This window comes from Lepus europaeus, chromosome 8 (genome assembly GCF_033115175.1).
Source record: "Lepus europaeus isolate LE1 chromosome 8, mLepTim1.pri, whole genome shotgun sequence".
Lineage (NCBI taxonomy): Eukaryota > Metazoa > Chordata > Mammalia > Lagomorpha > Leporidae > Lepus > Lepus europaeus.
The window spans coordinates 129,262,652-129,402,690 of record NC_084834.1 but is presented as its reverse complement, the minus strand read 5'-3'; the positions used below and the strand labels follow the sequence as shown (position 1 = coordinate 129,402,690).

At 59.4% G+C, this 140,039-nt stretch overlaps 1 protein-coding gene and 1 long non-coding RNA gene across 2 annotated transcripts in view; both read left to right on the top strand.

Moving 5' to 3' along the window:
- LOC133765194 (uncharacterized) overlaps nt 1-4,672 on the top strand; it is an 8,015-nt gene extending 3,343 nt beyond the window's left edge. The window contains exons 2-3 of the long non-coding RNA XR_009866585.1: nt 3,905-4,037; nt 4,502-4,672. This is a non-coding gene — a long non-coding RNA (uncharacterized LOC133765194). The remainder of the gene's footprint in view (nt 1-3,904; nt 4,038-4,501) is intronic.
- A 22,631-nt stretch (nt 4,673-27,303) lies between these two features.
- ARHGEF10 (Rho guanine nucleotide exchange factor 10) lies at nt 27,304-129,823 on the top strand. The gene is made up of 22 exons (XM_062198853.1): nt 27,304-27,480; nt 30,613-30,773; nt 35,890-36,004; nt 59,880-59,986; nt 66,925-67,002; nt 67,738-67,917; nt 69,490-69,606; nt 71,127-71,219; nt 73,415-73,585; nt 75,134-75,279; nt 77,519-77,694; nt 96,601-96,716; nt 97,077-97,204; nt 97,354-97,454; nt 100,289-100,410; nt 101,868-101,954; nt 103,545-103,768; nt 104,627-104,784; nt 111,856-111,998; nt 120,039-120,213; nt 124,824-124,946; nt 128,325-129,823. Exons 1-22 carry the CDS (start codon nt 27,426-27,428, stop codon nt 128,804-128,806), a joined length of 3,258 nt encoding a protein of 1,085 aa, XP_062054837.1. The 5' UTR covers nt 27,304-27,425; the 3' UTR covers nt 128,807-129,823.
- The last annotated feature ends 10,216 nt before the right edge of the window (nt 129,824-140,039 follow it).

The following is a 140,039-nucleotide window of genomic DNA, read 5'->3' as shown; positions in this document are numbered from 1 at the left end:
AGTGTTGTGTACACAGTGTTGTATACACAGGTGTGGTGTGCACTGGGACAGTGTGGTGTGCACAGGTGTGTACATGAGGACAGTGTTGTGTACACAGTGTTGTATACACAGGTGTGGTGTGCACTGGGACAGTGTTGTGTGCACAGGTGTGTACATAAGGACAGTGTTGTGTACACAGTGTTGTATACACAGGTGTGGTGTGCACTGGGACAGTGTGGTGTGCACAGGTGTGTACATGAGGACAGTGTTGTGTACACAGTGTTGTATACACAGGTGTGGTGTGCACTGGGACAGTGTGGTGTGCCCAGGTGTGTACATGAGGACAGTGTTGTGTACACAGTGTTGTATACACAGGTGTGGTGTGCACTGGGACAGTGTGGTGTGCACAGGTGTGTACATGAGGACAGTGTTGTGTACACAGTGTTGTATACACAGGTGTGGTGTGCACTGGGACAGTGTTGTGTGCCCAGGTGTGTACATAAGGACAGTGTTGTGTACACAGTGTTGTATACACAGGTGTGGTGTGCACTGGGACAGTGTTGTGTGCCCAGGTGTGTACATAAGGACAGTGTTGTGTACACAGTGTTGTATACACAGGTGTGGTGTGCACTGGGACAGTGTTGTGTGCACAGGTGTGTACATGAGGACAGTGTTGTGTACACAGTGTTGTATACACAGGTGTGGTGTGCACTGGGACAGTGTTGTGTACACAGTGTTGTATACACAGGTGTGGTGTGCACTGGGACAGTGTTGTGTGCACAGGTGTGTACATGAGGACAGTGTTGTGTACACAGTGTTGTATACACAGGTGTGGTGTGCACTGGGACAGTGTGGTGTGCCCAGGTGTGTACATGAGGACAGTGTTGTGTACACAGTGTTGTATACACAGGTGTGGTGTGCCCTGGGACAGTGTGGTGTGCCCAGGTGTGGTGTGCACTGCTGGTTCTGTGTTATCTGACATGGACAGGAGGGTTGGTGCTGGGCAGGCAGGAATTCCTTGGATGTTTCTCTTCCACTTGTGGGTTTCAAGTTCTGTCAGTGGAAATGAGTGCAGTTTAGAGGCATAGGAGGCCCCTCACCTGCTCATCACTCACTCGCGTGGCAGGGTGTGTCCCGTGGGAGCTGTCGGTGCCGGCTGCGTGCTCGTGTTTGCTGGAGAACACACAGATCCTTGTCCCCGGAGCCTGTGGGCTGCCCCCCTCGCCGTGTCAGCCACGGGCTCCCAGCCCAGCGAGCCCAGAAGCGGTGTCTTTCTGACTTTCTGAATGCCCTGTGCACGCTTTCCTTCCTGAAGCCCCAGAGACGGCCGTGGGCTTCCCTGCCGAGGGGCACGTGGGTTCCCACAGCCTGCATGGAGCCGTCACTGACACCCAAGAGCCCGTTTTGTGCCAGATGTGGCCAAACTGGAAGAAAAATCAGTTTGCAAAAATGCATTGCTAAATGCAATTTAGGTCAGCAGCCATGAAATATGATTTATGACACAAGTGGGCAGAGAAATCGTAGCAAGTACACTTGCGTCACAGTGTGTGCTGAGTGTGCCCAGCGCTGTGTGCACCTGTGTCATCGTGTGTCCTGGGTGTGCCTAGTGCTGTGTGCACCTGTGTCATAGTCTGTCCTGGGTGTGCCTAGTGCTGTGTGCACCTGTGTCATAGTCTGTCCTGAGTGTGCCAGTGCAGTGTGGACCTGTGTCATAGTAGTGTGTCCTGAGTGTGCCCAGTGCACCTGTGTCATAGTAGTGTGTGCTGAGTGTGCCCAGTGCACCTGTGTCACAGTGGTGTGACCTGAGTGTGCCCAGTGCAGTGTGCACCTGCCTCAGTTGTGTGTCCTGAGTGTGCCCAGTGCACCTGTGTCACAGTTGTGTGTCCTGAGTGTGCCCAGTGCACCTGTGTCACAGTCGTGTGTCCTGAGTGTGCCCAGTGCACCTGTGTCACAGCCGTGTGTCCTGAGTGTGTCTAGTGCAGTGTGCACTGTGCTCAGTGTGTCCTGAGTGTGCCCAGTGCTCCTGTGTCATAGTAGTGTGTCCTGAGTGTGCCCAGTGCACCTGTGTCACAGTCGTGTGTCCTGAGTGTGCCCAGTGCTCCTGTGTCACAGTGGTGTGTCCTGGGTGTGCCCAGTGCACCTGTGTCACAGTCTTGTGTCCTGAGTGTGCCCAGTGCACCTGTGTCATAGTCTTGTGTCCTGAGTGTGCCCAGTGCACCTGTGTCATAGTCTTGTGTCCTGAGTGTGCCAGTGCAGTGTGCTCCTGTGTCATCGTGTGTCCTGGGTGTGCCCAGTGCAGTGTGCACCTGTGTCACAGTGGTGTGACCTGAGTGTGCCCAGTGCAATGTGCACCTGTGTCACAGTGGTGTGACCTGAGTGTGCCCAGTGCACCTGTGTCACAGTCGTGTGTCCTGAGTGTGCCCAGTGCACCTGTGTCATAGTCTTGTGTCCTGAGTGTGCCCAGTGCTCCTGTGTCACAGTGGTGTGTCCTGGTGTGCCCAGTGCACCTGTGTCATCGTCTTGTGTCCTGAGTGTGCCAGTGCAGTGTGCTCCTGTGTCATCGTGTGTCCTGGGTGTGCCCAGTGCAGTGTGCACCTGTGTCACAGTGGTGTGACCTGAGTGTGCCCAGTGCACCTGTGTCACAGTCGTGTGTCCTGAGTGTGCCCAGTGCACCTGTGTCATAGTCATGTGTCCTGAGTGTGCCCAGTGCAGTGTGCACCTGCCTCAGTTGTGTGTCCTCAGTGTGCCCAGTGCACCTGTGTCACAGTGGTGTGACCTGAGTGTGCCCAGTGCAGTGTGCTCCTGTGTCACAGTCGTGTGTCCCTGAGTGTGCCCAGTGCACCTGTGTCACAGTCGTGTGTCCCTGAGTGTGCCCAGTGCACCTGTGTCACAGTCGTGTGTCCTGAGCGTGCCTGGTGCTGTTTGTTGTTGGAGACCGGAGACCCAGTTCCCTGCAGAGGTCTCTGGAGTGTGTTGCTGTTTGCAGTGGCCTGTGGGTAGGTCTGTATGTGCAGGCTTCTCTCTGAGACCATCCAGGTTCCTGGGGCAGATGGGGCGGGGGCCGCTCTGTGGAATGCTCTCCCTGGGTCCCTCCCCACCTGACAGTGGCCACTCTGTCGCCTGCACTTGCAGCCTCGCTGCTCTGCCCGACGCGGGCCTCACTCCATCCCCTCTCTCTTGCATCCTGGTGCTAGGGTCTTGTGCTGGCCCTGACCTCCGGCAGGGGGGAGCTTTCGTGGTCCCCGTTTGTGGTCAGAGGCAGCAAAGTCTTTCTCTGGACGATGCTTCTCCGTCTAGGGGCTGGAGAGCTGAGCCCTGACCACTTCCTGGAATTCAGCCAGTTCGGTGGGAGCCAGGGAGGGCACAGAAGGGGCCTGGATGCCCCCAGCAGGGGGTGGTGCAGGGAGGAACTGGCCCCACCTTCCGGAGGCCCCCATGTCCCCGGCCGCGAGCACCCACCCCCGGGGCAGGCCTGCCTGTGTCCACCTCCGCACGTGCTCAGTTTGGAGGACGGAGAGTCCTGCAGAGTCCTGAGGGGCCACACTCACTCGTGGGTTCCAGAGCTGCTGCAGCGGTCGTCCACGGCGGTGCGTCTCCTGATAGAGACCTGTAGAAGGAATGGCAGCGCCTGGGCCTTAGGAAGAGACCAGCCGACTGCTCCGCTCCCAGAAGTCGGCACCCAGTCTTGGGTTCTGCGTAGGGGAATGTGCTGTGTCAGCGGGCGACCGTGCCGTGGGCTGGGTTGCAGGTCCTGTTCAAAGGAAGGTCGGACGTGCTGCGTGCTTGTCCTGGGGCAGGGCGGCCGGCAGGTGCCACGGGAGGCTTGGCCACGTCCCAGTGGGTGCGCGTGCTGTCCATAGCTGCCTCGTGGACACAGAACGTGCCTAGATTGCCGGTGCTGTAACCGATGCGGCTGTACTTTCAGAAAACGAAGTGAAATACGACACCAACAACAATGAGGAGGAGGAGGAGGAGGGAGAGCAGTTCGATTTTGACAGCGGAAGATGAAATCCCAGAAGCAGACCGGGGCGGCGCCCCATCAGCCGCCGGCCCCTTGGGTGAGTCCGCCCCCGGCCGGGCTCGGGAATCCTGGTTCCTCCTCTCCTGCCGGATCGAGCGCTGCAGGGGAGGCCGGAACGGCACCCAAGGTCGAGTGGGCTCCAGCCTTGTCGCTCTGGCTTTGTATCCTGGAGGGGGAACGTCCTGCCGCCTCCCACAGGGCTTTGCCAAGGTTCTGAGTGCAGAGGCGGTGTAGGGGTTCAGAGCAGTCCACTGGGCCCCCGGGAGCCTGTGGGCTCCTGTGCCTCTGGCTGCACTGGCTCACCCGTCTCCCTGCCGAGGCCGTCCTGGCTCAGCCCGTTCCCCCGGGAGCTGTGGATGTGCCTGGGAGCCACCTCGTGGGTCTGGCACCTCCTTCCCTTCCGGCCACGCCCTGGACACTTGGCCAGGTGGGACTGGGTGGGGGCGGTCCACTGCGCCCTGCACCCTGCACCTGCGGACAGGTCTCCTTTGCGTCCTCCAGGGGCTGAAAATGGAGCTGAACAGAAGCCTGCCTAGGTGGCAGAACCAGCCAAGCCCGTGGCCCCGACCAGAGTGAACCCCTACTCGGTCATCGACATCACACCCCTGCAGGAGGACCCGCCCCTGGCCCCGGACCCGCTCGCCGAGGAGGAAAGTGTGGGCCCACACGTGCCCAGTGGGTACTCGGTGCCCGTGCCCTGTGGCTACGCCGTGCCCTCGAGCCTGCCCCTCCTGCTGCCGGCCTACTCCAGCCCGGTCATCATCCCGTACCACGTCGGTGGAGGAAGAAGGTACGGCGGCCCTCTGCCCTCTGCCCTCTGCCGGCCTCAGGGATCTGGCTGGCTGGGTGGTGTGTGCTCAGTCTAGCTGTCAACTGGGGAGGACTTGTGTGACCTTCTCCCCAGGTCCCCCGCCCCACAAGGACCCCCAGCCCTGTGCTGTCTTCTGGGTTTATCACTTGCTGTTCTGCCCGAGGGTTACGCCCATGTGGGAGCAGCTGTGCACCTGGGCTCCTGGGGTCAGGGCCTGTGCCACTGCTGGACAGAAGGGGTGGGGGGACGGGGCGAGGACGACTGGTAGTCCTGGTTCCCCCGCTGTGGTGCTGGGGTGAAGGGTCTCCCGGGGCAGAGGTCTGGGGCTGCAGCCACGCAGGGCGCGGTGTGGGGGGGAGGGTGGGGGGGAGCAGCAGCTGCATGGAGCTGTCAGACCTGCGTGTCCCGGGCTCTGAGACAGGTGTTGGTGTGGCCTCCTCGTCCCCTCTAGGGGAGGGTGGAGGGCCCCCTGCCTCCCAGTGGCTGGGCTGACCCGGCCAGGTCTCTGCTGCTTCAGGCCTGCCCGGGGCCCTGTGAGCCAGCTGAGGCCAGGGGTGGGCTGCGAGCTGCCTGCTGCAGCTCAGGTGCCAGGGGTGACCGGGGGGACAGGGCGGTCCCCTCCTGGTGGGTTCAGAGTCGACCCAGCCGAGGCGCTGAGGCAGAATCCGTGTTCCCTGCTGAATTCCACCCGTGTGCCGTCTTTCCCCGGAGGGGTCAGCTCCCCGGGCCTCGGCACCCATTCTGTGCGTTTTCCGCGGGGATCAGCAGTTTCTGCGGGAATGTGCCGGGATTCATGGCGCTGCCGGAGCTGCTGTCACGGTGGGGGTGAGGCCCATGAGGGCACAGGGACCGTGGAGAGTGTGTGGTAAGGAAATCGTACCCGTGGTCAGTGCGGTTTGCTTGCGCTTTGAAATTATGTGACCATTCTATGTAATGGAGCACTGCTTACAGAAATTGGCTTGGCGTGATTTTCAACCAATTTGCTGACTCCCACACTGCCCACCTAGAGCCGGCGCCGGAGCTGCCAGCTGAGCCCTGCGTCCGTGCCAGCATCGGGGAGAGTGACCCTCAGTCACTTTCCCCGTCTGCAGGCCAGGCACTTGGGGAGCAGAGGCCCCTGCACTCACGGTGCTGAGGTTAAAGGGCAGGGTGCCCACTGCAGCCCTGCTCCCACGGGGGACTCGGGGCAGCGGTGCAGGTGTGACGGGCCACAGGGCAGGCAGGTGCCAGGCTCGCCCTGTGACCACGGCCCCGCCGAGAGCCAGCTCAGGGTCCCAGGGCACCTGACGTGGCTTTCCCCAGGGTGGCGCCAGGCCAGGCAGTAGCAGGCAGGAATCGCACCCAGAGCCTGAGCCTCAGCCCTCGGCCCTGCACACCCCCAGATCTGAGAGCTGCCAAGCGTCGACGCGGGCCCCGCACTGGCACTCTGTGCCTGACACAGGCGCACGAGAGATACAGGGTGGCCTTGGGAATCCGTGCGTGTGGGGCACAGTTTCCTGCTTGGACCCCGGTCCCACGCAAGAGGCCGCCCAACATATTTGCCGATGTCCCAGCAAGCGAAGAACTCCGGACCCCAGTCCTGCTTACCCCGAGCACTGAAGATGAGGGACGCTCAGCCTGCACGCTTCCCTGGCCCCAAGCCTGCCGGGGTGGGTGGTGGGAGCAGGTGGGGTCCACAGAGCCAGCCGTGTAGTGCCGGCCGCTGCTCTCCGTCTCCCCCCTTGGCCGCGCTGTCTGTCTCCCCTGCCTCGGCCGTGCTCTCCGTCTCCCCCTCCTCAGCCACTGCTCTCCATCTCCCTCCACTTGGCCGCTGCTCTCTGCTCTCCGTCTCCCCCCCCTCGGCCGCGCTCTCCGTCTCCCCTCCTTGGCACCCAGGCCCCACTTCCTGGGAAGAGGAGCTCAAGGAAGGAAAACCTTCCCTGGGTGGGGCTGTGAGAGCAGACAGGGCAGTGTGGGATCCATGCCAGAGCCATGGGGGCGGACAGCTGGGCCTGGCCCCTCCACCTGCGTGGCACGTGAGCATCTCAGGGCTGTTTGTACCGTGGTGGGAAGAGCGAGTGTTGGAGCCGGTGGACCCAATGTCTCCCTGGAGCTGCCCGTGACCTGCTGCGGGCCCTGGCGCAGGAATGGGCGGTGGTGGTCCTCGGGGTGGGGGTGGTGGGTGCCTGCCTTCCTGGTGGCCTGGCAGATCCCGCCACTCAGCCTGTGCCTCCTCTACGATTTGGCGTCCCCTAGTGGCCAGGAGAGCGTCCTTGGGGCTGAGGTGGCCAAGCTGCCGTGGCTTGAGCTCTGTGCTACTGGGCTTTGGTCAGGAGCTATTGCTTAGCCGTCCAGTGGAGCCCGTTGGGGAAGGCTGTTGATGGGCGGCTTTGCCGGTGCAGCTCACAGAAACGCAGGCTGGGCCGAGGGCCTCTCCACGTGGACTTTGCGCTGCACTGACGGCAGGGACAGGGCCCTCGGGGGGCAGGCGGCCATGCGCAGTGTGCAGCTGTGGTTGCTGCGTCTCCTGTCCGCCAGCCGCCCGCGTCTGCACGCGGGGGGTCCTCACTCCTGCACACACCACGCGTCCCACCCGCGCAGGTGAGATAGAGCTTGCACCTGGGCCTCTGCCGAGCCCCGGTGGTGCTGGAGAGCCTCTGGGACAGACCCCAGGCGGACGTGCGCACTGAGTGTGTGCGTGTGCGTGCGTGCTTGCTTGTCATATGCAACCAGCTTACCTGCTTCTCCCTGGAAAATCTTTTAGTTTGCCGGTTAGGGACGCCTTCAGATAAGTCAAAGTCCCCGTGAAAACTGAAGACGTGGGAGGGAGCGCTGCGTTTCCTTTAACTCCGGCTGGTTTATTCCGGTGCCTGTGTTTTGCTGCCGCTGTTTGAAAAGACCAAGGGCTATCACATCGTATTGTCCGGTCTTGGGTACGTTTATCTAGAAGCTGAGAGTGTCCCACCTGTCTGCTGGCCGTCTTTCTGCTCTGTAAGCCTGGCCGTGACTGATAGAAAGGGAAACAGGAAGTCGATGTCGCAGCACTGGTCAGGTGTAAGACAGCGCTGTTTTCTGTCCCCACAGAAACACCGGGATTCCCTGAAGACCGCCCCTGTAACTCCCTGAGCTCCGAGGACCCTCCGAACAGGTACCTCACGGACTTTACGTCTGCACTGCTCCCGCCTGGGGAGTCCGCCTGCCCAGTGCCCATCCCCAGATCTCCCAGGGGGGCCTCCCCACTGGTCACCAGGTAGCCCCTTGGTGCAACATCAGAGAAAGCAGAGAGGGGGAGGGAGCTGCAGAGAGAGGGGGAGGGAGAGTGGGAGAGAAAGAGGGAGAGGGAGGAGGGGGAGAGAGAGAGGGAGGGAGAGGGAGGGGGGAGCTGCAGAGAGAGAGGGAGGAAGAGTGGGAGAGAAAGAGGGAGAGAGAGGAGGGGGGAGCTGCAGAGAGAGAAGGAGAGGGAGAGGGAGGAGGGGGGAGCTGCAGAGAGAGAAGGAGAGGGAGAGGGAGGGGGGAGCTGCAGAGAGAGAGGGAGGAAGAGTGGGAGAGAAAGAGGGAGAGAGAGGAGGGGGGAGCTGCAGAGAGAGATGAGAGGGAGAGGGAGGAGGGGGAGCTGCAGAGAGAGAAGGAGAGGGAGAGGGAGGAGGGGGAGCTGCAGAGAGAGAGGGAGGGAGAATGGAGAGAAAGAGGGAGAGGGAGGAGGGGGAGAGAGAGAGGAGGGAGAGGGAGGGGGGGAGCTGCAGAGAGAGAGGAGAGAAGAGTGGGAGAGAAAGAGGGAGAGAGAGGGAGGGGGGAGCTGCAGAGAGAGAAGGAGAGGGAGAGGGAGGAGGGGGAGCTGCAGAGAGAGAGGGAGGGAGAGTGGGAGAGAAAGAGGGAGAGAGAGGGAGGGGGGGCTGCAGAGAGAGGGGGAGGGAGAGTGGGAGAGAAAGAGGGAGAGGGAGGAGGGGGGAGAGAGAGAGGGAGGGAGAGGGAGGGGGGAGCTGCAGAGAGAGAGGGAGGAAGAGTGGGAGAGAAAGAGGGAGAGAGAGGAGGGGGGAGCTGCAGAGAGGGGGACCCAGTCTTCCCTAAGGCATCGGGGTGGATCAGTCAGACCCTGGCGCTGCGCCCTTGCCCCTGTGCTGGTTTTTACACTTACTTTGTTCCTTTGTTTATCTGGCCAGGCAGGGCTTGGAGAGACAAAGTATCTCTCCAGGAAGTAAGGGCAGAGAGAGAAAGATGGGTCGATCCATCTTGCATCCGCTGTTCACTTCCTAAGTGGCCACGACGGCCAGTGCTGGAGCCTGGAACTCCATCGGGGCCTCCCACGTGGGTGCAGGGGCTCCAGCGCTTGGACCGTCAGCGGCTGCTTTCCCAGGCCACAGCAGGGAGCTGGGTCTGAAGCAGAGCAACAGGAACTTGAACCAGGGCCTCGGACGGGGATTCTGGCGTCACAGATGGAGGCTTAACCCGTGCGCCACAGCGCCAGCCCTCTGAGTCTGCATGTGAGATTACTCCACGAGTGCAGCCAGCCTGGCCCCTCGTCGGAAAACAGTTCTGCACTCACTTACAGATCAGGAGGTGCTTTGTCACCGGTGATCTCAAGCTGACTGAGAGGAATATGCCCATCACGGGTGGACCCTGGGCCAGCGCTGTGGCACAGCAGGTAAAGCTGCCGCCTGGGACACCAGCATCCCATCTGGGTGCCGGTTCCTGTCCCGGCTGCTCCTCTTCTGATCCAGCTCCCTGCTCATGGCCTGGGAAAGGCAGTGAGGATGGCTCAAGTGTCTCTATGTGGGAGACCTGGTGAAGCTCTTGGCTCCTGGCTCCGGCCTGGCCCAGCCTGGCTGCGGTGGCCACCTGGGGAGTGAGCCAGCGGATGGAAGACCTCTCTCTCCCTCTCTCGTCTCCCTCTGTCCCACCTCCCCCGTCTCTCTGTGTAATTCTGCCTTTCAGATAAGTAATAAAAATCTGTTTTAAAGAATGAGTATTTTAAGGAAAAGACTGTGGAATGCAGGGTGACGACAGCCTCGGGGGGTTTCTGACTTTGGGAAGAGTTTACACCTGCAGGGTAGTTAGATACCAGGCCCAGTTCCTCCTGGCCGCCGTTCTTTTGTGTCCAGACGTGATCCCACCGCGGAGGCTGGCACATGCAGCCTATTAGGCGACCTTGCTGAGGGTGGCCCTGGCTTCCATCCACGCAGCCCACAAGCCATGTGCAGCCTGCCCTGGGCTCTACGTCCACCACGTCCACTGTTTCTCTGTCCTTGGTTTCTATACGGTCAGTGCAGTCTGAACATGTTCCTGGAAAATCCCAGGAGGTAAGCGGTTTATAAGCTGTGTGATGAAATCTCACGCCAGCCAGCCCACGGCATGAATGACCCGCTTGTCCCGTGTATCCGTGCCTCCCGAGGTACTGCACAAGAGTGGACATGTGGAATTTAAGGTTTAGGAAGTTCACTTTGGTGTGAGACTTGAAGTCCATGCATAGTTTTTCCCCTAGTATGCGATTCTGTGAATCTGTGAATGTGCACACATACAATACACACATGTGCACACATGTTCACACATGCACACATACCTAAGAAGACACACACAAAGCTACACACATGTAATCATGCATGCATGTACTCACATACACATACAGTCACACATGCAGACATGTACACATACAAGTACACACAGTACTCACAATACATACACACATGTGCACACATTCACACATGTACACATACCTATGAAGACACACACAAAGCTACACACATGTAATCATGCATGCATGCACGCACATACACAGTCACACATGCAGACATGCACACATACAAGTACACACAGTACTCACAATACATACACACATGTGCACACATTCACACATGTACACATACCTATGAACACACACACAAAGCTACACACATGTAATCATGCATGCATGCACTCACATACACAGTCACACATGCAGACATGTACATATACAAGTGCACACACGTACTCAATACATACACACACGTGTGCACATGTATCACAAACTCATGTGCACACATACAACACACATGCACACACATATTACACACACAAATACACACATGCACACACAAGTACACACATGTACTTGCACACATGTACACACACATCCACATACCACACACTCTGGGTGCAGTCAGCAGCCTAGTGACCCAGCAGAGTGTTGTGCAGTCCTCTGATGCCACGTCTCTTTTCTCCAAGCGATGACCAGGTTAATAAGGAAGACAGTGCCCTGGCCCGCTGGGTGGCTGACCCGGCCAACACGGCGTGGATGGAGAGTGAGTACCGCCCCACACGGTCTTGTCCTCGCTAGCGCAGGCTGACCTGGGCAGCACAGGGACATCGTGCATGCCGGGCTGCCCGGGCTCAGGTTGGGGCTGGGGATACGTTCACAGCCGCGAGCTGCCTGTGTGGAGACTTCCGGGGCTGCCAGGCCGTGCTCTTGGTGTGGGCGCCCTTGCCACATGCCGGCTCCTGTCCAGGACACACTCGGCCTTGGGGGCACAGCCACAAACAGTGGGACCCCAGCGGGGAGTGGGGGTGCAGCCGGGGGTGCACCCAGGCTCCCTCCCTTGCTTCCACGCATGATTTTACAGATTGCACTGCTTTCCCTAGAGCTGTGTGTCTGTGTTTTAATCTGTAAGGGTAAAGCCAAGGTGATTTCCTAATCGGGCCTCCTGCTGTCTCTGGCGTCTGTGCCATTAGGTCGTACGATTGGCCGGCGGGGCACAGCCCTCTTAGCGTTCTGCTCACTGGGTTATCTCCTGGAAGGTCGTGCTCATGATTGACGGCTCTGCTGAACGGGCTCCCGGGGTACCTGTCCCAGGCTGCCATCACGGTGTAGCCACTCAGCTTCCAGGGTAACGTCCGGCTGTGTGCTCCCTTACCTGGTGCTGGACCCCGTGACGGCCGCTGACAGGAGCTCTGCCTGGACACGAGCCCTGGGAGCCAGCCCTGGGCAGTGCCCGGCTGGAGGGCGTCGCCATGGCTGCGGCTCCACGAGTGTCCATGCTGCGGGACCTGGATCGCAGTCACGAGGAGGGCTTTCTGGGGGTGCCCCCCGTCCATGCATGTCCATCTTGACCCTTTATCCCACTGCATCGTCAGAAGCAGCTTCGCGGCTCCGGGCGGTGCCCTGCAGTTTGGACTTCTCATGTGCATTGGAGGCTCGCACGCGTTCTTTCAGACACGGATTTCCACGTGATACCTGAACAGATTCCAAGCTCATGGCTATGTGGCCATCTTGCTGCGCATTCTGAATATTTTCCTGTAGACCACAACCCACACCCCAGCCCCCGGCTTCTGAGAAAGTGGTCGCAGTTCTGCAGTCCAGGGGAGGCCGGGCGCTGCGCGTGCTTGCCCGTGTCTGGCCGTCTGCCCCCGCAGGCAGAGCGCTGTGGCGTCATCGCCTGTCAGGGTCTCCGTCGCCTGCAGCACCCGGCTCGCCCTGTGTTTCGGGATCTTTGTGTCCCAGCTTTGCGCTTCAGCTCATAGGTGCTCAGAGCCGCTGGAGCTGTCACTGAGCGCGGAGTCGTGGAAGCCGTGGGCTCCAGGCAGGTGCTGGTGCACTGCCCTTACCCACGCCACGCAGACGCTCTGCCAGGAAGTGGGGCTCATGCTCAGGGAGGCCTGGGGGAGGGCTGCAGCGTCAGAGCACACGACGGCCCTGTCGGATTGGAACTGCTCTCGGTTGGCTTCGGTCAGCTTTTAAAATTTCCCTTCCTTTTCTCCCAGATCCGGAAGAAGCAATTTACGACGATGTTCCAAGGGAAAACTCGGACTCTGAGCCAGGTTTGATCTCTGGGTTGGGTTCTGGGAGACTGAGCTCGGTGGCACGGCCTCACCTTTCACCTGTGGCCTTGCGGCTCAGTGGTGGTGTGTGATAGGATGTGTGTGTGTGCGTGTGCGCGTGTGTGTGCCACAACACTGAGAACGAGACAGTTAATTACCCTGAGCAAGCACAAAGAGTTAACTACTGACTAATTTTGAATACAAATAAAAACTGTGGCAGATCAGAACAAGACAGTAGCACGGCTGACTTAGAGACGTGGATCCTTGAACCCAGTGTGGAAGAAGTGGATTCCAGAACCTGGAGAATATTTCCAAGAATGAACTGTGCAGTGTGACTCAAAGAAAATTTAAACAGATGGAGAGCGACTGGTTCAGTCTCGTTCCCAGATAACAGCCTGGCAACAGCAATAAAAAAAATGGAGCATAAACGTTTGGAAGTCAAAAATCACACTGCTCTCTAGCTCAGGGTCTGGATGAAAACAGAATGGAGCAGTAAATAGTTTGGCCTCAATAATAAAGTGTTATCCAAACACCTGCTGGGTGAGTTCCCAGATATCAGGGCTGACAGGCACAAAGCTGTGTGTGAGGAAGAGGAGACGGACACACAGCGCCCAGCAGTGACGACACCTGTGCCCCAGTGTACTACAGAGGAGGACACACAGCGCCCAGCCGTGACGACACCTGTGCCCCTGTGTACTACAGAGGACACACAGCGCCCAGCCGTGACGACACCTGTGCCCCTGTGTACTACAGAGGACACACAGCGCCCAGCAGTGACGACACCTGTGCCCCTGTGTACTACAGAGGACACACAGCGCCCAGCAGTGACGACACATGTGCCCCTGTGTACTACAGAGGACACACAGCGCCCAGCAGTGACGACACCTGTGCCCCTGTGTACTACAGAGGGGGGGACACACAGCGCCCAGCCGTGACGACACCTGTGCCCCTGTGTACTACAGAGGAGGACACACAGCGCCCAGCAGTGACGACACCTGTGCCCCTGTGTACTACAGAGGGGGACACACAGCGCCCAGCAGTGACGACACCTGTGCCCCTGTGTACTACAGAGGACACACAGCGCCCAGCAGTGACGACACCTGTGCCCCCTGTGTACTACAGAGGGGGACACACAGCGCCCAGCAGTGACGACACCTGTGCCCTGTGTACTACAGAGGAGGACACACAGCGCCCAGCAGTGATGACACCTGTGCCCCTGTGTACTACAGAGACGGACACACAGCGCCCAGCCGTGACGACACCTGTGCCCCTGTGTACTACAGAGGAGGACACACAGCGCCCAGCAGTGACGACACCTGTGCCCCTGTGTACTACAGAGGGGGACACACAGCGCCCAGCAGTGACGACACCTGTGCCCCTGTGTACTACAGAGGACACACAGCGCCCAGCAGTGACGACACCTGTGCCCTGTGTACTACAGAGGGGGACACACAGCGCCCAGCAGTGACGACACCTGTGCCCCTGTGTACTACAGAGGGGGACACACAGCGCCCAGCAGTGACGACACCTGTGCCCCTGTGTACTACAGAGGACACACAGCGCCCAGCAGTGACGACACCTGTGCCCCTGTGTACTACAGAGGGGGACACACAGCGCCCAGCAGTGACGACACCTGTGCCCCTGTGTACTACAGAGGAGGACACACAGCGCCCAGCAGTGACGACACCTGTGCCCCTGTGTACTACAGAGGGGGACACACAGCGCCCAGCAGTGACGACACCTGTGCCCCTGTGTACTACAGAGGGGGACACACAGCGCCCAGCAGTGACGACACCTGTGCCCCTGTGTACTACAGAGGGGGACACACAGCGCCCAGCAGTGACGACACCTGTGTCCCTGTGTACTACAGAGGGGGACACACAGCGCCCAGCAGTGACGACACCTGTGCCCCTGTGTACTACAGAGGAGGACACACAGCGCCCAGCAGTGACGACACCTGTGCCCTGTGTACTACAGAGGAGGACACACAGCGCCCAGCAGTGACGACACCTGTGCCCCTGTGTACTACAGAGGAGGACACACAGCGCCCAGCAGTGACGACACCTGTGCCCCTGTGTACTACAGAGGACACACAGCGCCCAGCCGTGACGACACCTGTGCCCCTGTGTACTACAGAGGAAGACACACAGCGCCCAGCAGTGACGACACCTGTGCCCCTGTGTACTACAGAGGGGGACACACAGCGCCCAGCAGTGACGACACCTGTGCCCTGTGTACTACAGAGGAGGACACACAGCGCCCAGCAGTGACGACACCTGTGCCCCTGTGTACTACAGAGGACACACAGCGCCCAGCAGTGACGACACCTGTGCACCTGTGTACTACAGAGGGGGACACACAGCGCCCAGCAGTGATGACACCTGTGCCCTGTGTACTACAGAGGGGGACACACAGCGCCCAGCAGTGATGACACCTGTGCCCTGTGTACTACAGAGGAGGACACACAGCGCCCAGCAGTGACGACACCTGTGCCCCTGTGTACTACAGAGGGGGACACACAGCGCCCAGCAGTGACGACACCTGTGCCCCTGTGTACTACAGAGGGGGACACACAGCGCCCAGCAGTGACGACACCTGTGCCCCTGTGTACTACAGAGGAGGACACACAGCGCCCAGCAGTGACGACACCTGTGCCCCTGTGTACTACAGAGGACACACAGCGCCCAGCAGTGACGACACCTGTGCCCCTGTGTACTACAGAGGACACACAGCGCCCAGCAGTGACGACACCTGTGCCCTGTGTACTACAGAGGGGGACACACAGCGCCCAGCAGTGACAACACCTGTGCCCCTGTGTACTACAGAGGGGGACACACAGCGCCCAGCAGTGACGACACCTGTGCCCCTGTGTACTACAGAGGACACACAGCGCCCAGCAGTGACGACACCTGTGCCCCTGTGTACTACAGAGGAGGACACACAGCGCCCAGCAGTGACGACACCTGTGCCCCTGTGTACTACAGAGGGGGACACACAGCGCCCAGCAGTGACGACACCTGTGCCCCTGTGTACTACAGAGGAGGACACACAGCGCCCAGCAGTGACGACACCTGTGCCCCTGTGTACTACAGAGGGGGACACACAGCGCCCAGCAGTGACGACACCTGTGCCCCTGTGTACTACAGAGGGGGACACACAGCGCCCAGCAGTGACGACACCTGTGCCCCTGTGTACTACAGAGGGGGACACACAGCGCCCAGCAGTGACGACACCTGTGTCCCTGTGTACTACAGAGGGGGACACACAGCGCCCAGCAGTGACGACACCTGTGCCCCTGTGTACTACAGAGGGGGACACACAGCGCCCAGCAGTGACGACACCTGTGCCCCTGTGTACTACAGAGGAGGACACACAGCGCCCAGCAGTGACGACACCTGTGCCCCTGTGTACTACAGAGGACACACAGCGCCCAGCAGTGACGACACCTGTGCCCCTGTGTACTACAGAGGACACACAGCGCCCAGCAGTGACGACACCTGTGCCCTGTGTACTACAGAGGGGGACACACAGCGCCCAGCAGTGACAACACCTGTGCCCCTGTGTACTACAGAGGGGGACACACAGCGCCCAGCAGTGACGACACCTGTGCCCCTGTGTACTACAGAGGACACACAGCGCCCAGCAGTGACGACACCTGTGCCCCTGTGTACTACAGAGGAGGACACACAGCGCCCAGCAGTGACGACACCTGTGCCCCTGTGTACTACAGAGGGGGACACACAGCGCCCAGCAGTGACGACACCTGTGCCCCTGTGTACTACAGAGGAGGACACACAGCGCCCAGCAGTGACGACACCTGTGCCCCTGTGTACTACAGAGGGGGACACACAGCGCCCAGCAGTGACGACACCTGTGCCCCTGTGTACTACAGAGGGGGACACACAGCGCCCAGCAGTGACGACACCTGTGCCCCTGTGTACTACAGAGGGGGACACACAGCGCCCAGCAGTGACGACACCTGTGTCCCTGTGTACTACAGAGGGGGACACACAGCGCCCAGCAGTGACGACACCTGTGCCCCTGTGTACTACAGAGGAGGACACACAGCGCCCAGCAGTGACGACACCTGTGCCCTGTGTACTACAGAGGAGGACACAGAGCGCCCAGCAGTGACGACACCTGTGCCCCTGTGTACTACAGAGGAGGACACACAGCGCCCAGCAGTGACGACACCTGTGCCCTTGTGTACTACAGAGGACACACAGCGCCCAGCCGTGACGACACCTGTGCCCCTGTGTACTACAGAGGAAGACACACAGCGCCCAGCAGTGACGACACCTGTGCCCTGTGTACTACAGAGGGGGACACACAGCGCCCAGCAGTGACGACACCTGTGCCCTGTGTACTACAGAGGAGGACACACAGCGCCCAGCAGTGACGACACCTGTGCCCCTGTGTACTACAGAGGACACACAGCGCCCAGCAGTGACGACACCTGTGCACCTGTGTACTACAGAGGGGGACACACAGCGCCCAGCAGTGATGACACCTGTGCCCTGTGTACTACAGAGGGGGACACACAGCGCCCAGCAGTGACGGCACCTGTGCCCCTGTGTACAACAGAGGACACACAGCGCCCAGCAGTGACGACACCTGTGCCCCTGTGTACTACAGAGGGGGACACACAGCGCCCAGCAGTGACGACACCTGTGCCCCTGTGTACTACAGAGGGGGACACACAGCGCCCAGCAGTGATGACACCTGTGCCCCTGTGTACTACAGAGGACACACAGCGCCCAGCAGTGACGACACCTGTGCCCCTGTGTACTACAGAGGGGGACACACAGCGCCCAGCAGTGACGACACCTGTGCACCTGTGTACTACAGAGGGGGACACACAGCGCCCAGGAGTGATGACACCTGTGCCCCTGTGTACTACAGAGGACACACAGCGCCCAGCAGTGACGACACCTGTGCCCCTGTGTACTACAGAGGACACACAGCACCCAGCAGTGACGACACCTGTGCCCCTGTGTACTACAGAGGGGGACACACAGCGCCCAGCAGTGACGACACCTGTGCCCCTGTGTACTACAGAGGACACACAGCGCCCAGCAGTGACGACACCTGTGCCCCTGTGTACTACAGAGGACACACAGCGCCCAGCAGTGACGACACCTGTGCCCTGTGTACTACAGAGGGGGACACACAGCGCCCAGCAGTGACGACACCTGTGCCCCTGTGTACTACAGAGGGGAACACACAGCGCCCAGCAGTGACGACACCTGTGCCCTGTGTACTACAGAGGAGGACACACAGCGCCCAGCAGTGACGACACCTGTGCCCCTGTGTACAACAGAGGACACACAGCGCCCAGCAGTGACGACACCTGTGCCCTGTGTACTACAGAGGGGGACACACAGCGCCCAGCAGTGATGACACCTGTGCCCCTGTGTACAACAGAGGACACACAGCGCCCAGCAGTGACGACACCTGTGCCCTGTGTACTACAGAGGACACACAGCGCCCAGCAGTGACGACACCTGTGCCCCTGTGTACTACAGAGGACACACAGCGCCCAGCAGTGACGACACCTGTGCCCCTGTGTACTACAGAGGACACACAGCGCCCAGCAGTGACGACACCTGTGCCCCTGTGTACTACAGAGGACACACAGCGCCCAGCAGTGACGACACCTGTGCCCCTGTGTACTACAGAGGGGAACACACAGCGCCCAGCAGTGACGACACCTGTGCCGCTGTGTACTACAGAGGACACACAGCGCCAAGCAGTGACGACACCTGTGCCCCTGTGTACTACAGAGGGGAACACACAGCGCCCAGCAGTGACGACACCTGTGCCGCTGTGTACTACAGAGGACACACAGCGCCAAGTAGTGACGACACCTGTGCCCTGTGTACAACAGAGGACACACAGCGCCCAGCAGTGACGACACCTGTGCCCCTGTGTACTACAGAGGACACACAGCGCCCAGCAGTGACAACTCCTGTGCACCTGTGTACTACAGAGGACACACAGCGCCCAGCAGTGACGACACCTGTGCCCCTGTGTACAACAGAGGACACACAGCACCCAGCAGTGACGACACCTGTGCCCCTGTGTACTACAGAGGGGGACACACAGCGCCCAGCAGTGACGACACCTGTGCCCCTGTGTACTACAGAGGACACACAGCGCCCAGCAGTGACGACACCTGTGCCCCTGTGTACTACAGAGGGGGACACACAGCGCCCAGCAGTGACGACACCTGTGCCCTGTGTACTACAGAGGAGGACACACAGCGCCCAGCAGTGATGACACCTGTGCCCCTGTGTACTACAGAGACGGACACACAGCGCCCAGCCGTGACGACACCTGTGCCCCTGTGTACTACAGAGGAGGACACACAGCGCCCAGCAGTGACGACACCTGTGCCCCTGTGTACTACAGAGGGGGACACACAGCGCCCAGCAGTGACGACACCTGTGCCCCTGTGTACTACAGAGGACACACAGCGCCCAGCAGTGACGACACCTGTGCCCTGTGTACTACAGAGGGGGACACACAGCGCCCAGCAGTGACGACACCTGTGCCCCTGTGTACTACAGAGGGGGACACACAGCGCCCAGCAGTGACGACACCTGTGCCCCTGTGTACTACAGAGGACACACAGCGCCCAGCAGTGACGACACCTGTGCCCCTGTGTACTACAGAGGGGGACACACAGCGCCCAGCAGTGACGACACCTGTGCCCCTGTGTACTACAGAGGAGGACACACAGCGCCCAGCAGTGACGACACCTGTGCCCCTGTGTACTACAGAGGGGGACACACAGCGCCCAGCAGTGACGACACCTGTGCCCCTGTGTACTACAGAGGGGGACACACAGCGCCCAGCAGTGACGACACCTGTGCCCCTGTGTACTACAGAGGGGGACACACAGCGCCCAGCAGTGACGACACCTGTGTCCCTGTGTACTACAGAGGGGGACACACAGCGCCCAGCAGTGACGACACCTGTGCCCCTGTGTACTACAGAGGAGGACACACAGCGCCCAGCAGTGACGACACCTGTGCCCTGTGTACTACAGAGGAGGACACACAGCGCCCAGCAGTGACGACACCTGTGCCCCTGTGTACTACAGAGGAGGACACACAGCGCCCAGCAGTGACGACACCTGTGCCCCTGTGTACTACAGAGGACACACAGCGCCCAGCCGTGACGACACCTGTGCCCCTGTGTACTACAGAGGAAGACACACAGCGCCCAGCAGTGACGACACCTGTGCCCCTGTGTACTACAGAGGGGGACACACAGCGCCCAGCAGTGACGACACCTGTGCCCTGTGTACTACAGAGGAGGACACACAGCGCCCAGCAGTGACGACACCTGTGCCCCTGTGTACTACAGAGGACACACAGCGCCCAGCAGTGACGACACCTGTGCACCTGTGTACTACAGAGGGGGACACACAGCGCCCAGCAGTGATGACACCTGTGCCCTGTGTACTACAGAGGGGGACACACAGCGCCCAGCAGTGATGACACCTGTGCCCTGTGTACTACAGAGGAGGACACACAGCGCCCAGCAGTGACGACACCTGTGCCCCTGTGTACTACAGAGGGGGACACACAGCGCCCAGCAGTGACGACACCTGTGCCCCTGTGTACTACAGAGGGGGACACACAGCGCCCAGCAGTGACGACACCTGTGCCCCTGTGTACTACAGAGGAGGACACACAGCGCCCAGCAGTGACGACACCTGTGCCCCTGTGTACTACAGAGGACACACAGCGCCCAGCAGTGACGACACCTGTGCCCCTGTGTACTACAGAGGACACACAGCGCCCAGCAGTGACGACACCTGTGCCCTGTGTACTACAGAGGGGGACACACAGCGCCCAGCAGTGACAACACCTGTGCCCCTGTGTACTACAGAGGGGGACACACAGCGCCCAGCAGTGACGACACCTGTGCCCTGTGTACTACAGAGGAGGACACAGAGCGCCCAGCAGTGACGACACCTGTGCCCCTGTGTACTACAGAGGACACACAGCGCCCAGCCGTGACGACACCTGTGCACCTGTGTACTACAGAGGACACACAGCGCCCAGCAGTGACGACACCTGTGCCCCTGTGTACTACAGAGGAGGACACACAGCACCTAGCAGTGACGACACCTGTGCCCCTGTGTACTACAGAGGAGGACACACAGCACCTAGCAGTGACGACACCTGTGCCCCTGTGTACTACAGAGGAGGACACACAGCGCCCAGCAGTGACGACACCTGTGCCCTGTGTACTACAGAGGAGGACACACAGCGCCCAGCAGTGACGACACCTGTGCCCCTGTGTACTACAGAGGAGGACACACAGCGCCCAGCAGTGACGACACCTGTGCCCCTGTGTACTACAAAGGACACACAGCGCCCAGCCGTGACGACACCTGTGCCCCTGTGTACTACAGAGGAAGACACACAGCGCCCAGCAGTGACGACACCTGTGCCCTGTGTACTACAGAGGGGGACACACAGCGCCCAGCAGTGACGACACCTGTGCCCTGTGTACTACAGAGGAGGACACACAGCGCCCAGCAGTGACGACACCTGTGCCCCTGTGTACTACAGAGGACACACAGCGCCCAGCAGTGACGACACCTGTGCACCTGTGTACTACAGAGGGGGACACACAGCGCCCAGCAGTGATGACACCTGTGCCCTGTGTACTACAGAGGGGGACACACAGCGCCCAGCAGTGACGGCACCTGTGCCCCTGTGTACAACAGAGGACACACAGCGCCCAGCAGTGACGACACCTGTGCCCCTGTGTACTACAGAGGGGGACACACAGCGCCCAGCAGTGACGACACCTGTGCCCCTGTGTACTACAGAGGGGGACACACAGCGCCCAGCAGTGATGACACCTGTGCCCCTGTGTACTACAGAGGACACACAGCGCCCAGCAGTGACGACACCTGTGCCCCTGTGTACTACAGAGGGGGACACACAGCGCCCAGCAGTGACGACACCTGTGCACCTGTGTACTACAGAGGGGGACACACAGCGCCCAGGAGTGATGACACCTGTGCCCCTGTGTACTACAGAGGACACACAGCGCCCAGCAGTGACGACACCTGTGCCCCTGTGTACTACAGAGGACACACAGCACCCAGCAGTGACGACACCTGTGCCCCTGTGTACTACAGAGGGGGACACACAGCGCCCAGCAGTGACGACACCTGTGCCCCTGTGTACTACAGAGGACACACAGCGCCCAGCAGTGACGACACCTGTGCCCCTGTGTACTACAGAGGACACACAGCGCCCAGCAGTGACGACACCTGTGCCCTGTGTACTACAAAGGGGGACACACAGCGCCCAGCAGTGACGACACCTGTGCCCCTGTGTACTACAGAGGGGAACACACAGCGCCCAGCAGTGACGACACCTGTGCCCTGTGTACTACAGAGGAGGACACACAGCGCCCAGCAGTGACGACACCTGTGCCCCTGTGTACAACAGAGGACACACAGCGCCCAGCAGTGACGACACCTGTGCCCTGTGTACTACAGAGGGGGACACACAGCGCCCAGCAGTGATGACACCTGTGCCCCTGTGTACAACAGAGGACACACAGCGCCCAGCAGTGACGACACCTGTGCCCTGTGTACTACAGAGGACACACAGCGCCCAGCAGTGACGACACCTGTGCCCCTGTGTACTACAGAGGACACACAGCGCCCAGCAGTGACGACACCTGTGCCCCTGTGTACTACAGAGGACACACAGCGCCCAGCAGTGACGACACCTGTGCCCCTGTGTACTACAGAGGACACACAGCGCCCAGCAGTGACGACACCTGTGCCCCTGTGTACTACAGAGGGGAACACACAGCGCCCAGCAGTGACGACACCTGTGCCGCTGTGTACTACAGAGGACACACAGCGCCAAGCAGTGACGACACCTGTGCCCCTGTGTACTACAGAGGGGAACACACAGCGCCCAGCAGTGACGACACCTGTGCCGCTGTGTACCACAGAGGACACACAGCGCCAAGCAGTGACGACACCTGTGCCCTGTGTACAACAGAGGACACACAGCGCCCAGCAGTGACGACACCTGTGCCCCTGTGTACTACAGAGGACACACAGCGCCCAGCAGTGACAACTCCTGTGCACCTGTGTACTACAGAGGACACACAGCGCCCAGCAGTGACGACACCTGTGCCCCTGTGTACAACAGAGGACACACAGCACCCAGCAGTGACGACACCTGTGCCCCTGTGTACTACAGAGGACACACAGCGCCCAGCAGTGACGACACCTGTGCCCCTGTGTACTACAGAGGGGGACACACAGCGCCCAGCAGTGACGACACCTGTGCCCCTGTGTACTACAGAGGACACACAGCGCCCAGCAGTGACGACACCTGTGCCCTGTGTACTACAGAGGACACACAGCGCCCAGCAGTGACGACACCTGTGCCCCTGTGTACTACAGAGGACACACAGCGCCCAGCAGTGACGACACCTGTGCCCTGTGTACTACAGAGGACACACAGCGCCCAGCAGTGACGACACCTGTGCCCCTGTGTACTACAGAGGGGGACACACAGCGCCCAGCAGTGACGACACCTGTGCCCCTGTGTACTACAGAGGACACACAGCGCCCAGCAGTGACGACACCTGTGCCCCTGTGTACTACAGAGGACACACAGCGCCCAGCAGTGACGACACCTGTGCCGCTGTGTACCACAGAGGACACACAGCGCCCAGCAGTGACGACACCTGTGCCCCTGTGTACTACAGAGGACACACAGCGCCCAGCAGTGACGACACCTGTGCCCCTGTGTACTACAGAGGACACACAGCGCCCAGCAGTGACGACACCTGTGCCCCTGTGTACTACAGAGGGGGACACACAGCGCCCAGCAGTGACGACACCTGTGCCCCTGTGTACAACAGAGGACACACAGCGCCCAGCAGTGACGACACCTGTGCCCCTGTGTACTACAGAGGGGAACACACAGCGCCCAGCAGTGACGACACCTGTGCCGCTGTGTACTACAGAGGACACACAGCGCCCAGCAGTGACGACACCTGTGCCCTGTGTACAACAGAGGACACACAGCGCCCAGCAGTGACGACATCTGTGCCCCTGTGTACTACAGAGGGGGACACACAGCGCCCAGCAGTGACGACACCTGTGCACCTGTGTACTACAGAGGGGGACACAGCGCCCAGCAGTGACGACACCTGTGCCCCTGTGTACTACAGAGGGGGACACACAGCGCCCAGCAGTGACGACACCTGTGCCCCTGTGTACTACAGAGGGGGACACACAGCGCCCAGCAGTGACGACACCTGTGCCCCTGTGTACTACAGAGGACACACAGCGCCCAGCAGTGACGACACCTGTGCCCTGTGTACCTAGAGGACACACAGCGCCCAGCAGTGATGACACCTGTGCCCCTGTGTACTACAGAGGACACACAGCGCCCAGCAGTGACGACACCTGTGCCCCTGTGTACTACAGAGGACACACAGCGCCCAGCAGTGACGACACCTGTGCCCCTGTGTACTACAGAGGAGGACACACAGCGCCCAGCAGTGATGACACCTGTGCCCCTGTGTACTACAGAGGGGGACACACAGCGCCCAGCAGTGACGACACCTGTGCCCCTGTGTACTACAGAGGACACACAGCGCCCAGCAGTGACGACACCTGTGCCCCTGTGTACTACAGAGGGGGACACACAGCGCCCAGCAGTGACGACACCTGTGCCCCTGTGTACTACAGAGGGGGACACACAGCGCCCAGCAGTGACGACACCTGTGCCCCTGTGTACTACAGAGGACACACAGCGCCCAGCAGTGACGACACATGTGCCCCTGTGTACTACAGAGGACACACAGCGCCCAGCAGTGACGACACCTGTGCCCCTGTGTACTACAGAGGAGGACACACAGCGCCCAGCAGTGACGACACCTGTGCCCCTGTGTACTACAGAGGGGGACACACAGCGCCCAGCAGTGACGACACCTGTGCCCCTGTGTACTACAGAGGACACACAGCGCCCAGCAGTGACGACACCTGTGCCCCTGTGTACTACAGAGGACACATAGTGCCCAGCAGTGACGACACCTGTGCCCCTGTGTACTACAGAGGGGGACACACAGCGCCCAGCAGTGACGACACCTGTGCCCCTGTGTACTACAGAGGACACACAGCGCCCAGCAGTGACGACACATGTGCCCCTGTGTACTACAGAGGACACACAGCGCCCAGCAGTGACGACACCTGTGCCCCTGTGTACTACAGAGGAGGACACACAGCGCCCAGCAGTGACGACACCTGTGCCCCTGTGTACTACAGAGGGGGACACACAGCGCCCAGCAGTGACGACACCTGTGCCCCTGTGTACTACAGAGGACACACAGCGCCCAGCAGTGACGACACCTGTGCCCCTGTGTACTACAGAGGACACATAGTGCCCAGCAGTGACGACACCTGTGCCCCTGTGTACTACAGAGGGGGACACACAGCGCCCAGCAGTGACGACACCTGTGCACCTGTGTACAATTGAGAAGCGACTGCATAGTCTTCAGCACTGACAGCCGAGGGACCAGGTCAAGCAGACGGGTCTGATTTGGTCACAGAGACAGTCCTCCACCATGGTGCTGCTGTTGGCTCACGCCCCGTGTTACCTTCTCCTGTAGCCCCCCCCCCCCCCCCCATTCAGGGAGAGAAGAGCGCGGTGCTGATGTGTAGCTCTGGATGGAGAGGAAGAGGAGGGACGCTGGTGGCCGTCCAGCTGGAGTTGTCTTTGTGGTGAATTTACAGGGTGGACTGTTAGACTGTGGTTAACAGTCAGCAATCTGCGTCAATGCATGTGTGTGTGTGTCTCTGTGTGTGTGTGTCTGTGTGTGTCTGTATTTGGTCAGACAGTGACGACCACAAAGCAAGATGAGAAGGAATCGAGGCACCTGTGTGTATCACCTTAGCGCCAGCTTCGGCCAGGGGTGCATGGCTCACTGCAGCACAGACCTGTGCCAGGCTCGGCGAGGGGCAGGGCCTACGCTGTGTCCCCACAGCACGTTGTTGCTGCCTTTAGTTCAGAGAGCACTGAAACAAGTAGCACAATACGCTATAGCTCAGAAGTGATGTTCAAACATGCCTGCCTTGTGCTTTGTGGTATGTTGTGAATGTTACACACACACACACACACACGTGTTTCCTTTTTGCTTATTTTGCAGAGGTAGAGTGAGAGAGGGCCAGAGTGAGACCCCATGTGCTCTTTGACTCCCCCAGTGCCTGCAGCAGCCGGGGATGGGCCAGACAGAAGCTGAGAGCTGATAACTCAGTCCAGGTCTCCCATGTGGGTGACGGGGACCCCGCTGCTTGGGCCTGCACCTGCCGCCTCCCAGGAAAGCAGGGATTGGGAGCTGCAGCTGGCCATGGAGCCTAGGCACCGATACTGGGTGCAGGAGCCTTAACTGGTGTCTTTGCCACTCAATCCCACGGCTGCCCCAGTAAACATAGCTTTAAAGGAATTGGATGCACTGTACCTCTGAGACTCCATCTAAGGAATTCTGAAATTTGCTCCTCCTCATACCAGTTGAGATGCCTGATGGACGGAGGGCTGCAGGTGTTTCTGGGATGCCCAGGTCTGCGTTGCTTCGTGCTCCGTGGTCACGCAGGGTTAGGTTCTCAGAGACGGGGAGAGCATTGAGGAACGTCACAGAGACACAGAATGTTGCTGCCCTGTGTTTTTATTGTGGTAAAGTTCACGTGGCATAAACCTGGCCCGTGGCGCTGAGCCCTCCCCTCCCATGCCGACAGTGGGGTCCCCTCGGTTGCACCGTGGCTGAGTGTGGACAGCAGGGCTGGTCAGGAGAGAAACAGCTGCTGAGTTTCTGAGTAAAAGCTCTGGGGAGCGTTGAAAGTGAGCTGGTGGGATTTGTGTGCCCAAAGAGCTACTCTGAATTCGGTGGAGACATGTTACAAGGCTCGGGCAACTTGAAATGTGTAGGGATTTTTAAAGTGAGTTCTTTCTGACTTCTTCTGGCCAGTGAAAGCTTTTTTTTTTTTTTTTTAAAGGTTTATCCATTCATTTGAAAGTCAGAATTAAACACAGAGAGAGGAGAGGTAGAGAAAGAGTCTTCCATCTGCTAGTTCACTCCCCAATTGGCCACAACGGCTGGAGCTGCGCAGATTGAAGCCAGGAGCCAGGAGCCTCTCTGGGTCTCCCATGTGGGTGCAGGGGACCAAGGACCCGGGCAGTCCTCCTCTGCCATCCCAGGCCATAGCAGAGAGCTGGACCAGAAGAGGAGCAGCTGGGACTAGAACTGGCACCCATATGGGATGCCTGCACTTCAGGCCAGGGCGTTAACCCGCTGTGCCACAGGGCTGGCCCCAGTGAAAGCCTTTGAGTGTCATTGTTGGGCCAAGCTTGCTCTTGGTCTTAAAGAAGAGCTTCCCCGGGGCTTTCTTACATAGGATTTTAAGGCTGAATTCCATTACAGTGGGCAGCTGGACATGCATATGGAATCAGTTTCATATTTTTACATCTTGGGAATTCCAGTTTCTGTATAATGCAAAATGTATGGCCAGTACCAAGTATATGGAAAGTAGAATTGTAGAAATTATTCTTTTTTAAAAAAATAGATGTATTTATTCAAAAGACAGAGAGAAAGGGAACTTCCCTCTGTTGATTCACTCCCCAAATGGTTGTGACTGGGCCAGGCTGACCCAGGAGCCAGGAACTCTTCCAGGTCTCGCAGGTGGGTGCAGGGGCCCAAGCACTTGGGCCATTTTCTGCTGTTTTCCCCGGCCACAGCAGGGAGCTGCATGGGCAGTGGAGCAGCTGGGGCTCAAATGGTGCTCACATGGGATCTGGCATTGCAGGCAGCAACATAACCCGCTGTGCCACAACGCCAGTCCGTAAGTCATTCTTAAGCCATTTATACCGTGGAGCACCGTGAAGCGTGTGTGCCTGTGGTTCCTGAGCAGTGGTGGTGCTCTGGGGGTGATAATTGCCGTCTTCACTTTCCGCAGTCCGGGTGCTGTGCAGTCGGCACTGGGTGTGGGGAGCTGGGTGGACGTGTCCCACCGCTAATTTCCCTGTTAGTGTGTGTCTCGCGGTGCTCTCCTGGCATCTGCACTGGGGTCCTAGTCCTCACCCGCGACAGGGGAGCGGGGGGCTCTGAGGCAGCACCACGTGGTTGAATGAATGTTTGCAGAATACGGGTTATGAAATAGAAGATGTGCAGCCCGCCCTGGGGGTTTGAAATCAGGGTCTTTTGTCACCATGTTTGGTGGCCTGAGTATGACGTGGTCTTCACTAATTCTGAAGTGACTCATGGGAGGATGCCATTTAAATACCTTAGCGGGATATTTGTAAGTTTTATTATAGCATTTTTAGCACAAAAGCAAAAAAAAAAAGTTAAGTATTTGAAGTAAGTTTCAGTTATGTTAGTATTTGAATATCTCTTCCATCATCTATCCATCACCTGTCCATCTATCCATTCACCTGTCTGTCCGTCCATTGCACCCATCTGTTCATTCATCAACCCATCCATCATCCATCCACCCCCATCCATCCATCACTTATCCGTAATCCATCCATGCATTACCCATCCGTCAATCATCCTTCCGTCTATCCACCCATCCATTCATAATCTATAATCTATACATCCATCTGTTCATTGAGCTGTCTGTCCATCCACCATTCATCATTCATCCGTCCATCATCTATACTCCATCCATTATCTGTCCACCCACAGGTCATCCATCTGTCCATCGTCATCTGTCTGTACATTCATGTGTAGTCTGTCTCTATCTATCCAACTGTCCGTCATCATCTGTCTGTACATTTATCTGTTGTCTGTCTCTATCCAACTGTCCATCGCCATCTGTCTGTACATTCATCTGTCGTCTGTCTCTGTCTATCCAACTGTCCATCGCCATCTGTCTGTACATTGATGTGTAGTCTGTCTGTATCTATCCAACTGTCCGTCATCATCTGTCTGTACATTTATCTGTTGTCTGTCTCTATCCAACTGTCCATCGTCATCTGTCTGTACATTCATGTGTAGTCTGTCTCTATCCAACTGTTCATCGTCATCTGTCTGTACATTCATGTGTCGTCTGTCTCTATCCAACTGTCCATCGTCATCTGTCTGTACATTCATGTGTAGTCTGTCTCTATCCAACTGTTCATCGTCATCTGTCTGTACATTCATGTGTAGTCTGTCTCTATCCAACTGTCCATCGTCATGTCTGTACATTGATGTGTAGTCTGTCTCTATCTAACTGTCCATCGTCATGTCTGTACATTCATCTGTCGTCTGTCTCTGTCTATCCAACTGTCCATCGTCATCTGTCTGTACATTGATGTGTAGTCTGTCTCTATCTAACTGTCCATCGTCATGTCTGTACATTCATCTGTCGTCTGTCTCTGTCTATCCAACTGTCCATCGTCATCTGTCTGTACATTCATGTGTAGTCTGTCTATCCAACTGTCCATCGTCATCTGTCTGTACATTCATCTGTCTCTATCCAACTGTCCATCGTCATCTGTCTGTACATTCATGTGTAGTCTGTCTCTGTCTATCCAACTGTCCATCGTCATCTGTCTGTACATTCATGTGTAGTCTGTCTCTATCTAACTGTCCATCGTCATGTCTGTACATTCATCTGTCGTCTGTCTCTATCCAACTGTCCATCGTCATCTGTCTGTACATTCATGTGTAGTCTGTCTATCCAACTGTCCATCGTCATCTGTCTGTACATTGATGTGTAGTCTGTCTCTATCCAACTGTCCATCGTCATCTGTCTGTACATTCATGTGTAGTCTGTCTATCCAACTGTCCATCGTCATCTGTCTGTACATTGATGTGTAGTCTGTCTCTATCTATCTAACTGTCCATCGTCATCTGTATCTAACCAACTATCCATCCATCCATCCATCTTCCATCCATCATCTATCCCTTTTTTTAAAATTTATTTGACAGGTGGAGTTATAGACAGTGAGAGAGAGAGAGAGAGAGAGAGAGAGACAGAGAGAAAGGTCTTCCTTCCATTGGTTCACTCCCCAATGGCCGCTACAGCTGGCACTGCATCGATCTGAAGCCAGGATCCAGGTGCTTCTTCCTGGTCTCCCATGCGGGTGCAGGGCCCAAGCACTTGGGCCATCTTCCACTGCCCTCCTGGGCCACAGCAGAGAGCTGAACTGGAAGAGGAGCAACCGGGACTAGAAAGTGGCGCCCATATGGGATGCCGGTGCCGCAGGCAGAGGATTAACCAAGTGAGCCACGGTGCCGGTCCCCCATCATCTATCCCTTCATCCTTCCCTCCATCCATCCATCCATCTACCATCATCTGTCCATCCGTCCATCATCTGTCCATCCATCTATCTGTCCATCATCTGTCCATCCGTCCATCATCTGTCCATCCATCCATCCATCCATCATCCGTCCATCCATTTACCATCATCTGTCCATCTTCCCTGCATCCGTCCATCCATCATCTGTTCATCCACCCATTACTTAGCTTTCGATTGATCGATCATATCTCTGTGCATCTATCCATCTGCCATTATTTGGCCATGATCTACCTGTCTGTGTATCCACCTATTCTCCCCTCATGTCTGTCCATCGATCCATCTGTCATCTCAGTTATCTCTCAGTTTCTCAAATATTTCGTATTCTGTGCATTCATGTATAGAGTGATTTCCTTCAAGCAAAGTCCACATCAGCACAAATTATTTGGTGTCGCTGTGATTGGTTCTTCTCCCTGGTGGTCAGAACGTTCATGGGCTGGGGCACTTGTGTGTCGGTGTGATTGGTTCTTGTGTGTCGGTGTGATTGGTTCTTCTCCCTGGTGGTCAGAACGTTCATGGGCTGGGGTACTTGTCAGAAACCCGAGACCTTTCTCAGACCTCAGCCTCACTGCCTGCACCACAGGGGTTCCAGGCGACCTTCCCGGGGCTGTGCCCAGGAGTCTGCATCGCACGTGCCCAGCTCTGTGACAGGGTCGAGTGACTTCTGCACTTGAATGTGATTTTGTTTCCAGATGAGATGATTTACGATGACGTGAACGGAGATGAAGGTGGGAACAGCTCTCTGGAGTACGGGTGGAGCTCAAGTGAATTTGAAAGTTACGAAGAGCAGAGCGACTCGGAGTGCAAGCATGGGCTCCCGCGGCCCTTCCTGCGCAGCAACCACAAAAAGCAGGTGTGTGCAGTCCGTGTGCAGGGACGGGGCGTTCACACATGTGCAGTTGGAGAGCAGACATGGTGTTCTCACATGTGTCTAGTGTGTGTGCAGGGACGGGGTGTTCGCACGTGTGCAGTTGGAGAGCAGACATGGTGTTCTCACATGTGTGTAGTGTGTGTGCAGGGACGGGGTGTTCGCACGTGTGCAGTTGGAGAGCAGACATGGTGTTCTCACATGTGTGCAGTGTGTGTGCAGGGGATGGGGTGTTCTCACACATGTGCTATCCATGTGCAGGGACTGGGCGTTCTCATATGTGCAGTGTGTATGCAGGGACGGGGTGTTCTCACGTGTGCAGTCCGTGTGCAGGGATGGGGTGTTCTCACATGTGCAGTTGGAGAGCAGACACGGTGTTCTCACATGTGTGCAGTGTGTGTGCAGGGGATGGGGTGTTCTCACACATGTGCTATCCATGTGCAGTGGACAGAGTGTTCTCACGTGTGCAGTCTGTGCAGGGACGGGGTGTTCTCACGTGTGCAGTCCGTGTGCAGGGACGGGGTGTTCTCATGTGTGCAGTCCGTGTGCAGGGATGGGGCATTCTCACGTGTGCAGTCCATGTGCAGGGACGGGGCATTCTCACATGTGCAGTGTGTGCAGGGGACGGGGTGTTCTCACATGTGCAGTCAGAGAGCAGACATGGTGTTCTCACATGTGTGCAGTGTGTGTGCAGGGGATGGGGTGTTCTCACACGTGTGCTATCCATGTGCAGGGGACAGGGCGTTCTCACGTGTGCAGTCTGTGTGCAGGGACGGGGTGTTCTCATGTGTGCAGTCCGTGTGCAGGGATGGGGTGTTCTCATGTGTGCAGTCCGTGTGCAGGGACAGGGTGTTCTCACGTGTGCGGTTGGAGAGCAGGGACAGTGTTCACACACGTGAGATCCTGAAGCTTCCTGTGCAGTCTGAGACTCCCTGTGGCCGAGACACCCAGTGAGGGCCGTGGCACAGTGAGGGCCAAGGCTGACAGTGAGGGCCGTGGCACCCAGTGAGGGCCGTGGCACAGTGAGGGCTGTGGCACCCAGTGAGGTCCGTGGCACCCAGTGAGGGCCGTGGCACCCAGTGAGGGCTGTGGCACCCAGTGAGGGCCGTGGCACCCAGTGAGGGCCGTGGCGCAGTGAGGGCCGTGGCACAGTGAGGGCCAAGGCTCACAGCGAGGGCTGTGGCACAGTGAGGGCCAAGGCTCACAGTGAGGGCCGTGGCACAGTGAGGGCCAAGGCTCACAGTGAGGGCTGTGGCACAGTGAGGGCCGTGGCACAGTGAGGGCCGTGGCACAGTGAGGGCCGTGGCACCCAGTGAGGGCCGTGGCACAGTGAGGGCCGTGGCACCCAGTGAGGGCCGTGGCACCCAGTGAGGTCCGTGGCACAGTGAGGTCCGTGGCACCCAGTGAGGTCCGTGGCACCCAGTGAGGGCCGTGGCACCCAGTGAGGTCCGTGGCACCCAGTGAGGGCCGTGGCGCAGTGAGGGCCGTGGCACAGTGAGGGCCAAGGCTCACAGTGAGGGCTGTGGCACAGTGAGGGCCGTGGCACAGTGAGGGCTGTGGCACCTGAGGAGGTGCTAGAGTGGATGCAGCCATGTGAGGCCCAGTGCACACAGACTTAGGACGGTGCAGGCTCCGACTTCAGCAGTGAGCGGGCAGGGCTGCCTTCCATGCCGGCTGAGTTACGTTGCCTTTCACAGTTGTGGGAAGACGGACTGGGCCAGGCCCGGCTGGTGGCCGATCTGCCCTCCTGACGCTGAGTGGACCTGAGTCCCCGCTGCAAGCCGGGCGCCCGGTGGGGGCTCTGAGCCGCGTGCTGCTGGGAGAAGTGCGGGAGGTAGCAGTAGGGGAAAAGCAGGAGGGAGCACCTGCCCTTCTGCGTCCACACTGCCAGACAGCCCGGCAGGGGTGTGGCCACGTGGGGCCTCGGGGTCAGGCCCCGCTCAGGGTGGAGTTCTCAGGTTCCAGAAGCCGTGTTTCCGCAGCACCTGTGAGCTGCTGGAAGCCACTCAGAGCAGCTTTTTATGAAGACCGCTCAAGCGTCCTCACCATGCTCGACACGGGAGACCCCAGGGGCGCACCGGGGACGTGGGAGACGCCGAGGGATGGTGGACAGGTGCTGCCGCCCCCGTCAGGGAGCCCAGCGCCATCGTGGAGACAGCACCCAGGTGGCCGTCCCCAGGCAGCTGCCCTCGGTGCAGGTGGACACAGGCATCTCTCCCAGGTCTGACGTGTAACAGGAGTCAGGCGTATCTGTGTGTCGGACCGTGGAGCCCTGGCTCTGGTCATGCCTGTGCTGCCACGGCACGCCTCACTCGCTTGTGTGTTCATCTCTCAAGAGCCGGCACATGCAAGCGAGCCTGCTGTGGCCGATGTCTGTTTTCCCGTCCGTCTGTCTGTCAGTCCGTCTGTCCGAGAGAGCGTGTTGCAGGCACTGCAGAGCGCCTGCAGGAACCGCTCGTGTCTCTGGGCTGTGGCTCTCACGATCGAGCCCGCTTAGAGAGTCCAGGCTGGCGCACGCCACCTTCAGCGAGCGCCGCAGGAAACGCCTGCTTTCGTGGGGAGGACCAGACAGTGCTGTGGGAAAAGCAGTTCTCAGAGGGTGTTCCTGGGGCTCCTGGGGCACCGGGGTGTTCACTGCCGTGTGCAGAACTTTCTAGAAGTTCCGCCAATTGCATGCTGGGTCCAACTGTGTCTAAGGGAGATCTGGACAAGCGCAGAGCAGTGCCGCTCTTTCTTGCTTGGGAAATTTCGGTTCCTGGCATAAGTGTGATTTGACGTAACGTGATGGGTGTGCTACCGTGGAACGCTGGCAGACATGGGGAGTTCCCAGTGTTAACTGCTGGTGCAGGAGATAGAGGTCCAGATAAACCAAAGCTCCCTGGGCTTCGCAGTGCTTTTCCCTTAAAAGGTTCCTGAGACCAAAAAGCTTGAGAACGGCTGGTCTGAACGTCCTGAGGTCTGTTCTTCACTGTGGAGTGGGTCCCCTCCCGTCGGCCCTGTTTCCTGGGACACTGTGATTTGTCCAGGGTGCTGGCTGGCGCCTCGGCGACAGCAGGGGTCCTTCTGGGGCTCCTGGAGCAGCCACCACCTGCTCGGGCTCCAGGAGCGGCCCCAGCCCCAGCCCCGCGGGCAGGTGCTGCACCCAGGAGGTGGGTCCCTGGGACAGCGGCACCTGCCAGGCTCTCCAGGAGCCACGGGCTTGGTGAGAGCTGGGAGCTTGTAGAGAGGCGGCCCCCACGGAGGCTGGTGCCTGAGTCTTGTTTGGACACAGGCACAGGTGTAGCAAGGGGGTCTGAGGCGAGGTGGGCGCACCTGTGAGGGTGAGACATAAGCCCGCCCAAGGCTTCCTCAGGGAGAAGGGCTGGCGGAGGGCGGGGCGCGTGTAAGCAGCCTCCCCTCCCTGTAAGCTGCAGCCCCCACCTCGCTGTGCACCTGCCAGGCTCTGCTCCCCGGGAGGTCAGCAGCCCCAGGTCTGGGTGAGAAGGAGCAGGGCCTGGCAGAGTGCTGGACAGGAAATGGCCGAGGCCTGGTGGGGTCAGGAGCATGAGGCTGGAGACCACCGGCAGTGGGAGCCCGGGAACAGGCCAAGGACGTGCCAGCCGAGTCGCCTTCCTGTGTGGGGTTAAGGGACACGCCTGCAGGGGCTGATGGCAGCGTTGACGGTTCTGATGCGGGGCTGGCATGGCCGGGCCTCAGCATGGTTACGTGGACCTCCTTGGGAAGGGCACCTGTGGGCGTCGACGGGCGCAAGGTCAGGGCCAAGGTTGGCAGAGCCAGCACCTGCGCCGGCGCCGGCAGATGCCCTGCCCCAGTGACGGTCCGCTGCAAGGGGTGCACGTGCTGCCTCCTGGGAGAGGAGACTGGCTTGACTTCCGGCGTCAGGGCCTCGGGTGCTGGGTTTCAGAGTGCCAGCAGGAGTGCGGGAGGCAGGTGCAGGTCTTTGGATTGGTGTTTTATAAGATTTATTTGTTTACTTGAGAGAGAGAGAGAGAGAGAGGTCTTCCATCTACTTGCTCACTCCCCAAATCACTGCAATGGCCCAGGCCAAGCCAAGCCCAAGCCGGGAGCCAGGAACTTCTTCCAGGTCTCCCACATGGTTGCAGGGGCCTGAGCACTCAGGACATCCTCTGCTGCTTTCCCAGGCCATCAGCAGGGAGCTGGATTGGAAGAGAGCAGCTGGGACTCGAACCGGGGCACACATGGGATGCTCACGGCTTCACCTGCTGTGCCCAGCGTGGCCCCCATTGCAGACTCTGACCTAGGACTCTGGCTGGTGAAAGCGCCGATGGTGGGCTCCGGCCCACAGGGGACGTCCCCTTCTGAGCCCTCTCTGCAGGGCAGCCTGGCTCCTGGGCGGCCTTGTCTCTGCCCACGTCACAGCCGCAGGTCTCTGTCTCCCCCTTTTGGTGCCTAGGTTCTGGGGACGGGGCTGCCTCAGGTGTTAGGGCCCTGGGCCGCAGGCAGGGCAGGCAGAGAGCTTGCAGAGGCGAAACAGGAGCCGCGAGGGCCCGTGGGCAGTGGCTGCACTGTGGCTCCGGGCAGGCGGTTTGCCGTTCGCAACCTTGGCAGAGCCGTGAGTTCGTGGGTGATGATAACAGAAATAAAGACCCACTTCTAAATGTGGCAGCCACAGCGAGGAAGCAGAAAGTAGCCCCAGACCCCCTCCCTTCCTCTCTCTCTCTCTCTCTCTCTCTCTCTCTCTCTCCTGAGATGTGAACACTGCTGCAGGCGCTGTTTGGAGCCCAAGCCACTTGACTGTTTTCTTTTAGGACAACAGTAGCAGGAGGTGGCTCCGTTCCCGTCCTGTCTCACGCTCCCGTCTCATGCTCCGGTCTCACGCTCCCGTCTCAGGCTCCCTCTCCCGCTCCTGTCTCCCGTCCATTCTCCCACTCTCCCACTCCCGTCTCCCACTCCCGTCTCCCACTCCCGTCTCAGGCTCCCTCTCCCGCTCCCGTCTCCCGTCCATTCTCCCACTCTCCCGCTCCCGTCTCCCACTCCTGTCTCCCGCTCCCGTCTCCCACTCCCTCTCCCGCTCCTGTCTCGCTCCCTCTCCCGCTCCCGTCTCCCGTCCCGTCTCAGGCGTGCCCCCTTTGCTCGGCAGATGCAGAAGCTGATGAAGGCGGCGAAGGAGGGCACCAGAGACGGCCTGGAGAAGACCAAGGCAGCCGTGAAGAGGGGCCGCTCGTTCATCAGGACCAAGTCCCTCATCTCCGCAGGTCTGCATGTTTGTGGGCGTGGTGTGGAACTTTCTCCCATAGCCTTGGGGTGTGGGGCACCTGTGCATCCCAGGGCTAGAGCAAGCCTGGCCGGCCAGGACCTCCTCTCTCAGATGGGGGCAGCTGTGGGGTGGTTGGGGATCTCCGGAAACAGGGGCTGTTGCACGGTAAGCAGCTGCCGTGGTGAGTCCTGGCGGCGGCGACAGCACTGCCCCTTCCTCAGTGTCCTGGGCAGTGCCGCCTGCATGCAGGTCCCCAGTCCACGTGCATTCTGAGCGACTCGGGGAGTGGCCGTGAGCCTGCGAGGACCCAGCGTGTGGGCCACAGGGCTCAGACCCCTCTCCCTCGGGGCGGGGCGGGGTTTTCAAGTTTTCCGGAGGTCTCACTGAGGGGCCTTGTCCTGTGTGGTTACGCATGACAAGTGAACACATCTCAGTAGATCCCGTGTTGGCGGCAAGCCAGTGGCCGAGCTCATTAGCATCGGGAGGAATCCCGTGTCACCTCTGGGCCCTGATGTGTGGGGAGGGTGCTTGAGAGTTGGTTCCCAAGCGGCCACTGTGGTTCCCGCATGTGCGTGTCTGTGTGCACAAAGGACATCAAGTGTTTCCCCGGGGTGGGCACTTGTGCATGAAAACCAGCGAGGCCTCACCCCCTGCAGCCCCAGCCCCGCTTCTGCACCTCCAGCCCGGCGAGGAAGTTTGTCAGGACCCCGCAGGGGTCAAGGTGCCTTCCTGAAAGCTGTGCAGTGGCGTCCGTGTCCTGGCCGGGACGCCAGCCACGTGTGGAGCGCTGCCCGAGGACAGGCTCCCCGGAGATGGCTCCTGGGCCACCCGCTGGACGCACAGGCAGGGTCTGTCAGGGAGAAATTGCACCACCTTCTGTGCTATGTGGCCAGCAGCAACACCACTTTCCGGGAGCTGGTCAGAAATGCCCAGCCTGGCCCCATGCAGGCTGTAGCCCGACCTGCAGGCTGGCAGGGCACAAGGGGGTGGACCCACAGGTGGCCCCAAAAGCCCTGAGCAGGCCTCGAGACAGTGAAAGTGCATCTTGGCATCTTGGTTAGGGGAGGTGGTCTTCGGCGGGTCACAGGCAGAGGTCACTGGTTAATAGGAGAATCCCAACCCCTCCGACCTCACTCCCTCAGCTGGAAGGGAGTGGTCCCCACTGCACCACTGCTTTCTGTTCAGGGTGCACGAAAATTTCCCTGGAGCATTTTCAAACATTACCCTGCGGCCAGGCATCCCCCACCCGCAGTTAATCAGCGTCCACGCGGGCCTGGAGCCACGCTGGACTGTGAAAGCCCCTCTGGCCAGGCCCTGGGCTCTAGGCCCTGCCTCCTCGGGCTTCTCTTATGGGAGGCTCCGTGGCCTCCTGGCTCCCCCCCCGTTGTGTGGTCTCTTCCGTGTCGGCAGCTGTGTCCCGCTTCTCAAAACTGGATTTAGTTTTGGTTAAACGTTCTGATTTGTGGGAAACTGTACCTTTGCAGCCTCCTTTGGAGACCCAGAAATAGGCCGAGTCCCAGCCACCCCAGGTTGATTGCAGCGGTTCTCAGCTGTCTGTGTGCTCTGACCAGGGCGTTGTACACAGTGGGAATAGAGATTCCAGCGGTTCTCAGCTGTCTGTGTGCTCTGACCAGGGCGTTGTACACAGTGGGAATAGAAATTCCAGCGGTTCTCAGCTGTCTGTGTGCTCTGACCAGGGCGTTGTACACAGTGGGAATAGAAATTCCAGTGGTTCTCAGCTGTCTGTGTGCTCTGACCAGGGCGTTGTACACAGTGGGAATAGAGATTCCAGCGGTTCTCAGCTGTCTGTGTGCTCTGACCAGGGCGTTGTACACAGTGGGAATAGAGATTCCAGCGGTTCTCAGCTGTCTGTGTGCTCTGACCAGGGCGTTGTACACAGTGGGAACAGAGATTCCAGCGGTTCTCAGCTGTCTGTGTGCTCTGACCAGGGCGTTGTACACAGTGGGAATAGAGATTCCAGCGGTTCTCAGCTGTCTGTGTGCTCTGACCAGGGCGTTGTACACAGTGGGAATAGAGATTCCAGCGGTTCTCAGCTGTCTGTGTGCTCTGACCAGGGCGTTGTACACAGTGGGAATAGAAATTCCAGTGGTTCTCAGCTGTCTGTGTGCTCTGACCAGGGCGTTGTACACAGTGGGAACAGAGATTCCAGCGGTTCTCAGCTGTCTGTGTGCTCTGACCAGGGCGTTGTACACAGTGGGAATAGAGATTCCAGCGGTTCTCAGCTGTCTGTGTGCTCTGACCAGGGCGTTGTAGAGTGGGAATAGAAATTCCAGCGGTTCTCAGCTGTCTGTGTGCTCTGACCAGGGCGTTGTACACAGTGGGAATAGAGATTCCAGCGGTTCTCAGCTGTCTGTGTGCTCTGACCAGGGCGTTGTACACAGTGGGAATAGAGATTCCAGCGGTTCTCAGCTGTCTGTGTGCTCTGACCAGGGCGTTGTACACAGTGGGAATAGAGATTCCAGCGGTTCTCAGCTGTCTGTGTGCTCTGACCAGGGCGTTGTACACAGTGGGAATAGAAATTCCAGCGGTTCTCAGCTGTCTGTGTGCTCTGACCAGGGCGTTGTACACAGTGGGAACAGAGATTCCAGCGGTTCTCAGCTGTCTGTGTGCTCTGACCAGGGCGTTGTACACAGTGGGAATAGAAATTCCAGCGGTTCTCAGCTGTCTGTGTGTTCTGACCAGGGCGTTGTACACAGTGGGAATAGAAATTCCAGCGGTTCTCAGCTGTCTGTGTGCTCTGACCAGGGCGTTGTACACAGTGGGAATAGAAATTCCAGCGGTTCTCAGCTGTCTGTGTGCTCTGACCAGGGCGTTGTACACAGTGGGAATAGAAATTCCAGCGGTTCTCAGCTGTCTGTGTGCTCTGACCAGGGCGTTGTACACGGTGGGAATAGAAATTCCAGCGGTTCTCAGCTGTCTGTGTGCTCTGACCAGGGCGTTGTAGAGTGGGAATAGAAATTCCAGCGGTTCTCAGCTGTCTGTGTGCTCTGACCAGGGCGTTGTACACAGTGGGAACAGAGATTCCAGCGGTTCTCAGCTGTCTGTGTGCTCTGACCAGGGCGTTGTACACAGTGGGAATAGAAATTCCAGCGGTTCTCAGCTGTCTGTGTGCTCTGACCAGGGCGTTGTACACAGTGGGAATAGAAATTCCAGCGGTTCTCAGCTGTCTGTGTGCTCTGACCAGGGCGTTGTACACAGTGGGAATAGAAATTCCAGCGGTTCTCAGCTGTCTGTGTGCTCTGACCAGGGCGTTGTACACAGTGGGAACAGAGATTCCAGCGGTTCTCAGCTGTCTGTGTGCTCTGACCAGGGCGTTGTACACAGTGGGAACAGAGATTCCAGCGGTTCTCAGCTGTCTGTGTGCTCTGACCAGGGCGTTGTACACAGTGGGAACAGAGATTCCAGCGGTTCTCAGCTGTCTGTGTGCTCTGACCAGGGCGTTGTACACAGTGGGAATAGAAATTCCAGCGGTTCTCAGCTGTCTGTGTGCTCTGACCAGGGCGTTGTACACAGTGGGAATAGAAATTCCAGCGGTTCTCAGCTGTCTGTGTGCTCTGACCAGGGCGTTGTACAGAGGGAATAGAAATTCCATCGGTTCTCAGCTGTCTGTGTGCTCTGACCAGGGCGTTGTACACAGTGGGAATAGAGATTCCAGCGGTTCTCAGCTGTCTGTGTGCTCTGACCAGGGCGTTGTACACGGTGGGAATAGAACTTCCAGCGGTTCTCAGCTGTCTGTGTGCTCTGACCAGGGCGTTGTACACAGTGGGAATAGAGATTCCAGCGGTTCTCAGCTGTCTGTGTGCTCTGACCAGGGCGTTGTACACGGTGGGAATAGAACTTCCAGCGGTTCTCAGCTGTCTGTGTGCTCTGACCAGGGCGTTGTAGAGTGGGAATAGAAATTCCAGCGGTTCTCAGCTGTCTGTGTGCTCTGACCAGGGCGTTGTACACAGTGGGAATAGAGATTCCAGCGGTTCTCAGCTGTCTGTGTGCTCTGACCAGGGCGTTGTACACAGTGGGAATAGAGATTCCAGCGGTTCTCAGCTGTCTGTGTGCTCTGACCAGGGCGTTGTACAGAGGGAATAGAAATTCCAGCGGTTCTCAGCTGTCTGTGTGCTCTGACCAGGGCGTTGTACACAGTGGGAATAGAGATTCCAGCGGTTCTCAGCTGTCTGTGTGCTCTGACCAGGGCGTTGTACACAGTGGGAATAGAGATTCCAGCGGTTCTCAGCTGTCTGTGTGCTCTGACCAGGGCGTTGTAGAGTGGGAATAGAAATTCCAGCGGTTCTCAGCTGTCTGTGTGCTCTGACCAGGGCGTTGTACACAGTGGGAACAGAGATTCCAGCGGTTCTCAGCTGTCTGTGTGCTCTGACCAGGGCGTTGTACACAGTGGGAATAGAGATTCCAGCGGTTCTCAGCTGTCTGTGTGCTCTGACCAGGGCGTTGTACACGGTGGGAATAGAACTTCCAGCGGTTCTCAGCTGTCTGTGTGCTCTGACCAGGGCGTTGTAGAGTGGGAATAGAAATTCCAGCGGTTCTCAGCTGTCTGTGTGCTCTGACCAGGGCGTTGTACACAGTGGGAACAGAGATTCCAGCGGTTCTCAGCTGTCTGTGTGCTCTGACCAGGGCGTTGTACACGGTGGGAATAGAGATTCCAGCGGTTCTCAGCTGTCTGTGTGCTCTGACCAGGGCGTTGTACACGGTGGGAATAGAGATTCCAGCGGTTCTCAGCTGTCTGTGTGCTCTGACCAGGGCGTTGTAGAGTGGGAATAGAAATTCCAGCGGTTCTCAGCTGTCTGTGTGCTCTGACCAGGGCGTTGTACACAGTGGGAATAGAGATTCCAGCGGTTCTCAGCTGTCTGTGTGCTCTGACCAGGGCGTTGTACACAGTGGGAATAGAGATTCCAGCGGTTCTCAGCTGTCTGTGTGCTCTGACCAGGGCGTTGTACAGAGGGAATAGAAATTCCAGCGGTTCTCAGCTGTCTGTGTGCTCTGACCAGGGCGTTGTACACAGTGGGAATAGAGATTCCAGCGGTTCTCAGCTGTCTGTGTGCTCTGACCAGGGCGTTGTACACAGTGGGAACAGAGATTCCAGCGGTTCTCAGCTGTCTGTGTGCTCTGACCAGGGCGTTGTACACAGTGGGAACAGAGATTCCAGCGGTTCTCAGCTGTCTGTGCTCTGACCAGGGCGTTGTACACAGTGGGAATAGAAATTCCAGCGGTTCTCAGCTGTCTGTGTGCTCTGACCAGGGCGTTGTACACAGTGGGAATAGAGATTCCAGCGGTTCTCAGCTGTCTGTGTGCTCTGACCAGGGCGTTGTAGAGTGGGAATAGAAATTCCAGCGGTTCTCAGCTGTCTGTGTGCTCTGACCAGGGCGTTGTACACAGTGGGAACAGAGATTCCAGCGGTTCTCAGCTGTCTGTGTGCTCTGACCAGGGCGTTGTACACAGTGGGAATAGAGATTCCAGCGGTTCTCAGCTGTCTGTGTGCTCTGACCAGGGCGTTGTACAGAGGGAATAGAAATTCCAGCGGTTCTCAGCTGTCTGTGTGCTCTGACCAGGGCGTTGTACACAGTGGGAATAGAGATTCCAGCGGTTCTCAGCTGTCTGTGTGCTCTGACCAGGGCGTTGTACACAGTGGGAATAGAGATTCCAGCGGTTCTCAGCTGTCTGTGTGCTCTGACCAGGGCGTTGTACACAGTGGGAATAGAGATTCCAGCGGTTCTCAGCTGTCTGTGTGCTCTGACCAGGGCGTTGTACACAGTGGGAATAGAGATTCCAGCGGTTCTCAGCTGTCTGTGTGCTCTGACCAGGGCGTTGTACACAGTGGGAATAGAGATTCCAGCGGTTCTCAGCTGTCTGTGTGCTCTGACCAGGGCGTTGTACACAGTGGGAATAGAGATTCCAGCGGTTCTCAGCTGTCTGTGTGCTCTGACCAGGGCGTTGTACAGAGGGAATAGAAATTCCAGCGGTTCTCAGCTGTCTGTGCTCTGACCAGGGCGTTGTACAGAGGGAATAGAAATTCCAGCGGTTCTCAGCTGTCTGTGCTCTGACCAGGGCGTTGTACAGAGGGAATAGAAATTCCAGCGGTTCTCAGCTGTCTGTGTGCTCTGACCAGGGCGTTGTACAGAGGGAATAGAGATTCCAGCGGTTCTCAGCTGTCTGTGTGCTCTGACCAGGGCGTTGTACACAGTGGGAATAGAGATTCCAGCGGTTCTCAGCTGTCTGTGTGCTCTGACCAGGGCGTTGTACACAGTGGGAATAGAGATTCCAGCGGTTCTCAGCTGTCTGTGTGCTCTGACCAGGGCGTTGTACACAGTGGGAATAGAGATTCCAGCGGTTCTCAGCTGTCTGTGTGCTCTGACCAGGGCGTTGTACACAGTGGGAATAGAGATTCCAGCGGTTCTCAGCTGTCTGTGTGCTCTGACCAGGGCGTTGTACACAGTGGGAATAGAGATTCCAGCGGTTCTCAGCTGTCTGTGTGCTCTGACCAGGGCGTTGTACACAGTGGGAATAGAGATTGCAGCGGTTCTCAGCTGTCTGTGCTCTGACCAGGGCGTTGTACAGAGGGAATAGAAATTCCAGCGGTTCTCAGCTGTCTGTGTGCTCTGACCAGGGCGTTGTACACAGTGGGAATAGAGATTCCAGCGGTTCTCAGCTGTCTGTGTGCTCTGACCAGGGCGTTGTACACAGTGGGAATAGAAATTCCAGCGGTTCTCAGCTGTCTGTGTGCTCTGACCAGGGCGTAGTACACAGTGGGAATAGAGATTCCAGCGGTTCTCAGCTGTCTGTGTGCTCTGACCAGGGCGTTGTACACAGTGGGAATAGAGATTCCAGCGGTTCTCAGCTGTCTGTGTGCTCTGACCAGGGCGTTGTACACGGTGGGAATAGAACTTCCAGCGGTTCTCAGCTGTCTGTGTGCTCTGACCAGGGCGTTGTAGAGTGGGAATAGAAATTCCAGCGGTTCTCAGCTGTCTGTGTGCTCTGACCAGGGCGTTGTACACAGTGGGAATAGAGATTCCAGCGGTTCTCAGCTGTCTGTGTGCTCTGACCAGGGCGTTGTACACAGTGGGAATAGAGATTCCAGCGGTTCTCAGCTGTCTGTGTGCTCTGACCAGGGCGTTGTACAGAGGGAATAGAAATTCCAGCGGTTCTCAGCTGTCTGTGTGCTCTGACCAGGGCGTTGTACACAGTGGGAATAGAGATTCCAGCGGTTCTCAGCTGTCTGTGTGCTCTGACCAGGGCGTTGTACACAGTGGGAATAGAGATTCCAGCGGTTCTCAGCTGTCTGTGTGCTCTGACCAGGGCGTTGTAGAGTGGGAATAGAAATTCCAGCGGTTCTCAGCTGTCTGTGTGCTCTGACCAGGGCGTTGTACACAGTGGGAACAGAGATTCCAGCGGTTCTCAGCTGTCTGTGTGCTCTGACCAGGGCGTTGTACACAGTGGGAATAGAGATTCCAGCGGTTCTCAGCTGTCTGTGTGCTCTGACCAGGGCGTTGTACACGGTGGGAATAGAACTTCCAGCGGTTCTCAGCTGTCTGTGTGCTCTGACCAGGGCGTTGTAGAGTGGGAATAGAAATTCCAGCGGTTCTCAGCTGTCTGTGTGCTCTGACCAGGGCGTTGTACACAGTGGGAACAGAGATTCCAGCGGTTCTCAGCTGTCTGTGTGCTCTGACCAGGGCGTTGTACACGGTGGGAATAGAGATTCCAGCGGTTCTCAGCTGTCTGTGTGCTCTGACCAGGGCGTTGTACACGGTGGGAATAGAGATTCCAGCGGTTCTCAGCTGTCTGTGTGCTCTGACCAGGGCGTTGTAGAGTGGGAATAGAAATTCCAGCGGTTCTCAGCTGTCTGTGTGCTCTGACCAGGGCGTTGTACACAGTGGGAATAGAGATTCCAGCGGTTCTCAGCTGTCTGTGTGCTCTGACCAGGGCGTTGTACACAGTGGGAATAGAGATTCCAGCGGTTCTCAGCTGTCTGTGTGCTCTGACCAGGGCGTTGTACAGAGGGAATAGAAATTCCAGCGGTTCTCAGCTGTCTGTGTGCTCTGACCAGGGCGTTGTACACAGTGGGAATAGAGATTCCAGCGGTTCTCAGCTGTCTGTGTGCTCTGACCAGGGCGTTGTACACAGTGGGAACAGAGATTCCAGCGGTTCTCAGCTGTCTGTGTGCTCTGACCAGGGCGTTGTACACAGTGGGAACAGAGATTCCAGCGGTTCTCAGCTGTCTGTGCTCTGACCAGGGCGTTGTACACAGTGGGAATAGAAATTCCAGCGGTTCTCAGCTGTCTGTGTGCTCTGACCAGGGCGTTGTACACAGTGGGAATAGAGATTCCAGCGGTTCTCAGCTGTCTGTGTGCTCTGACCAGGGCGTTGTAGAGTGGGAATAGAAATTCCAGCGGTTCTCAGCTGTCTGTGTGCTCTGACCAGGGCGTTGTACACAGTGGGAACAGAGATTCCAGCGGTTCTCAGCTGTCTGTGTGCTCTGACCAGGGCGTTGTACACAGTGGGAATAGAGATTCCAGCGGTTCTCAGCTGTCTGTGTGCTCTGACCAGGGCGTTGTACAGAGGGAATAGAAATTCCAGCGGTTCTCAGCTGTCTGTGTGCTCTGACCAGGGCGTTGTACACAGTGGGAATAGAGATTCCAGCGGTTCTCAGCTGTCTGTGTGCTCTGACCAGGGCGTTGTACACAGTGGGAATAGAGATTCCAGCGGTTCTCAGCTGTCTGTGTGCTCTGACCAGGGCGTTGTACACAGTGGGAATAGAAATTCCAGCGGTTCTCAGCTGTCTGTGTGCTCTGACCAGGGCGTTGTACACAGTGGGAATAGAGATTCCAGCGGTTCTCAGCTGTCTGTGTGCTCTGACCAGGGCGTTGTACACAGTGGGAACAGAGATTCCAGCGGTTCTCAGCTGTCTGTGTGCTCTGACCAGGGCGTTGTACACAGTGGGAATAGAGATTCCAGCGGTTCTCAGCTGTCTGTGTGCTCTGACCAGGGCGTTGTACACAGTGGGAATAGAGATTCCAGCGGTTCTCAGCTGTCTGTGTGCTCTGACCAGGGCGTTGTACACAGTGGGAATAGAGATTCCAGCGGTTCTCAGCTGTCTGTGTGCTCTGACCAGGGCGTTGTACACAGTGGGAATAGAGATTCCAGCGGTTCTCAGCTGTCTGTGTGCTCTGACCAGGGCGTTGTACACAGTGGGAATAGAGATTCCAGCGGTTCTCAGCTGTCTGTGTGCTCTGACCAGGGCGTTGTACACAGTGGGAATAGAGATTCCAGCGGTTCTCAGCTGTCTGTGTGCTCTGACCAGGGCGTTGTACACAGTGGGAATAGAGATTCCAGCGGTTCTCAGCTGTCTGTGTGCTCTGACCAGGGCGTTGTACACAGTGGGAATAGAGATTCCAGCGGTTCTCAGCTGTCTGTGTGCTCTGACCAGGGCGTTGTACACAGTGGGAATAGAGATTCCAGCGGTTCTCAGCTGTCTGTGTGCTCTGACCAGGGCGTTGTACACAGTGGGAATAGAGATTCCAGCGGTTCTCAGCTGTCTGTGTGCTCTGACCAGGGCGTTGTACACAGTGGGAATAGAGATTCCAGCGGTTCTCAGCTGTCTGTGTGCTCTGACCAGGGCGTTGTACACAGTGGGAATAGAGATTCCAGCGGTTCTCAGCTGTCTGTGTGCTCTGACCAGGGCGTTGTACACAGTGGGAATAGAGATTCCAGCGGTTCTCAGCTGTCTGTGTGCTCTGACCAGGGCGTTGTACAGAGGGAATAGAAATTCCAGCGGTTCTCAGCTGTCTGTGCTCTGACCAGGGCGTTGTACAGAGGGAATAGAAATTCCAGCGGTTCTCAGCTGTCTGTGCTCTGACCAGGGCGTTGTACAGAGGGAATAGAAATTCCAGCGGTTCTCAGCTGTCTGTGTGCTCTGACCAGGGCGTTGTACAGAGGGAATAGAAATTCCAGCGGTTCTCAGCTGTCTGTGTGCTCTGACCAGGGCGTTGTACACAGTGGGAATAGAGATTCCAGCGGTTCTCAGCTGTCTGTGTGCTCTGACCAGGGCGTTGTACACAGTGGGAATAGAGATTCCAGCGGTTCTCAGCTGTCTGTGTGCTCTGACCAGGGCGTTGTACACAGTGGGAATAGAGATTCCAGCGGTTCTCAGCTGTCTGTGTGCTCTGACCAGGGCGTTGTACACAGTGGGAATAGAGATTCCAGCGGTTCTCAGCTGTCTGCTGACCAGGGCGTTGTACACAGTGGGAATAGAGATTCCAGCGGTTCTCAGCTGTCTGTGTGCTCTGACCAGGGCGTTGTACAGAGGGAATAGAAATTCCAGCGGTTCTCAGCTGTCTGTGTGCTCTGACCAGGGCGTTGTACACAGTGGGAATAGAGATTCCAGCGGTTCTCAGCTGTCTGTGTGCTCTGACCAGGGCGTTGTACACAGTGGGAATAGAAATTCCAGCGGTCTCAGCTGTCTGTGTGCTCTGACCAGGGCGTAGTACACAGTGGGAATAGAAATTCCAGCGGTTTCTCAGCTGTCTGTGTGCTCTGACCAGGGCGTTGTACACAGTGGGAACAGAGATTCCAGCGGTTCTCAGCTGTCTGTGTGCTCTGACCAGGGCGTTGTACACAGTGGGAACAGAGATTCCAGCGGTTCTCAGCTGTCTGTGTGCTCTGACCAGGGCGTTGTACACAGTGGGAATAGAGATTCCAGCGGTTCTCAGCTGTCTGTGTGCTCTGACCAGGGCGTTGTACACAGTGGGAATAGAGATTCCAGCGGTTCTCAGCTGTCTGTGTGCTCTGACCAGGGCGTTGTACAGAGGGAATAGAAATTCCAGCGGTTCTCAGCTGTCTGTGTGCTCTGACCAGGGCGTTGTACACAGTGGGAATAGAGATTGCAGCGGTTCTCAGCTGTCTGTGTGCTCTGACCAGGGCGTTGTACACAGTGGGAATAGAGATTGCAGCGGTTCTCAGCTGTCTGTGCTCTGACCAGGGCGTTGTACACAGTGGGAATAGAAATTCCAGCGGTTCTCAGCTGTCTGTGTGCTCTGACCAGGGCGTTGTACACAGTGGAATAGAGATTGCAGCGGTTCTCAGCTGTCTGTGCTCTGACCAGGGCGTTGTACACAGTGGGAACAGAGATTCCAGCGGTTCTCAGCTGTCTGTGCTCTGACCAGGGCGTTGTACACAGTGGGAATAGAGATTCCAGCGGTTCTCAGCTGTCTGTGTGCTCTGACCAGGGCGTTGTACACAGTGGGAACAGAGATTCCAGCGGTTCTCAGCTGTCTGTGTGCTCTGACCAGGGCGTTGTACACAGTGGGAATAGAGATTCCAGCGGTTCTCAGCTGTCTGTGTGCTCTGACCAGGGCGTTGTAGAGTGGGAATAGAAATTCCAGCGGTTCTCAGCTGTCTGTGTGCTCTGACCAGGGCGTTGTACACAGTGGGAACAGAGATTCCAGCGGTTCTCAGCTGTCTGTGCTCTGACCAGGGCGTTGTACACAGTGGGAACAGAGATTCCAGCGGTTCTCAGCTGTCTGTGCTCTGACCAGGGCGTTGTACACAGTGGGAATAGAGATTCCAGCGGTTCTCAGCTGTCTGTGTGCTCTGACCAGGGCATTGTACACAGTGGGAATAGAGATTCCAGCGGTTCTCAGCTGTCTGTGTGCTCTGACCAGGGCGTTGTACACAGTGGGAATAGAGATTCCAGCGGTTCTCAGCTGTCTGTGTGCTCTGACCAGGGCGTTGTACACAGTGGGAATAGAGATTCCAGCGGTTCTCAGCTGTCTGTGTGCTCTGACCAGGGCGTTGTACACAGTGGGAACAGAGATTCCAGCGGTTCTCAGCTGTCTGTGTGCTCTGACCAGGGCGTTGTACACAGTGGGAATAGAGATTCCAGCGGTTCTCAGATGTCTGTGTGCTCTGACCAGGGCGTTGTACACAGTGGGAATAGAGATTCCAGCGGTTCTCAGCTGTCTGTGTGCTCTGACCAGGGCGTTGTACAGAGGGAATAGAAATTCCAGCGGTTCTCAGCTGTCTGTGTGCTCTGACCAGGGCGTTGTACACAGTGGGAATAGAGATTGCAGCGGTTCTCAGCTGTCTGTGTGCTCTGACCAGGGCGTTGTACACAGTGGGAATAGAGATTGCAGCGGTTCTCAGCTGTCTGTGCTCTGACCAGGGCGTTGTACACAGTGGGAATAGAAATTCCAGCGGTTCTCAGCTGTCTGTGTGCTCTGACCAGGGCGTTGTACACAGTGGGAATAGAGATTGCAGCGGTTCTCAGCTGTCTGTGCTCTGACCAGGGCGTTGTACACAGTGGGAACAGAGATTCCAGCGGTTCTCAGCTGTCTGTGCTCTGACCAGGGCGTTGTACACAGTGGGAATAGAGATTCCAGCGGTTCTCAGCTGTCTGTGTGCTCTGACCAGGGCGTTGTACACAGTGGGAACAGAGATTCCAGCGGTTCTCAGCTGTCTGTGTGCTCTGACCAGGGCGTTGTACACAGTGGGAATAGAGATTCCAGCGGTTCTCAGCTGTCTGTGTGCTCTGACCAGGGCGTTGTAGAGTGGGAATAGAAATTCCAGCGGTTCTCAGCTGTCTGTGTGCTCTGACCAGGGCGTTGTACACAGTGGGAACAGAGATTCCAGCGGTTCTCAGCTGTCTGTGCTCTGACCAGGGCGTTGTACACAGTGGGAACAGAGATTCCAGCGGTTCTCAGCTGTCTGTGCTCTGACCAGGGCGTTGTACACAGTGGGAATAGAGATTCCAGCGGTTCTCAGCTGTCTGTGTGCTCTGACCAGGGCGTTGTACACAGTGGGAATAGAGATTCCAGCGGTTCTCAGCTGTCTGTGCTCTGACCAGGGCGTTGTACACAGTGGGAACAGAGATTCCAGCGGTTCTCAGCTGTCTGTGTGCTCTGACCAGGGCGTTGTACACAGTGGGAACAGAGATTCCAGCGGTTCTCAGCTGTCTGTGCTCTGACCAGGGCGTTGTACACAGTGGGAATAGAGATTCCAGCGGTTCTCAGCTGTCTGTGTGCTCTGACCAGGGCGTTGTACACAGTGGGAACAGAGATTCCAGCGGTTCTCAGCTGTCTGTGTGCTCTGACCAGGGCGTTGTACACAGTGGGAATAGAGATTCCAGCGGTTCTCAGCTGTCTGTGTGCTCTGACCAGGGCGTTGTACACAGTGGGAATAGAGATTCCAGCGGTTCTCAGCTGTCTGTGTGCTCTGACCAGGGCGTTGTACACAGTGGGAATAGAGATTCCAGCGGTTCTCAGCTGTCTGTGTGCTCTGACCAGGGCGTTGTACACAGTGGGAATAGAGATTCCAGCGGTTCTCAGCTGTCTGTGTGCTCTGACCAGGGCGTTGTACAGAGGGAATAGAAATTCCAGCGGTTCTCAGCTGTCTGTGTGCTCTGACCAGGGCGTTGTACACAGTGGGAATAGAGATTCCAGCGGTTCTCAGCTGTCTGTGTGCTCTGACCAGGGCGTTGTACACAGTGGGAATAGAAATTCCAGCGGTTATCAGCTGTCTGTGTGCTCTGACCAGGGCGTTGTACACAGTGGGAATAGAAATTCCAGCGGTTCTCAGCTGTCTGTGTGCTCTGACCAGGGCGTTGTACACAGTGGGAACAGAGATTCCAGCGGTTCTCAGCTGTCTGTGTGCTCTGACCAGGGCGTTGTACACAGTGGGAATAGAGATTCCAGCGGTTCTCAGCTGTCTGTGTGCTCTGACCAGGGCGTTGTACACAGTGGGAATAGAGATTCCAGCGGTTCTCAGCTGTCTGTGTGCTCTGACCAGGGCGTTGTACAGAGGGAATAGAAATTCCAGCGGTTCTCAGCTGTCTGTGTGCTCTGACCAGGGCGTTGTACACAGTGGGAATAGAGATTGCAGCGGTTCTCAGCTGTCTGTGTGCTCTGACCAGGGCGTTGTACACAGTGGGAATAGAGATTGCAGCGGTTCTCAGCTGTCTGTGCTCTGACCAGGGCGTTGTACACAGTGGGAATAGAAATTCCAGCGGTTCTCAGCTGTCTGTGTGCTCTGACCAGGGCGTTGTACACAGTGGGAATAGAGATTGCAGCGGTTCTCAGCTGTCTGTGCTCTGACCAGGGCGTTGTACACAGTGGGAACAGAGATTCCAGCGGTTCTCAGCTGTCTGTGCTCTGACCAGGGCGTTGTACACAGTGGGAATAGAGATTCCAGCGGTTCTCAGCTGTCTGTGTGCTCTGACCAGGGCGTTGTACACAGTGGGAACAGAGATTCCAGCGGTTCTCAGCTGTCTGTGTGCTCTGACCAGGGCGTTGTACACAGTGGGAATAGAGATTCCAGCGGTTCTCAGCTGTCTGTGTGCTCTGACCAGGGCGTTGTAGAGTGGGAATAGAAATTCCAGCGGTTCTCAGCTGTCTGTGTGCTCTGACCAGGGCGTTGTACACAGTGGGAACAGAGATTCCAGCGGTTCTCAGCTGTCTGTGCTCTGACCAGGGCGTTGTACACAGTGGGAACAGAGATTCCAGCGGTTCTCAGCTGTCTGTGCTCTGACCAGGGCGTTGTACACAGTGGGAATAGAGATTCCAGCGGTTCTCAGCTGTCTGTGTGCTCTGACCAGGGCGTTGTACACAGTGGGAATAGAGATTCCAGCGGTTCTCAGCTGTCTGTGTGCTCTGACCAGGGCGTTGTACACAGTGGGAATAGAGATTCCAGCGGTTCTCAGCTGTCTGTGTGCTCTGACCAGGGCGTTGTACACAGTGGGAATAGATTCCAGCGGTTCTCAGCTGTCTGTGTGCTCTGACCAGGGCGTTGTACACAGTGGGAACAGAGATTCCAGCGGTTCTCAGCTGTCTGTGTGCTCTGACCAGGGCGTTGTACACAGTGGGAATAGAGATTCCAGCGGTTCTCAGCTGTCTGTGTGCTCTGACCAGGGCGTTGTACACAGTGGGAATAGAGATTCCAGCGGTTCTCAGCTGTCTGTGTGCTCTGACCAGGGCGTTGTACAGAGGGAATAGAAATTCCAGCGGTTCTCAGCTGTCTGTGTGCTCTGACCAGGGCGTTGTACACAGTGGGAATAGAGATTGCAGCGGTTCTCAGCTGTCTGTGTGCTCTGACCAGGGCGTTGTACACAGTGGGAATAGAGATTGCAGCGGTTCTCAGCTGTCTGTGCTCTGACCAGGGCGTTGTACACAGTGGGAATAGAAATTCCAGCGGTTCTCAGCTGTCTGTGTGCTCTGACCAGGGCGTTGTACACAGTGGGAATAGAGATTGCAGCGGTTCTCAGCTGTCTGTGCTCTGACCAGGGCGTTGTACACAGTGGGAACAGAGATTCCAGCGGTTCTCAGCTGTCTGTGTGCTCTGACCAGGGCGTTGTACACAGTGGGAATAGAGATTCCAGCGGTTCTCAGCTGTCTGTGTGCTCTGACCAGGGCGTTGTACACAGTGGGAACAGAGATTCCAGCGGTTCTCAGCTGTCTGTGTGCTCTGACCAGGGCGTTGTACACAGTGGGAATAGAGATTCCAGCGGTTCTCAGCTGTCTGTGTGCTCTGACCAGGGCGTTGTAGAGTGGGAATAGAAATTCCAGCGGTTCTCAGCTGTCTGTGTGCTCTGACCAGGGCGTTGTACACAGTGGGAACAGAGATTCCAGAGGTTCTCAGCTGTCTGTGCTCTGACCAGGGCGTTGTACACAGTGGGAACAGAGATTCCAGTGGTTCTCAGCTGTCTGTGCTCTGACCAGGGCGTTGTACACAGTGGGAATAGAGATTCCAGCGGTTCTCAGCTGTCTGTGTGCTCTGACCAGGGCGTTGTACACGGTGGGAATAGAGATTCCAGCGGTTCTCAGCTGTCTGTGCTCTGACCAGGGCGTTGTACACAGTGGGAACAGAGATTCCAGCGGTTCTCAGCTGTCTGTGTGCTCTGACCAGGGCGTTGTACACGGTGGGAATAGAGATTCCAGCGGTTCTCAGCTGTCTGTGTGCTCTGACCAGGGCGTTGTACACAGTGGGAATAGAAATTCCAGCGGTTCTCAGCTGTCTGTGTGCTCTGACCAGGGCGTTGTACACAGTGGGAATAGAAATTCCAGCGGTTCTCAGCTGTCTGTGTGCTCTGACCAGGGCGTTGTACACAGTGGGTATAGAAATTCCAGCGGTTCTCAGCTGTCTGTGTGCTCTGACCAGGGCGTTGTACACAGTGGGAATAGAGATTCCAGCGGTTCTCAGCTGTCTGTGTGCTCTGACCAGGGCGTTGTACACAGTGGGAATAGAAATTCCAGCGGTTCTCAGCTGTCTGTGTGCTCTGACCAGGGCGTTGTACACAGTGGGAATAGAGATTCCAGCGGTTCTCAGCTGTCTGTGTGCTCTGACCAGGGCGTTGTACACAGTGGGAATAGAGATTCCAGCGGTTCTCAGCTGTCTGTGCTCTGACCAGGGCGTTGTACACAGTGGGAACAGAGATTCCAGCGGTTCTCAGCTGTCTGTGTGCTCTGACCAGGGCGTTGTACACAGTGGGAATAGAGATTCCAGCGGTTCTCAGCTGTCTGTGTGCTCTGACCAGGGCGTTGTACACAGTGGGAATAGAGATTCCAGCGGTTCTCAGCTGTCTGTGTGCTCTGACCAGGGCGTTGTACAGAGGGAATAGAAATTCCAGCGGTTCTCAGCTGTCTGTGTGCTCTGACCAGGGCGTTGTACACAGTGGGAATAGAGATTGCAGCGGTTCTCAGCTGTCTGTGTGCTCTGACCAGGGCGTTGTACACAGTGGGAATAGAGATTGCAGCGGTTCTCAGCTGTCTGTGCTCTGACCAGGGCGTTGTACACAGTGGGAATAGAAATTCCAGCGGTTCTCAGCTGTCTGTGTGCTCTGACCAGGGCGTTGTACACAGTGGGAACAGAGATTCCAGCGGTTCTCAGCTGTCTGTGTGCTCTGACCAGGGCGTTGTACACAGTGGGAATAGAGATTCCAGCGGTTCTCAGCTGTCTGTGTGCTCTGACCAGGGCGTTGTAGAGTGGGAATAGAAATTCCAGCGGTTCTCAGCTGTCTGTGTGCTCTGACCAGGGCGTTGTACACAGTGGGAACAGAGATTCCAGAGGTTCTCAGCTGTCTGTGCTCTGACCAGGGCGTTGTACACAGTGGGAACAGAGATTCCAGTGGTTCTCAGCTGTCTGTGCTCTGACCAGGGCGTTGTACACAGTGGGAATAGAGATTCCAGCGGTTCTCAGCTGTCTGTGTGCTCTGACCAGGGCGTTGTACACAGTGGGAACAGAGATTCCAGCGGTTCTCAGCTGTCTGTGCTCTGACCAGGGCGTTGTACACAGTGGGAATAGAGATTCCAGCGGTTCTCAGCTGTTTGTGTGCTCTGACCAGGGCGTTGTACACGGTGGGAACAGAGATTCCAGCGGTTCTCAGCTGTCTGTGTGCTCTGACCAGGGCGTTGTACACGGTGGGAATAGAGATTCCAGCGGTTCTCAGCTGTCTGTGCTCTGACCAGGGCGTTGTACACAGTGGGAACAGAGATTCCAGCGGTTCTCAGCTGTCTGTGTGCTCTGACCAGGGCGTTGTACACGGTGGGAATAGAGATTCCAGCGGTTCTCAGCTGTCTGTGTGCTCTGACCAGGGCGTTGTACACAGTGGGAATAGAAATTCCAGCGGTTCTCAGCTGTCTGTGTGCTCTGACCAGGGCGTTGTACACAGTGGGAATAGAAATTCCAGCGGTTCTCAGCTGTCTGTGTGCTCTGACCAGGGCGTTGTACACAGTGGGAATAGAAATTCCAGCGGTTCTCAGCTGTCTGTGTGCTCTGACCAGGGCGTTGTACACAGTGGGAATAGAGATTCCAGCGGTTCTCAGCTGTCTGTGTGCTCTGACCAGGGCGTTGTACACAGTGGGAATAGAGATTCCAGCGGTTCTCAGCTGTCTGTGTGCTCTGACCAGGGCGTTGTACACAGTGGGAATAGAGATTCCAGCGGTTCTCAGCTGTCTGTGTGCTCTGACCAGGGCGTTGTACACAGTGGGAATAGAGATTCCAGCGGTTCTCAGCTGTCTGTGCTCTGACCAGGGCGTTGTACACAGTGGGAACAGAGATTCCAGCGGTTCTCAGCTGTCTGTGTGCTCTGACCAGGGCGTTGTACACAGTGGGAATAGAGATTCCAGCGGTTCTCAGCTGTCTGTGTGCTCTGACCAGGGCGTTGTACACAGTGGGAATAGAGATTCCAGCGGTTCTCAGCTGTCTGTGTGCTCTGACCAGGGCGTTGTACAGAGGGAATAGAAATTCCAGCGGTTCTCAGCTGTCTGTGTGCTCTGACCAGGGCGTTGTACACAGTGGGAATAGAGATTGCAGCGGTTCTCAGCTGTCTGTGTGCTCTGACCAGGGCGTTGTACACAGTGGGAATAGAGATTGCAGCGGTTCTCAGCTGTCTGTGCTCTGACCAGGGCGTTGTACACAGTGGGAATAGAAATTCCAGCGGTTCTCAGCTGTCTGTGTGCTCTGACCAGGGCGTTGTACACAGTGGGAATAGAGATTGCAGCGGTTCTCAGCTGTCTGTGCTCTGACCAGGGCGTTGTACACAGTGGGAACAGAGATTCCAGCGGTTCTCAGCTGTCTGTGCTCTGACCAGGGCGTTGTACACAGTGGGAATAGAGATTCCAGCGGTTCTCAGCTGTCTGTGTGCTCTGACCAGGGCGTTGTACACAGTGGGAACAGAGATTCCAGCGGTTCTCAGCTGTCTGTGTGCTCTGACCAGGGCGTTGTACACAGTGGGAATAGAGATTCCAGCGGTTCTCAGCTGTCTGTGTGCTCTGACCAGGGCGTTGTAGAGTGGGAATAGAAATTCCAGCGGTTCTCAGCTGTCTGTGTGCTCTGACCAGGGCGTTGTACACAGTGGGAACAGAGATTCCAGCGGTTCTCAGCTGTCTGTGCTCTGACCAGGGCGTTGTACACAGTGGGAACAGAGATTCCAGCGGTTCTCAGCTGTCTGTGCTCTGACCAGGGCGTTGTACACAGTGGGAATAGAGATTCCAGCGGTTCTCAGCTGTCTGTGTGCTCTGACCAGGGCGTTGTACACAGTGGGAATAGAGATTCCAGCGGTTCTCAGCTGTCTGTGTGCTCTGACCAGGGCGTTGTACACAGTGGGAATAGAGATTCCAGCGGTTCTCAGCTGTCTGTGTGCTCTGACCAGGGCGTTGTACACAGTGGGAATAGAGATTCCAGCGGTTCTCAGCTGTCTGTGTGCTCTGACCAGGGCGTTGTACACAGTGGGAACAGAGATTCCAGCGGTTCTCAGCTGTCTGTGTGCTCTGACCAGGGCGTTGTACACAGTGGGAATAGAGATTCCAGCGGTTCTCAGCTGTCTGTGTGCTCTGACCAGGGCGTTGTACACAGTGGGAATAGAGATTCCAGCGGTTCTCAGCTGTCTGTGTGCTCTGACCAGGGCGTTGTACAGAGGGAATAGAAATTCCAGCGGTTCTCAGCTGTCTGTGTGCTCTGACCAGGGCGTTGTACACAGTGGGAATAGAGATTGCAGCGGTTCTCAGCTGTCTGTGTGCTCTGACCAGGGCGTTGTACACAGTGGGAATAGAGATTGCAGCGGTTCTCAGCTGTCTGTGCTCTGACCAGGGCGTTGTACACAGTGGGAATAGAAATTCCAGCGGTTCTCAGCTGTCTGTGTGCTCTGACCAGGGCGTTGTACACAGTGGGAATAGAGATTGCAGCGGTTCTCAGCTGTCTGTGCTCTGACCAGGGCGTTGTACACAGTGGGAACAGAGATTCCAGCGGTTCTCAGCTGTCTGTGCTCTGACCAGGGCGTTGTACACAGTGGGAATAGAGATTCCAGCGGTTCTCAGCTGTCTGTGTGCTCTGACCAGGGCGTTGTACACAGTGGGAACAGAGATTCCAGCGGTTCTCAGCTGTCTGGGTGCTCTGACCAGGGCGTTGTACACAGTGGGAATAGAGATTCCAGCGGTTCTCAGCTGTCTGTGTGCTCTGACCAGGGCGTTGTACACAGTGGGAACAGAGATTCCAGCGGTTCTCAGCTGTCTGTGTGCTCTGACCAGGGCGTTGTACACAGTGGGAATAGAGATTCCAGCGGTTCTCAGCTGTCTGTGTGCTCTGACCAGGGCGTTGTACACAGTGGGAATAGAGATTCCAGCGGTTCTCAGCTGTCTGTGCTCTGACCAGGGCGTTGTACACAGTGGGAATAGAAATTCCAGCGGTTCTCAGCTGTCTGTGTGCTCTGACCAGGGCGTTGTACACAGTGGGAACAGAGATTCCAGCGGTTCTCAGCTGTCTGTGTGCTCTGACCAGGGCGTTGTACACAGTGGGAATAGAGATTCCAGCGGTTCTCAGCTGTCTGTGTGCTCTGACCAGGGCGTTGTACACAGTGGGAACAGAGATTCCAGCGGTTCTCAGCTGTCTGTGTGCTCTGACCAGGGCGTTGTACACAGTGGGAACAGAGATTCCAGCGGTTCTCAGCTGTCTGTGTGCTCTGACCAGGGCGTTGTACACAGTGGGAATAGAGATTCCAGCGGTTCTCAGCTGTCTGTGTGCTCTGACCAGGGCGTTGTACAGAGGGAACAGAGATTCCAGCGGTTCTCAGCTGTCTGTGTGCTCTGACCAGGGCGTTGTACAGAGGGAACAGAGATTCCAGCGGTTCTCAGCTGTCTGTGTGCTCTGACCAGGGCGTTGTACAGAGGGAATAGAGATTCCAGCGGTTCTCAGCTGTCTGTGTGCTCTGACCAGGGCGTTGTACACAGTGGGAATAGAGATTCCAGCGGTTCTCAGCTGTCTGTGTGCTCTGACCAGGGCGTTGTACAGTGGGAATAGAGATTCCAGCGGTTCTCAGCTGTCTGTGTGCTCTGACCAGGGCGTTGTACACAGTGGGAATAGAGATTCCAGCGGTTCTCAGCTGTCTGTGTGCTCTGACCAGGGCGTTGTACACAGTGGGAATAGAGATTCCAGCGGTTCTCAGCTGTCTGTGTGCTCTGACCAGGGCGTTGTACACAGTGGGAATAGAGATTCCAGCGGTTCTCAGCTGTCTGTGTGCTCTGACCAGGGCGTTGTACACAGTGGGAATAGAGATTCCAGCGGTTCTCAGCTGTCTGTGTGCTCTGACCAGGGCGTTGTACACAGTGGGAATAGAGATTCCAGCGGTTCTCAGCTGTCTGTGCTCTGACCAGGGCGTTGTACACAGTGGGAATAGAAATTCCAGCGGTTCTCAGCTGTCTGTGTGCTCTGACCAGGGCGTTGTACACAGTGGGAACAGAGATTCCAGCGGTTCTCAGCTGTCTGGGTGCTCTGACCAGGGCGTTGTACACAGTGGGAATAGAGATTCCAGCGGTTCTCAGCTGTCTGTGTGCTCTGACCAGGGCGTTGTACACAGTGGGAACAGAGATTCCAGCGGTTCTCAGCTGTCTGTGTGCTCTGACCAGGGCGTTGTACACAGTGGGAACAGAGATTCCAGCGGTTCTCAGCTGTCTGTGTGCTCTGACCAGGGCGTTGTACACAGTGGGAATAGAGATTCCAGCGGTTCTCAGCTGTCTGTGTGCTCTGACCAGGGCGTTGTACAGAGGGAACAGAGATTCCAGCGGTTCTCAGCTGTCTGTGTGCTCTGACCAGGGCGTTGTACAGAGGGAACAGAGATTCCAGCGGTTCTCAGCTGTCTGTGTGCTCTGACCAGGGCGTTGTACACAGTGGGAATAGAGATTCCAGCGGTTCTCAGCTGTCTGTGTGCTCTGACCAGGGCGTTGTACAGTGGGAATAGAGATTCCAGCGGTTCTCAGCTGTCTGTGTGCTCTGACCAGGGCGTTGTACACAGTGGGAATAGAGATTCCAGCGGTTCTCAGCTGTCTGTGTGCTCTGACCAGGGCGTTGTACACAGTGGGAATAGAGATTCCAGCGGTTCTCAGCTGTCTGTGTGCTCTGACCAGGGCGTTGTACACAGTGGGAATAGAGATTCCAGCGGTTCTCAGCTGTCTGTGTGCTCTGACCAGGGCGTTGTACACAGTGGGAATAGAGATTCCAGCGGTTCTCAGCTGTCTGTGCTCTGACCAGGGCGTTGTACACAGTGGGAATAGAGATTCCAGCGGTTCTCAGCTGTCTGTGTGCTCTGACCAGGGCGTTGTAGAGTGGGAATAGAAATTCCAGCGGTTCTCAGCTGTCTGTGTGCTCTGACCAGGGCGTTGTACACAGTGGGAATAGAAATTCCAGCGGTTCTCAGCTGTCTGTGTGCTCTGACCAGGGCGTTGTACACAGTGGGAATAGAAATTCCAGCGGTTCTCAGCTGTCTGTGTGCTCTGACCAGGGCGTTGTACACAGTGGGAATAGAGATTCCAGCGGTTCTCAGCTGTCTGTGTGCTCTGACCAGGGCGTTGTAGAGTGGGAATAGAGATTCCAGCGGTTCTCAGCTGTCTGTGTGCTCTGACCAGGGCGTTGTACACAGTGGGAATAGAGATTCCAGCGGTTCTCAGCTGTCTGTGTGCTCTGACCAGGGCGTTGTACACAGTGGGAACAGAGATTCCAGCGGTTCTCAGCTGTCTGTGTGCTCTGACCAGGGCGTTGTACAGAGGGAATAGAAATTCCAGCGGTTCTCAGCTGTCTGTGTGCTCTGACCAGGGCGTTGTACACAGTGGGAACAGAGATTCCAGCGGTTCTCAGCTGTCTGTGTGCTCTGACCAGGGCGTTGTACAGAGGGAATAGAAATTCCAGCGGTTCTCAGCTGTCTGTGTGCTCTGACCAGGGCGTTGTACACAGTGGGAACAGAGATTCCAGCGGTTCTCAGCTGTCTGTGTGCTCTGACCAGGGCGTTGTACAGAGGGAATAGAAATTCCAGCGGTTCTCAGCTGTCTGTGTGCTCTGACCAGGGCGTTGTACAGAGGGAATAGAAATTCCAGCGGTTCTCAGCTGTCTGTGTGCTCTGACCAGGGCGTTGTACACAGTGGGAACAGAGATTCCAGCAGTTCTCAGCTGTCTGTGTGCTCTGACCAGGGCGTTGTACAGAGGGAATAGAGATTCCAGCGGTTCTCAGCTGTCTGTGTGCTCTGACCAGGGCGTTGTACACAGTGGGAACAGAGATTCCAGCGGTTCTCAGCTGTCTGTGTGCTCTGACCAGGGCGTTGTACACAGTGGGAACAGAGATTCCAGCGGTTCTCAGCTGTCTGTGTGCTCTGACCAGGGCGTTGTACAGAGGGAACAGAGATTCCAGCGGTTCTCAGCTGTCTGTGTGCTCTGACCAGGGCGTTGTACACAGTGGGAATAGAGATTCCAGCGGTTCTCAGCTGTCTGTGTGCTCTGACCAGGGCGTTGTACACAGTGGGAATAGAGATTGCAGCGGTTCTCAGCTGTCTGTGTGCTCTGACCAGGGCGTTGTACACAGTGGGAACAGAGATTCCAGCGGTTCTCAGCTGTCTGTGCTCTGACCAGGGCGTTGTACAGAGGGAATAGAAGTGCCCGTAGCCACCGACCACCCAGAGGGAATAGAAGTGCCCGTAGCCACCGACCACCCAGAGGGAATAGAAGTGCCCGTAGCCACCGACCACCCAGAGGGAATAGAAGTGCCCGTAGCCCCCGACCACCCAGAGGGAATAGAAGTGCCCGTAGCCACCGACCACCCAGAGGGAATAGAAGTGCCCGTAGCCACCGACCACCCAGAGGGAATAGAAGTGCCCGTAGCCACCGACCACCCAGCCTCAGGTGCCAGCTCTGCCTTCCGAGGTCAGGTTTCAAAATGTGACCGTTTCAGCCGTTGTGATGGTCAGAAAGCGGTTTCAGTGGCTTTGCTCAAAGTCCAGTGTAGCGTCGAGTTGACGGCGTGGAGGTTGGTGTGCCCGCCCAGGGAGCTGGTGTTACCGAGACGCGCGGTCAGTGTGAAGCTCACGTGTGGTTGCTCTCCTCAGATCACAGAGCTGGTCTCGAAGAAGAGCAGAACTTATTCATCGATGTGGACTGCAAGCACCCGGAGGCCGTGCTGCTGCCCATGCCGGAGGGGCTGTCTCCGCAGCAGGTAGGGTGGGCCCCTCCACAGAGGGTGGGGTCAGGGCTGCACCTGTGCCGGGCTGAGCTCAGGGGCGTGACCAGGGCAGCAGGCTGGTCTCCAAAGCGTGTGGCTGCTTACACGCTCTGTGGTCGCTGTCTGCAGCCCTCCCCACCCCCTTCCTCTCGGGCCTTCCACCGTCTGCCTTGGTCCAGCCATGCAAGGTTGATGCCGGGCACAGCTGGGGCCCGGGGACTTGATCTGGGTCCCTGACGCTCAGCGCGTGTTCTGAGTGCAACTGTGAGAAGCGGGTGGAACCTCCTCTGGGTGACAGTTATTTGCACGAGTTTGCATTGATAGGACACTTGCAGGAAGACAAAACTGGTGTTGCATGCAAAGCAGGCTGACACTAAAATAGGTTTAAAATCAGCAATCACATTGCCTGAACATGATGCATTTTGTAAAATCTTGAGGGCAGGTGGTGGTGTTTTTGGATGGGATTGGAGTTCTTTTCCACGAGGGTAGATTTGTGTAGACCTCAGAGACTGAGGTGGGTGGATAAAGGGGGGTAAATGCATAGATAATAGGTTGGTTAATAGATTATAGATACATAGATGATACATAGGTCAATATGGTCTCACCTCCTCCACGTAAAATGCCCGGTGGTCAGCTCAGAGTTGGGAAGGGATTGGAAAGCATCCGAGGAGACGCTGGTAATCGGTCAGGGCACAGCAGGAGCGCTGTGTTCTGTCTGAGCTGCCGAGGGAAGCACGGGCTGAAATTAATGAGGGAAAAGCAGACACATGAAGTCCCTGGGCTTGGGGAGCCGACGGGGTGCAGACAGCTCGGGGACAGTGGAAGTGCCGCCGCCCAGCGCTCCGAGTGGAAGGCCGCAGGCTGCATCCGGTCTGCTGCAAGGCGTGTCGCCTGCACAAAGCCTTACAGAGCAGGTCAGTGATCCGAATCGCGCCCCGCAGCTCTTCACAGGAATCCGGTTCCAGGCCCCAGTCTGTGCTCTGCGCCCATGCGTCTTAGCTCCCCTCTGCTCGGTGGCAGACCACTCCCCTCACAGACCAGGCCAGGCTGAGTGCGCCCGGTGGCGGACTTCCCAGAAGCTAAGAATCTCGCACTTCCTCTCCACTGTGCCTCGTCACAGCCACGAGGATGAGGAAGGGATGTGGCTGGTGTCCCCTTCAGGTTTGCGCAGGCCTGAGGCTGGGTAACTCACGGGCACGCCTGTGGCTGCTGTGAGCGCTTACCAGGGCCAGGGTGAGGGCGGAAGACGGGAGTGAGACATGGCCAGGACTGGACAGACATTCCAGTGGGGAAGGAAAATGGAGATTTCCAAAGCCAGGGAATGGCAAAGAGGGGGTGTGGTCTGTGAGGGGAGTGGTCTGTGAGGGGCCATGGGGAGGGGAGTGGTCTGTGAGGGGCCATGGGGAGGGGTGTGGTCTGTGAGGGGCCATGGGGAGGGGAGTGGTCTGTGAGGGGACCGTGGGGAGGGGTCTGGTCTGTGAGGGACAGTGGGGAGGGGAGTGGTCTGTGAGGGGGCCGTGGGGAGGGGAGTGGTCTGTGAGGGGACCGTGGGGAGGGGAGTGGTCTGTGAGGGGGCCGTGGGGAGGGGAGTGGTCTGTGAGGGACAGTGGGGAGGGGTCTGGTCTGTGAGGGGCCGTGGGGAGGGGAGTGGTCTGTGAGGGACAGTGGGGAGGGGTCTGGTCTGTGAGGGGCCGTGGGGAGGGGAGTGGTCTGTGAGGGGACCGTGGGGAGGGGAGTGGTCTGTGAGGGGGCCGTGGGGAGGGGAGTGGTCTGTGAGGGGGCCGTGGGGAGGGGTCTGGTCTGTGAGGGGGCTGTGGGGACGGGAGTGGTCTGTGAGGGGCCGTGGGGAGGGGAGTGGTCTGTGAGGGGCCGTGGGGAGGGGTCTGGTCTGTGAGGGGGCTGTGGGGACGGGAGTGGTCTGTGAGGGGCCGTGGGGAGGGGAGTGGTCTGTGAGGGGCCGTGGGGAGGGGAGTGGTCTGTGAGGGGACCGTGGGGAGGGGTGTGGTCTGTGAGGGGACCGTGGGGAGGGGTGTGGTCTGTGAGGGACAGTGGGGAGGGGAGTGGTCTGTGAGGGGACCGTGGGGAGGGGTGTGGTCTGTGAGGGGGCCGTGGGGAGGGGTCTGGTCTGTGAGGGACCGTGGGGAGGGGAGTGGTCTGTGAGGGGCCGTGGGGAGGGGTGTGGTCTGTGAGGGGACCGTGGGGAGGGGAGTGGTCTGTGAGGGGCCGTGGGGAGGGGTCTGGTCTGTGAGGGGCCGTGGGGAGGGGAGTGGTCTGTGAGGGGACCGTGGGGAGGGGAGTGGTCTGTGAGGGGACCGTGGGGAGGGGTGTGGTCTGTGAGGGGGCCGTGGGGAGGGGTCTGGTCTGTGAGGGACAGTGGGGAGGGGAGTGGTCTGTGAGGGGACCGTGGGGAGGGGAGTGGTCTGTGAGGGGACCGTGGGGAGGGGAGTGGTCTGTGAGGGGGCCGTGGGGAGGGGTGTGGTCTGTGAGAGGACAGTGGGGAGGGGAGTGGTCTGTGAGGGGACCGTGGGGAGGGGAGTGGTCTGTGAGGGGCCGCGGGGAGGGGAGTGGTCTGTGAGGGGGCCGCGGGGAGGGGTGTGGTCTGTGAGAGGACAGTGGGGAGGGGAGTGGTCTGTGAGGGGCCATGGGGAGGGGTGTGGTCTGTGAGGGGGCCGTGGGGAGGGGTGTGGTCTGTGAGGGGACCGTGGGGGAGGGGAGTGGTCTGTGAGAGGACTGTGGGGAGGGGAGTGGTCTGTGAGGGGACTGTGGGGAGGGGTGTGGTCTGTGAGGGGCCATGGGAAGGGGTGTGGTCTGTGAGAGGACTGTGGGGAGGGGTGTGGTCTGTGAGAGGACCATGGGGAGGGGTGTGGTGTGAGGGACCGTGGGGAGGGGAGTGGTCTGTGGTGACGGTGGGTAGGGGTGTGAGCCTCTGCAGAGAGAGGACGTCCTGTGGTCTGTGAGGTCAGTAGGGGTGTGTGACTGGGAGGACGATCAGTAGGGGTGTGTGTCTGAGGAGACGTGGTGGCTGTGGGTCTGTGAGGAGACAATGGTGGAACGCCTGTCTGTCCCCTGGCCGCCGTGGTCATCTTTGGGCTGGGTGACTGCCACATGCTGTTCTACTTTGTGAGGTGCGAGGACCTCTCTGGGCTGCATCCCCATCGCAGGTCCCTGTGTGTGGGGGCGTGGCAGAGTCGGGGTGGATTAGTCACTCAGTGTCACTCAGTGTCTTCACCTTCCCTGGGCCTCGCAGTGCCACGTCCTGTGGTGCCGTGCTGGTCTTGTGGTGGGGGACACGCAGGCAGGGCCCACGTGAGGGGCCTGCGCTGTGGACTGCGTGCAGATATGGCCAGCGTGTGAACACAGCGATTTCTCAGCGTTCAGGACTGTCTCTCCATCGAGCTTTATTTTCCCTGTTGGCCTGTTGTGGAGTTAAAGCTCAAACTTGGGGTGTTGATCTCCTGTATGACTGCTTTTTCTTCAAAGCAGAAATAAGGAGGCGTAACTAGAGCGGCTGCGTGTTGAGCTCTTTGCAGGCCTCACGTGGGAGAAATGGCGTCTTCCTGCTTCCTGTGTGGTTGTTTGTGTGAAACGTACCCTTGGAGCTGGAAGTCCTTCCCTTCGCCCTCTCGGGGTGCGGTGTGGCAGAGAGGGGGCTCTCCTGAGCCTGTCCTGGCCTCAGACACAGTAACAGCTGCCCACTCCCTCAGCCCAGCTCTCCCTGGGCTTGGCCCACAACCCGGACATCCTCACACCACTTTCCCTCCTGCCAGGGGACCAGTCCCCTGCTTTGTTCCGTTCACGTAGGCAGAAAAGCACCCTTCAGTGCTGAGCGCTCCTCTGTGGCCCTGCCCTGTGTTGAGCTTCTCGGCCGGCGGTCACAGCACTGAATCCTGCACACCCTCCCCTGACAACCTGGCCGGCCATCCCGTTTGGTCTGTCCCACCTGACTGCCCGAAATTGGCAATATCACATGCAGTGGCCGTGAAATCTGGGAGACCTGTTTCGCTTTTGTGTTTAAATTAGTTTATACCAATCCCAGGCCTTTTGACCTGCTTTGTGTCATCTCAGGACTTTGGAAGATGGCTCTGATTCCACAAGTATTGTACGCAGGGGCCTGGGTGGTGTCTGGGGATCTGAGTTCTGGTAGAGACGAGGTGGGGAGTCAGTCGGTCACCATCAGCAGTGAAGGATCTGAGGGCTTGGGGTCAGCACATAGCAGGACCAGGCTGCTCAGCACTGTGGCTTCCCAGCATCCAGTCTGGGCTGTGGGAGGCGTTCTTCATAGCCATGGCTGTGTTTGCTTTTTCATTTTTTCTTAAGATTTTCATTTTATTCATTTGAAAGGCAGAGTTACAGTAAGAGAGAGAGAGGAAGGGGGTTCCATCCACTGGTTTACTCCCCAAATGGCTGCAAGTGCCAGGGCTAGAACCAGGCAGGAGCCAGGAGCTTCCTCCAGGTCTCCCACGTGGCTGCAGGGTCCCAAGCACTTGGCTGATCTGTTGCTGCTTTCCCAGGCAGGCTAGCAGGCAGCTGCATCAGAAGTGGAGCAACTGGGACTTGAAACAGTGCCCATGTGGGATGCTGGCCATGCAGGTGGCAGTTTTAGCCACTATACCATGATGCCAGCCTCACCTTTTGGGGGGGGGGGGCTGTGTTTTCTAATACATCACTCTCTTATTAGGAATCCTAGAAGGGTTGTTTCTTGTCTTACTTCTGTGAATTGGACTAGCCCTTGGCATAAATAGAATGGTGGCTCCTTTGTTGGTCATGTGGGGTAACTCTTGGTTGCCCTGGGGTCTACCCAACTCATCTGTGGAAATGCTCTCTCTGCCCACTGGGTGGCACCGCGGTCTCTGTAAGTGGCTTCACTCAGAGGCAGGGATTGCCTAGCGAAACTCTGGAGCATGCCTGTGTGTGTGTATGTGTGTGCACACGTGTTCTTATGCATACGTGTGGTGTATGCATACGTCTACACCTGTGTGGGCAGATGCATGCGTGCATTCACACACATGTGTTGTGTTTTCAGATGCGTGCTTGTGTGTGGTGTGGTGTGACTGTGTGTGTTCAGATGCATGTACTGTGTGCATGTGTTTATACATGGTGTGGTCTGCATGTTCATAGGCAAGTTTTGGGTGTGTGGATACACACATGTGTGGGGTATGCTGTATGTGGTACATGTTGGGCGTGTGTGTGGTGTGGTAAGTGTGTGCACATGGTTTGGTGTGTGTGCATGCGAGTGAGTGCACATGTGCTGGTCTGAAAGCAACCGTGTTGTAATGTTATGCTGTACTCTCCATCTACTGGCGAATACCTCCTCCTGGGCTGTGTGGAGGGTGAGGGAAGCACCAAGTGACCTTTCACAGGCATCTCAGCCACGCCGTGTGGGTTGAAATTGGCAGCAGTGTTTGACACCCAGACATCTCAGGTGTGGAGGGGTTTTCATACCTCTCAGGACGTGGGCGATTCACTGCTTGCTGTCTTAGGTCAGTCTTCGTGTGGTCAAAAGACCTGTGCCACAGCAGACTCATAGAATGGCAGATGTCCTAAACAGCACTCTGGCCTCAGAATCAGCCCTTTAGGCATTCAGATCTGGCTGCAGAACCTATCAGAGTATTTTAGGCATGGAAAGCCAAGACACTCTGACGAAAAAAAAAAACAAAACCCTAAATGAAAGATCTCTGCGAGTGAGATCCCAGTGGAAAGAACAGGTTATCAAAGAAGGAGGTACCTTTCTCTGAAGGGAGGAGAGAACTTCCACTTTGACTATGACCTTGTCTAAATAAGATCAGAGTCAGCGAACTCAAAAGGCTTCCACAGCCTTGGCAACTCATGACAAGAGCCTAGGGAGATTACTGACGCCATAAACAAGAGTGTCAAATTGTTAAGTCAACAACAGGAGTCACTGTGCACTTACTCCCCATGTAGGACCTCTGTCCTAAATGTGCTGTACATTGTGACTTAATGCTATAACTAGTACTCAAACAGTATTTTACACTTTGTGTTTCTGTGTGGTGCAAACTCTTGAAATCTTTACTTAATATCTGCTAAATTGATCTTCTGTATATAAAGAGAATTGAAAATGAATCTTGATGTGAATGGAATGGAAGAGGGAGTGGGAGATGGGAGGGTTGTGGGTGGGAGGGAAGTTATGGGGGGGGGGAGCCATTGTAATCCATAAACTGTACTTTGGAAAATTATATTTACTAAATAAAAGTTAAAAAAAAGGACCTGTGCCAGAGTTCCTCCGCCTTCCACAAGCGTCTGTTTGTCCGTAATTGTGAAGTAGTGATGTGGATGACTGTCAATGACAGCACTCTTTGATCAAGAGTGGAATTTTTAAAAATTTATGTATTTATTTGAAAGGCAGACTGACAGAGAGGGAGGCAGAGAGAAATGTCTTCTGTCCATTGGTTCACTCCCCACTTGCCCACAATAGCCAGGGCTGGGTCAGACCAGGGAAAGCTGGGAGCCTGGAGCTCTACTGCGTCCTTTTGGGCCATCATCTGCTTTCCCGGGCACATTAGCAGGAAACTGGGTTGGAAGTGGAGCAGCGGGGCTTGAACTGGACGTCCAGTTTGGGATGCCTGCGTCATAAGAGGCGGCCTAACCCCCGCGCCATAATGCTGACCCCTGGAATTTGTTGTATTTAATTTATACTGAAATATCGCCTAACGTATGTGTTGGACACATAAAACACAATCGGTTAATTCAGTCTGTTGTCACTGCGTGAGTGTATGCGTGTTACTTGGCTGTAGTTATAATTAATATTTGTGTGTTAATGTGGGAAACAGTAGCTGCTGTAATGCTGTTTAGTCAGCACACCGTTCAGTGCCTTTAAAAAGACAACGTCGTCAGCACGCCCCAGACAGGAGTACAGTTCACCCGTGTGTGTTCCAGAGCGGCCTGGTCCCATCATACTGTGACATTTCCTGCAGGTTGTGAGAAGATACATCCTGGGCTCCGTTGTCGACAGTGAAAAGAACTACGTGGATGCTCTTAAGAGGATCTTGGAGGTACCTGACTGGCGTGTGGTAGCGTGTGGCAGGTAGTGTGTGGTAATGTGTGGTAACATGTGGCAGTGTGTGGGAATGTGTGGCAACATGCCTTTGCATCTCACTGCCCTGTTGTACATAGTTCTGAATGTCGTGTGGCAGCGTGTGGCAGCGTGTGGCAACGTGTGGCAGCATGTGGCAGTGTGTGGCGGTGTATGGTAGCATGTGGTGGTGTGCCTGCACGCCTCATTGCCCTGTCTTATGTAGTTCTGAATACAGTGTGGCAGCGTGTGGCAGCGTGTGTAGCATGTGGCAGCGTGTGTAGCGTGTGGTAGTGTGCCTCATTGCCCTGTCTTATGTAGTTCTGAATACAGTGTGGTAGTGTGTGGCAGCGTGTGGCAGCGTGTGGCAGCGTGTGGCAGCATGTGGTAGTGTGCCTGCACGTCTCATTGCCCTGTCTTATGTAGTTCTGAATACAGTGTGGTAGTGTGTGGTAGCATGTGGCAGCGTGTGTAGCATGTGGTAGTGTGCCTGCACGTCTCATTGCCCTGTCTTATGTAGTTCTGAATACAGTGTGGTAGTGTGTGGCTGCGTGTGGCAGTGTGTGGCAGCGTGCTGCCCTAACTGGTGTGTTAATAAGCGTGACTGCAGAGATAAGGCAGGCGACGTGCCGCGTCCCCCAAGGACGCGCATCCTATGTGCATCATGGCACGGAGGTCGGGGTGACTCGGGCGCCGCGTGCTTGTCCCGTGGCAGCAATACGAGAAGCCGCTGTCCGAGATGGAGCCGCGGCTGCTGAGCGACAGGAAGCTGAGGACGGTCTTCCACCGCGTCAAGGAGATCCTGCAGTGCCACTCCATGTTCCAGATCGCACTGGCCAGCCGCGTGGCCGAGTGGGACTCCGTGGAGATGATCGGCGACGTCTTCGTGGCCTCGGTAACGGCCAGGCACCCCCACCCCTGTGGGCTCTCTTCTCTTTTCTCATTGAGGACAAGCAGTGCCACCGGGGCCGGGCCGAGGGCTCCTGGGCTTCTGGGAGGTGACCTGGTAGACACCAGCAGGCGGGGGGGGGGGGGGGGCGATGCAGCTGGCGGGCACGAGATGGAGGCACAGCTGCCGTGGGTGCATCCCTGCACCGTGTGACGCTTCCGCTGCCAGGGGCACGCTCAGAGCAGCCCCGTCCCAGCCCTGTGGGAGCCCTGTCTTCCTGAGCTGGGCCTCACCGTCTGGGTGCAGGGTCCTCTGTGCCCGGGAGCAGCAGGAAGTTCCAAGCAGGAGGGTTTCCGGATGCCTCCTCTTGGATCTGGAACATTCTCAGGGACAGCAGTGCAGACCTGGGCCCCGGGTCACCTGCTGCAAAGTGTGGGCTCCGGGTTTCTCCGTCTGCAGTTGTGGGGGTTACAGGATGCTGTGAACGTGGTGCGAAAGCAGAGTTCTGGCCGGAAGATTCGTGCAAAGCCTCGTGGACCTTACGGAACAAGAGAAATAGGGGATGTTTATTTTGCTATTGCACTTTGGCTCCACTTCTATCATTCTTCTTTAAATATTTTCCTTTGGAAGTGTTTTAACAATGTAAGGAATCTTTTTCTAAAAAGCCTGCTCAGGTGAAAGCCTTCCGATGTCCCTGCCGGTGTCCGTGCCGGTCTCGCTGCTGTGCCCTCTGGAGGGTCCTCCCTGTGGACATCGCCACCAAGGGCAGGAGGTTTCTGCCTCTGGAAACCTTTGCGCTTCTAGGAAAACAAGCCTAGGCAGCGTGCGTCGACCCAGAGGCGCGGGCCAGCCCCGTCCCACCCCGGGCCCTTTCCCCCGTCTGGTCCCGCACAGCGAGCTACCCGCTGCTCTTTCCTTACCAAGTGAGGACCGGCGGGGTCATCGGGAGATTCATCCACACTTGTCATCTCCACCCCTTTGTCAGCAGAACACAGCCTGAATTACCATGGTCTTGTGTTTTGTTTTAAAGATTTATTTATTTGGAAGTCATCTACAGAGAGAGAGAGAGAGAGCGAGCACTTTGATTCGCTGATTCAATCCCCAAGTGGCCACCAAAATGGCCAGAGCTGGGCCACTCTGAAGCCAGGAGCTTCTTCTGGGTCTCCAACATGGTGCAGGGGCCCAAGCACTTGGGTCAACTTCTCTTGCTTTTCCAGGTGCGTTAGTAGGGAGTTGGATTGGAAATGGAGCAGCTGGGACTTGAACTGGCCCCCATATGGGATGCCGGCACTGCAGGTGGCAACTTTACATGCTGTGCCACGATGCCATCCTCAGATCGCTATGGTTTTGCACAAGGAGCCACGGAAGTGTGTTAGGGCGCAGAGTTAGATCCAGCCGGCCTTTCACACATCTCCAGGAGGCTCTGTAAATAACAGAGCAACCCATACACGTTTCTCCTAGGAGAACATCATGGCCACTGGAGGGGGGCATTAGGGCAGCGTCGAGCCTCCATCCTGAGTTGAAAAGTGAGTATTGGCCTCTCCCTAATGTCTCCCTCCATCCCCTCCTGTGCCCCAGTTTTCCAAGTCCATGGTGCTGGACGCCTACAGCGAGTACGTGAACAACTTCAGCACCGCCGTCGCGATCCTCAAGAAGACGTGTGCCACGAAGCCGGCTTTCCTGGAGTTCCTGAAGGTGAGTGCCGCCGGCTGCCCTGGGGCTGGGCAGAATCCCACATGGGGAGGCCGCAGACCCCGCCCCGAGCGCAGAAGGCTGGTACGGAGACGTCAGACCAGCAGGGCCTGCCGTGCTGCCGTGGGTGTGAAGAACATGGCTATTTGAAAGTGCCTCGTACCTGTGCGGCTCCCAAGTGGGTGCACAGAAGGGGAGGGGCCGACGCAGGGACACCTGTGCCTGCACAGACACTGGGAACTGCGAGACCCCAGCAGCGGTCTTTGGGGCAGGCCGCAGTGGCCTGGACGGGCCCCGAGATTGGTGAGACCTGGGCTTTGTCCATGCTGACATCGGGAAGACAGCCTGTGGCCTCCCGCGGTGGCGGCGACGGCCGTGACGGGACATGGCAGGGCCTCCCCAGTGGGAGGTGCGTGTTGGAGGCAGTGACATCAATAAGACAGGGGCGTTGGCAGCACTCCGAGACCTGTCTGTCCACTGAGCTCAGGTCCTGTTGCATCGCAAGCCCTCAGGGCAGGGGTGTGCCCATGCCCTCTGTGTGCCTGGAGACTCCCTGGGCCCAGCAGGTGCGCCCAGGGCAGGTGTTCTTGTCAGCAGCCACTGTGACGTGAGCCACAGCGTCTCGCTGTGCTCCCTCATGTGGCGCGGGGAGGGGGTGTCCCTGCTGTTGTCGGCAGTTAGGGTTTGCTGAGAGATGAGGCCCCAGCCCCAGCAGAGGAGCTGCAGCGCTTCTCCCCCTGGGGGGAGGCTAGCAGGGCTGAGCTGAGGCTTCCCCTCTGCCGAGGGTGTCCTTAGAGTTTTGCTGGGGCCCCAGCCCAGTTTCAGAGCCCGGTGCTGGCTGGCTGGGGAGCCACAGGCCAAGCCATGCCGCGTGGTCTCCCTGTGCAGCCTGCAGCTCCCGAGCAGGGGACTGGAGACGCCCCAGCTGCAGCCCCGGTTGGGATGGCCAGGGGACCTGCTGGTGAGTGGTGCTCGGAAGAGGCAGGAGCCTCTGGGGCAGACGGGAGCCTCTGGGGCAGACGGGAGCCTCTCTGGGGCAGACAGGAGCCTCTGGGGCAGACGGGAGCCTCTCTGGGGCAGATGGGAGCCTCTGGGGCAGACGGGAGCCTCTGGGGCAGACGGGAGCCTCTCTGGGGCAGATGGGAGCCTCTGGGGCAGGCGGGAGCCTCTCTGGGGCAGACGGGAGCCTCTGGGGCAGACGGGAGCCTCTCTGGGGCAGACAGGAGCCTCTGAGGCAGACGGGAGCCTCTGGGGCAGACGGGAGCCTCTCTGGGGCAGACAGGAGCCTCCCTGGGGCAGACGGGAGCCTCTGGGGCAGACAGGGCTAGGGCAGAGCCCCTTCTGCTCTAGAATGTTCCTCCCACACGGACAGGCGGTGACAGCTCGGGCAAGCCGGGGCGGGAAGTGCTTAGAGGTGAACCTTGGTGAAGATGCCCGGGGTCAAAGACCAGGGTCTGGGGCTGTGCGTGGTGGTGTGGCATCCCTGTGGTCTGCAGTGTGAGAGCCGCGTGCTGTCCCTACAGCAGAGCCAGGAGTCCGGTCCCGACCGAGTCACGCTCTACAGCCTGATGATGAAGCCCATCCAGAGGTTCCCGCAGTTCATCCTCCTGCTGCAGGTAAGTGAGTGGCTCCATCCCCACCTGCTCCAGGTGAGCGGCTCCATTCCTGCACCACAAAAGCCCACCCCCTATATGAATTCTTAATCTCATGATTGCCATTATTGTAGATTCAAGAAACATCTGTGCTTTGTTTTGTTCTAAATATTTCTTTACTTATTTGAAAGAGTTACAAGAGAAAGAGAGACCTTCCATCTGCTGGTTTATTCCCCAGATGACCACAATGGCCTAGGCTGGGTCAGGCTGAAGCCAGAAGCTCCTTCCAGGTCTCCCTGTGGGTAGTAGGGTCCCAAGCACTCAGCCATCCTCCACTGCTTTCCCAGGCCATAACAGAGAGCTGGATTAGAAGTGGACTCCGCTACTAGATCCAGCGCCCATATGGGATGCCGGCACTGCAGGCCGCGGCTTTATCCGCTATACCACAGCGCCAGCTCCAACATCTGCATTTTAAAAAATTTAGCATGCTCTTTCAAACTGTCACTCACATGGTGACCTGTCAGTTGTTCCCTCCCAGGAAACGGAGCCTCTGTGGCAGAAACAAGGCCCAGGCCCCAGGTTTGCAGGCGTGGGTTCCTCTGCCTGGCGCTGTGCTTCTGTGCCTGCGTGGCTGGTGGTGTAGGGGTGGGTTTGGAGGGCAGCAGGGTGAGTGAGGCAGGGATGGAGCCAGAGATAAGGCAGCATCCAGGGCCACAGTTCTGGAACTGTGGTATGACATGGTTCTGGGGCTGCGGCATGTTCACGGTTCTGGGATGTGGCATGTTCGTGGTTCTAGGACTGTGGCATGCTCGTGGCTCTGGGGCTGTGGTATGCTTGCGTTTCTGGGATGTGGCATGTTCGTGGTTCTGGGACTGTGGCATGTTCGTGGTTCTGGGACAGTGGCATGACATGGTTCTGGGACTGTGGCATGCTCATGGTCTGGGACTGTGGCATGCTTGCAGTTCTGGGATGTGGCATGTTCGTGGTTCTGGGACAGTGGCATGTTCGTGGTTCTGGGATGTGGCATGCTCGTGGTCTGGGACTGTGGTATGCTTGTGGTTCTGGGATGTGGCATGTTCGTGGTTCTGGGACAGTGGCATGCTCGTGATTCTAGGACAGTGGCATGACATGGTTCTGGGACTGTGGCATGTCCATGATTCTGTGACTGTGGCTTGCTCGTGATCTGGGACTGTGGCATGCTTGCGGTTCTGGGACTGTGCCATGCTCATGGTTCTGGGACTGTGGCATGTCCATGAATCTGTGACTGTGGCTTGCTCGTGGTCTGGGACTGTGGCATGCTTGTGGTTCTGTGACTGTGGCATGTTCGTGGTTCTGGGATGTGGCATGCTCGTGGTCTGGGACTGTGGCATGCTTACAGTTCTAGGACAGTGGCATGACATGGTTCTGTGACTGTGGCATGTTCGTGGTTCTGTGACTGTGGCATGTTCGTGGTTCTGGGACTGTGGCATGTTAGTGGTTCTGTGACTGTGGCATGTTAGTGGTTCTGGGACTGTGGTATGCTTGCGGTTCTGGGATGTGGCATGTTCGTGGTTCTGGGACTGTGGCATGTTAGTGGTTCTGGGACTGTGGCATGCTTGTGGTTCTGTGACTGTGGCATGTTCGTGGTTCTGGGATGTGGCATGCTCGTGGTCTGGGACTGTGGCATGCTTGTGGTTCTGTGACTGTGGCATGTTCGTGGTTCTGGGATGTGGCATGCTCGTGGTCTGGGACTGTGGTATGCTTACAGTTCTAGGACTGTGGCATGTTCATGGTTCTGTGACTGTGGCATGTTCGTGGTTCTGTGACTGTGGCATGTTCGTGGTTCTGTGACTGTGGTATGCTCATGGTTCTGGGATGTGGCATGTTCGTGGTTCTGTGACTGGCATGTTAGTGGTTCTGGGACTGTGGTATGCTTGCGGTTCTGGGATGTGGCATGTTTGTGGTTCTGGGACTGTGGCATGTTAGTGGTTCTGGGACTGTGCCATGCTTGCGGTTCCAGCGCCCTGGGCTGCGGGATGTGGTTCATCGTCAGCATCAGTTTGGCTTTTGCAAAGTGCGCTGCTCACCTGCTGGTCGTGCCCTTCCAATGCCGATCGAGTGTCCCCCAGAAGGAGCCGATGGCTGCGCACGGCTCCAGGGGTCGGTTCTGAGTGACCCGGTGCCCTGGTGGGGAGGGGCAGCGCCTGTGCTGACCGCTGCCCTCCCCCTGGCACCCATAGGACATGCTGAAGAACACAGCCAAAGGACACCCTGACCGGCTGCCCCTGCAGATGGCGCTGACGGAGCTCGAAACCCTGGCCGAGAAGCTGAATGAGAGGAAGAGGGACGCCGATCAGCGCTGTGAGATTAAACAGATAGCGAAAGCCATCAACGAGAGATACCTGAACAAGGTTCGAGTCCGCGCGCAAGTGGTGTTTGCTTTGCACTAATGAGCTGCTTCTCGCTAACCAGTCAGAACACCTGGAGCAGCTCCTCTGCCCAGGCCGAGGCTGGGCCCATTGCAGACCTTAGAAGGGCTGTGCAGACTCCTCGGGCCGTCACGGGGCCAGGGCCACCCCAGGCAGTCAGGAGCTTCTCTCTTAGCTTTGCTTCCGATGCCGTGTTTACGGGCACAGCGACTGAGAGCTGAAGACGTCTGCCGATGTCTTGTGCTCACCGGCACGCAGACGGAGTCGTATTTACACCCGAACGTGGTCGTTGGCAGGGCCGCGTTTCAGCTTTGAGGCACGAAGCCGTCTTCCCGCTGCCATGGCCTGATCGTGGAGACTTCTGCCACGTCTAGTTAAGGCCCTGGTCTTCCAAGGCTGTGTCGCATAAGTCACATCCAATGGTCGTCCTCGCTGCAGTCACCTGTTGTTTTCTTGGGAGGGGCACTTTCCCATGGGGGAGCGACCTCCTGTCGCACGGCCGTGACCTCTTTGCTGGTGACCATAAGCAACGAGAGTGCTCTCGCTCTGTAAAGGAGGCTGAGACAGCTGTCAGTTCTGTGCTTGACATTGGCTGTGTTGAGGTCGCGCTTCCCTGCAGTACTGAAGGGCTTGGATCACACACGTGGGGCTGAGAGGCCAGGGCATGGGGAGACGTGGGGACAGGGCAGGGGTTGCTGGGTGTGGTGTGCAGACAGACGCGGCTGGTCGTCCTGGGGCAGGCGTGAATACGCACGGGGCCTTGTCACACAAGAGCCGGCTCCTCCGTGGTGGCCTAGAGCTGGGCGGCCAGCATAGGCATAGGCTCAGAGGGCCGTGGGCGCCTCTGTGGGGAGGTCTGAGCCGCTTGCCGGGCTGACTGCTGTAGACGGTGTGAGTGCCCCTGGGAGGACCCAGGCGTCTTCCCCCAGTGTCTGCAGGGCTCAGTGAACCCCAGGTGCCCCTGGGAAAAGTAAGTGCCTCCCCTTCCGGCTGTTCCAATTGATGTAATGTGGTTTTTAGAAGATTTCTTTCTTTATTCTAAAGGCAGAGCAAGAGAGAGTTATTGAGAGGTTGAGACCGAGATGTGGTGTGCACCAGGCTGGAGCCAGGCGCTCTGTCCGGGTGTCCCACACAGGTGGCAGGGTCCCAAGCACTTGGGCCCTCTGCTGCCTTCACCGGGGCAGAGGGGAGCAGCCGCCATGCAGAGCCCAGGCCGCTGCGCGCTTGGCCGTGGCCTGAGAGTCTGGAGGTCCAGAGACCGCACCTGTAGGCAGGGGTGAGGAAGGCAGCCCGCTGGCTGCGGGGACGGTCGGCTCCTGTCACCGGGGGGGTCACTCCAGCCCTGGTGTCTGTGCCAGTTTAACAAGTCAGCTCTGATTCCACTGTGAAGTGTCGAGAACACGGGGCCACCCTTGAAAGGGAAACTGCATCCCACATGGACGCCCTGACACATATCTGCGCGGCTCGTTCCGTGTCGCTTTCTCTGTGGAGCCAACCAGCGTGCTAAGTGTGCTGCTTTTGCTCGTTCAGCTCCTGAGCAGTGGGAATCGCTACCTCATTCGGTCTGACGACATGATAGAAACGGTGTACAACGACAGAGGGGAGGTGGTGAAAACCAAAGAGCGCCGGCTGTTCATGCTGAACGACGTGTTGATGTGTGCCACGGTCAGCTCTCGGTAAGAGCACGGCTGCTCCCCATGGTCTGTGTGCTGGGCCAGGCCCCTGTTTACACAGGGCTGATCCACCTGGGCCTGGCTGATGTCCAAACAGCCAGACCTGGGCCAATCTGAAGCCAGGAGCCAGGAGCTTCTTCTGGGTCTCCCGCGCAGGTGCAGGGGCCCAAGCACATGGGCCATCTACTGCTTTCCCAGGCCACAGCAGAGAGCTGGATAAGAGGAGCAGCCAGAACGCGAACTGGTGCCCATCTGGGTTGCCAGCCTCAGGTGCAGGCTTAACCTGCTATGCTACAGCGCCGGCCCCAGCAGGTTGGGAATCTTAAAGCTGACCCCAGTCCTGGACGCCCCAGGCAGGAGGCACAGCTTGCGTGCAGGCCACCTCGTAAGCAGTAGTGGCCTGTGCACATGCGGCCACTCCTTGCACAGCTTTCCTTACCTGTCTAAACGTGGTGGGAAGGCCAACCCCTGCCCCCACTCCCAAACCACCGGCCACAGTGTTGAGAGAGCCCCACGGCGAGTGCCCTGAGGGCCGCTGGTGGGTCTGTCCGTGCTTGGCAGTTTCCGGGGGCGAGTGGTGGGCACGTGGTGGGTGCGGCTGTGCAGATGGGGCCCTGGGCAGCTGGGCTCCGCATAGAGCTCTCAGCCTGGCAAGACACAGGCAGAACTGAGTGAATGCCCAGACCATATGGGGGGTGGGCTGTGTCTGCCGCTCGGCGTGCCTCCTGCCACAGTGCCGGGACAAGTGCCGACCATGAGACTGGGGGCTCCCGGCTGAGTTCTCCCAAGGTTCTCCCCTCTGTGCTGGAGGTTCAGCAGTGCACAGGAGAGCAGGGGTTACCCAGAGCAAAACAGAAGTACAAGCCCAGAAACAGCCGAAAATGCAAAAAGGGCCCCAGAGAAAAGCATCCAACCGTGGGAAAGCCCCCAGCCAAGAAAAGTCCCCGATTGCAAAAAAGCCCCCATTCAGAAAAAGAGTGCAGGCACAGGGTTAGGCCTTTCCAGGGGCCAAGGGGTGGTGTCCAGGGTGGAGCCCACTTGGCTATTCGAAAGGGGCGGGCTTGTAGGCGGGGCTGGAGTCCTTCCTGCCCACTTGAGGTACTAGAAGTGTTGTGGTCTCATTGGCGTGATGGGTGTGGGTGTACCCCATGGTAATTCGAGTCCAGTGACATTATAGTCACCCACAGGTCCTGGGGCCAGGGGACACGTCCTGCAGCCCTGTGGACATTTCCGGCATCGTGGGGCCTGTGGTTTCTGTTGCTCAGAAGGGCAGGGAGAGGGTGCAGGGGAGTGGGGCTTGCACCCTGCGAGGGAGGTCTGGCCTGTGCACAGGAGGGGGTTGGGGAGCCTGCGTGGCGCACACAAGGGGCCCTGCCACACGGGCCGGCCGGCCTCTCACAGGGACAGCTGCAGGCTATGGCAGGTTGGCCCTTGGCTGTCAGTCGGGGCCTCCGTGACTGGCGGTGAGCTGTGAGCTGGTCTGACCTGCACTGTCTCGCAGTTTGGCTGGGCTGTCAGACTGCAGTTTGGCTCCTCACTATCAAACCCCAGCTCCGCTGGAGTTGTCACTCATTGACTGAAGCTCTGGGGCGGAGTCGGCGTCAGTGTGGAGCTGTCAATCATTAGCCCCTCCCCCTAACTACCTGTGTTCCGCAACAAACCGAGGACCCTGGGCACAGGTGAATGGGGAGGCGTGGCAGCCAGCTCCAGCCTTGGCCCAGTGCTGGCTGCTCCCCTGGGCTGTACACAAGGGTTCTGTGTGTCTGTTTGCACACGTGTGTTCCATTTTACGGTAAGATAAGAGCTGTAGTGCTGTGATGTGGACTGTATGGGTGTGGTTGGGACACAGCGCAGCCACGGGAGGAAGACGCGGGCACTAACCCGTGTGAGGCGACACCTCTGCACGTGGCGGCTCTGGTCCGGCAGCTCACCCGTCGGCTTTGTGGAAACCACGCTCCCTGGGGTGCGGGTCACCTCCCTGTCCCCGTTTTGGGCTTGAGGACGGTCTCCCCATGGGCTTCCTTGTGGATCTAAATCCTGACTATGAGTGCAAAGCCAGACACGCAGTAACCGTGAGTCCCCGCCTGAGCACAGGGGAAGTGTGCTGTGGAAGCCACGCGTGGGTTGTGTGTTTTCACGTTTTAATTCCTCGTCTCCGTGAGCTCTCTGACGTGCCCAGGTCTGGCAGGGCCAGCTGCCCGGCACACTCGGGACTCCTGAGTGACACTTGTTCGTGTTGCAGCACCTCCCACGAAGGCAGCACCGTGACCAGCCAGAGGTACCTGCTGAAGTGGAGCGTCCCCCTCGGTCATGTTCAAGTGGTGGAGTACACCAACGGCCCAGGCCCCGGAGACCACGGCAGGCTGCCCACCACACACCCACCCGAGAGCCTGGCCGTGGTGGCCAATGTGAAGCCACGTAAGTGACACCCACGTGTCCTTGACACATGTGGCCCACACAGGCTGTGGATGTCCAGGCTCTTGTTCTGGCCTCAGAGCTTAGTGGGCTGAGTGGGTACACAGTCTAGAACTTCAGTTTATCCTAGTTTTACATTTATTTATTTGACAGCAGAGTGACAAAGGGAGGGAGAGAGAGAAAGAAATGTTCCATCAGCTGGTTCCCCCAAATGGCCACAATGGCCAGAGCTGGGTACCCACAGGTGCCCTGTCTGTGTTGGTGGGTGGAGCTGGGTGCCCACAGGTGCCCTGTCTGTGTTGGTGGGTGGAGCTGGGTGCCCACAGGTGCCCTGTCTGTGAATGGGGGTGGAGCTGGGTGCCATCAGGTGCCTGTCTGTGAGTGTGGGTGGAGCTGGGTGCCCACAGGTGCCCTTGTGTGTGGGTGGAGCTGGATGGTCTCCCGGTGGGTTCTGAGCTTAGTACCTTCTTGTTCCCATCCTGCTGCTATCACCTGTCGTGTAGACTTCTGCATTGAGAAGCTGCTGTGGGAGACGGAGGAGCCCTTGTCCCGTCTTCTCCACTGGTCCTCCTGGTCTGTGGTTTCAGTTACTGCTGTGAGCAGAATGGGACCACAGTGTGAGCAATGCACCTGTCTGCCTCGTGGCGTCGGGAAGCGCGGTGTTGTTGGTGTGTGATCCTCACTCGTATGGGAAGGGTCCACGTGCCCGGCCACTGGCTCACTGCCGGCTCTCGGAGCAGGCTGGGGGCGTGAGAGTACAGTTAGGCGCCGTCTTTCCTGGTGCTGCTCCCCCATGGCAGGAGCACCCAGAAGCCTTGCCTCCATCAGATGTCCCGTGGGCCTGTCCCATCTGGTCTTCACGAAGCCTCTGAGCAGTAGAGGGTGGTGGCACACCTGCTGTGGCAGAGGCAGGCCCACGAGAGCCCCTCACTGCTGCCCTCCATTCCTCCCGTCCTGCTCACCCCCGCCCCAGGGGATCTCAGGCCCCACCAAAACCTTGGGTGTGGAGTGCAGGCCCTCATCCGTGGGCTCATTTTCACTGGGATGGACAGAGAGCCTGCCTGTTGTCTGTGCCTCAGGGGATTGAATCAAAGCTTCACACACAGCTGACAGGTGTGTGCCCGCGTCATGTAGCAGGTGGTTGGGTAGGGAGGCCACACGTGGCACAGAAGGTCTCAGGAGTGACCATGGTGCATGGTGGTTGGGGAGGGAGGCCACACGTGGCACAGAAGGTCTAAGCAGTGACTACAGTGCACAGTGGTCGGTAGGGAGGCCACACGTGGCATGTAGTGGTACCACCACTCCTCTTTAAGGAATGATGCTCTCCATGATTGTTTCCAACCTCCAAATAAGAAACTGAGGCTTGGACTAGTTTCTACCCCAAAGCTTGCAGGCTTGGGCCTCCCTTTTTTGCCTCCTGAGACAGTAAATGGCATTTCTCCAGTGCCTCTGAGGGATCCGGATGTTGCTTACGTGGTCATCCTTGACCTTGACAACAGAGGTGCTGTTACATTCCTGATGGTGAGAGACGCTGCCCCGCACTGAAGCCGGCTCTCACAGAGCAGTGTGGTCAGTGATCATCCCACATGAGAGACGCTGCCCCGCACTGGAGCCGGCTCTCACAGAGCAGTGTGGTCAGTGTCCATCCCACATGAGAGACGCTGCCCCACACTGGAGCCGGCTCTCACAGAGCAGTGTGGTCAGTGATCATCCCACATGAGAGACGCTGCCCCACACTGGAGCCGGCTCTCACAGATCAGTGTGGTCAGTGTGTCCATCCCACAGTGAGAGACACTGCCCCACACTGGAGCCGGCTCTCACAGAGCAGTGTGGTCAGTGTCCATCCCACATGAGAGACGCTGCCCCGCACTGAAGCCGGCTCTCACAGATCAGTGTGGTCAGTGTGTCCACCCCACAGTGAGAGACGCTGCCCCACACTGGAGCCGGCTCTCACAGAGCAGTGTGGTCAGTGTGTCCATCCCACCGTGAGAGACGCTGCCCCGCACTGGAGCCGGCTCTCACAGAGCAGTGTGGTCAGTGTGTCCATCCCACAGTGAGAGACGCTGCCCCACACTGGAGCCGGCTCTCACAGAGCAGTGTGGTCAGTGTGTCCACCCCACAGTGAGAGACGCTGCCCCGCACTGGAGCCGGCTCTCACAGAGCAGTGTGGTCAGTGTGTCCATCCCACCGTGAGAGACGCTGCCCCACACTGGAGCCGGCTCTCACAGAGCAGTGTGGTCAGTGTGTCCATCCCACAGTGAGAGACACTGCCCCACACTGGAGCCGGCTCTCACAGATCAGTGTGGTCAGTGTATCCATCCCACAGTGAGAGACGCTGCCCCACACTGGAGCCGGCTCTCAGTTGAAGTACATTGTCAGTGTGAGTCATGAGTTGGGAAGCGTGTTCGCCCTACTAGGGACTGGGCAGGGCTTGCTGGGAGCACACGGGCTGCAGCCGGTTCCTCCTGAGACAGACTTCAGGCCCAGCAGGTTGCAGGTGGTGGCTAGAATTGGGTCCTCTGTTGGATGTGTCCCTCTTGTAGCACTGATCTATCTATCCTTTGTGTACATGTGGTCACACTGACACACCGGGAGTGTTCAGTACATGTTACGTGGAGGTGCGCATTGCCAACAGGCGGGCAGGGGGCTGGGAACTCTTTGGGTGCCCAGTCTGAGGCATGGGGGCACCATGTGGGGTCCTCGGTGTAGAGGCTGCTGCCAGGCTTGGGGCCAGGTGGTCCCTTGGGTTCGTGGCCCCGAGTGTGCACCATGAGCTGGGTGCCTCCAGGACCTTAGCCCCCTACCCACACGGGGTCTCATTTCTGCTCTAAGTGTTGACAGGAAGAGTGCAGAGAGGCTTTGTAGCGCCTGCTGGATTAAAGCAGTTTGATGTTTGCAGTGTTCTCTGTGTGTTGGATGTTGGATCAGGGAGAACCCTCTGTGCTGTCCGGAGTCAGCTGGCCAGGTTTGCGCAGCTGTTGTCCTGGGTGCTGGGAGGAGACAGAGCCCGAGGTGCAGCCTGGCCTGGAGCAGGGGGGACGGGGGTCGTGGTGGGCGCTCTCTGGACTCACACCCAAAGTGTTGATCGCCATCGCACCCAGCCGCAGTGCCCATTGCATCCCCCGAGTCCCTTGGTTTACGCAGGTGGGTCTGTGGAGCACGCTCAGTGGCTCTCGGGCCTGGCTGCCTCTGGTTGCAGTCTGAGCGGAGCAACCTGCATTCCCCGCCCACCTGCACTCTGCCCTGTCGTCCCCTGTGTCTGTCATCCCCAGGCGGCTTTGCGAAGCTAAGGTAGCGGTCGTTCTCCAATGACTTCCATGTGGCTCTTCCGCTGTTTGCACGGCTGTTTCATGTGCGGCGCTGGAAGGCTGGGCTGTTATTCCATGCGGAAGTCACAGCGTGGGCGGCCCTGCCTAGCAACCTCTGCCTGTGCCGAGGGCGGCCTGGCAACCAGCACAGGAACCAGCGAGGCGTCGCGTGGGGGGCACCACATCCCTGGAAAAACACTGCTTGGAGCATGCGATTGTCTCCTGGAGCGAGGACATGAACGTCTTACCTCAGGGCCGGGACTCGCCAGCCGGTGGCCTCGGATCCTGCTCCGGGGGCCCAGGGTCGGTCGGAGCTTCCGGAGCCCCTGACGTTATTTTGCAAAATGTTGTGCGTTTTTCTGAGGCTGCTTAACAGCTTCCACTGACTTTCTTGAAGGGGACTGCCGGTGGGAGAGAAGGTTCTGAGCTGTCCGCTGCCCTGGTCCACAGGACGGCTTTGCAGGAGGTCCTCGGACACCTCCTGCTCTGCCCCATCCTGGCTGGGGAAGCGGAGCTGCCCTGGGGCCCGAGATAAGTGGCCCCGAGTGCACCTGCTTCCTGCGGGGCCTCGTGACTCTGGTCAGTTTCCTCACTTGTGACGCGGCAGCCGTTGTGAGCACAGGAAGTGGACAGAGACGCCTCCTGCAGGCCCCACTTGGCCGGAGCCCTTGGTGCTCGCCAGACAGGATGTGACCCTTGGGTGCTTCCAGGAGCGGCTGCTGGACACCTGTTTCCCACGCCTCCCATGGGCACGCTGTCCAGTGTTTCTGAAGTGAGAGCGCACATTGGATGTGTTGTGCAAATACCAATCCTGTTTGATTTAAAAACAACCAGTCCCATGACTTTGTCTGTAGTCACTTGACCCTACAAACAGGAGCAAATGTCACACCTAAAGCCCAGCTCCAGTGCTAAGATGGAACAGAGAAGTACAACTGCTCCTGGTGAGACTGCGTCGCCTCCAGGGCCCTGTGAGGTCACTCCGAGGCCTCGTGGTCCCTCTGCAGTGATAAGAAGGATCCAGTCTGGACCCTGGGCCTCTGACAGCAACCGCATTGCCTTGCTGTGGTCGGGGACAGCGCCCTACTCGCAAACCAGTGCCTGCGGCCCAGCCTTCCCCTGGCTGGAAGCAGGAGGGTTCTTATTCTTTAGTGTGCGAGGGCGAACTTTGCCACAAAGCCCATCCTGTGGAGGCTTGAGGGACCCAGAACACGCAGAAAAGACATGTGTAACCCAGAGCACACAGATGAGACGTGAAGGACCCGGAACACGGATCTATGACATGAGTGACCCAGAACACACAGACGAGCCGTGAGGGACCCGGAACACGCAGACAAGACATGAGGGACCCGGAACACGGAGCCATGACACTAGGGGCCTGGAACATACAGACGAAGCCTGAGGGACCCAGAACACTCAGACAAAATATGAGGGACCTAGAACATGCAGATGAGATGTGAGGGACCCGGAACATGGAGCTGTGACATGAGTGACCCAGAACATGCAGATGAGATGTGAGGGACCCGGAACATGGAGCTGTGACATGAGTGACCCAGAACATGCAGATGAAATGTGAGGGACCTGGAACATGGAGCTGTGACATGAGTGACCCAGAACATGCAGATGAAATGTGACGGACCCGGAACACACAAACAAGATGTGAAGGACCCAGAACACGAGCTGTGACACTAGGGACCCGGAACACACAGACAAGACATGAGGGACCCAGAACACACAGATGAAACGTGAGGGTCCCAAAACACACAGACGAGCCATGAAGAACCCGGAACATGCAGATGAGATGTGAGGGACCCAGAACACAGAGGTGTGACATGAGTGACCCAGAACACACAGATGAAACGTGAGGGACCCGGAACATGCAGGCAAGACATGAGGGACCCAGAACATGCAGACGAGATGTGAGGGACCCGGATCATGGAGCTGTGACATGAATGACCCAGAACACGCAGACGAAATGTGAGGGACCCGGAACATGGAGCTGACACTAGGGACCCGGAATATGCAGATGAGACATGAGGGACCTGGAACACACAGACAACTTGTGAGGGATTTGAAACAGGCAGCCGTGATGTGAGGGACCCAAAACATGAATCCTGTGTGCATGTGTGTGTCTGTGTCTGTGTGTGCATGTGTGTATGCATGTCTGTGTATGTGTGCGCATGCATGTGTATGTGTGTGCATGTCTGTATGTGTATGTGTGTCTGTGCATGTCTGCATGCATGTGTATGTGTGTACATGTTTGTGTGCATGTGTGTATGTGTGCCTGTCTATGTATGTGTGCATGTCTCTGTGCATGTGTATGTGTGTGTGCCTGTCTATGCATGTGTGCATGTCTGTGTGTATGTATGTATGTGTGTTGTACGCATGTGTGTGCTTGTCTGTGTATGCGTGTGCATGTGTGTATCTTGTGTGACTGTGTATGTGTGTGCATTTCTCTGTGTGTGTCTCTCTGTGTGTATATGTGTGTGCATGTTTGTGTGTATATGTGCATGTCTGCATGCATGTGTATGTGTGTGCATGTTTGTGTGCATGTGTATGTATGTGTGCGCATGTGTGTATATGTGTGTATTATGCACATGTGTGTATGTGTGTGTGCATGTCTGTGTGTTTATGTCTGTGTGTCTGCATGTATCTGTGTGTCTGTGTATATGTGTGTGTGTGTGTGTGTGTGTGGTGGGGTGACGATGCTGGGATACGGTGCCCTTTCCCATACGACAGGAGGTTGGCAGGTCCTCCCTGGAGGTACAGGTCTCCAGATCATAGAGACCCAGGGCCCGTGGGTGAGCCCTGGGAGCGGCATCCCGCGTGGCCAGGACTCTGTGCAGGAGGCGAGTCTCCACGTGGGACACCATGGAAGGTCTCGACACAGCCTTGCTGGTGTCCCCGCAGGCGACGTGGAAGCACTGGGCCCTGGCCTGAACCGAGGCCAGCTTGTTGTGACAGCGTGTGTTTGCCGTGTGGGAGAGAGACATGGCCGGGAGACACACAGAGCTGTGCGCCTGTGGCAGCTGCCCCACGAACCGCTGGCTTTGTGAGGCTGGAGCTCGGGCTCCCAGCAGGGTTAGGAGGCGGCTGTAGGCCTGGCCTGGGGCTTCCCTCAGCCTAGAGACCGGCCCTGCTGCTGCTTCTTCCCCGGCTAAGCCTGCTGAGCACACACACGTCCAGGAAGGTGCCGTTGGAGACTCATGGGCAGGGAAGCCACACGAGGCTAGCGAGGGCTGCGTGTGACGTCAGTGACCCTGGTCATCTTAGGGGCAGGAAGGCATGATGGCAACGGGGCGGCTTAGGCTGCCCCTTAGCATCTTGTGGTCCCCTGGGTTAAGTGGCACCTGGAGCCAATGGAGCCGAATACCGGCCTCTGAGGTTTTCTCTGCGTCTCTGTGCTCAAACAGTATCCCACACCACACTCACACGGCGAGAGCCCGCTGGGGAAGCCCGGAGGCTGAGAGGCAGAGCTCAAAGCCCTGAGCTCGGCGCTCCTGCGGGGGAAGAAATGGTGGCAGCCATGACAGAGTGTCCCGGAAGGTGGGGAAGAGACACCCGCTCACAGCGCCCTCTGCCTGCAGCTCCTGGGCCTGTGCGCCCCACACAGGCTCCTGCTGCTCTGCCTGCACCTGTTGGCCTGGCCGACCGCCCCTGCTGGCGGCCAGGTGACCAGGAGGAGTTCGTAGACGCTCAGGGGTTTTTGTGTGGGCAGTGTCTGCGTCAGGTAACTTGCTGTGGTCCTTCTAAATAGTGGGGTTCGTTGTGAAGAACCGGGCCGTCCGTGTGACCTGGTGGGATTCTGCCTAGCAGGTGCCAGCTTGCCCTCTCCAGGGGTCAGTAAACACCAAGCGTGTCTGCCAGGGACTTTTGTCAGCCTTTCCAGTTGGGATTTTCTTCTCTTAAATATTTATTTATTTGAAAGGCAGAGTTACAGAGAGGAGAGGCAGAGAGAGAGAGAGAGAGAGAGAGAGAGAGAGAGAGAGAGGTCTTCCATCTGCTGGTTTACTCTCCAGATGGCTGCAATGGCCGGAGCTGCACCTAACCGAAGCCAGGAGCCAGGAGCTTCTTCCAGGTCCCCAGTGTGGGTGCAGGGGCCCAAGCGTCTGGGCCATCTTCTGCTTTCCCAGGCCATAGCAGAGAGCTGGATTGAAAATGGAGCAGCCAGGACTCGAACCAGCACCCATGTGGGATGCCGACACTGCAGGCAGTGGCTTTACCCACTATGCCACAGCATTGGCCCCTCCAGTTGAAATTTTCTAGAACACTGGTCTGTGGGGAGCTTGGGGGACTCACTGTGACCACAGCAGTCAGGTCAACACCCGTGTTGGTTCCAGACCCTGAACCATGGCCACTTTCTGAGAACTGGCAGCTGCCAGGGCCCGACCAGCCCTTGCAGAAGTGCCGCTCACAGCCACAGGGAGGCGCCACCTCTCGAGTGCGGGACAGGGGACGTCGCACGGGCCTGGATGTGAGGAAGTGAACCCTGGCGCACTGCCACCCAGCTGTAAGTGGGACAGTACAGGTCTCTGGCAGTTAAATCCAGATCCGTGCGGGCCACACCCCTGGCCGGGCGTGTCCACGGGACGTGAGATGAGTCGGTGGAAGAGACGCGGGCACTGTTGCATGCTACAGCACCATTCACAGCAGCCAGGGCCGGGAATCAGCCGGGTGAGGACGATGTTTACGCACACTGGCACCGTCCTCAACCCAGAAAGGGACCTCTGGCTTCTGTTACAACCTGGGTGCACCCGGCGGGGACTGGGCTGGGGGAGGTGAGCCAGGTGTAGAAGACCCAGCAGCCTCACAACCCCGCCTCTATGTGGGCTCTCCGTGGACGCAGAGGGCAGGATGGTACTGGCCTGGGCCCGGGCAGGGGCAGCATGGTGCTGGCCTGGGCCCGGGCAAGGGTGGGAAGCCGCACAGCCCCGCCTCTGCGTAGGCTTTCCGTGGATGCAGAGGGTGGGATGGTGCTGGCCTGGGCCCGGGCAGGGGTGGGATGGTGCTGGCCTGGGCCTGGGCAGGGGTGGGATGGTGCTGGCCTGGGCCCGGGCAGGGGCGGGATGGTGCTGGCCTGGGCCCGGGCAAGGGTGGGAAGCCGCACAGCCCCGCCTCTGCGTAGGCTTTCCGTGGATGCAGAGGGTGGGATGGTGCTGGCCTGGGCCTGGGCAGGGGTGGGACGTGGAGGGCACATTGTCTGTGTCCTGCAGGACAGGTGAGCTCTGGAGCTGTGTCCTGAGTCTGCGCGCGCTCCTGCTCCTGCTCTGGGTGAAGAGGAAGCAGAAGGGGCTGCTGCCAGAAGTGAGGCGGGGTGGGCGGAGAAAGCACCCGGGCTCCTGCCCCTCGCCCCTCAGGGCTCGGCCGCCCCTCTGGCTGCTGCTCCCCGGGCTCCTGCCCCTCGCCCGTCAGGGCTCGGCCGCCCCTCTGGTCCCTGCTGCTGCCCGGGCTCCTGCCCCTCACCCGTCAGGGCTCGGCTGCCCCTCTGGTCCCTGCTGCTCCCCGGGCTCCTGCCCCTCACCCCTCAGGGCTCGGCTCCCCTCTGGCCGCTGCTGCTCCCCGGGCTCCTGCCCCTCGCCCGTCAGGGTTCGGCTCCCCTCTGGTCCCTGCTGCTCCCCGGGCTCCTGCCCCTCGCCCGTCAGGGCTCGGCTCCCCTCTGGTCCCTGCTGCTCCCCGGGCTCCTGCCCCTCGCCCGTCAGGGCTCGGCCGCCCCTCTGGTCCCTGCTGCTGCCCGGGCTCCTGCCCCTCGCCCCTCAGGGTTTGGCTGCCCTCTGGTCCCTGCTGCTCCCCGGGCTCCTGCCCCTCGCCCCTCAGGGCTTGGCTCCCCTCTGGTCGCTGCTGCTCTCCGGGCTCCTGCCCCTCGCCCGTCAGGGCTCGGCCGCCCCTCTGGCTGCTGCTCCCTGGGCTCCTCCCCTCGCCCCTCAGGGCTCGGCTCCCCTCTGGTCGCTGCTGCTCCCCGGGCTCCTGCCCCTCGCCCGTCAGGGCTCGGCTGCCCCTCTGGTCCCTGCTGCTCCCCGGGCTCCTGCCCCTCGCCCGTCAGAGCTCGGCCTCCCCTCTGGTTCCTGCTGCTCCCCGGGCTCCTGCCCCTCGCCCGTCAGGGCTCGGCTGCCCCTCTGGTCCCTGCTGCTCCCCGGGCTCCTGCCCCTCGCCCGTCAGGGCTCGGCCGCCCCTCTGGTTCCTGCTGCTCCCCGGGCTCCTGCCCCTCGCCCGTCAGGGCTCGGCCGCCCCTCTGGTCCCTGCTGCTGCCCGGGCTCCTGCCCCTCGCCCATCAGAGCTCGGCCGCCCCTCTGGTTCCTGCTGCTCCCCGGGCTCCTGCCCCTCGCCCGTCAGGGCTCGGCCGCCCCTCTGGTCCCTGCTGCTCCCCGGGCTCCTGCCCCTCGCCCGTCAGGGCTCGGCCGCCCCTCTGGCTGCTGCTCCCCGGGCTCCTGCCCCTCGCCCGTCAGGGCTCGGCCGCCCCTCTGGCTGCTGCTCCCCGGGCTCCTGCCCCTCGCCCGTCAGGGCTCGGCTGCCCCTCTGGTTGCTGCTGCTGCCCGGGCTCCTGCTCTCAGAGTCCAGGTAGGGAGCCTGGACCCTGCTCTGCCTCCGGACGCAGGGAGTGGCCCAGCCGCCAGAGACCGAGGCCTCTCTCTCTGGGAGTGTGGTGCTGCAGCTGGGGAGGCTCCACTTCCTCCTGACCGCCCCTGACCTGGCCCTCCTGCTGCTCACAGGCACACAGGCCCCACGCACGGCGGGCGTCGCATGGTCAGCTTCTCCAGCCGCGAGGGAGATGGATGGGGCCGTTTCCTTCTGAAAGGAGAAGGCGGCCCTGTTGGCTCAGGCTCCTGGGGAAGCCCCGCCTTGCCCTGGAGGAGGCCGAGGGGCTCTGACCTGGTGCGGGTGTTCCAGCTGGTGCAGGTGTTCGGTGGGGGAGCTCAGGTAGGGCCTGGGGCACAGCTCACAGCCAGAACCCCCTGCTGGCTCCAGGGAGGAGGGGACTCCCAGCACAGCTCGGAAAGGGGCTCCTCCACCTGCCACGCAGCCCCCACGCACCCCCAGGAGCTGCTGCGGGCCTGACCCCTGCCTGGGCACGTCCCCGCACCTCGCCCCCATTCCAGCCTGCAAGGAGTCAGGGAGCGTTACCCTGCGGGCCGGGCTCTCGGGAATCCTGAGACCTCTCGCCAAGGGCCTTTGTGGCCGCCCTTGCTATTGAAGGAGCCACACAGCCCCTTCCTTGTTTGCCACACAAGACTCCATTGAGCCGACAGACCCTGGATTTTCAAACCGCTCGCGGGGATTTCCATGGGAACAGGCAGTGTCCGCCCGTGAGAAAGGTCAGAGAAACAGGGCAACAGTGTGCGGGCGCCGCAACCGCGGCCCTCCTGCCCGGGGCATGTGCGGCAGCCTGGCTGGGAGTCGCGCTCACACAGCTCCTGACTGGCAGGTACTCTGCGGCTCCGCAGGTCCTGGCTGCAACCTGAGGGTGGTTCTCTGAGCCGGAAGTGACGCTGGCGGAGACCCCTGCTCTGCTGCTCTCAGTGCAGGCTCCATCCTGCAGGGCGCGTGCTGGGTGCCACGGGTGTCCCCTGCTGCCCCGAGAGCACAGGCGTGTGGCCGCGGCGTGTATGCACGTGGTACCTGAGGCTCCGACCGTGGTTCTCTGAGCCGGAAGTGATGCTGGCGGAGACCCCTGCTCTGCTCTCAGTGCAGGCTCCATCCTGCAGGGTGCGTGCTGGGCGCCACGGGTGTCCCCTGCTGCCCCGAGAGCACAGGCGTGTGGCCGCGGCGTGTATGCATGTGGTACCTGAGGCTCCGACCCTGGTTCTCTGAGCCGGAAGTGACGCTGGCGGAGACCCCTGCTCTGCTCTCAGTGCAGGCCCCATCCTGCAGGGCGCGTGCTGGGTGCTGCGGCGTCCCCTGGGCTGCCCCGAGAGCACAGGCGTGTGGCCGCGGCGTGTATGCATGTGGTACCTGAGGCTCCGACCCTGGTTCTCTGAGCCGGAAGTGACGCTGGCGGAGACCCCTGCTCTGCTCTCAGTGCAGGCTCCATCCTGCAGGGTGCGTGCTGGGCGCCATGGGTGTCCCCTGCTGCCCCGAGAGCACAGGCGTGTGGCCGCGGCGTGTATGCATGTGGTACCTGAGGCTCCGACCGTGGTTCTCTGAGCCGGAAGTGACGCTGGCGGAGACCCCTGCTCTGCTGCTCTCAGTGCAGGCCCCGTCCTGCAGGGCGCGTGCTGGGTGCCACGGGTGTCCCCTGCTCTGCTGGCCACTGCACCAAATGCCCACCATGGCTGCCCAGACTCGCTCAAGTGGCCTAGTGCGCCGTGAGGCTGCCCAGTTGAGCTGATTGGTGAGCTCGGGGCTTGGTTTGCTCTCGGAGAGAAGGCTGGGGATCTGCCCTGGGCGATTTCCAGGGCTGGGTCCACCTTGTCACGGACCACAGCCGTGCTGTGCGGTGGGCCCTGGACCCTCCTCCTTTCTCACAGGTGTCAGCCCCTGTGAGCTTCAGGTTAGGGACGGGGTGGGTGTGGGGAGTTAGGAAGAAGCCACATCCCCACCCCCAGCCCAGCTGGCCCCAGAATCTGGGTGGTACAGGGGCTGCTCTTGGTTCCTGCTCGTATGTGAGAGCTGCCGGCAGCTCTGGAAGAGATCCCACCCCCACCCACCTGGGACTGCCCGCTGAGGGCCCGCCCTGCCGGCTGCCCATCATGGGCCCATATTCCCGTCGGGGCTGCGTTCCTGGCCTTGGTCCCTCTCCCTGCCTTGTCTCTGTCACTGCCCACCCCTCTGGCCAGGGCAGGGTAGGCTGACGGGGCCTGGTCCCACCTGTGGGAAGTATGGGCAACATCTCCGTGAGATTTCCAATGACCAATGGACTCCCAGTGCAGAGCTGCCCTGGGGGTGCCTGGGCCCTTCTGTCCCTGTCCCCTGGGCCACAGACCTGCTGCGCTGGGCAGAGCCGCCACTGCTTTCTCCTTTGCCCCCAGCCCTGCTCCTGCCTCTCACAGCGGCAGGCAGACAGTGGCCACTGCCTCTGTCTGGCAGGTGGGGGGCTTCCACTGCAGGAGAGACCAAGTCACAGCCCCTCCCCAGTGCTCCAGTGGAGAACGAGGGGCAGAGCCAGTGAGGGCCCTGGGGAGAGGCACGGGGGCCTTCACGTCGCTGCTCAGACCTGCACCCGGCCTCCCACGCCTCGCGCTCACCCAGTTCAGGGTACAGGCCGGCGCATTTACAACAGGGTCACACCAGGCACTCACTTGATTTCCCCTAAAGCTTGGGCAATGTGACTAAGACCCTGCTTTTCCTGAGTGACAGCCGGCTCTGCCGTGGCCTGGCTGATTGACAGGGTTTACTCCTGGGCAGGGGCAGGCTCTGGTGGGGCTGGGCCGATTGGCACAGGGCTCCCCTGGGCAGGAGCGGGCTCTGGTGGGGCTGGGCCGATTGGCACAGGGCTCCCCTGGGCAGGAGCGGGCTCTGGTGGGGCAGTCCACGCAGCACTGGTCCCTGAGTCGTGGGGAGTCCACGCAACGCTGGTCCCTGAGTCACGGGCAGTCCACGCAGCACTGGTCCCTGAGTCGTGGGGAGTCCACGCAACGCTGGTCCCTGAGTCATGGGCAGTCCACGCAGCACTGGTCCCTGAGTCACGGGCAGTCCACGCAGCACTGGTCCCTGATCACGGGCAGTCCACGCAACGCTGGTCCCTGAGTCACGGGCAGTCCACGCAGCACTGGTCCCTGATCACGGGCAGTCCATGCAGCACTGGTCCCTGATCACGGGCAGTCCACGCAGCACTGGTCCCTGATCACGGGCAGTCCATGCAACGCTGGTCCCTGAGTCACGGGCAGTCCACGCAGCACTGGTCCCAGAGTCATGGGCAGTCCATGCAGCACTGGTCCCTGAGTCGTGGGGAGTCCACGCAACGCTGGTCCCTGAGTCACGGGCAGTCCACGCAGCACTGGTCCCTGATCACGGGCAGTCCACGCAACGCTGGTCCCTGAGTCACGGGCAGTCCACGCAGCACTGGTCCCTGATCACGGGCAGTCCACGCAGCACTGGTCCCTGATCACGGGCAGTCCACGCAGCACTGGTCCCTGAGTCGTGGGGAGTCCACGCAACGCTGGTCCCTGAGTCACGGGCAGTCCACGCTGCACTGGTCCCTGATCACGGGCAGTCCACGCAACGCTGGTCCCTGAGTCACGGGCAGTCCACGCTGCACTGGTCCCTGATCACGGGCAGTCCACGCAGCACTGGTCCCTGAGTCGTGGGGAGTCCACGCAGCACTGGTCCCTGAGTCGTGGGGAGTCCACGCAACGCTGGTCCCTGAGTCACGGGCAGTCCACGCTGCACTGGTCCCTGATCACGGGCAGTCCACGCTGCACTGGTCCCTGATCACAGGCAGTCCACGCAGCACTGGTCCCTGATCACGGGCAGTCCACGCAGCACTGGTCCCTCAGCAGACAGAAGGTTCACCCTGCTGCTGAGAGCGCACCTTCGCTGTGCAGCACAGGCTCTGTCTCCTGCGACGCTCGGGTAATGTTAAAGTGAGTCTTCATGTGCGCTTACTCACAGAGTAGGTTAGCAGGAGGAAGACGTAATTTGCTTTCCCACTTCAGCCCAGACGTCAGATTGTTGGCACAGCCAGTTGAGAAGCGTGGGCACCCCTCCGGCTCGCCAGCCGTGTGTTTCAGAGGTGGTGGTGGGAGACGTGGAGCGGAGTCTCCCCACGCCACGGTGCCAGCTCGCGTTGTCTGTGATGGGTGCCTGTGCCGGTTTTGCTGGTGACATTGATGACCGGCGATAACGTCGTGACACAAGTTAGACACTTGTCCTCCAAAAGCAAGGGCTTCCAGCAAAGGGTTCATCTGTGGGGGAGGGTACCCAGGGCAGAGAGGGAGACTGTGTGACCCTGAGGGTTGGCAAGGGTACTTCCTGGTGATGGAGCCATGCTGAGAGAGGGAGCTTGGCTGTAGGCTGTGCAGACGCTGTTCTGGGGAGCATGGGGTGTTCTGCGGGTCTTGGAGCTGTGGGCCATCCGGCTGTTGTGGGGGGGATGGGGTTCTGAGGGGAGGGGGTGTTCTGAGGGGATGGGGTGTTCTGGGGGATGGGGTGTTCTGGGGGGATAGGGTGTTCTGGGGGGAGGGGGTTCTGAGGGGTGGGGTGTCCTGAGGAGACAGGGTGTTCTGGGAGGATGGGGTTCTGAGGGGATGGGGTATTCTGGGGGGTATGGGGTGTTCTGAGGGGATGGGGTTCTGGGGGGATTGGGTGTTCTGAGGAGGATGAGGTGTTCTGAGGGGATGGGGTGTTCTGGGAGGATGGGGTTCTGCAGAGATGAGGTGTTCTGAGGGGGATGGGGTGTTCTGGGAGGATGGGGTGTTCTGGGGAGATGGGGTGTTCTGAGGGGGATGGGGTTCTGAGAGGGATGGGGTGTCCTGAGGGGATGGGGTGTTCTGGGGGGATGGGCTGCTCTGAGGGCTGAAGGGTTCTGAGGGGTATGGGGTGTTCTGAGGGGGATGGGGTGTTCTGAGAGGATGGGGTGTTCTGAGGGGATGGGGTGTTCTGAGGGGTGTGGGGTGTTCTGAGGGGATGGGGTTCTGAGGAGATGGGGTGTTCTGAGGGGGATGGGGTGTTCTGGGGGGATGGGGTATTCTGAGGGGGATGGAGTGTTCTGGGGGGATGGGCTGCTCTGAGGGCTGAAGGGTTCTGAGGGGTATGTGGTGTTCTGGGAGGATGGGGTGTTCTGAGGGGGATGGGTGTTCTGAGGAGATGGGGTATTCTGAGGGGGATGGGGTGTTCTGGGAGGATGGGGTGTTCCGAGGGGGATGGAGTGTTCTGGGGGGTATGGGGGTGTCCTGAGGGGATGGGGTGTTCTGGGGGGATGAGGTTTTCTGAGGAGGATGGGGTGTTCTGGGGGGATGAGGTTTTCTGAGGGGGATGGGGTGTTCTGAGGGGGATAGGGTGTTCTGAGGGGTGTGGAGTGTTCTGAGGGGATGGGGTGTTCTGGGGGGATGGGGTGTTCTGAGGGGTGTGGAGTGTTCTGAGGGGGATGGGGTTCTGAGGGGATGGGGTGTTCTGAGGGGGATGAGGTGTTCTGAGGAGGATGGGGTGTTCTGGGGGGTATGGGGTGTCCTGAGGGAATGGGGTGTTCTGGGGGGATGAGGTGTTCTGAGGAGGATGGGGTGTTCTGGGGGGATGGGCTGCTCTGAGGGCTGAGGGGTTCTGAGGCAGGCTGGGATGTTGTGAGGGATGAGGAGCTAGGCTCAGGAGTGCTGAGCTGCTGTGAGGGGTGTGGGAGTCGTTCTGCAGGCTGACTGGGGAGAGGTTCCTTGCATCTACACATGTACTAAAATTCATAGCACTGCACAACAAAACAAATTGTATTGAATAATAATTGCAAAACAATAAAATAGATGCTGACAAATATTAATAGAATACTTAAAATTTTATTACAAGGTTGTGTATATAGAGTCTATCATCAAAACTTTATGAAAATAAACATGTATTAACAGAAAAAATATTTTAAATTATGTGCATACTGTAAGGACATGGAGTTGATATGCATAACTGCTGGAGTGCTTTTGCCTCCTTTTGTGCAACTTCAGCTTCAGTTTTTCTAGATGAGCGATAAGGTATGTAAATATTCACGTAATCATGTCTGCAACATACCATGCCTGTTAATTACACGTGGTTGTGTCACTCAGTGAAGCATGAAGAGTGTGGATATGTAATATCTGTCACACATGCACAGGGAGAGCTGTCTCTGACATGTATGTAATACCTGCCACACATGCATGGGGACAGCTCTGTTTCTGACACGTGTATAATATCTGTCACATGCACACATGGACAGATGTCATACATGTAGTATATGTGTCACACGAGGACAACTTGCTTTCTGACATGTGTAATATCTGTCACATGCACACAAGGACACCTGAAATGTGTAGTATTTGTGTCACATGCACACAGGGATAGCTGTCTTTCTGATATGTGTCACATGTGCACAGAGGGACAGCTCTCTTTCTGACACATGTGTAGTCTGTTACATGTACACAGGGACAGCTGTCTCTGACACACATGCACGGGGACAGCTGTCTGACACACGTGCACGGGGACAGCTGTCTCTGACACACGTGCCTGGGGACAGCTGTCTCTCTGACACACGTGCACGGGGACAGCTGTCTGACACACGTGCCTGGGGACAGCTGTCTCTCTGACACACGTGCACGGGGACAGCTGTCTGACACACGTGCACGGGGACAGCTGTCTCTGCCACACGTGCACGGGGACAGCTGTCTGACACACGTGCCTGGGGACAGCTGTCTGACACACGTGCCTGGGGACAGCTGTCTGACACACGTGCACGGGGACAGCTGTCTCTGACACACGTGCATGGGGACAGCTGTCTGACACACGTGCCTGGGAACAGCTGTCTCTGACACACGTGCCTGGGGACAGCTGTCTCTCTGACACATGTGCACGGGGACAGCTGTCTGACACACGTGCACGGGGACAGCTGTCTGACACAAGTGCCTGGGGACAGCTGTCTCTCTCTGACACACGTGCACGGGGACAGCTGTCTCTGACACACGTGCACGGGGACAGCTGTCTGACACACGTGCACGGGGACAGCTGTCTCTGACACACGTGCCTGGGGACAGCTGTCTGACACACGTGCCTGGGGACAGCTGTCTCTCTGACACACGTGCACGGGGACAGATGTCTCTCTGACACATGTGCACGGGGGCAGCTGTCTGACACACGTGCACGGGGACAGCTGTCTGACACACGTGCCTGGGGACAGCTGTCTGACACACGTGCACGGGGACAGCTGTCTCTGACACACGTGCACGGGGACAGCTGTCTCTCTGACACACGTGCCTGGGGACAGCTGTCTCTCTGACACACGTGCACGGGGACAGCTGTCTCTCTGACACACGTGCACGGGGACAGCTGTCTCTCTGACAGTCTGTAGTATCTCCGGCCCTGAGGGTGGAGCAGGCCACACGGTTTGCAGGGTCCCCTGTTGAGATTCACTAAGATTTCCAGACGTTGGCCTCAGATCCTCACGCGGGTGCTGGGGCTGAGAGCCTGCCCGGGGCCACGCCCCACCACGGGCGCTGCTGGCACATGGAGGCCAGGAAGCTGTCATTTTATTCCATCAGAACACGTCTGCTCTGCCTGGGGTGAACTCTGGCCTCTTCTTGCCAGCTGTGGGACCCAGGCAGGTTTGGACCGCGTATGGCATCAGAGCCTGCGCTTGGGCACGGCCTGAGTGCGGGTCCTGCCTGCCTGTCACGTGTGGCCGCAGGTGTCTGTCTTCCCTGCCAGTGAGGTGGGAAATGGGAGCCCACGGTCTGTTGCGGGCCGCTGCCCACCGGGCACGCGGTGAGTTCTCGGCGTGGGGCTGCGCTCGCTGGGGCAGGCGGACCACAGGGCACACATTATTCCACTGACCTGACCCAGGCAAACCGTTTCTGTTCCATTTGAATGGAGACTGGACATTGCCTAAGCCCAGTTACTGGAAACTTGTTTGAGATTAAATGTCTTACTAATAGCCATGACATCAACAGTGTTTAAGAAACCACTAGAGTTCCGTATGCCATTCGCACGCGGATCCTGCCAGACCCCCGGCTCTAGGAGGCTGCCCAGCTGGCACTGCCAACTGGCCACAGGTGCTAGCTAGAGGCAGCGGCCGGCCTTAGGAGCACACCTGCGGGCGTCCGCGAGCCACACAAACATTCTCTGAGGGAAGCTGGAGCCCCTGGGCGGCCAGCGTCCCCCTCTGGCTCCGGGCTCCCTGGCTCAGGCATGCGCCATCCAGGATTCCCTGCCCTATGGGGCTTCTTGTAGGTCGGGGCCGTTCCTGGGGGCTGCTGCTGGGACACACCCACTCCTGATGCCCACTGGGGTGGTGCACGCGAGATGAGCTCGGAGCTCGGGCACGGGCTGTCCCACCATGGCCTCCTGAGCCTGAGCGGACACGCCTGGGCCCTCTCGTGTTGCCTGCAGGACCAGAGTCTGGGCACTCCTGCGTTCCTGGGCGCCTCCTAGGTTCCCCCCACCTCCCTTGGGCCGGGACGAGGCGCAGCAGGAAACCTGTGCCACCTTGCACGTAGAGGCCCCACCCACGGGCAGAAAAAAAAAAAAAAACAAAAGAAACCACTAGAGTGGCAGAACATCATTGAAGCCACGTTGGGAGACTTTCCACCAGCATCCCTCCAAGCTGTCGCGGTACGAGACACAGGGGACTGCTGAGCGCTCCCAGGTTGGAGGCAGCCCGGGCAGGATGCGGGAGGAAGGGTGACACTCTGAGGCAAGGACGCGGGTTCCGGCGTGGCGGCCACACGGTTTCCCGGCTGTGAGCCTGGTGCTAGGCTCGGGCACGACGTTGACCTCCAGGCTCGCTGCGTGAGGGGCCTCCGTCTGTGCTGCCTTTGCAACTTTTCTCCAAGTCTAATTTCTTTCCAAATAAGGTTAGAAGCGGAGGGCGGCAGGATGCGTGGACATGGCTGCTGGAGATCATTCTGTGTCCCTCAGCACCGAACGCCCTGAAGCAGGATTGCGGCGTTTCCTCCCCGAAGTGTTGGGGCAGACGTGGCCTCAGGGTGGCGGTTTTCCTCTCTTGCAGACAAGGTGTACATGGGCCCGGGGCAGCTGTACCAAGACCTCCAGAACTTGCTGCACGACCTCAACGTGATCGGCCAGATCACTCAGCTGATAGGAAACCTGAAAGGGGTCTATCAGGTAAGCCGCGGGGCACCTGGCTGCGAGACCCCGGTGTCACGTCTGAGGTCCCTGTGTGTGTGGTCGTGTCTCCAGGCGGCACCTGCCGGCTGGGAGGGTTCACCCCGACTGTAAGAATCGCCCCAGACCCTGCTCCGGTGTCAGGTTTCTTCCTCCTGCAGGCACAGCTGGGTGTCAGTTCTGTCTCAGCGGTGCCACAGCCAGGCCTGACCCAGGGCCTCTGTCCCTAGACAGCTACAAGTCTGTTTTGTCTCCGGGAATCTTCATGCTACAGTGTTGCTTTCCCTCCTCGGTGGGATGCTCTGGTGCTCCTGCCTTGGACGCCACTCACTTTTACGTGCAAACGCGTTTCCTTTGCAGAACCTAAACCAGGCGGTGGCCCACGACTGGACGGCAGGACTGCAGAGGCTGATCTTGAAGAAAGAAGATGAGATCCGAGCCGCTGACCGCTGCAGGGTCCAGCTGCAGCTCCCGGGCAAGCAGGACAAGTGAGCAGGGCCCGGCCAGCGCCGCTTTGCTACAGCGTCCACATTCGTGGTGTGGGGGTTGCTCCAGGCGGGCCAGGCACGTGCTTCAGCTTCGGGCGGGGGAGCGTGTCCTGGGACGCGACCGAGGGCACGTGTGTGTTTCCTGGCAGGTCCGGGAGACCCACGTTCTTCACGGCCGTGTTCAACACCTTCACCCCTGCCATCAAAGAGTCCTGGGTGCACAGCCTGCACATGGCCAAGCTCGCGCTGGGTAAGCTATGGTTGACGGGCAGGGCTGAGGCGCGCCCACGTGAGAGGTGCACGCCCGTGAGGGTGAGGCCAGGCTCGGGACGCAGACTCCCTGCCCGCCTTCAACCTGCAGGGCTGCGTGCTTAGACGCAGAACGTTAACCCCGCACCAGGAGTCTGAAGCAGCTGTGGTGAGGGAGGGGCGGTAGGAGCAAGCCGTGGCCTGATCTTCATGGCAACAATGCAGCAGGCACGCTGGACAGCTGCGTGAGCCTGTGCGCCGTGGCCGGACAGGTGGTCCTCGTGCCGGGTCCAGCGTGGGTCTCTGCCGGGCAGCCTGGTCCTCACTGCTGCCTGTCTCACGGCATGCGTGTAGTGCGCTAACTCACGCACACACAGAGGTGCTGTGGGGCACCTGGGGTGCCGCACTGTGGGCGGATGTGTGTGTGTGTGTGTGTGCTGGTGAGTAGGAATGCATTGTGTATGTGCATGTATATGTATGTATGGGTGTGTGTTTTGTTTGCATGTGTGTGTGTATGTGCGGGATATGTGTATGTGCACATGTATATGTGTGGGGTGGGCATGAGTGCATGTGCGTGTGGAAGGGGGTGTGTATATGTGTGCTTGCGAGTATGACTGTATCTGTGCATGCTTATGTGTGTATTGTGTGTTTGCATGTGTACGTATATGAGTGTATGTACGTGTGTGTACACATGTGTGTGGGTGGATGTATGCGTGATTGTGGGTGAATATGAATGTATTTGTACATACGTGTATTATGTGGGGTATGCATATGTGTGTATTGTATGTGTGTATAGATGTGTAGGCTGTGTGTATGTGTATATGTGTGTTTGAGGTGTGTGCATGTGTTTGGGGAAGGTGTGTGTGTATGTATTGTGTGTGCATGTGTTTGGGGTGTGAGTGTAGGTGTATGTGTATGTGTGTGTGTACTGTGTGCATATGTGCATTTGCACGTGTGTGTATATGTGTGTGGGCTGTGCTTGTGTATGTGTATATGTGTATGTGTATTGTGTGGGGGTGTGTTTAGGGTATGAGTGTGTATGTGTATGTATATGTGTGTGCATGTACTGTGTACATATGTGCATCTGTGTGTATGTGTGTATATATGTGTGTGGGCTGTGTTTGTGTATGTATGTGTTTGGGGAAGGTGTGTGTGTATGTGCATTGTGTGGGGGTGTGTTTGGGGTATGAGTGTATATGTGTATGTATATGCATGTGTGTGTATTGTGTGCATATGTGCATTTGTGTGTGTGTATCTGTGTGTGTGTACAGCCCCGTCACGTGCACACTATCTGACCCATTGGCTGTAAATAACAGAGGCAGGACCGAGGCGCCAGGGCTGTGCTCCCGCCACGAGCTGCACACGGACACGGTGCTGCCCCTCCGTTGCCCGGTGATTAGTGCTGTGTCATGCTGGGTCTGGTCACAGTGACTCAGCAGACCCAGAGAGGCGCCGCAGGGGAGAATCAGCTGACCGTGCAGCTCGGCCCCTCCGTCTTTACGTTAGCCAGACGATCTTCAGAGCTGGTGGACGAGCTGCTTTGGTCGTAAAACGCTCTTCATTTCTCTGCACGCCTGCACCACCCAGAATCACGTCCTGTCTAACATGCCCACTGTGTGTCCACCCAGAATCACGTGCTAACACGCCCACTGTGTGTCCACCCAGAATCATGTCCTAACACGCCCACTGCGTGTCCACCCAGAATCGTCCTAACACACCTACTGTGTGTCCACCCAGAATCACGTTCTAACACGCCTACTGTGTGTCCACCCAGAATCACGTCCTAACACCCCCACTGCGTGTCCGCCCAGAATCACGTGCTAACACGCCCACTGCGTGTCCGCCCAGAATCACGTCCTAACATGCCCACTGCGTGTCCACCCAGAATCACGTCCTAACACGTTCACTGCGTGTCCACCCAGAATCATGTCCTAACACACCTACTGCGTGTCCACCCAGAATCACGTCCTAACACTCCCACTGCGTGTCCGCCCAGAATCACGTGCTGTCTAACACGCCCACTGCGTGTCCACCCAGAATCACGTGCTGTCTAACACGCCCACTGCGTGTCCGCCCAGAATTATGTGCTAACACACCTACTGCGTGTCCACCCAGAATCACGTGCTGTCTAACACGCCTACTGCGTGTCCACCCAGAATCACATGCTGTCTAACACGCCTACTGCGTGTCCACCCAGAATCACGTGCTAACACGCCCACTGTGTGTCCACCCAGAATCACATCCTAACATGCCCACTGCATGTCCACCCAGAATCACGTGCTGTCTAACACTCCCACTGTGTGTCCACCCAGAATCACGTGCTAACACGCCCACTGTGTGTCCACCCAGAATCACGTCCTAACATGCCCACTGCGTGTCCACCCAGAATCACGTGCTGTCTAACACTCCCACTGCGTGTCCACCCAGAATCACGTGCTGTCTAACATGTCCACTGTGTGTCCACCCAGAATCACGTCCTAACATGCCCACTGCGTGTCCACCCAGAATCACGTGCTAACACGCCCACTGCGTGTCCACCGTTCCGGTCTCAGCCTTGACAGCAGAACTAAGCAGAGGCAGGAAATCAGAAATCAGACCGACCCGGCTGACCCGGGCTGCACGGTGGCCGTCCAGGAGCAGTGCGCAGGGTGCGGGGTCCCACGGAGGTGGCCTGCGGCACTCTGCAAAATAAAGCAATGGGCATGCGGTGCACCCGAGAGCAGACGGCGCGGCTTTAGTGCTCCGTCCGCGAGCAGGGCGTCGGCGCCGGGGAGCCACGGGTTTCCGTGGCGGCCGAGCCGACGTGGCCCTCGTTGCTTCTCTATTTCCTCACAGAAGAGGAGAACCGCTTGGGCTGGTTCTGCGTTGAGGACGATGGCAACCAGATCAAGAGGGAGACGCACCCGCTCCTTGTGGGACACACGCCCGTGATGGTGGCCAAGCAGCCGGAGTTCAAGGTGCCCCGTGCGCTCCGCGGGAGCCCTGCCTCCTCCAGCTGGGGCCCTGGGGGGCCCTGGGAGGGGGCATCGCCACAACCCTGCCTCCCGGGCCAGTGTTTCCCAGGGGAAGTTCACCCACAAGTGGTTTCACACTGCTCGGCCGTTGTCCTGGGCACAGGCCCCTGGGGCTGACCCTGCAGGACGCTGGGCCGTGAGCTCTGCTGCTGCATCCCGGGCACGGAGACCTGCTGGCTTCTGCTGGCTCCCTGGGGTGTGGCTGGGCAGAGCGCCCCCTCCCCCGGCCTGGTGTCTGCCTGCAGTGCAGAGTGGGCAGGAGATGGGCTTGGTGACATCTGCAGAGTGGTCGGTCCTTCAGTGACCTTTTAAATGATATTTATTTACTTATTGGCAGTGCAGTTAGAGAGGGGGAGACACAGAGAGAGAGAGAGAGGGAAGGAGGGATTGTCCAGCTTCTGGTTCCCTCCCCAGATGTCCACAATGGCTGCAGCTAGGCCAGGCTGAAGCCAGGAGCCTGGATCTCCTTCCGGGTCTCCCTCGTGGGTGCAGGGCCCATCTTCCACTGCTCTGCAAGGTACGTTAGCAGGAAGCTGGATGGGAAGTGGAGCAGCCAGGACTCAAACCTGCGCCCATATGGGATGCCGTGTCGCAGGCAGCAACTTAACCAGATGTACCAGGATGCTGGCCCTTCGGTGGCTTCGGGACCTGTCTGTAAGACTAAGTCAGGGCTGGCACCGTGGCTCACTTGGCTAATCCTCCGCCTGCAGTGCCGGCACCCCAGGTTTCTGTCCCAGTTGCTCCTCTCCAGTCCAGCTCTCTGCTATGGCCCGGGAAGGCAGTGGAGGATGGCCCAAGTGCTTGGGCCCCTGCACCCACATGGGAGACCAGGAAGAAGCACCTGGCTCCTGGCTTTGGATCGGCGTAGTGCGCCGGCCGTGGCGGCCATTTGGGGGGTGAACCAGCAGAAGGAAGACCTTTCTCTGTCTCTTTCTCTCTCACTGTCTAACTCTGCCTGTCAAAAAAATAAATAAATAAAAAAAATTAAAAAAAAAATAAAGGACTAAGGACACTGAGCTCCGGCTGCTCTGTGGCTGCACTAACCCTCAGAGCCTGGGCATCTTGCTGGCTCCCAGGACTGCTCCCTGTGACACCTCACAGCACAGCTGGGCCAGCGAGGGCACAGGCGGGCGGGGACGAGACGTCCCTGGGCTGTGCTTCTGCCCGGGGATTCCCCTCGCTTGTGTCGCTGTATCCTGGTGGGTAAGGGGACCCCGGACCACGACCCCGGCTGCAGCCCCTTGGTGTCCCTGTAAGACATCAGCTCTGGGGCGTCCACCTGAGTCCCCTGCCCGTGCTGCCTCAGCGTGTGGCAGGCCAGGCCCCGGGCTCTGGGGACGCGCGGAGCCCGGGAGCCACGCGGTCCCTTGATGCTGGCGTCCACTTTCCTCCCATCTCAGATCGAATGTGCCGCTTACAACCCCGAGCCGTACGTCAGCAATGAAAGCCAGCCGGACCCGTGCTCCGCCGCCCGCGGCTTCCTGTGGGTGAGCTGCTGTGTCCTGTTTGTGGTCGTGGTTGGTGTGTGTTCACGGGAGCCGGAGCCGTGGCCGGCGTGGTGGGGGCTGCCGGCGCTGTCCTCACACAGGGGTGGGATCGGATGCCATGAAAACATTTGCTATTTTCTTTCTCGTGTAAAACTCTCCCCAGCTTAGATTGAGTCCAGATCTGAGCCGCTGATCTCACACGAGGACCATCTGAGTACTGCTCCCGTTTTGGGGGTGCCACTGCCCTGATTCCTCCCCCCTCCCCGGGACCTCGCTGGCCTCTCACAGTGGCAGCCCAGCAGTTAAAGTTAGTTTGTCCCCTGGGAAATCCAACATGCGGGGTGGCGCGCAGCTGCAGCCGGCCTCTGTGCTTCGTGTCGGGCAGGGACCTGGGGTCTCGGCCTCTCCTTCCGCCCCAGAGCCTCCTTCCCTTCCTGGCCCTCCTCACGCGCACCTATCCCAGACTTTGGCCCCGGTGTCCTGCCTCCAGGCTCACTGCTCCCGCTCCGGGTTGGTTTGCGTGCCTCGGTCGGTGCTTGACGGAACCTCCTGATGAGCTGGTGTTTCGTTTGTGCCGGCCTGCAGGTGAAGAGGTGGCCCTGTCCCCGCGGGGTTTGCATTTGCAGAGAGCTGTTTCCCATCCAGCTGGATCTGTAGCCGTCAGCACTTCCCCTGGGGCCCAGCTCGGGGGTTTGCATGGGCGCCCATCCCCGGAGAGGGTCAGGCAGGCATTCCTAGGCCGCGTGGGCCCAAAGCAGAGCCAGTCCCAAAACAGGTGGGAAGAAGAGCCGTGCGCTCACCAGGCACTTATCAGCTGAAACCCCGCAGTTAGCGTCTGGCGGCCGTGAGAGGCGCTGGCCACGCAAAGACCCGGACACCGGGATTCCAGAGCCCAGCGCCCCTCCTCGTGAGGTGTCGCACGCCAGGGACCCGCCGTGGGGCCGCTCCTAATGAGCATCACTGTTTGGAAGACTTGGGCCCTTGGCTAAGCTCTAGCACCAGAGGGAACGCGTTTACGTCAGTCTGCTGCCCAGAATCGTGTGTGACGAGGCCGTTACCCTGTGCAGCGATGGGTTTGTGCTTTTTAAAGCATACAACTTTCTGAAGGTTGAACGTTGTGCCCGTTATTACGTCATTCTATGCATTGAGTATCTTGAACAGAAAGGAGGCTGTGTGAGCCGACTGTGTGTCCCCCACCTGCTGTTCCTGTGTTTCCCGTGTGAAATCGGTGCTGGCCGTTGCTCTCATGGGGTGGGGTGTGGCGTGGTGGGGTGTGGTGTGCCATGGTCATTGCCCTCACGTGGTGGGGTGTGGAGTGCCGTGGCCATTAGCCTCGCGTGGTGGGGTGTGGTGTGCCGTGGCTGCTGCCCTCGCGTGGTGGGGTGTGGTGTGCCGTGGCCATTAGCCTCGCGTGGTGGGGTGTGGCGTGCCATGGTCGTTTTGCCCTCACGTGGTGGGGTGTGGTGTGCCATGGCCATTTTGCCCTTGCATGGCAGGGTGTGGAGTGCCGTGGCCATTAGCCTCGCGTGGTGTGGAAGCTTCCGTGGGTGTGGCCTCTCACCACTTTTCCCCCTCGACTCCTCCGTCCAGATCGGAAGCTGTACCCAGCAGATGGGTCAGATTGCCATTGTCTCCTTCCAAAACACGGCCCCCAAAGTTATCGAGTGCTTCAACGTGGAGTCCCGGATCCTGTGCATGGTGTACGTCCCTGTCCAGAGCAACCACGTGCAGCCCAGCACGGCCCCGGACCCCGAGCCTGCAGCCCCGAGAGCCTCAGATGTCCCCACTGTCTGTTTGGGGACGGAGGAGGGAAGGTAGGATCTGGTCACTGTGCCTGAGGAACCCGCGTCCGCCGTGTTCGTGGACGGTGGCCATGCAGCCCGCGGCAGGAGGCTCGCTGGCCCCGTGCGTGGGAACCGTGGGACCCGGGGGGCAGGGGCGTTGAGGGTCACCACACTAGGAAGTCATTGGGAAAAGGCAGTCCTTTGGGGGGGGCAGTTTCAGCCCCACCATGCTATCTGCTTCCGAAATGTCTTATTTATACTCCTGCTTTTTAAAATAGCCCAGTCCTTCCTTACTGAGGGAGAAAACAGCCGTATCTGTGTTAGAATCACCTGTTAACAGGAAAATGATGGGCCCCACACGGATGGGAAGAGCTAATGTTTTTATAGTCAAGAATTCCCTTTCAAAATGAAAGAAATCGGGGGCTGGCGCCGTGGCTCACTTAGTTAATCCTCCGCCTGCGGCGCCAGCATCCCATATGGGTACCGGGTTCTAGTCCCGGTTGCTCCTCTTCCAGTCCAGCTCTCTGCTGTGGCCCAGAAAGGCCGTGGAGGATGGCCCAGGTGCTTGGGCTCCTACACCCGCTTGGGAGACCAGGAAGAGACACCTGGCTCCTGGCTTCGGATCGGTGCAGTGCCGGCCATGGCAGCCTTTTGGGGGATGAACCAACGGAAGGAAGACCTTTCTCTGTCTCTCTCTCTCTCACTGTCTATAACTCTACCTGTCAAATAAACAAACAAACAAACAAAAAAAGAAATCAAAGTGGTCACAAAGACTGTGGAAGTGCAGCCAGGCGCGGGGGAGGGGACGCCTGCCGCTGTCCTCCTGGTAGGTGCACCTGCCGCCTTCCTGGGAGCGGCCCACTCACCGCGCGTGTCTCTCCTCGACAGCATCTCCGTCTACAAAAGCAGTCAAGGCTCCAAGAAAGTGAGGCTGCAGCACTTTTTCACGCCCGAGAAGTCCACAGTCATGAGCTTGGCCTGCTCGTCTCGGGGTCTGTACGCCGGGCTCGTCAACGGGACAGTCGCCAGCTACGCCAAGGCCGCAGGTGAGGGCGCCTCTGGCTCCCAGCTGACCCTGGGGCGGGTGTCAGCCTGGTGTCCCCTGTGGGCCCTGTGACCTTCTCCTTCCCAAAAGGGAGGCTCTCGGGGACACCCCGCACCCCACGAAGCGCCTCCTGCTGCCCACCATGGGCCTTCCTCGGATGCTCCCGCCCTGTTCTCCTGTGGCCTCCAGGACAAGCTGTGCCGGGTCACTGCATGGCCAGCCATCCCCACGTGGGGCAGGAATCCTCTGTCCCCATGTAGGGCTGTGCTCTGGCCCCTTCCGGCCTGGGCATCCCTGGTGGCCCTGGTGTAGCCCCCAGACCCTCTCCAGTCTTCCTCCTCGTGCACGTCCCCAGCTCTGCAAGGCTCCTGGGGAGCCAGGAGAGACCGCCATGGAGGCGTGAGGCCGCCTCGCTGTGCTGTAAGCCCCTTGGCCAGTGTGCTGCCCGTTCCTGGGCTCTGTCCAGCCCCCTGTACCCCAATCCATGACTCTGGTACAGGTGGCACTGCTGGGGTTCCGCTCTCTTGAGCACTCCCCGAAAGGCGTTTTCAGCTTCCTCTCTGGAAGCCCGCCTTTTGAGGGGTCACCATCCTGCCTCAGCCCTGCTGGCCGAGTCTCCCGGGGGTGGTGCTGCCACGCCGGAGACCGGAGCCTGGAGCCTGCCCCAGGGACGCCATCTCACTGCAGACCTGTCCAGGCTCAGCTCATAAATGCTATGTGCCCGAGTCCAGTCCCCCGTGGTACCCACAGGAGTCTCAGGGCCAGCGTTCCCAAGACGGGGTCCGAGGGTCTTCCCCGTGAACGCTGCTCTGGGGACGGGACTCGATCTGGGTCCCGCCCCCGCCCCACGGCCCCATGTCTGAATCACCCACCCACAGCTCCACTGTTCCCGGCCCCTGGCCCCTGTCTGGATCCCCAGTCCCCTGCAGCCTCAGCCCGCTCTCCTCCAAAGCACGCTGTCTCTCTCTGTCCCCAGGCTGCAGCAGGCGGCCCTGGCCCCTCGGCCATCTCGGCCGTCCCAGCTGGCACCTTGAGCCCTGCCATTGCTGGCTCGGGCACTTCCCTCCCCTTCCCATCCCCCCTGGGGGCCCAGGCTGACCTGGCTCCCATCCGTGCCTCCCTCTCTCCAGTAAACCTCAGCTGGCTCCCACCTCTCTCTCTCTCTCTCCCCTTCTCCCCTCCATCCCCCTCTCCCCCACACTCTCCTCCTCTCCACCTCTCCCCCTCTCTTTCCCTCCTTTCTCTCCCTCCAGTAAACCTTACCTGTCCCTGCTCCCCCCAACTGGCCTCACTGGCTCCTGCCCTGCCCCCGTCCTGTCCCCCCCCAGCTGGCCTCACTGGCTCCCGCCCTGCTCCTGTCCCTGCCCCCCCCAGCTGGCCTCACTGGCTCCCGCCCTGCCCCCGTCCTGTCCCCCCCCAGCTGGCCTCACTGGCCCCCGCCCTGCTCCTGTCCTGTCCCCCCCCAGCTGGTCTCACTGGCTCCTGCTCCTGTCCCTGTCCCCCCCTAGCTGGCCTCACTGGCCCTCGCCCTGCCCCCGTCCTGTCCTGTCCCCCCCCAGCTGGTCTCACTGGCTCCTGTCCCTGTCCCCCCCTAGCTGGCCTCACTGGCCCACACCCTGCTCTGGTCCCTGTCCCCCCCCCAGCTGGCCTCACTGGCTCCTGCCCTGCCCCCGTCCTGTCCCCCCCCAGCTGGCCTCACTGGCTCCTGCCCTGCCCCCGTCCTGTCCCCGCCCCCCAGCTGGCCTCACTGGCTCCCGCCCTGCCCCCGTCCTGTCCCCCCCCAGCTGGCCTCACTGGCTCCCGCCCTGCTCCTGTCCCTGCCCGCCCCCCCCAGCTGGCCTCACTGGCTCCCGCCCTGCTCCTGTCCCTGCCCCCCCCAGCTGGCCTCACTGGCTCCTGCTCCGGTCCCTGTCCCCGCCCCCCAGCTGGCCTCACTGGCTCCCGCCCTGCCCCCGTCCTGTCCCCCCCCAGCTGGCCTCACTGGCTCCCGCCCTGCTCCTGTCCCTGCCCGCCCCCCCCAGCTGGCCTCACTGGCTCCCGCCCTGCTCCTGTCCCTGCCCCCCCCAGCTGGCCTCACTGGCTCCTGCTCCGGTCCCTGTCCCCCCCCAGCTGGCCTCACTGGCTCCCGCCCTGCCCCCGTCCTGTCCCCCCCCAGCTGGCCTCACTGGCTCCCGCCCTGCTCATGTCCCTGCCCCCCCCCCAGCTGGCCTCACTGGCTCCTGCCCTGCTCCTGTCCTGTCCTCCCCAAGCTGGCCTCACTGGCCCTGCCCTGCCCCCGTCCTGTCCCCCCCCCCAGCTGGCCTCACTGGCCCTGCCCTGCTCCTGTCCTGTCCCCCCCCCAGCTGGCCTCACTGTCCCTGCCCTGCCCCCGTCCTGTCCCCCCCCCCAGCTGGCCTCACTGGCTCCCGCTCTGCTCTGGTCCCTGTCCCCACCCCCCCAGCTGGCCTCACTGGCCCCCGCCCTGCTCTGGTCCCTGTCCCCCCCAGCTGGCCTCACTGGCCCCTGCCCTGCTCCTGTCCTGTCCCCCCCCTCAGCTGGCCTCACTGGCTCCCGCTCTGCTCTGGTCCCTGTCCCCCCCCCCCAGCTGGCCTCACTGGCCCCCGCCCTGCTCCGGTCCCTGTCCCCCCCAGCTGGCCTCACTGGCCCCTGCCCTGCTCCTGTCCTGTCCCCCCCCCCAGCTGGCCTCACTGGCCCCGCCCTGCTCTGGTCCCTGTCCCCCCCTAGCTGGCCTCACTGGCCCCCGCCCTGCTCCGGTCTCTGTCCCCCCCCCAGCTGGCCTCCCTGGTGCCCACCCGTGCCTCTGTCTCCCCGTTAGCCCCTTGATTTCCATTCTGCTGGTGACCTTGACCTTGCTTCCTTCAGTGCCCCCCCCCCCCCAATCCCATATTCAATCTTACACCTGCTGCCAGCCCCACGCTGGTCCCCTCGGACACCCAGACGCACCAGTAACGGCGGAGCCACATTCTCGTGGCTCTTTGTCGGACAGTTTCCCTGTGTGTGAAATGTTGCCAGAGAGCCAGGTTCTGGGTGCTGCTTGGCCAGGGAGTTCCTCCCGTTCTGCTTGGGTCCTTGTCTCCCTCCTTACACGTAACAGTGAATTTATCCAGGGATAAGGTGCACACGCATGGGGTGCTGGAACTACAGCAGCCACGTGCAGCTCCTTCGAAGCCACCCCACCCCCACCGTGTCCCCACGGAGCCGCTTCTCACATCTGCGGTGCCAGCTCACAGCCAGGTCACCTAGGTGGAGCTGGGCCATTAGGCTCTGGGAGGTGTCAGCTAGCACAGGGCGGCCCCTTCCGTCACAGGGTCACAGAGACACCTGGGAGCCACGGCCCGAGAGGCGCCAGTGAGCCGTGCTCCTGGAAGGCGCTCTTGGTGTCTGTAGGAGGCACAGCTCAGGCATCGGAAAACAGAGCTGCCACTGGACGTCAGCCCTGACCCGAGGACAGTGTCCGAACTGGGTTAGCTGACCTCACTCAGCTCCTGTTCCAGAGGAGTTGCCGTCAGCCGCACGGCGTCAGGCCATCCCAGCAGGCAGTGCAGGTCTCCCTGAGGTCAGGGGCCCTGCAGTCAGGCAGGGGTGGGGTCTCCCCCAGGTCAGGGGCCCTGCAGTCAGGGGGTGGGGTCTCCCCAGGTCAGGGACCCTATAGTCAGGGGTGGGGTCTCCCCAGGTTGGGGACCCTGTAGTCAGGGGTGGGGTCTCCCCCCGGTCAGGGACCCTGTAGTCAGGGGTGGGGTCTCCCCCAGGTCGGGGACCCTGTGGTTAGGGGGTGAGGTCTCCCCCAGTCAGGCACCCTGTAGTCAGGGGGGGTCTCCCCAGGTCAGGGAGCCTGCCGTCCGGGGGGTCTCCCCCAGGTCGGGGACCCTGTAGTCAGGGGGTGAGGTCTCCCCAGGTCAGGGACCCTGCAGTCGGGGGGGGGTCTCCCCAGGTCAGGGACCCTGTAGTCAGGGGGGGTCTCCCCAGGTCAGGGACCCTGCAGTCAGGCAGGGGGTGGGGTCTCCCCAGGTCAGGCATCCTGCAGTCGGGGGGGGGTCTCCCCAGGTCAGGCATCCTGCAGTCGGGGGGGTCTCCCCAGGTCAGGGACCCTGCAGTCGGGGTGGGGTCTCCCCAGGTCAGGGAGCCTGCAGTCAGGGGTGGGGTCTCCCCAGGTCAGGGGCCCTGTAGTCAGGGGTGGGGTCTCCCCATGTCAGGGACTCTGCAGTCGGGGGGGGGTCTCCCCAGGTCAGGCATCCTGCAGTCGGGGGGGGGTCTCCCCAGGTCAGGGGCCCTGCAGTCAAGGGGGGGGTCTCCCCAGGTCAGGGACCCTGCAGTCAGGGGGGTCTCCCCAGGTCAGGGACCCTGCAGTCAGGGGGGGTCTCCCCAGGTCAGGGACCCTGCAGTCAGGGGGGGTCTCCCCAGGTCAGGGACCCTGCAGTCGGGGGGGGTCTCCCCAGGTCAGGGAGCCTGCAGTCGGGGGGGGGTCTCCCCAGGTCAGGGACCCTGTAGTCGGGGGGGGTCTCCCCAGGTCAGGGACCCTGCAGTCAGGGGGGGTCTCCCCAGGTCAGGGACCCTGCAGTCGGGGGGGGTCTCCCCAGGTCAGGGACCCTGCAGTCGGGGGGGGTCTCCCCAGGTCAGGCATCCTGCAGTCGGGGGGGGGTCTCCCCAGGTCAGGCATCCTGCAGTTGCAGGGGGGTCTCCCCAGGTCAGGGAGCCTGCCGTCGGGGGGGGGTCTCCCCAGGTCAGGGAGCCTGCAGTCGGGGGGGGTCTCCCCAGGTCAGGCATCCTGCAGTCGGGGGGGGTCTCCCCAGGTCAGGGACCCTGTAGTCGGGGGGGGTCTCCCCAGGTCAGGGAGCCTGCAGTCAGGGGGGTCTCCCCCCGGTCAGGGACCCTGTAGTTAGGGGGGGTCTCCCCAGGTCAGGGACCCTGTAGTCGGGGTGGGGTCTCCCCAGGTCAGGCATCCTGCAGTCGGGGGGGGTCTCCCCAGGTCAGGGACCCTGCCGTCAGGGGGGGTCTCCCCAGGTCAGGGACCCTGCAGTCAGGCAGGGGGTGGGGTCTCCCCAGGTCAGGCATCCTGCAGTCGGGGGGGGGTCTCCCCAGGTCAGGCATCCTGCAGTCGGGGGGGTCTCCCCAGGTCAGGGAGCCTGCATCCCATGGAGCATGAGGCTCTCAGATCACCCTGCTTGCACTCTGCAGCCAGGTGTCCCCATGAGACGTGGCGTTGCACTGCTCCAGGGCTGCTGGAGGCAGGTGGGAGGCTCTGACACTGTGCGTACACACACCTGTGTATGAGGGTACGTGTTTGCTGTGGGAGTGTACACGTACGCATGCATGTCATGTATGTGCATGTGTGTGCACGCATTTGTGGGTGACTGCATGGTTGTGCTATGTGCTCGCACACGTGTGTGAGTGTGCATGCATACATTTGAGCGTGGGAGTATGTGTGACCACATGGTGTGGACCCAGTGTGGACACTGCAGACTTGGTAAAGGAAGTCCGATGTCCGTCAGAGCTATGAGGGGCTGTCCCGTGAGGCCTTCAGCCTGATGGCACGTGGCCGCGTTGTCCCTAAGGCTGAGCCTCACAAGTCACAGCTTGCAGCCTTGCCCTCAGCCCCGAGGGTGGAGAGGAGCTGTTGTGTGCGCAGGTTCCTTCTTCCAGACCCAGAGCCGAGAGGTCAGAGCCGGCCCCTGTGCCCAGGGAGCAGGGAAGGCTGATTCCCCAGGAGGCCAAAGGCGCTCGGGCTTAGCGGCGTCCTGCCCCTGCCCAGTCAGCCGCATTTACCCACGGGGTAATTACTGCAGGCATTTCTGAAACTTGTGTTAAATCCTTTTTGTAAATGCTGGTTTTTTTTTTTTAAGATTTGTTTATTCGAAAGTCAGAGGTGGGGTCAGTGCTGTGGTATAGCGGGCTAAGCCCCTGCCTGTGGCACCAGCATCCCATATGGGCACCGGTTCTAGTCCCAGCTGCTCCTCTTCCAATCCAGCTCCCTGCTGTGGCCTGGGAAAGCAGTGGAAGACAGGGCAAGTGCTTGGGCCCCTGCACCCACGTGGGAGACCTGGAAGAAGCTCCTGGCTCCTGGCTTTGCGTCAGCTCAGCTCTGGCCACTCCGGCCTTTTGGGGAGTGAACCAATAGATTAAAGATCTCTCTCTCTCTCTCTCTCTGTCTCCCCTTCTCTAACTTCACATCTCAAATCAAATCATTTAAAAAAAAGTTACAGAGAGCATCAGCTAACAGAGGTCACTCCCCAAGTGACCTCAATGGCCAGGGCAGAGCCAGGAGCTTCACTTGGGTCTCCCAGCTGGGAGCAGGGGCCTGAGCACCTGGGCCATCTTACACTGCTTCCGCAGGCCATAGCAGGGTGCAGCTGGGCCTCGAACCGACGCCCACGTGTTTTGCGGCATTGCAGGTGGTGGTTTACCTGTTGTACCACAATGCCGGCCCCCCTTTGTGTTCAGTCCCACATAATTCCACTGGCGTCCGAGCTGCCAGCCTGCGTATTCTGTGAGGCCTGACATACGTCACCTGTGCTTTCAAAGCAAAATGCGCTCTCGCCCCTCGGCTTCCACACAAGGAGTCCCCTCCGCTCAGCTCTGGTTTCCCTCTGCAGGGAGGATGAGTGTGGACGTTTGCACACGGAGGCAGGTCCTGGGAGCCCGGGAGTGTGGACACCGGCCGCGCTGGGTGCGTTCGATGCATGGCAGGCCACGCCGTGCCGTGTGCTGTTGCCGTCAGTCACGGTTGTGCCACACGCCTGTGCGCCAGGCCCTGTGCTCTGAGCCTGCACAAGCACCCTCACCGCTAGTTCTCGACAGCCTCGGAGGCCAGCAGCAGCAGCGTGCCCATTTTACACACACGGAAGCTGGGTTTAGGGCAAATGGGTGCTTTGTCCAGTACCCAGTGCAAGACCTGCTGATGGCCTCTTTTGTAAACTCCTGGGCCCCTGCACACGCCCGGGACCAAGCCCGGCACCCGCAGTGCAGATGGACTGTGGCCGCCCGTGTTTCGCGGGAGCTGCGATCCCGTCTCCTTGTCCCTGTGCCCCAGTGTGACCTGAACTTGAGGGAAATTCAAGGAAATGTTTCTTTTCAGATGGATCCTGGAACTGCGAGCCTCAGCACGTGATCAAGCTGGGCGTCCTCCCGGTGCGAAGCCTGCTGGTGATGGAGGACACGCTGTGGGCGGCTTCCGGAGGCCAGGTCTTCATCATCGGTCTGGAGACGCACGCCGTCGAGGTGGGTCCTCTAGTGCGCGCTTACGCGTGGCCCCGCGGCTCCCAGCGCGGGAAACCAGAGCAGCCTCTGACACAGAGCTCTCGGGCAGCGCCGGCCTGGCCATCAGCTGAAGCAGACGCCCTCTGGGTTATGGTCGGGAAGACAAGCTTAGCTGGGAATCCCCTGAGGCCGGGTCCTGGGGCGTCTAGTGTGAGCATAGCCACTGGATATGTTCAGGGTGCTCGTCCGGAGGTGCTCCGTGCGGTCAGGGTGCTCCGTGCGGTCAGGGTGCTCCATCCATAGATGCTCCATGTGTTCAGCGTGCTCCGTGTGGTCAGGGTGCTCCGTGTGGTCAGGGTGCTCCCGTGTGTTCAGGGTGCTCCCGTGTGGACAGGGTGCTCCATGCATTCAGGGTGCTCCGTGTGGTCAGGGTGCTCTGTCCAGAGCTGTTCCATGCATTCAGGGTGCTCCGTGTGGTCAGGGTGCTCTGTCCAGAGCTGTTCCATGCATTCAGGGTGCTCCGTGTGGTCAGGGTGCTCTGTCCAGAGCTATTCCATGCATTCAGGGTGCTCCGTGTGTGCTCTGTCCAGAGCAGGCAGGCCCCGCCCCTTCCTGCCCAAAGCCCAGGTGAGCACAGACAGAAGCATCAGCTGACCAGAAAAGGTGGTCAAGTGCTTTTGTTCCTTTACAGTGGAAAGGTCTCTGCAGGGCCGCCACGGACCCAGCAGCACTCGTGGTACAGAGAAGATGGTGGGTTAGGGTGGTACAGGGTCACCGAGATGTGTGTGACTGACAAAGCCGGGAAACGCCTCCTGTGCACTCTGTCCAGAGCCTTCCAGGAAGAGGCTGTGGCCTGGAGGCAGACGTGCGCGGAGAAGTGACCTGGCCTCACTCACGCTGGGACATGCTCACACGCTGTCCCCCGCGTGCACACACATACAGTGGCACTCCCATGGACAGAGGCAACTCGCCCATGTGACATAAATGCTATAACATACATGGCGTGCACATGTCACATGACACACACCATAATACACATGTAACATGTGACACGCTCATGGGACAACTGTCATAACATATACGTAACACACACCGACACACATGTGATAAATGCTGTACATATGTAACATACACATGGCACATGTGATGTAAACACTATAATACACCTATAACATGCATATGATACAAGCACTATAGCATGTAACATGCGAGACACATGACAAATGCTATAATTCAACATAACATACAAGTGATACAACTGATGTAAACACTATAATACATATGTAGCATACATGTGACACAAACACTATGACACATGTAGCATGCACGTGACAACATATGACATAAATTATGCCATGTGTAACATACATGTGGCATGTATGTGACATAGATACTGTAACACATAGGTAACATGCATGTGACACAAAGCATACATGCGATCATGCCTTCACTCACCATGACAGACACTTGCCACACAGAGCATAACAATTCATTCTCACACTGTGGTGTGCACATAGGACACATGCCACACACAAGACACATGTCACAGCACCGTGTCTCCCCAGCACAGGGGCTCCTCCATGGCAGAGCACGGCTTGGCCACGCTGCAAGCACAGTGGCCGTGTCAGGAGGTGGTGCAAGGGTGCTGTCCCAGGCCAGGGCCGGAGATCAGGCCTGACTACACACACGGTTCCTGCTTCCGGGTTCTGCAGACTCAGGGGCGCCGCCCCTGGGAGCTCTTCCAGGGCTGGGCCAGGCCACAGCAAGAGCCTGGAGCTCCATCCGCTCCCCCAGCGCTGGGGCCACCTTCCTGTGCCTTCCCAGGTGCATTGGCAAGGGGCTGGATGGGAAGGGGAGCAGCCAGGACTCTATCCGGCACCCATATGGGGGGTGCCAGCGGCACAGGCGGCCTAATCACCGGCCCCTGTGGTAGTGTTTTGCTAAATCACCTGCATTTGACCAGCTTTGTCTCACACAACACACATGCACACACATGCACACACACACGCACATGCCCCTGGAGAGGGACACCTGCAGTCCATCCTGGGGACCCCGACTGTGGGTGCTGGCGCCGTCTCTGGGGCTGCACAGCTGGTTGGAAGCTCCAGGCCTGCACTCCCCCATTGAGGTCATCACTGTCAGAGCCGGCAGGGCCCTGAGTCCTGTCCTTGCCCGAGTGAGCGAGCTAGCGAGCGAGCGTAGCTGGCGTGGCTCCCATGCACGGGCTGGTTGTGGGCAAGGCGAGAGCGCTGCGTGGTCGCCGTCTTCGTGGTCAGGACGAAGCATCGTTCCGGGAGACGTGCGAGGGCCGGGAGCTGCATCTAGTGAGCTGCTGTGTGCTCTTCTTTTCCGGCAGATCAGGATAATAATAGAGCGGCAGTCCTTTTGGACGCTTCTCCAAAAATAATGCGTCGCTTCTGCGTGAATTCTCCCAGAGAGGTTGGAACTGTGGCTTCTGCAACCTTCACTAATAGCAGAACGCCCCAAAATTGGGACTGTCGTAACCAAAATATCGTTTCCAAATGTTCCAAGGAATTTATACGCTGTAGCTCTCAAAGACTTAGAAATAATATTTTTGGATCCAAATATGTCTCCTTTCTGTGCATATTTTAGTACTGAAATAACTGCATTTAGAGAGCTGCTGCCGCCTTGAAGAGGGAAATCTACACTGAGGTTGCTGTTGGGCGGGGCCCACCTGCTGGGATGGCAGGGGCTGTGCAGGGGCCCCGAGGGCAGTGGGCGCAGGCCGGGCTGCCTGGGGTCCACACAGGGGTCAGGGCTGCCGGTGCGGGCAGGAGTCGAGCTGTTTACAGGTGCGGCGGCGGGCTCCTGTCTGCTCTGGCTGCCAGCCGCCCAGAGACTGCGGGAGCAGCTGGGAAGCCGAGCGGAGTCCCACGGGCGACCACCACCGGCTCCTGGATTCCGTGGCGGGGTCGGAGGCTGGGGCGGTGGGCACCGGCACCGTGTCAGCATCGCATCACTGAGCGGCTGCCTGCCTTGGGCTCACCAGGAGGCAGCGGTGGGGCGTCAGGGACCCTGCAGGGGGTGAGTGGGGCCGGGAGAAGGCAGGGTTTGGAGCCGTGCCCCCCCTGCCCCCCGCCCCCGGCAGTGATTCCTTGGGGGCTCTGCACTCCCAGAAGACCAGAAGCACGTGAGCGTTTGCAGCACATGAGGGGAGCCAGCTGAGGACACAAAGCTCGGGCTGGATCCGGAAGACACACAGTGGTCACGGCGGCTGGGTGAGCGCCTTCCCAGCAGCCTCCAGAGAGCCTCACGGCTACTCGCCCGTCTTGCTCGAGCTCTCGCCTCACGCCGAGGAGGAGGGAAAACTGCCTCTCGCGCTCTGCGTACGAGGGTGACTCTGACTAAAAGCCAGGCAGACGCGGCGAGCACGGAGATCTGCAGGCCAGGGCCGCTCCTGAGTGCAGGTGGGACCCTCAGCAGGGTACGAGGGCGTTTCCAGGAGTTCCTGGGAAAACAGAATTGAAAGATAAGCTTATGCTGGTGCAAAAAAATGAGATACGTGCACACTTTATTCTCTATATGTATAAATAAAGATTTATTGATTTACTTGAAAGGCAGAGTTAGGGAGAGATCTTCTATTCACTGGTTCACCCCCTAAGTGGCCACAATGGCTGCAGCTGGGCCAGGCAGAAGCCAGGAACTTCCTCAGGGTCCCCCCCATTGGGTGTGGGAGCCCAAGCACGTTACCAGGAGCTGGGTGGCAAGCGGAGCAGCCAGGCCTCGAACCGCTGCCCATCTGGGCCACCAGCACGGCAGGCAGCAGCTTTATCCACTGCGTCAAAATGCCGGCCAGACTTTTCCCACGGTGCGCGGTTTTCGTGAATGTCTGGAGGCTGCGTGCACGAATTTCGGAGCCTACCTGCACCCAGGGTTATCTCGCAATCCAGTTTGCCGTGGCGGTGGGAGATATACCTGGAAGATGACTTCAACAGCATCTTGAGAGAGCATCCACCGTGGCCAATTGAGGCTCCCCCTGAGTGCGCCGGTGACTCAACCTGTGGACCCCGGGCAGCCCAGGGTCAGCCCAGGACTCCACACGGACAGCGTGAGGCAGGGCGGAAGGAGCCTCAAAGCCGTCTGACCAAACCCCCAGCAAGCTCACGGCAGCGGGTGCCCAGCCCGGGGCTGCTTAAGGACGGATAGCTCCCCCGGAGGGCGGGGAAAGGGCACGGCCATCGCCTCTCACTCAGCGCAGTGGGGGCTGTAGCCCCAGGGCTGGACGCAGAACGCAGAGTGGGGCACTCAGGTGCAAGGAACCCGGGAAATCCTGTGTGTGTGACGTGCTCGTGTGTGGGGAGTCGTGTGTGTGTGCATGTGTGTGTGTGACGTGCTCTTGTATGTGGGGAGTCGTGTATGTGCATGTGTGTGTGTGATGTGTTCCTGTGTACAGGGAGTTGTGTGTGTGATTGACATGCTCTCGTATGTGGGGAGTTGTGTGAGTACATGAGTGTGTGTGACATGCTCTCGTGTGTGGGGAGTCGTGTGTGTGTGTGACGTGCTCATGTGTGTGTGTGATTGACATGCTCTCGTATGTGGGGAGTTGTGTGAGTACATGAGTGTGTGTGACGTGCTCTCGTGTGTGGGGAGTCTGTGTGTTTTGTGCTCTTGTGTGTGAAGTCATGTGTGTGTGAGATGTGCTGTCATGTGTGGGGAGTCTGTGCATGTGTGGCGTGCTCTCGTGTGTGGGGAGTCTTATGTGGGGAGTCGTGTGTGTGTGGGGAGTCATGTGTGTGATGTGCTCTTGTATGTGGGGAGTCGTGTGTGTGTGACGTGCTCTTGTATGTGGGGAGTCGTGTGTGTGCATGTGTGTGTGCGTGTGTGTGTGTGTGACGTGCTCTCGTGTGTGGGGAATCCCCATGCTGCCCCCATCCTGCACAGATCTGTGAGATCTAATCAGATCAGCAAGGTCGTGGGAAGCAGATTGATTTGTGAAAATCTGATTTCTCTACGCTAGCAGTGAGACAGCTGTGTTACGGGGCATCCGGGACAGAACGCTCCGAGAGAAGTGGACGAGGACGGCTCGAGCCCTGTGCTCCGAGGGCGCAGGGCCTCCTTGGGAGAGGTTGGAGAATCCCAACCCGAGCAGATGGCAGCGCGTGCTCTGTCCATGGCTCGGAGGACTCAGCGTTGGTAGGAGGGAGAGGCCTCAGAGGGATCTGGATTGAGCACCGCCCTGTCAGAACACCAGTGCTTTCTTAAAGCAAAACGTGACCAGAGCCTCAACTTCACACACACACAAACGCGAGGGCCCGGACCAGCCCAAGCACCTGATGGGCAGCGCTGACACACACTCGGCTTTTCCTGCACAGCCACGCAGTGGAGATGGCGCGGCGCTGGCACAGGGCAGACAGCAGATGGAGGGAGGACAGAGCCCGGGCAGAGCCACGCGTCCGCCCCTGGTCGACCGATTTTCAGCGAGGAGCCAACACAGCTCGGTGCAGAAAACTTCCCCACATGGTGCTGGCGCAGCTGCAAGCCCATGCGCTGGAGAGATTGTTCACCCGAAGCACAGCACACACAGCTCAACCCCGCAGGCCAAACCCGTGTGGGAGAGCCAGACCACAAGCAGGCTAGAAGAAAACATAGGATAGCTCGTGGCGTGGGCCAGGCCGTGGTTCCTGGGGTAGGACACCCACAGCCCGGGCAACCGAAGGGAAAAACAGAGAAGCTGAACTCCACTGAAAATTAACGCTTAGCTGCTGCCGAGACCACTGTCAAGGGGGTGTGGAGACAACCCTTGGGGCGGGGGGCGTTTGCAGGGCCTGTGGCGAGGGGCTGGGGGCAGCCACGCGGCATGACCGGCTCTACGTGCTTACCGATGAAAAGGAAAATAAGCCGACTTAAAAGTGAGCCAAGCCGCTGCGGGACGCTTCTCCAGAGATGCCGTCGGCCAACGTGCACCGGAGTGGAAGCACGACATCATTAGGGAGCTGCGGGCCCAGCCGCCCCGTGCTGCCGCTGCACACACACTGGGTGTGTGTGTGTGCACGCGCGTGTGCATGTGTAAATCAGGGGCTTTGTATGCTGCAGGCGGGGGTATAACGTGGAGCGCTCTTGGAAAACAGTTTCTCAGCTCCTCAGAAAGCGACACTCAGAGTTCCTCATGACCTGGCATTTCTGGTCACAGGGCACACCCACAGCATTCAACATCCATGTGCACAAGAACTCGTACACATTGCCATGGCTGCATTGCCCATAGCAGTCAGGGAGAGGGGTGTGCAGCCCAGGTGCCCACCAGCCGACACGTGGGCCAACAGGACGTGGTCTGTGGGAGCATTCTGCCCAGCTGCAGAGACCTGAGGCTCCCCGCGTGTCGGAGCAAAGGAGGCCGACACGCAGGCCCCGTGTCACGCGATTCCGTTGATGGACAGCATCCAGGATGGGCAGGTCCACAGACAGGAAGTAGACCGTGAGTCGTCGGGGGCCGAGGGCGTGGGAGTGAGAAGTGACCGCTCGGCGGCGGTGAAGAGTTTTGGAATGAGATGTGGTACCGCACAACCTTGTGATGTGTGGGTTGTATCTTGATTTCACCAAAAGGGGGCTGTCCACTGGGTTTGGCACTTGTGGAGGTCCTGGGGCCTCCTGGCGTCAGCCTGAGGCCAGTGGGGGACGATGAGGAGGTGTCCAGTGGCCACAGAGGCGGGGGACCACGGGAGCCACAGCTAGAACGGGATACGAGGCTGCTCTTTCTCAGTAAGGTGAGACATGCCATGGCGCTGAGCACCAAAGGCAGGGAGGGCGCAGTCCAGCAGGAGACAGGAGCTGGTGCGGGGGCGCTGCAGTGTTGTGGGGCGGGGCCGAGGTTGCAGGTTGACAGACAGGTGGCTGTGGGCCTGGAGCCCCTTGCTCTGGGCAGGGTCTGAGGGGAGCGGGAGGCAAGGGGGTTGAAGTAGACCCAAGCTCGAATAATCCGGAATCAGAACCCAACCTCCGAACTCCAGGCCAGAACTCTTGGTCTGCCTGTCCCTGAGGCCTGTGAAATCCATTAGTGAAACTACTGTGGATCTGCCGGGCAGAGGAGCCAGACCCTCTCAGGTCCGTGGCCTGAGGGTCCCTCTGTAACAGCGCTCATGGTTCCTGTCCCCTGGTGCGTGGCCGTGGCCATGTCGGGAGAGGAAATGAGGGGCTTGGGATGAGGGGATTTGGAGTTGACTACAGAGCAGGTGTTTTAGCAGCGGGTGGCCCTTAGAGAAAACTGCTGTCCCTGCTTTCTGGCTGGTGACAGGGCCCCTGTCCTGCCCGAGGCACGTGGGGTTTGCTCCTAGGGCAGAGGAAGTGTGGCGTCCAGAGAGGAGCACAGTGGTCGGGCTTGGGGCTGCTCAGGCCAAGCTCAGCTGGGCCAAATGGAATCTCGATCCCCAGCCCTGGGCCTCCCCTCCCCTCGCAGCTGCTCCCTGGGGCCTTGAGCTCCTGGTCCAGCCCCAGCCGGGCCCACCTCTCCCCGTGGACTCCTCCCTTGAAATGAGGTCAGACGCTATAGCCATGTGGCTCCTGTCCATCTCCAGTGCAAGTCAGCACGTCCCCTCAGCTCCGTTCAGTGAGAGCGGTGCGGGGGTGGCCGTGGGGCACGTGGAACCCTTACAGCCGAGCTCGGGAGGGGAGGGCATGAGAGGCTGAGCAGACAGGGCCTCCCTGTGACGTGCTGGGCGGCCAGCAGCCTCTCCCTGTCCTCAGACTCCAGGGCCAGGGAAGCCCATCTGTCTCTCTCCTGTGGAGCTGTCAGCTTAGGGTGTTCCAAGTCAGAGTCGTGCAGGACCTGCTGCGTGCGACTGTGCACGGGGTCTCGAAGCCCCACCCCCACCCTTATGCTTTCTCCCGACAGACGGGAGCGGCAGCTGCAGCCATTGCTGCAACCAGGGAGGAGCTCCTGAGGCCCGGGGGCACCCACGGCATGAGCAGAGCCGGGTGCTGGACACGGGCCCAGGCGGGAGCCTCTGTGGGTCCCCGCAGGGCAGGGCGTGGGGACAGGGTTGGTGCACAGCATTGCCAGTGCCCAGGGCCAGGGGCTCCGCCTGTGACATCTCTCCCCTCCCGCAGAGTCAGCTGGAGGCGCACCAGGAGGAAGGCATGGTCATCTCCCACATGGCCGTGGCCGGTGTCGGCATCTGGATCGCCTTCACCACGGGCTCCACGCTGCGCCTGTTCCACACCGAAACTCTCAAGCACCTGCAGGACGTGAACATCGCGGCCCCCGTGCACCACATGCTTCCAGGTGAGGGGGGATGGGACCATTACACACATGTAACTCCGTGTACCACATGCTGCCAGGTGAGGGGGGATGGGACCATTACACGCATGTAACCCCGTGCACCACATGCTGCCATGGATGTGGGGGGAAAACGGGCCCATTACACACATGTAACCCCGTGCACCACATGCTGCCAGGTGGGGGGGGGACGGGGCCATTACATGCATGTGAGAGTGACACCAAACCCCATGAACCACATGCTGCCAGGTGTGTGGGGACGGGCATGGGGCCACCCCACGTGTGTGAGGGTCACGCCAAGTCAGAGCGTGGTTGCTGCAGGCCGTTCCCTGCTGGACAGAGCTGGGACCTTGGGTGGGAGGGTGGAGGAGGAAGCCATGAGCTGGTGTGAGGATGTAGGGGTGGGGGGGCTTATCCAGGGCTGCACATGCACAAAGTAGGAGGGGCCCCTGAGCTGTGTGTGACCAGCGTGTGTAGGTGTGTAGCTGGTGTGTACTCATGGCTGTGTCACTGGTATGTGTGAAGTAGCTGGTGTGTGTGAATGTGTCCCTGGTGTGTGTGTCCCTGGTATGGGTGAGCATGTAGCTGGTGTGTGTGCATGTAGCCTCCGTGTCCCTGTGTCACAGCTGTGTGTGAGCGTGTCCCTGGTGTGTGTTACATATGTGTGTGTCCCTGGTGTGTGTGTTACTGCTGTGTGTGAGCGTGTCCCTGGCGTGTGTGTCACAGTGTGTGAGCGTGTCCCTGGTGTGTGTCACAGTGTGTGAGCATGTCCCTGGTGTGTGTGTCATAGCTGTGTGTGAGCATGTCCCTGGTGTGTCACAGTGTGTGAGCATGTCCCTGGTGTGTGTGTCACAGTGTGTGAGTGTGTCCCTGGTGTGTGTCACAGCTGTGTGTGTGTCCCTGGTGTGTGTGTTACAGCTGTGTGTGAGCGTGTCCCTGGTGTGTGTCACAGTGTATGAGCGTGTCCCTGGTGTGTGTGTTACAGCTGTGTGTGAGCGTGTCCCTGGTGTGTGTGTCACAGTGTGTGAGCGTGTCCCTGGTGTATGTCACAGTGTGTGAGCGTGTCCCTGGTGTATGTCACAGTGTGTGAGCGTGTCCCTGGTGTGAGCACATCCATCACTGCTGTTGCAGGTGTATGTGGAAGGGTTTGTGTGTGGTCCTGGGCTGCGGTACTGGTGGGCCATCACCACGGCTGCTGGACGGGGACGAGACCGTTCCCAGGTGGATTCTGCGAGCCGTCCTACGCAGCGTGGGGACAGAAAGTTGGGGGAGGCGTGCGAGTCCTTTGGTGCATGTGGGGGGAGCGGGAGCTGCCGGACGACCCAGGGAGGCCTGGGGTGAGGCTGGATTTGCCTGGCCATCTGCTCTTGAGCCAGGCAGATGGGCTCCAGCCCCACTGCATCTCCACGGGCCGCTGGGCTTTGTGTCTAAGTTGTGAGAGTCGGTGAGCCTGGGGACAGCCTCTGGCCCCTGCCCTTGAGGGCTGTGATAAAAGGATCCAAGTCTCCTGCAGGTTGCGCTCGGACAGAGGCCTGGAGTCTTCCAAGCTGCCTCCGGTGGCACCTGGGACCCCCAGGGACCCCGGGAGGTGCCTGTGCTTTGGTGGTGACCACATGGCCCGAGGAGAAGGCACTTGAGGCCAGCCTGTGTCTGTGTCCTCCGGGCTGCCACAGCGCAGGCCACGGGGCAGGGCTACAAAGCATGGAAGCTTCTAGGGGCTGTAGCCCGGGTTTGCAGCGAGGTCCCGGGTCTCGGTCGGCAGGCCGTGCCTTCTCACTGGCCCGCGCAGGGAGAGAGGGACCGAGCCATGGTCGCCTGCTCACTGTGCCAGGGCACAGGTCCCCTCACGGGGCTCCCTGCTCATGCCCTCCCAGAGGCCACACCTCCTGGCCACGCCTCTGGGGCCTGGGCTCCCCGTGGGAGTTAGGGAACATGTTCAGCCTGTAGCACTGACACGACACTGGGGAAACACAGCAGGTTGGGGGTCAGGTTGCGGAGAGAGAGTGGGGCTGTCCTGACAGGGAGGGAGCTCAGGGGAAGAAGGCTCCGCGGGGCTGCCAGTCTGGTGGGTGAGGAGAGATCTACGTCCTGTGCAGGTGTGTTTGGGACGCCCTGGCTCCTGTACGACTCCCAGCAGAGGAAGTAGGGAGTGTGGCCATGGCCATTCTGTGCCCGGGGAGTGACGTCACTCAGGGAAGCGGCCCAAGTTTCAGTTTTAAAAGGCCACTGTGACGTGGACCACGCCACACGGGACTCGATTTACTGGACTCGGCCACCTGTGGGCAGTGGGGACTTCTCACACCCCCGGACACGGCGGTGGTGGCTCAGCCCGCAGCGGGGCCCTGCCTGCCTTTGACTCGTGACCTGGGAGGGAGAGCAGAGTGGGTTCCCCTCGTGGCTCACGCCGCTCCATGAGTTTCCTGTAGGCATCCGGACAAGCGTGGGGGCTCCGTTTACTCCCATGGCTCCACCAGGGCTGCCCCCAGTGCCCGGAGGTCGCTCTGCTCTGCACGCATGCCTGAGTCGAGCCCCACAGAGCCCCGTAAAGACCTGTGCCACCTGTGTGCTCGGTCCCCGCGTCTGCTGCCACCCTCCCTCACCCGTGACCTTGTTTGGCCGACAGATCCTGAGACCCGGCTTGCCCAGCCTCAGCCCCGCTCCTGGGGTCCCACCAGTACCCCTGAGAGCACTGCGGGGCTTCCAGGCCGGGCGTCCCAGGGTCTGGCAGCAGCACTGGTGCTACATTCATGAGTGGTGACGCCAGACCACCAAAAAGCCCAGCGCCTGCTCACAGCGGGGAAGGGACCCAGGTGACAGAGTGACCCCGTGACCCAGCTCCAACAAAAGCCGGGGGACCCTGGCCATGCCTGTAACCCAGGGGCCATTTCTCTCACTTCCAGTACTGCAGTTTTTCTCAGGATGTTGGCCCCACACAGGGGCAGTGGGGGTGTTCCAGCAGGTGTACCCCACATCCAGTGGCTGAGGAAGGGGTGCTGGCACCTGGCAGCCCCATCCAGAGGTGAGGGCGAGAGTCTCCACACAGCCCCTGCCGTGAGAGTCTCCCTGCCGTGAGATTGGTAATGCCAGAAGCCGAATCCCTGCATGAGATTGGTAACGCCGGAAGCCGAGTCCCTGCCGTGAGACTGGTAACGCCGGAAGCCAAGTCCCTGCCGTGAGATTGGTAACGCTGGAAGCCGGAGTCACTGCCGTGAGATTGGTAATGCCAGAAGCCGAATCCCTGCATGAGATTGGTAACGCTGGGAGCCGGAGTCACTGCCGTGAGATTGGTAATGCCAGAAGCCGAATCCCTGCCATGAGATTGGTAACGGCTGGAAGCCGGAGTCACTGCCGTGAGATTGGTAATGCCAGAAGCCGAATCCCTGCCATGAGATTGGTAATGCCGGAAGCCTGTGGTGGAAAACGAGACGTCGGCCCTGTTCTCTGGCACAGTTGGGAAGCCGGGTGCCTTTGAGAAGGACAGGTGCCCGCAGTCGACAGGTGCCACCACTGTCCACCAGCAGTGCTGGCCTGCTCGCGGCTCGTGTGCTGACTTGGCATGCAGTGCCCACCCGGCACTGCCCATGCTTGCCGTGGCCTGCCCCTGCCCCTGCCTGCTAGGCCACCCCACCCTGAGCTGCTGTCCAGGAAGCCGGGAAGTAACGGTCAACACCCGTGGCGCCAACTTCTAACCCTGCCTTGCTTCTTCAGTTTTGAAACAAGCACTACACACTCGAGCGATGGCTCCATGGACGGACTGGGCCGAGACCCGTCTCTGAGGCCATGCCACTCAAAACAGGCAAGCGTTCAGAATCCCTGGGACATAAGGGTTCTTAGCTGTGTACAGCTAATGTGAGGGGCCGGCACTGCGGCCCAGCCGTGAGCCGCCATCTGCAGCCCAGCATCCCATCTGGGCGCTGGTTCCAGTCCTGGCTGCTGCACTTCCCATCCAGCTCCCTGCCGTGGCCTGGGAAGGCAGCGGAAAATGGCTTCTTGGGCCCCTGTACCCACATGGGAGACCCAGAAGAAGCTGCTGGCTCCTGGCTTCAGCCGGGTCCAGCCCTGGCAGGTGCGGCCATTTGGGGAATGAGTCAGTGGATGGAAAGTCACTTGTTTTTTTTTCCCTCTCTCTGTAACTGCTTTTCAAATCAATAAAATAAATCTTAAAAACAAAAAACTAACAGGAACTAGTGTTGAAGCAAAACCAGATGTCTTTGTTTTTTGTACTTCTTTGTGCTGTGTGTGTTGTGTTATATGTGTGTGTGCTGTGTGTGGCATGTGTTTGGTATATGTGTGTGCTGTGTGTATTTGAGTATGTTGTATGTATGTGTGGTGTGTATGCATGCTGTATGTGTCTGGTTGTATGTGCTGTGTGTTGTATGGGTGTGTATTGTGTGCTGTGTTATGTGTGTGTTGTGTGCTATGTGTTGGATGTGTGTTTATATACGTGTGTGCTGGTGTATGGGTGTGAGCTGTGTGTTGTGTGTATACATGTGTGTGCTGTGTGTATACATGTGTGGGCTGTGTGTTTTGTATGTGTGTGCTGTGTTGTGTGTGTACATGCATGTGCTGCGTGGGTCGGGCTGCAGGACACAGAGCCCTCTCTGTCTCCCACCCAGGGCACCAGCGGCTCTCTGTCACCAGCCTGCTCGTCTGCCACGGCTTGCTGATGGTGGGCACCAGCCTGGGCGTGGTCGTGGCCCTGCCTGTGCCCCGGCTGCAGGGGATCCCCAAGGTGACCGGTGAGTGGGCTCCCCGGGTACAGGAGGGCCACACAGTGCCAGCCAGGGTGGAGCCCTCGTCTCTGCCTTGTGTTCTCTCTCATTAGTGGCCCCGGGAGATCTTGTCCCAGGAGTACGCGTTCGTGTTACCTTTATGAAAAAGTAAGATTTATTAATTTTATTAGAGAGGCAGAGACAGAGATCTTCTATCCAGGTTCACTCCCCAGCTGGCCACAGTGGCCAGCCTGGGGCCAGGTTGAAGCCAGGAGCCAAGAGCTCCATCCCTGTCTTCTGCGCGGGTGCAGGGCCCAAGCACTTGGCCCATCTTCCACTATTTCCCAGGCGCATTAGTAAGGAGCTGGATCAGAAGTGGAGCAGCTGGGACTTGAACCGGTGTCCATATGGGGTGCAGGCAGCAGCTCTACCCGCTACACCATAGTGAGGTCCCTGTTACCTTTATAGCCAGTGGTCAGTTTCCACCAGCGGGGCCGGAAATGCCCGTCTGCCCAAGGCAGCATCAGCAGCAGCTCACATGGGTGCAGCCTTTCGGGGGAGCAGCTCACGCTGTAAGATGTGCTTCTTCCCAGGGGCAGGACGTCAGCCCAGGGCTCAGAGCGCAGTGCACAAGGACGCTGTGCCCAGGACACAGCCTGACCGCCCCAGAGCAGGGCAGGCCTGTGCTTGCCAGGGCTGTGTGGGTAGCCAGTGGAAAGGAAGGGGTGCAGAGCTTCCCCAGGGGGCCCGGGCTGAGCATGGAGCGCCATGGTCAGGGCACCTGCTTCCCACGCGAGGCACCCCTGGGGGCAGCCGTGGTGGCTCCACTCACTGCATCCCTGCCTCCCACCTGGGAAACCTGGACTGAGTTCGCAGCTGCCGCGCCTGGCCTGCTCAGGGCTGTTCCGGGCACTGGGGGAGTTGGCCGGTGAAGGGGCTCGCTCACTCACTCTGCCCCTGAGAAAAAGACATGCAGACAACTGTTACGGAAATTTAGCCAATTTATATTGATGATAGCATCCACGTGGGAGACAGAATTAAGGGGGAGGATTTGTAGGGAACTGGCCAGTGTTTCCACGCTGACCTAGGGGGTTGGCTCCCGAGCACCCCCCACCCTGGACCCCAGGTCCCGTTAGGGTACAGGCAGACCTGCCTGTTGGGGCTAAGGGATTCGTCTCTGCGTTTCTACTTCCATGACACCCTGTGTGTTGAAGTGCCCTACACTGTAAGTACCCTGTGCAGTTAGCGACGGTGGAAGTTGCCACCAGTGCCCAGCCTGGAGTGGACAAGGCTCGGACACCTGTGCCCAGCCTCCACTCACAGAGCTCGCGCCCCCCGCCCTGCGCCCAGCCTGGAGTGGACAAGGCTCGGACACCTGTGCCCAGCCTCCCCTCACAGAGCTCGTGCCCCTGCCCTGTGCCCAGCCTGGAGTGGACAAGGCTCGGACACCACCCAGCTGCCCCTCACAGAGCTCACGGCCCCCCGCCCTGTGCCCAGCCTAGAGTGGACAAGGCTCAGACACCAGCGCCCAGCCCCTCACAGAGCTCGTGCCCCTGCCCCGTGCCCAGCCTGGAATGGACAAGGCTCAGACACCACCCAGCTGCCCCTCACAGAGCCTGCGCCCCCACCCTGTGCCCAGCCTGGAGTGGACAAGGCTCGGACACCTGTGCCCAGCCTCCCCTCACAGAGCTTGCGCCCCCCGCCCTGCGCCCAGCCTGGAGTGGACAAGGCTCGGACACCACCCAACTGCCCCTCACAGAGCTCGCGCCCCCGCCCTGTGCCCAGCCTGGAGTGGACAAGGCTCGGACACCAGCGCCCAGCCCCTCACAGAGCTCGCACCCCCGCCCTGTGCCCAGCCTGCAGTGGACAAGGCTCGGACACCAGCGCTCAGCCCCTCACAGAGCTCGCGCCCCCCGCCCTGTGCCCAGCCTGCAGTGGACAAGGCTCGGACACCAGCGCCCAGCCCCTCACAGAGCTCGCGCCCCCCGCCCTGTGCCCAGCCTGGAGTGGACAAGGCTCGGACACCTGTGCCTAGCCGCCCCTCACAGAGCTCACGGCCCCCCGCCCTGTGCCCAGCCTGGAGTGGACAAGGCTCGGACACCTGTGCCTAGCCGCCCCTCACAGAGCTCGCGCCCCCCGCCCTGCGCCCAGCCTGGAGTGGACAAGGCTCGGACACCACCCAACTGCCCCTCACAGAGCTCGCGCCCCCGCCCTGCGCCCAGCCTGGAGTGGACAAGGCTCAGACACCACCCAGCTGCCCCTCACAGAGCTCGCGCCCCCGCCCTGTGCCCAGCCTGGAGTGGACAAGGCTTGGACACCTGTGCCCAGCTGCCCCTCACAGAGCTTGCGCCCCCAGCCCTGCGCCCAGGACGCACAACCGCCCTCCGCTTCACATCAACTCCGCGTACTGAGTTCCCTCTGAGTTTGGCCAATTTGCACTTTAAAAAGCTTTTTATTTTCTGGGGTGGGCATTCAGCTTCGTGCCTGGAGAGCCACATCCCACCTCTGAGTGCCTCCATCGGGCGCCCAGCCGGGGCCCTGGGAGGCAGCAGCCTTGGGTCCCTGACACCCACGTGGGAGGCTCAGATGGAGTTCCCGGCTTGCAGGCCTGGCCACTGCAGGTGCCCAGACAGTGGCCTGGTGGCTGGGGGCTCGCTCTGTCTTCTCAAGCTCCTCCCGGTGGGTCCAGGGCTGCAGCCGCTGGAGGTGGAGCCCACGGGCACCAGCGGTGCTGGCAGACGCTGCGGTGTCGTCCCGGCTTCTGCCCCCACCACGGCCGACTGCTTGGGCGGCTCTGCTCACCACCAGCGAGGCCCTTGGCACCCAGTGTTCCGCAGTTTCACCGGCTGTGGCCGTGCAGGGCGAGGGCGGCGGCTGGGGCCGGTTCCAGCCTGCAGGCAGCTGCACAAGGGAGCAGCACGGGGCTGGGGGGTTCACAGGAAGCCCTGCAGGGTGGTCATGCTGAAATTTGATTCCCGGTCCCTGGAAATGGAGAAGTGCTCATTTTAGCTGAAACCGTAGAATTGTCCTAAGCTCCAGCACCCTTTGTAGTGAAAACTGAGAGGAAGCTACCGATAACTTAGGCATCTTGTTCTAAACCCTGGCACATTGCAGGCTTAGATTTCCAAGAATGGAGACTTAGGAGAATTCAGTTGGTTTCCCGAGAGCGCGTGAGAAGGCATTGCTCGCGGAGCGCGGGAAATGCTGTCACTGCTTCGGACACGCAGCGTGGGTGTTGGGCTGAGATGTGGCGCGGGAGGCCCGGCGTGCCTTGCAGATCCCCGCTTCTAAGGCTTTCTTGCAATAAACCAAAAGCACAGGGAGCATAGCCTGGGAGGCACGCGCGCTGGGGGCCCCGGGTTGGAGCGGGCGCCGGAGTCTCACTGTCCCGTTGCTGCCCCTCAGGAAGAGGCATGGTCTCCTACCACGCACACAGCGGTCCTGTCAAGTTCATCGTCACGGCCACGGCTTCACACAAGCGGGACAAGGACGGCGCGAGGGACAGCCCGCCTCCCGGCCGCGAGCCTCAAGAGGAGGAGCCCAAGGAGGCGCCCTCCAGCGAGGGGGCCGAGCCTGAGGCAGCCGTGTGGCTGGGGGAGTCTGCGGGGTCCCTGACCCAGGGGAGCGAGGCATCCTTGTCCTCCGGCTCCCTGAGCCTGTCCCAGGGCTCCAGCTCCCTGGAGCGCAGGTCGGAGGACCTCCTGCAGGGCCCCTCCCTCTGCCCCAGGAGCAGAACCAGGCGAGGCCGGAGGGCCAGGGCCAGCTCGGCGCTGGTGGTGTGCGGGGGCCAGGGCCACCGGCGGGTGCACCGGAAGGCCAGGCCGCCCGCCCAGGAGGAGCCTGTGTCGTCTGTGATGGTCTGGCAGATCCCCCTGCTGGGCGTGTAGGTGGCACGGCCACGCCTGGCCTCGGCTCCCTAGGGGCTGCCCAGGGTGTGCTGGGGCCAGTCAGATGCGGTTCTGGGGGATACGTGCAATATGGCCGCAGGGGCTCTGCGGGGGCTCCCTGTTCCTCTGCACGCATAGCCCAGTGCAGGGGCCTGGAAGAAGGCAGGAGGCCTGCGTGGCCGCTGCGCCCTGAGAACAGACCACGACCCTCGGAGCCACTGTGGCCGTACAGGAGTCCCGTTCCTGTGTCATGTGACCTGGAGGGCCTGAGAGGCAGCGAATTCTGGAGCATAGGAATCTATTCACAGTTTCTAAAATAATTGTATCAGCTCCAGGTTCGCTACTGTTATTTATATTCCATAGTTTAAATTACAGAGCTGAACCTGTAACAATTTAAAAGGCCGGAAACTCGCCGTTCCAGGTGGCACCATTTGCTGTGGGAAGGGAGCTTGGTTTCCCAAAGTGATAAACTGTGTCTGCTGTAAATTCTAACAAGTAGCAGTTTTAAATCGCATTTTTCTATTAAAAGTTAACAGTTCATGTTTTAGCCAATATCTTTCTCGTAAAGAACGTTTGCTCTGAACCAAAACTCCCGCTGTGGACGCCGGGTTAGGCGTGCGCCCAGGGCGGGGCTGCCTGGACTGAGCCACTCTGGAAACACGCAGGTGGCCGCGTGGCGGGCAGCAGGCAGCGACAGTGCCCGGTGCTCAGTGCTCCTGCGCCTGCTGATCCCGGGCAGCCCTCGTGCCGGCCACTGCCCACGCGCAGGTTGTGGTCCGCGTCCGCCGTGGCCCGACCACGTTTCCAGGGCAAGGTTGTGCTTCCTGGGGAAGGAGCAGGCGACGCCCGGCACAGGCATTCCAGAAATAAAGGACTCAGCACTTTAGAGACTAAACTGCTAATGCTGTGACTTAGCCGAGCGTAGTCTAAGCCGCGTGCCTGCCCCGTGAGAGTGGCAGCCTCCCGAGCTCCCGTGGACTCCTAGCTGCTGCCGCAGTTCACAAATAAAGCCTTTGTATTGGAAATACAGCGGTGAGCTGCCTTTTTCCCCACCACACGCCGAGGGCCACCGCAGCCTGCCGGGAGCGGGGCACCTGACCGGCCCCTTCAGAGGCCACGGCGCCACTTTGTGACACGGGGACACCCCCGGGTGCCCGGAGTCCTCAGAGACTGCTGCGTGAGCGCCGGATGAAGTCCTGGGACTGCGGGGTTTCTCGGGACCCGGGCTGACTGCTCATCTGCGGAGATGAGGGGGACGTTGGGTTAGCTGAGTACGGAAGCCTGGTGGGCAGCCGTGTTCCTGCATGGTGGATCGTGCTGGGGTGGGCAGAGTGGGACCCACGTGCTGGCCATCCCTCTCACAGCCACCTCGGGGAGCCAGGACAACCAGAGGGGCCAGCCCAGAGGTGGTGCCAGCAGGGACTCCTGCTGTGGAATGGACAGTCTGTGCGCTGGATCGTGGACAACCCGTATTGACCGCAGCCCGGTGCCGGCCCAGGGTAGGACAGCGTCCAAGAGCCCACCTTGGATGGAAACGTCACACGCTGTACCCTACGTGGAGCCCTGGGCTCTCCCGCGTGGTGGCTAACCAAGCACAGGAGGGCAGACACCCAGCACGCTGGTGAGGGGACTGATGGGCCCACGTCCCCCACACTTACACACATTAACACACACATACACATACAGACTCATACAGACTCATACACATTAGTACACACAACATTAATACACACATACACATACAGACATACTCATACACATTAGTACACACAACATTAATACACACATACTTACACATACAGACTCAGACACACACGCTTACACAGACACACACAGTACACACATCAATACACGTATACAGACTCATACACATTAGTACACACAACATTAACACACACATACACATACAGACATACTCATACACATTAGTACACACAACATTAACACACACATACACATACAGACATACTCATACACATTAGTACACACAACATTAATACACACATACTTACACATACAGACTCAGACACACACGCTTACACAGACACACACAGTACACACATCAATACACGTATACAGACTCATACACATTAGTACACGCATTAATACACACATACACATACACACTCATACACACACTCTCACACAAGTACATACACCTTCATACACACATACACATTAATATACACATACACTCATACAATACTTACACATACACACACATACATATATTCATATACATACTTCTACACACACGCATACACATACATTAATACATGTGCCCACACACCTACAGACATACACATATACACACATTAATACCCACATACATACAGTCGCCTATACACACTCATACATAAGTACACATACACTCACACTTATACACACTCATGCACACATATATTCATATGCACATACACACTCATACAGACTCACATACACACACGCACACATGTACATAAACACACACTTATGCACATATACATGCACGCACATACACATACATACATGCACATACACACACACACACATACACACACACCCCTCCTTGCCAGGGCCCCACGGAGCCTGTGCTGCCTGTGGGCCTGCAGTGGGTGGCACCTGTGCCTGCCTCGGGCGAGATGGCCCCAGTGTCAGGCGCCCAGCTGGGAGTCCTCTGTCCTCTCCTGGAAGAGGGGGTCCTAGCCCTGGCCACGCCCCAGAGGACCGCGCCCCTGCCCTGGGGATCTCCCTCAAGGCTCCAGGGAAGGCGGCGGCCGCACTGTGTGGGCAGATGGGCACAGCGTGGCTCTGGGTGGGCGGGCGGGCGGGCGTCTTGCCAAGGGTGACTCAGCCCGGGCTGCTAGAAGCTGCTCCTCACCCTGGCTCCAGCACCTTCCGGGCTGCCAGCAGGACCCCGGGGTGTGGGCCAGCAGCCGTCCTTCCTGGAGTTTGCCACAGTGAGGTCGCTGGGGTGGAGGTCGCAGAGGTGAGGGGCTGGGACTGAGACCCTCTGGAGAGCCCTGGCGCGGCCAGGATGGTACAGCTGGCCTCCGCGGCACCCAGCCCGGACACAGCGCACACCCACGAGAGGCTGCAGCCCAGGCCAGGGACGGGGCTGGGTCCTCTGACTCGGCAGTCGCCGTCCAGGGCCCGGGGTCCTGCGGCCCGCGGCTCATGTACTCCCAGTTGCCGCTGCTTGGAATCCAGATGGCTTCTGGGACAGTGAGCTGGAGGGGCTGCTTGGTGTCCCCACGCTGAGACCAGGAGGCTCCCGGGAATCGCTGGTGAGTGTCGGGGTGCAGGGCGCCAGGCCTGAGCCGCAGGGGGGCTGCAGGGTCTGTGCTCCTGCCTGGTCTCCTTGGCCACAGCCTCTGAACACAGCCCCTCGGGGGCGGGGGGCTGGCGGGAGGGGGCGGCACCAGGGAGCCAGGACCTCTCAGGAGCGTGCGGGAAGTGGGGAGGCAGACTCCCAGGGCCAGCGCTGGGGACAGGGGACAGGGCCCCTCCCGGCAGGGAGGGGGGGACAGGTGGTGCGGGGCTCCTGTCCGCTGAGGGAGGGGCGCTAGCTTTTGCTCTCCCGTGCTGCTGGGACCAGTCCTAATTTCCATTGAGCTTTGGTGCAGCAGGGGCTCCCGCTCTGTAACCCTCCAGTTCAGGGAGGGGTCTCGGGCACGGCGGGCCGCCCCACCCCAGCCAGGAGATGTCTGGCACGGTCTGGGGACCTTGTCGGCTGCCAGTGGGCCGGGAGCCGTTGGGCGGGTGGGAGGTGAGCAGGGGCAGCCGAGGCCAGAGCCTGGGTCCAGCTGGTGCGTGTGGGAGGGTCCATGTTTGTTTTCTCCTGTGGAGAACCGCTGACTGCTGTCTTTGGTGCCGTGAGCACACGGGATCCCTGCGCCATTCCTGAGCACACGGCACTCAGCGGCGGCCTCCTTTCAGCGCGGCTGTTCCGGTTTCGGTGGTCAGGTGCAGCCTCCGGGGCCCACACGGGAGCACCGGTGTAGTCACCCTGTTCTCGGGCAGCCAGCCGCGGCTGTGACGTCACACCCGGGGGCGTGGGTTCTCCGTGCCGACACACAGAGAGAAGGGCTCCCTGTCCGTACACACTGAATGGACGCTATTTGGGGCAACCCAGCATACACGTGTCCAGATTTTCAAGCCGAACACCACACTGCAGGCTGCTGGTGTGGTGGGAGTCCCACCGTCGGAGCCTCTAGCTCTCCGGCCCAGCCTCTGTGGGCCCGGGGCTGCTCGTCAGGGCGACCGCAGGGTGAGGCAGAACCGGCCCCCAGCACCTATGCCTGTTTGCCTCTGAGAGTTCCCTCCACGGAGCTCTTCAGAGACGCTCGCGGGGCACTGAACAAGTGTGGAACCCCAGACCCCCGCTCCGTGACTCGGGGAGACATGGGCCACACGCGCTGCCTCCCTAAGCCGCAGGGCTCCAGTCTGATAGCAGCAGGTGAACCAGGCTGGCAGAGGATATGGGTGAGGTGGCTGGTGGAGGGGCCTGGGCACTGCGCCCGGCACACGGCTGCTCAGGAACCGGCAGCTGGGACTTCCGGGGACTGCACACCACGGCTGCTCTAGGTGTGCCTGGATTCCCAGTAACGGGCCCGTGCTCTCGACACATGTGTCCTGCCCACCTGCCCGGGGCCACAGAGCACAGCCAGGCAGCAGGGCCCTGACCCAGCGCCGTGCTCCGTCTTCTCCCACACGCACCCCCCTCCTCAATTTTCATTTTTGTAGATTGATTTATTTATTTGAAAGGCAAAGGCACAGCAACAGAGAGAGAGAGAGAGACAGACAGACAGACAGACAGAGATCTTCCATCTCCTGGCTCATTCCCCAAATGGCCACAATAACCAGGACCAGGCGGAAGCCAGGAGCCAGGAGCCCCATCCTGGTCTCCCACGTGGGTAGCAAGGTCCCAAGCCCTTGGGCCATCGTCTGGTGGCAGGGAGCTGGATGGGGAGCAGAGCAGCGGGACTGGAACTGGCCCTCCTGCGTGGGATGTGCGTGCTGTAAGCAGTGGTCTAACCCCCTCCCCAGGATGGCTGAGTGATAGCCCCAAGGGGTCGGTGTCCCCATTCCTGGTCGCTGGGACCTCCCCCGCCCCAGAGGGGGTGTGAGGCCTCGGGCTCTGAATGCAAGTGAGGTAGGGGGGTCAGGCAGGAGGCTGTGCAGACAGAGGCGAGAGCCAGGACCTGCGTGCGACATTCATTCAAAGCCAGCGGCACATGTGTGCTGTCAGGACGGCCATCGGCCATGGGGGACTGGCGCATGCTGCGGGTGAAACCTGTTCCACAGGGGAGCCTGCCCAGGAGCACTGGGCCCCCAAGCAGCAGGGCGTGGGATGCCCCAGGCCAGCAGCTCTGCTTGTGGCAGTGCAATGCCCACTCCTAGCCCCTGGGGGCCCAGGCAGCCTGGTTCTCCAGCGAGGGGCCAGGGTGAGGGAGGTGACTGCAGGGGTGGACACAGGCACTGCCCGGCTGGTCTCCATCCCCACCTCGCCTGTGATGTGCAGCCCACAGGACCTGGGGGACCGTGGATCTCACCCAAGCTCGCCCACCAACTCCTGAGTCCTGCCAGGCCCTGCCGGGGCAGTGGCACCCCAGGACTCAACGGGGAAGAGCAGCAGGTGCTGAAACACCGGCCTGAGTGGCTGTGTCCCCCAGGCCCATGAGGGTTTGATGGGGGTCATGACCCCAGGCTCCTGGGCTGGAGGCCCCGCTACAGCTCAGGTGTGCAGAAGCCTGGGGCTGATCCTTGCAGGGATGGGGTTGGGGGGCTCAGTGTGGGGGTGGCGAGGAGCCCTGGAGCAGAGTTCGCAAAATACCCAGCTGGACTTTTTGTGCCCAGCTGCAGCGCCCGGGCAAGGGAGACAGGAGAGGACACAGAGAACCCAACACCCAGGGGAGAGCATGGATGAGCGGCTGGGGGCTGAGTCCTTGTCGTCTTCCCTAGGGGATCAGGTGGGGGCCACCGTGCAGCTGCAAACTCAGCTTCTGCCCGCACTGTGCCAGAGGCAGCTCCCTGCACAGGAGGCACCTGGGTGGGCGCCAGAGGGGCCAGCCGGCTTGGGGACACGCACCTGCACTGTTGAGGGTCAGACAGAAGCTGGCAATGGGGGGGCCTGTGCCTGTGGATGGGGGCCGTGTGCCTGCAGTGGGGGCCGTGTGCCTGCAGTGGGGGCCGTGTGCCTGCAGTGGAGGGGGCCGTGTGCCTGCAGTGGGGGCCGTGTGCCTGCAGTGGGGGGCCGTGTGCCTGCACTGGGGGGCCGTGTACCTGCAGTGGAGGGGGCCGTGTACCTGCAGTGGGGGCCATGTACCTGCAGTGGAGGGGGCCGTATGCCTGCAGTGGGGGCCGTGTGCCTGCAGTGGAGGGGGCCGTGTACCTGCAGTGGGGGCCGTGTACCTGCAGTGGGGGCCGTGTGCCTGCAGTGGAGGGGGCCGTGTGCCTGCAGTGGGGGCGTGTGCCTGCAGTGGGGGCCGTGTGCCTGCAGTGGGGGACCCTTTGCCTGCAGTGGGGGCCGTGTGCCTGCAGTGGGGGGGGCGTGTGCCTGCAGTGGGAGGCTGTGTGCCTGCAGTGGGGGGCCGTGTACCTGCACTGGGGGGGGGGTGTGTGCCTACAGTGGGGGCCGTGTGCGTGCAGTGGGGGCCGTGTACCTGCAGTGGGGGACCCTGTCCCAGCAGTGGGGACCCTGTGCCTGCAGTGGGGGCCGTGTGCCTGCAGTGGGGACCCTGTGCCTGCAGTGGGGGCCGTGTGCCTGCAGTGGGGACCCTGTGCCTGCAGTGGGGGCCGTGTGCCTGCAGTGGGGGACACACACCTGTACTGGGATGGGGTGAAGTTGTCAGAGGAGCCTCTCCCGGGCGGCAGCAGGTGTGGGGGCTGAGATGTGTGTGTATACGTTTGGAGCAGAGGGTGGTGGCTACAGAGTCCTGGGGTGCTTGGGGAGGTGGAGGCTGGGAGACGCTCCCTGGGAAGAGGGGGCCCCTCAGAAGCCAAGCCCAGCTGTGTGTGAGCTGTGAGCAGTTAGGCCCTGGCTGTGTGTGAGGTGTGAGCTGGGGCAGAAGCAGGCCCCCGCTGGCTCAGGTGGGAGCAGCAGGAGTTGCTGGGGGGCAGCAGGGAACAGGAGGGCAGCTCCGCCCTGCTCTGAGCGGGCAGGATCAGGGCGGCTCCAGGCTCGGGGCTGGAGCGAGACAAGGCCCTGGGCGGCCCCTGCTCTGCCCACCCCTCCCCTCCTGAGCCACCCGCTAGAGAACCAGCAACCTGGGGCAGCGAGAGAGGAAGTGGCAGGGTGCCCCACGGAGCCCGTGCTGCCCACTTTCCTGTCGCTGGAGCCGAGGCCAAGGGAACTGGGCCACCTCCGTAGCACAGCATCAGGGGCACCCGCGTCGGAGCAGGCGGGCTTCGGCAGGGGTGGTGGGGCGGTGGCAGTGCTGTTGAGCCCGGCCCTGCAGCGTGGCTTGGGTCCCGGACAGCAGCAGGGAGATGAGGCCACTGCTTAGGGCCCCGAGTCTGCTTGGCAGGCAGTTTGATTTCCTCTTACATGGCCAGAAGTAGTTACGAGACCATTTCCAAATATTTATACTCAAGAAAACTTAGTTTTTTTTTTTTTTTTTTTTTTTAAGTGCGTTCCTAATTCCGCAGGAGGCAGCGTGGAGGGAAGTCCCAGCTGTGCCCGCCCGGCCCTGAGGTCTCTCGGGGCCACACCAGGCCTTGTGCCTCCTCTGAGCACGCTGGGACCTTGGTCCCTTCAGGACAAAGCTGCCACGGGCCCCTGCCCGGAGGGCGATGTTGGGAGCTGGCTACTAGCTGACCGCCCCGGCTACAGCTGGGCTGCCTGCTCTGCATGGGCTCCACCGAGTCTGGGTCCGGATCTCCATTTCCCGTGAGGACCCGGGTCCCCGGGGACTAAGGCTGCCCCCACAGCCCCTCTGCAAAGTGCTGCTGCAGAGGAGGACGGCAGGACCGGGGCTCCTTTGCTACAGGGACACGATCCCGCCCATGGCACCCTCACTGTGAGGTTGGCAGGAATGTGCCCCGACAAAGGATCGGTTTCTTTCTGCCTGGGGTGGGGTGGGGTGGGGTACGCCAGTCAGACCTGTGCTAAGTACCGGGCCTGGGGAAGTCGGCCCTGCCGTTGCCATGTTGCGTCCTGGAGATCAGTGTCTCAGCAGACCAGGCTTGCGTTTGGATGTGTCCCATCTGCCTGGCCTGGCATGAAAGCCCGCCCCAGCGGCGCTGCACGGTGTAGAGCAGTCCACGTGGCTGCCAGGTGCCCCTGGCTCCAAGGGGCTCCCTCCTTCCTCTGTCACCCGCCAGAGCCCAGGCGTGCGGGGGCACCTGCCCTGCCCCGACCCCAAACTCGGGGTCCTGCATTTCAGGCTCCACAAGCAACTCCAAGAGGCAGAGCTCATGGGGCCACTCAAGCGCCGTGGTCCACTTTCCACTCGTGGCACGAGGCCTTTCCGGTGTGTGGGGGGCTGCACTGTGAGAACTGTGAGGGTGCCGGCTCCGGCCGGGTCAGCGTGGGCCTCCTGGGAGAGGGGCCGCCTCCGTCCGCAGGTGGGCCTCCATGGGGAGGGTCGACTACGCCGGGGCTTCGGGTTAGACAGCACTGGAGCCCCCGTCCCCACCGTGAATGAGCTGCGCTACACTGGGCTGTGTGCTCTCAGCTGCCGGCTGCCGGCCGCGAGCAGGACCGCAGATGCCCTGTGGGTGGACGCAGGGAGGGACCCGCGCAAAACCACATTGGGTTGTGGGCAACATGCCCCAGTTACCATGCAGGCCTCGAGGACTCCCCAGCCCCACAGCTACAGTGTGTTTTCCCACATAGCGCTGAGTGGCGTTCGCAAGGATGAACTGACCGCCATTCAGTGCCTGCCAGACCTTCTCACTCCGCAAGACTGTGCCTGGCGGCTGGCAGTCCCCGCTCTCCTCTCCGAGGGAGACCACGACCATGGCAGAGGACGCGGAGGGAGGGCGCGCAGCCCTGCACTGTTCCCTCAGCAAGTCCTGGGCGGGACTTCCTCCTGCCGAGAGGCCCGCTAGGGGAGTGGAACTCCCAGAAGGCACCCTGAGCCCCTGGCCAGCATGTGTGTGCCAGCAATAGGCATTTTTAGAGAAAGATTTGTTTATTTATGTGAGAGGTAGAGTTACAGGGAGAGGGAGAGAGCGAGAGAGAGATAGAAAGGGAGAAAGGTCTTCCATCTGCTGCTTCACTCCCCATTGGCCACCACAGCCGGAGCTGAACTGATCCGAAGCCAGGAGCCAGGAGCTTCTTCCCTGTCTCCCTTGCAGGAGCAGGGGCCCAAGGACTTGGGCCATCTTCTACTGCTTTCCCAGGCCATAGCAGAGAGCTGGATGGGAAGAGGAGCAGCCAGGACTCAAACTGGCACTGATAAACATTGCAGGCAGAGGCTTAGCTACCGAGCCGCAGCACGGGCCCTGCAATAGCCATCTTTAAAGAAAGATTTATTTCTTCCTGTGAAAGTGGCCGAGAGAGGGAGGGCAGGGAGAGAGAGGGCAGAAGGTCTGGGCTGGGGCCAAAGCCAGGAGCCAGGAGCCAGGATCCCCATCCCAGTTGCCCAAGCACGTGGGTCATCTTCCGGTGCTTTCCTGGGCACATTGGCAGGGAGCTTCAGAACAGAGTGGCCAGGGTTCGAGTTTGCACGCCAACCTGGGATACCAGTGTCGCAAGCAGCGTTGGACTTGCTGCACGGCCACGCCTGCCCTGGAGTCAGCGCTGAGAGACAAGAACTAACACGCGGGGTCTCGAGGGCAGGGTCTCCGGTGCTGGCCTGCAGCACGCAGGGCAGGCCCAGGGAGACATTCGCGTTCATGCCAGTGCACACCAAGGCCACGCGCGCTGTGGGAGCAGCCCCGGCGGGGACCAGGCATGTGGCGGAGCCGGCCTGACTGCTGCAATACGGTCTGAACCGGGGACTACCGTGTCAGAACCAGCACAGGTGCTAATGGTTTTTTCCTTGCCAAGAAACTGCAAGTGCTTTATCGCACTTGGCTCCTTTCCTGACAGTTACTGGAGGGCGGCTGCCCGGGGGAGGGGCTGCCGAGCGCACAGGAGTATCTGCTGTGTGGCGTGAGGGCGGCATCCTGCACCTTCAAGGGCGGTGTGCCCGCCGGCTCTCCTGGGAGGGGTGCCGTGGCGCAAGACAGGCCCCCACGTCTCGGGGGGCCTCAGTGCTCTGCAGGGGTGCAGAGGCCAAAACACGTTTGCTCAGCACCCCAGATGGCGAGGACAGAAGGGACACCACGGAGGGCATCGCAGGTGTCCTGCGGTCCGACCCCGGTGGCAGGTGCACGGCAGCGTGGTCGGGTATCTCGCTCTCCACGCTGAGCACCGCACACCCTGAGCTTGGTGGAGCTCCTGCGCCTGCACCGGCTGCCTCCACGGCTCCAGGGGAGTCCCGACCTCTGAGCCTGGACCCCTGGCCCTCTCTGGAGAGTCGGGCAAGCATGGTGCCCATCCCGAGGGGGCAGTCTCACACCGTGATGTTCCCACACTTCTCCACGGCCACCTGAGCCCAGGGGAAGCCACGTGGTAGAACACTGTTACCTGGAGAGACGTTTGTTCTGTAAGATAGGCGGCCTGCTTCTCAGCAGGACGGCGCCCGGCGGACGCTCTGCATGCTCCGCTCAGGTTTATCAACAAACCCCTGAAGTGTGCGAGCCTGGCCGGGGGCGGGGTGGGCCTGCACACTCCCCATCCTCGAGAGGTGGAGAGGGTGCGTCCCTTGGCTTTCCCAGCCACTAGGTAGCTACCTGTTGAGAACGTCCGGTGCTTTGGGTATTGTAAGTCCACAGATGTGCGTGGTGGGGGGTGCAGGTGGCCAGGACACGCTCCCCATCTCCAGAAGCTGGCACAGTGGTGGGCAAGACAGAGCAGTTGGCTGCGGCAGTGGCTGTGGCTAAAGGAGGCCAGCCTGGGCCAGGGGCCGGGTCTCAGGGCAGTGGGTGAGGGAGGCAGCCTGGGCCAGGGCCCGGGTCTCAGGGCTGGGTGAGGGAGGCCAGCCTGGGCCAGGGGCCGGGTCTCAGGGCTGGGTGAGGGAGGCCAGCCTGGGCCAGGGCCCGGGTCTCAGGGCTGGGTGAGGGAGGCCAGCCTGGGCCAGGGCCCGGGTCTCAGGGCTGGGTGAGGGAGGCCAGCCTGGGCCAGGGCCCGGGTCTCAGGGCTGGGTGAGGGAGGCAGCCTGGGCCAGGGCCCGGGTCTCAGGGCAGTGGGTGAGGGAGGCCA

What these genes read in the sequence shown, in the direction of transcription:
- ARHGEF10 (XM_062198853.1), top strand. Translation starts at nt 27,426, where the DNA reads ATGGGATCTGGCATTGCAGGCAGCAACATAACCCGCTGTGCCACAACG. An exon ending in GCGACGTCTTCGTGGCCTCG is followed by an intron (nt 67,918 to 69,489) that starts GTAACGGCCAGG and finishes CCTGTGCCCCAG; the next exon opens with TTTTCCAAGTCCATGGTGCT. An exon ending in GGTGGCCAATGTGAAGCCAC is followed by an intron (nt 77,695 to 96,600) that starts GTAAGTGACACC and finishes CCTCTCTTGCAG; the next exon opens with ACAAGGTGTACATGGGCCCG.